The following is a 139,338-nucleotide window of genomic DNA, read 5'->3' as shown; positions in this document are numbered from 1 at the left end:
CAGGGGAGCCTTTATGCAGCCCCACATGCAACTGGACCCTGCGTGTTCGCTGTTTATAAGCAACCCTAAATATAACCCTAGCCAGCATGGCAGACAACTGAAAACTGGGGCCACAGAAAAAGAGTTTCAAGCCCCGTTCGCCCATCCAGAAGTGCCCCTAAAGGAAGGCTTTGGGTACAAGTGAACTCCCCAGGGGAGCTTTTATGCAGAACCACATGCAACTGGACCCTCCGTATTCGCTCTTTCACAGCAACCATAAATATAACCCTAGCCCGCATGGCAGACGACTGAAAAATCGGGCCCCAGAAAACGCGTTACAAGCCCCATTCGCCCATCCAGAAGTGCCCCCAGAGGAAGGCTTTGGGTACATCTGAACTCCCCAGGGGAGCCTTTATGCAGCCCCACATGCAACTGGACCCTCCGGGTTCACTCTTCCACCGCAAGCCTAAATATAGCTCTCGGCGCAATGGGAGAAGACTGAAAAAGCGGGCCTCAGAAAATGCATTGCGATTCCCCTTGGACCATCCAAAAGTGCCCCCAAAGGAAGGCTTTGGGTACAAGTGAACTCCCCAGGGGAGCGTTTATGAAGAACCACATGCAACTGGACGCTCCGGGTTCGCTGTTTCCGAGCAACCCTAAATGTAACCCTAGCCAGCATGGCAGAAGACTGAAAACTCGGGCCACAGAAAAAGCGTTTCAAGCCCCATTCACCCATTCAGAAGTGCCCCCAAAGGAAGGCTTTGGGTACAAGTGAACTCCCCAGGGGAGCCTTTATGCAGCCCCACATGCAACTGGACCCTCCGGGTTCACTCTTTCACAGCAACCCTAAATATAACCCTGGCCCGAATGGCAGACGACTGAAAACTCGGGCCCCAGAAAACGCGTTACAAGCCCCATTCGCCCATTTAGAAGTGCCACTAAAGGAAGGCTTTGGGTACAAGTGAACTCCCCAGGGGAGCCTTTATGCAGCCCCACATGCAACTGGACCCTCCGGGTTCACTCTTTCACCGCAAGCCTGAATACAGCCCTCGGAGCAATGAGAGAAGACTGAAAAAGCGGGCCTCAGAAAACGCATTGCGATTCCCCTGGGACCATCCAAAAGTGCCCCTAGAGGAAGGCTTTGGGTACAAGTGAACTCCCCAGGGGAGCCTTTACGCAGCCCCACATGCAACTGGACCCTCCGTGTTCGCTGTTTCCGAGCAACCCTAAATATAACACTAGCCAGCATGGCAGAAGACTGAAAACTCGGGCCACAGAAAAAGCGTTTCAAGCCCCATTAGCCCATCCAGAAGTGCCCCCAAAGGAAGGCTTTGGGTACAAGTGAACTCCCCAGCGGAGCTTTAATGCAGCCCCACATGCAACTGGACCCTCCGTATTCGCTCTTTCACAGCAACCCTAAATATAACCCTAGCCCGCATGGCAGACGACTGGAAAATCGGGCCCCAGAAAACGCGTTACAAGCCCCATTCGCCCATCCAGAAGTGCCCCCAGAGGAAGGCTTTGGGTACAACTGAACTCCCCAGGGGAGCCTTTATGCAGCCCCACATGCAACTGGAACCTCCGGGTTCACTCTTTCACCGCAAGAGTAAATGTAGCCCTAGCCTCAAAGGGAGAAGACTGAAAAAGCGGGCCTCAGAAAACGCATTGCGATTCCCCTTGGACCATACAAAAGTGCCCCCAAAGGAAGGCTTTGGGTACATCTGAACTCCCCAAGGGAGGCTTTATGCAGCCCCACATGCAACTGGACCCTCCGTATTCGCTGTTTACAAGCAACCCTAAATATAACACTAGCCAGCATGGCAGAAGACTGAAAACTCGGGCCACAGAAAATGCGTTTCAAGCCCCATTCACCCATTCAGAAGTGCCCCCAAAGGAAGGCTTTGGGTACAAGTGAACTCCCCAGGGGAGCCTTTATGCAGCCCCACATGCAACTGGACCCTCCGTGTTCTCTCTTTCCAATCAACAATAAACATATCCCTAGCCGGCATGGGAGGCGACTGAAAATTCGGGCCCCAGAAAACGCTTTCTGAGCCCCTTTCGCCCATTCAAAAGTGCCCCCAGAGGAAGGCTTTGGGTACAAGTGAACTCCCCAGGGGAGCCTTTACGCAGCCCCACATGCAACTGGACCCTCCGTGTTCTCTCTTTACGAGCAACCCTAAATATAACCCTATCCAGCATGGCAGAAGACTGAAAACTCGGGCCACAGAAAAAGCGTTTCAAGCCCCATTCACCCATCCAGAAGTGCCCCCAAAGGAAGGCTTTGGGTACAAGTGAACTCCCCAGGGGAGCCTTTATGCAGCCCCACATGCAACTGGACCCTCCGTATTCGCTCATTCACAGCAACCCTAAATATATCCCTGGCCCGCATGGCAGACGACTGAAAAATCGGGCCGCAGAAAACGCGTTACAAGCCCCATTCGCCAATCCAGAAGTGCCCCCAAAGGAAGGCTTTGGGTACAAGTGAACTCCCGAGGGGAGCCTTTATGCAGCCCCACATGCAACTGGACCCTCCGGTTCACTCTTTCACCGCAAGAGTTAATATAACCCTAGCCTCAAAGGGAGAAGACTTAAAAAGCGGTCCGCAGAAAACGCATTGCGACTCCCCTTGGACCATACAAAAGTGCCCCCAAAGGAAGTCTTTGGGTACATCTGAACTCCCCAGGGGAGCCTTTATGCAGCCCCACATGCAACTGGACCCTCCGGGTTCTCTCTTTCTGAGCAACACTATACAGAGCCCTAGCCGGCATGGCAGACGACTGAAAACTCGGGCCCCAGAAAACGCGTTACAAGCCCCATTCGCCAATCCAGAAGTGCCCCCAGAGGAAGGCTTTGGGTACAAGTGAACTCCCCAGGGGAGCCTTTATGCAGCCCCACATGCAACTGGACCCTCTGGGTTCACTCTTTCACCGCAAGAGTAAATATAGCCCTAGCCTCAAAGGGAGAAGACTGAAAAAGCGGGCCTCAGAAAACGCATTGCGATTCCCCTTGGACCATCCAAAAGTGCCCCCAAAGGAAGGCTTTGGGTACAACTGAACTCCCCAGGGGAGCCTTTATGCAGCCCCACATGCAACTGGACCCTCCGTATTCGCTCTTTCACAGCAACCCTAAATATAACCCTGGCCCGCGTGGCAGACGACTGAAAAATCGGGCCCCAGAAAACGCGTTACAAGCCCCATTCGCCCATCCAGAAGTGCCCCCAGAGGAAGGCTTTGGGTACAACTGAACTCCCCAGGGGAGCCTTTATGCAGCCCCACATGCAACTGGACCCTCCGGGTTCACTCTTTCACCGCAAGTCTAAATATAGCCCTCGGCGCAATCGGAGAAGACTGAGAAAGCGGGCCTCGGAAAACGCATTGTGATTCCCCTAGGACCATCCAAAAGTGCCCCCAGACGAAGGCTTTGGGTACAAGTGAACTCCCCAGGGGAGCCTTTACGCAGCCCCACATGAAACTGGACCCTCCGTGTTCGCTGTTTACAAGCAACCCTAAATATAACCCTAGCCAGCATGGCAGAAGACTGAAAACTCGGGCCACAGAAAAAGCGTTTCAAGCCCCATTCGCCCATCCAGAAGTGCCCCCAAAGGAAGGCTTTGGATACAAGTGAACTCCCCAGGGGAGCCTTTATGCAGCCCCACATGCAACTGGACCCTCCGTATTCGCTCTTTCACAGCAACCCTAAATATAACCCTAACCCGCATGGCAGACGACTGAAAAATCGGGCCCCAGAAAACGCGTTACAAGCCCCATTCGCCCATCCAGAAGTGCCCCCAGAGGAAGGCTTTGGGTACAAGTGAACTCCCCAGGGGAGCCTTTATGCAGCCCCACATGCAACTGGACCCTCCGGGTTCACTCTTTTATCGTAAGCCTAAATATAACCCTCGGCGCAATGTGAGAAGACTGAAAAAGCGGGCCTCAGAAAACGCATTGCGATTCCCCTTGGACCATCCAAAAGTGCCCCCAAAGGAAGGCTTTGGGTACAACTGAACTCCCCAGGGGAGCCTTTATGCAGCCCCACATGCAACTGGACCCTCCGTGTTCGCTGTTTACGAGCAACCCTAAATATAACTCTAGCCAGCATGGCAGAAGACTGAAAACTCGGGCCACAGAAAAAGAGTTTCAAGCCCCGTTCGCCCATTTAGAAGTGCCACTAAAGGAAGGCTTTGGGTACAAGTGAACTCCCCAGGGGAGCCTTTATGCAGCCCCACATGCAACTGGACCCTCCGGGTTCACTCTTTCACCGCAAGCCTAAATATAACCCTCGGAGCAATGGGAGAAGACTGAAAAAGCGGGCCTCAGAAAACGCATTGCGATTCCCCTTGGACCATCCAAAAGTGCCCCAAAAGGAAGGCTTTGGGTACAACTGAACTCCCCAGGGGAGCCTTTATGCAGCCCCACATGCAACTGGACCCTCCGGGTTCGCTGTTTCCGAGCAACCCTAAATATAACCCTAGCCAGCATGGCAGAAGACTGATAACTCGGGCCACAGAGAAAGCGTTTCAAGCCCCATTCACCCACCCAGAAGTGCCCCCAAAGGAAGGCTTTGGGTACAAGTGAACTCCCCAGGGGAGCCTTTATGCAGCCCCACATGCAACTGGACCCTCCGTGTTCTCTCTTTCCAATCAACAATAAACATAGCCCTAGCCGGCATGGGAGGCGACTGAAAATTCGGGCCCCAGAAAACGCTTTCTGAGCCCCTTTCGCCCATTCAAAAGTGCCCCCAGAGGAAGGCTTTGGGTACAAGTGAACTCCCCAGGGGAGCCTTTACGCAGGCCCACATGCAACTGGACCCTCCGTGTTCTCTCTTTACGAGCAACCCTAAATATAACCCTATCCAGCATGGCAGAAGACTGAAAACTCGGGCCACAGAAAAAGCGTTTCAAGCCCCATTCACCCATCCAGAAGTGCCCCCAAAGGAAGGCTTTGGGTACAACTGAACTCCCCAGGGGAGCCTTTATGCAGCCCCACATGCAACTGGACCCTCCGTATTCGCTCTTTCACAGCAACCCTAAATATAACCCTGGCCCGCATGGCAGACGACTGAAAAATCGGGCCCCAGAAAACGCGTTACAAGCCCCATTCGCCCATCCAGAAGTGCCCCCAGAGGAAGGCTTTGGGTACAACTGAACTCCCCAGGGGAGCCTTTATGCAGCCCCACATGCAACTGGACCCTCCGGGTTCACTCTTTCACCGCAAGTCTAAATATAGCCCTCGGCGCAATTGGAGAAGACTGAGAAAGCGGGCCTCGGAAAACGCATTGTGATTCCCCTAGGACCATCCAAAAGTGCCCCCAGAGGAAGGCTTTGGGTACAAGTGAACTCCCCAGGGGAGGCTTTACGCAGCCCCACATGAAACTGGACCCTCCGTGTTCGCTGTTTACAAGCAACCCTAAATATAACACTAGCCAGCATGGCAGAAGACTGAAAACTCGGGCCACAGAAAAAGCGTTTCAAGCCCCATTCGCCCATCCAGAAGTGCCCCCAGAGGAAGGCTTTGGGTACAAGTGAACTCCCGAGGGGAGCCTTTATGCAGCCCCACATGCAACTGGACCCTCTGGGTTCACTCTTTCACCGCAAGAGTAAATATAGCCCTAGCCTCAAAGGGAGTAGACTGAAAAAGCGGGCCTCAGAAAACGCATTGCGATTCCCCTTGGACCATCCAAAAGTGCCCCCAAAGGAAGGCTTTGGGTACATCTGAACTCCCCAGGGGAGCCTTTATGCAGCCCCACATGCAACTGGACCCTCCGGGTTCTCTCTTTCCGAGCAACACTAAACATAGCCCTAGCCGGCATGGCAGACGACTGAAAATTCGGGCCCCAGAAAACGCGTTACAAGCCCCATTCGCCAATCCAGAGGTGCCCCCAAAGGAAGGCTTTGGGTGCAAGTGAACTCCCCAGGGGAGCCTTTATGCAGCCCCACATGCAACTGGACCCTCCGTATTCGCTGTTTACAAGCAACCCTAAATATAACCCTATCCAGCATGGCAGAAGACTGAAAACTCGGGCCACAGAAAAAGCGTTTCAAGCCCCATTCACCCATCCAGAAGTGACCCCAAAGGAAGGCTTTGGGTACAACTGAACTCCCCAGGGGAGCCTTTATGCAGCCCCACATGCAACTGGACCCTCCGGGTTCACTCTTTCACCGCAAGCCTAAACATAACCCTCGGCGCAATGGGAGAAGACTGAAAAAGCGGGCCTCAGAAAACGCATTGTGATTCCCCATGGACCATCCAAAAGTGCCCCCAAAGGAAGGGTTTGGGAACATCTGAACTCCCCAGGGGAGCCTTTATGCAGCCCCACATGCAACTGGACCCTCCGTATTCGCTGTTTACAAGCAACCCTAAATATAACACTAGCCAGCATGGCAGAAGACTGAAAACTCGGGCCACAGAAAAAGCGTTTCAAGCCCCATTCACCCATCCAGAAGTGCCCCCAAAGGAAGGCTTTGGGTACAAGTGAACTCCCCAGGGGAGCCTTTATGCAGCCCCACATGCAACTGGACCCTCCGTATTCGCTCTTTCACAGCAACCCTAAATATAACCCTGGCCCGCATGGCAGACGACTGAAAAATCGGGCCGCAGAAAACGCGTTACAAGCCCCATTCGCCCATCCAGAAGTGCCCCCAGAGGAAGGCTTTGGGTACAACTGAACTCCCCAGGGGAGCCTTTATGCAGCCCCACATGCAACTGGACCCTCCGGGTTCACTCTTTCACCGCAAGCCTAAATATAGCCCTCGGCGCAATGGGAGAAGACTGAAAAAGCGGGCCTCAGAAAACGCATTGCGATTCCCCTTGGACCATCCCAAAGTGCCCCCAAAGGAAGGCTTTGGGTACAAGTGAACTCCCCAGGGGAGCCTTTATGCAGCACCACATGCAACTGGACCCTCCAGGTTCCCTCTTTTCGAGCTACACTAAACATAGCCCTAGCCGGCATGGGAGACGACTGAAAACTCGGGCCCCAGAAAACGCTTTCCAAGCCCCTTTCGCCCATTCAAAAGTGCCCCCAGAGTAAGGCTTTGGGTACAACTGAACTCCCCAGCGGAGCCTTTATGCAGCCCCACATGCAACTGTACCCTCCGGGTTCGCTGTTTCCGAGCAACCCTAAATATAACCCTATCCAGCATGGCAGAAGACTGAAAACTCGGGCCACAGAAAAAGTGTTTCAAGCCCCATTCACCTATCCAGAAGTGCCCCCAAAGGAAGGCTTTGGGTACAAGTGAACTCCCCAGGGGAGCTTTTATGCAGCCCCACATGCAACTGGACCCTCCGCATTCGCTCTTTCACAGCAAGCCAAAATATAGCCCTTGGCGCAATGGGAGAAGACTGAAAAAGCGGGCCTCAGAAAACGCATTGCGATTCCCCTTGGACCATCCAAAAGTGCCCCCAAAGGAAGGCTTTGGGTACAACTGAACTCCCCAGGGGAGCCTTTATGCAGCCCCACATGCAACTGGACCCTCCGGGTTAGCTCTTTCCGAGCAACACTAAACATATCCCTAGCCGCCATGGGAGACGACTGAAAACTCGGGCCCCAGAAAACGCTTTCCGAGCCCCTTTCGCCCATCCAGAGGTGCCCGCAGAGGAAAGCTTTGGGTACAATTGAACTCCCCAGGGGAGCCTTTACGCAGCCCCACATGCAACTGGACCCTCCGTGTTCGCTGTTTACAAGCAACCCTAAATATAACCCTAACCATCGTGGCACTCGACTGAAAACTCGGGCCACAGAAAAAGAGTTTCAATTCTCGTTCTCCCATCCAGAAGTGCCCCTAAAGGAAGGCTTTGGGTACAACTGAACTCCCCAGGGGAGCTTTTATGCAGCCCCACATGCAACTGTACCCTCCTTATTCGCTCTTTCACAGCAACCCTAAATATAACCCTGGCCCGCATGGCGAACGACTGAAAAATCGGGCCCCAGAAAACGCGTTACAAGCCCCATTCGCCCATCCAGAAGTGCCCCCAGAGGAAGGCTTTGGGTACAAGTGAACTCCCCAGGGGAGCCTTTATGCAGCCCCACATGCAACTGGACCCTCCGGGTTCTCTCTTTCCGAGCAACACTAAATATAACCCTGGCCCGCATGGCAGTCGACTGAAAACTCGGGCCGCAGAAAACGCTTTCCGAGCCCCTTTCGCCCATTCAAAAGTGCCCCCAGAGGAAAGCTTTGGGTACAAGTGAACTCCCCAGGGGAGCCTTTATGCAGCCCCACATGCAACTGGACCCTCCGGGTTCACTCTTTCACCGCAAGCCTATATACAGCACTCGGCGCAATGGGAGAAGACTGAAAAAGTGGGCCTCAGAAAACGCATTGTTATTCCCCATGGACCATCCAAAAGTGCCCCCAAAGGAAGGCTTTGGGTACATCTGAACTCCCCAGGGGAACCTTTATGCAGCCCCACATGCAACTGGACCCTCCGTATTCGCTCTTTCTCAGCAACCCTAAATATAACCCTGGCCCGCGTGGCAGACGACTGAATAATCAGGCCCTAGAAAATGCTTTAAAAGCCCCATTCGCCCATGCAAAAGTGCCCCAAAAGGAAGGCTTTGGGTACAAGTGAACTCCCCAGGGGAGCCTTTATGCAGCCCCACATGCAACTGAACCCTCCGCGTTCGCTGTTTCCAAGCAACCCTAAATATAACCCTAGCCAGCATGGCAGAAGACTGAAAACTCGGGCCACAGAAAAAGCGTTTCAAGCCCCATTCACCCATCCAGAAGTGACCCTAAAGGAAGGCTTTGGGTACAACTGAACTCCCCAGGGGAGCTTTTATGCAGCCCCACATGCAACTGGACCCTCCGGGTTCACTCTTTCACCGCAAGCCTAAATATAGCCCTAGCACGCCTGGCAGACTTTTTCAGTCTTCTCCCTTTGCGGCTAGGGCTATATTTAGGCTTGCGGTGAAAGAGTGAACCCGGAGGGTCCAGTTGCATGTGGGGCTGCATAAAGGCTCCCCTGGGGAGTTCACTTGTACCCAAAGCCTTCCCTGTGGAGCACTTTTGGATGGGAGAAAGGGGCTTGTAACGCATTTTCTGGGGCCCGATTTTTCAGTCGACTGCCAGGCGGGCCAGGGTTATATGTAGGGTTGCGGTGAAAGAGCGAATAAGGAGGGTGCAGTAGCATGTGGAGCTGCATAAAGGCTCCCCTGGGGAGTTCAGTTGTACCCAAAGCCTTCCTTTGGGGGCAATTTTGGATGGTCGAATGGGGCTTCTTTTGCGTTTTCTGAGGCCCGAATTTTCAGTCGTCTGTCATGCGGGCCAGGGCTATATTTAGGGTTGATGTGAAAGAGCGAAGCCGGAGGGTCCAGTTGCATGTGGGGCTGCGTAAAGGCTCCCCTGGGGACTTCAGTTTTACTCAAATCCTTCCTTTGGGGGCACTTTTGGATGGGCGAAAGGGGCCCGGAATGCGTTTTATGGGGCCCGACTTTTCAGTCGTCTCCCATGCCGGCTAGGGCTATATTTAGTGTTGCTCGGAAAGAGCGAACCCGGAAGGTCCAATTGCTTGTGAGGCTGCATAAAGGCTCCCCTGGGGAGTTCAGCTGTACCCAAAGCCTTCCTTTGGGGGCACTTTTGGATGGTCCAAGGGGAATCGCAATGCGTTTTCTGAGGCCCGCTTTTTCAATCTTCTCCCATTGCGCCGAGGGCTATATTTAGGCTTGCGGTGAAAGAGTGAACGCGGAAGGTCCAGTTGCATGTGGGGCTGCATAAAGGCTACCGTGGGGAGTTCACTTGTACCCAAAGCATTCCTTTGGGGACACTTTTGGATGGGCTAATGGGGCTTGAAACGCTTTTTCTGTGGCCTGAGTTTTCAGTCGTCTGCCATGCTGCCCAGGGTTATATTTACGGTTGCTGTGAAAGAGCGAAGCCGCAGGGTCCAGTTGCATGTGGGGCTGCGTAAAGGTCCCCTGTGGAGTTCACTTCTACCCAAAGCCTTCCTCTGGGGGAACTTTTGAATGGGCGAAATGGGCTCGGAAAGCGTTTTCTGGGGCCTGAGTTTTCATTCTTCTCCCATGTTGGCTAGGGTTATATTTAGTGTTGCTCAGAAAGAGTGAAAACGGAGGGTCCAGTTGCATGTGGTGCTGCATAAAGGCTCCCCTGGGGAGTTCAGATGTACCCAAAGCCTTCCTTTGCGGGCACTTTTGAATGGTCCAAATAGACTCGCAATGCGTTTTCTGAGGCCCGCTTTTTCAGTCTTCTCCCATTGCGCCGAGGGCTATATTTAGGCTTGCGGTGAAAGAGTGAACGCGGAGGGTCCAGTTGCATGTGGGGCTGCATAAAGGCTCCCCTGGGGAGTTCAGTTGTACCCAAAGCCTTCCTCTGGGGGCACTTTTGGATGGGTGAAAGGGGCTCGGAATGTGTTTCCTGGGGTCCGAGTTTTCAATCGTCTCCCATGTGGTCTAGACATAAGTTTAGTGTTGCTTGGAAAGAGCGAACCCGGAGGGTCCAGTTGCATGTGGGGCTGCGTAAAGGCTCCCCTGGGGAGTTCAGTTGTACCCAAAGCCTTCCTTTGGGGGCACTTTTGGATGGGCGAAAGGATCTTGTAAGGCATTTTCTGGGGCCCGAGTTTTCAGTCGTCTCCAATGCCTGCTAGGGCTATGTTTAGTGTTGCTTCAGAATGAGCGAACCCGGAGGGTCCAGTTGCATGTGGGGCTGCATAAAGGCTCCCCTGGGCAGTTCACTTGTACCTAAAGCCTTTCTTTGGGGGCAATTTTGGATGATCCAAGGAGAATCGCAATGCGTTTTCTTTGGCCCGATTTTTCAGTCATCTCCGATGCCGGCTAGGGCTATATTTAGGCTTGCTGTGAAAGAGCGAATAAGGAGGGTCCAGTTGCATGTAGGGCTGCGTAAAGGCTCCCCTGCGGAGTTCACTTTTACTCAAATCCTTTCTTTGGGGGCACTTTTGAATGGGCGAAAGGGGCTTGGAATGCGTTTTATGGGACCCGAGGTTTCAGTCGTCTCTCATGACGGATAGGGATACATTTAGTGTTGCTCGGAAAGAGCGAACCCGGAGGGTCCAGTTGCATGTGAGGCTGCATAAAGGCTCCCCTGGGGAGTTCAGTTGTACCCAAAGCCTTCCTTTGGGGGCACTTTTGTATGGGCGAATGGGGCTTGTATGGCATATTCTTTTGCCCGATTTTTCAGTCATCTCCGATGCCGGCTAGGGATATATTTAGGCTTGCTGTGAAAGAGCGAACCCGGAGGGTCCAGTTGCATGTGGGGCTACATAAAGGTTCCCCTAGGGAGTTCACTTGTACTCAAAGCCTTCCTCTGGGGGCACTTTTGGATGGGTGAAAGGGGCTCGGAATGCGTTTTCTGGGGCCCGAGTTTTCAGTCGTCTCCAATGCCGGCTAGGGATATATTTAGAGTTGCTTGGAAACAGCGAACTTGGAGGGTCCAGTTGCATGTGGGGCTGCATAAAGGCTCCCCTGGGGAGTTCACTTGTACCCAAAGCCTTCCTTTGGGGGCACTTCTGGATGGTCCAAGGGGAATCGTAATGTGTTTTCTGAGGCCTGCTTTTTCAGTCATCTCCGATGCCGGCTAGGGCTATATTTAGGCTTGCTGTGAAAGAGTGAACCCGGAGGGTCCAGTTGCATGTGGGGCTGCATAAAGGCTCCCCTGGGGAGTTCACTTGTACCAAAGCCTTCCTCTGGGGGCACTTCTGGATGGGCGAATGGGGCTTGTAACGCGTTTTCTGGGGCCCGATTTTTCAGTCGTCTGCCATGCGGGCCAGGGCTATATTTAGGGTTGCTGTGAAAGAGTGAATACGGAGGGTCCAGTTTCATGTAGGGCTGCATAAAGGCACTCCTGGGAAGTTCAGTTGTACCCAAAGCCTTCTTTAGGGGCACTTTTGGTTGGCGAATGGGGCGTGTAAGGCTTTTTCTGTGGCCCGAGTTTTCAGTCTTCTGCCATGCTGGCTAGTGTTATATTTAGGGTTGCTTGTAAACAGCGAACCCGGAGGGTCCAGTTGCATGTAGGGCTGCATAAAGGCACTCCTGGGAAGTTCAGTTGTACCCAAAGCCTTCTTTAGGGGCACTTCTGGATGGGCGAATGGGGCTTGTAACGCTTTTTCTGTGGCCCGAGTTTTCAGTCTTCTGCCATGCTGGCTAGTGTTATATTTAGGGTTGCTTGTAAACAGCGAACCCGGAGGGTCCAGTTGCATGTGGGGCTGCATAAAGGCTCCCCTGGGGAGTTCAGTTGTACCCAAAGCCTTCCTCTGGGGGCACTTTTGGATGGGCGAAAGGGGCTCGGAATGCGGTTTCTGGGGCCTGAGTTTTCAGATGTCTTCCATGCGGGCCAGGGTTATATTTAGGGTTGCTGTGAAAGAGCGAATACGGAGGGTCCAGTTGCATGTGGGGCTGCATAAAGGCTCCCCTGGGGAGTTCAGTTGTACCCAAAGTCTTCCTTTGGGGGACTTCTGGATGGGAGAATATAGGCTTGTATCGCGTTTTCTGGGGTCTGATTTTTCAGTCGTCTGCCATGCGGGCCAGGGTTATATTTAGGCTTTCTCAGAAAGAGCGAATACGGAGGGTCCAGTTGCATGTGGAGCTGCGTAAAGTCTCCCCTCGGGAGTTCAGTTGTACCCAAAGCCTTCCTCTGGGGGCACTTTTTGGTGGCCGAAAGGGGCTCGGAATGCGTTTTCTGGGGCCCGAGTTTTCAGTCGTCTCCCATGCCTTCTAGGGCTATCTTTAGTGTTGCTCGGAAAGAGCGAACCCGGAGGGTCCAGTTGCATGTGGGGCTGCATAAAGGCTCCCCTGGGGAGTTCACTTGTACCCAAAGCCTTCCTTTAGGGGCACTTTTGGATTGTCGAAAGAGACTCGCAATGCTTTTTCTGAGGCCCGCTTTTTCAGTCTTCTCCCTTTGCGGCTAGGGCTATATTTAGGTGTCCTGGTTTCAGTTAGCACAGAATTAATTTTCTTCCTAGTAGCTGGTGGAATGCTGTGTTTTGGCTTAGGATGAGAAGAGTGCTGATAACACCCCGATGCTTTAATTGTTGCAGAGCAGTGCTTATACTAAGCCAAGGACATCTCAGCCTTTTGCTCTGTCCTGCCAACGGGCAGGCTGGGGGTGCAGTAAGAGCTGGGAGGGGACAGACCCAGGACAGGTGACCCAAACTAGCCAAAGGGGTATTCCATACCATCTGACGTCATGCTAAACAATATATAGGGGTGGCTAGCTGGGGGGAAGGGGCCGGACTGCTCGGGGTTAGGCTGGGCATCGGTCAGCGAGTGGTGAGCAATTGCATTGTGCATCACTTGTTTGTACATACTATTATTACTTTCCTATTATCACCATTGTATTATTATTGTTATTATTTTTATTATTATTTTGTTATTATTATTTTCCTGTCTTATTAAACTGTCTTTATCTCAACTCACGGGCTTCACTTTCCATTTCTCTCCCCCGTCCCAGAGAGGGAGGGGGGAGGGTGAGCGAACGGCTGCGTGGTGTTTAGCTGCCGGCCGGGTTAAACCACGACAGCCTTTTTTGGCGCCCAACGTGGGGCACGAAAGGTTGAGATAACGGCAGATCTGACCAGAGTGTGTTAAACTAAAATTGGTGTAAGGATTAGACCTGCTTAATAGTCACTTGTCATGATGCTGATTTCTTTAATCTCAACTCTGCTGCGCCTGTTTTCCAAATTGAGTATTATAGTACATTATTTTCCGTATTTGCTCTCTGTCGTGTTGTTTATCCTCTCCGGGCCCTGGTTTCAGATCATTATGGTGCTGTGTGTTGTAGCAATGGCTTATGAGACGATGAAATATGTGGTCATGACTCTAACTTGTTATTTGTATTCAGTAACATCGTCGACTCTGTACTTTGGAAACTGTATCTTGGAAACTATTAGCAATTATACCTATTGTTTTTTTCCATTAGGGAGTCAATCTGTGGAGGGGAAAGGGGAGGATATTTTTCCTTACTTGCTTACTCTCCCTTTCTCCTTCACCACCCCTGTATCCTCCTGGGTCACTCTGCCTTCCTCCTTCACCACCCTCTTATCCCCTGAGCTTGTCACAATAGCTCTCCAAGATATTGAATATTTCTGGAATACTCAGAATACCATAGTCTTGTTGTTCTGCCTCATGAATGCACTTCAGGTTCTGCTTAAAGTTAAACAACTACTTGGGAAGCTCTTCCGGAGATGTGCCCGGAGGCAGGATAGTTGTGGGTGGCAGGGAGTATGGGTGGATATGGGCAGGCATCTAGAGCAGTTGGCCCCCCCAGTGTGTTGGAAATTCACCCCTGAACAATGGCAAAATCCTCAAAAACTGGCAGAATGCTTGAAAAAAAGGTGTCATGATTCTGGCAGTTCTAAAGTAACACAAATCATTGTAACGTGCTGGGGCCTGGCTCATGCCTATCGAGCTGCCATTGATACTGCTATCAACTTAGTGACAGACCCTGCGGCCACTCCAAGCCCTGTGACAGATCCAACGGCCACTGTGACCCCTACGGTGGACTCGGCAGCCGCTCCAGATCCGGCTCCTGCAGCCGCTCCAGTTCCAGCTCCTGCAGCCGCTCCAGTTCCAGCTCCTGCAGCCGCTCCAGCTCCAGCTCCTGCAGCCGCTCCAGCTCCAGTTCCTGCAGCCGCTCCAGTTCCAGCTCCTGCAGCCGCTCCAGTTCCAGCTCCTGCAGCCGCTCCAGCTCCAGTTCCTGCAGCCGCTCCAGCTCCAGCTCCTGCAGCCGCTCCAGCTCCAGCTCCTGCAGCCGCTCCAGCTCCAGCTCCTGCAGCCGCTCCAGTCCCAGTTCCTGCAGTCGCTCCAGTTCCAGCTCCGGCCGCTACTTCAGTCCCAGTTCCTGCAACTGCTCCAGTCCCAGCTCCTGAAGCTGCTCCAGTCCCAGCTCCTGCAGCCGCTCCAGCTCCAGCTCCTGCAGCCGCTCCAGCTCCAGCTCCTACTGCTGCTCCAGTCCCAGCTCCTGCAACTGCTCCAGCTCCTGCAGCCGCTCCAGCTCCTGTGGCCGTGTCAGAGAAACGAGCTGTAGCAGTGCAAGTTGACCCTGCAGAGGGTATTCCAATCCCTGTAACGGGGTCAGAGAAACGAGCTGTAGCAGTGCAAGCTGCCCCTGCAGAGGGTATTCCAACCCCTGTGGCAGACCCTGTAACAAAGTCAGAGAAACGAGCAGTAGCAGTGCAAGCTGCCCCTGTAGAGAAGGTGAAAATATGGTATAGAAATTCAAGTCGTTTAGAACGCAGAGAGTCTTCTGCCAATCCAGGTAAAGCTTCTGCCAAAACTAAGTATAGAGATGACGAAGATGATGACGACGCTGGGCCATCAAGGATTCAGGAGGAGGAAGATGAGGATGCCGAAAGAGCAACAGTAACTACCCGAAGCCTAAATGAGCGCGAGCTACGAGATGTGCGAAAAGATTTTGGTCGCTGTATAGGTGAGCAGCTTGTCACCTGGCTGCTCCGGTGCTGGGACTCTGGAGCCAATTGTGTGGAATTAGACGGCAGGGAAGCCAGACGGTTGGGATCCCTTGCTCGAGACGCCGGCATTGACAAAGCAATTGCAGATGGAGCACAACCCACCAGCCTCTGGAGGCGTCTCCTCTCAGCTGTGAGGGAAAGGTATCCCTTCAAGGAAGATATTTTATGTCTACCAGGCAAGTGGACCACTATGGAGAAGGGAATCCAGTACCTGAGGGAATTAGCCGTACGGGAAGTGATTTATGAGGATCCAGACCAGAGACAAACATCCAAAGATCCAGATGAAGTCAAGTGTACACGACCCATGTGGCGGAAGTTTGTACGGAGTGCACCATCATCATATGCCAGCTCATTGGCAGTAATGGCCTGGAAAGAGGATGAGGAACCCACAGTGGATGAAGCGGCTAAACAACTCCGGCAGTACGAAGAAAGTCTCTCCTCTTCCTTACAGGCCTGCGTCTCAGCTGTGGAGAAACTTTCTGAAAAGTTTCACCAACTTGAAGAGAATCTATTGTCCTCCCCACCTGAACCAACCAGTGCCCACCGACCAAAAGAGAACACTTGGGAGAAACTTTCTGAAAAGGTTCACCAACTTGAAGAGAGATTATTCTCCTCTGCACCTGCACAAAGCAGTGTCTCAGCTGTCAGGGGTAGGCGTTCACCCACACAAGGAAGACGATATGGTGGGTACTCACCCCGTGCCACCCTGTGGTTTTACTTACGAGACCATGGAGAGGACATGAGAAAATGGGATGGAAAATCTACCGCGACCCTAGAGGCACGGGTACGTGAGTTGCAAAAGAAAACAATCAGGAAAAAAGGATTCTCCGAAAAGTTTGCTGCTCCAACTTCCAGCAGACAATCCTTCAAACACAGAAACGAAGAAGATTCTGACCAGGATTAGGGGGGCCCTGCCTCCAGCCAGGGGGAGGAAAGGGACAATCGAGTTTATTGGACTGTGTGGATTCGATGGCCTGGCACATCACGCGCACAGAAGTATAAGGCTTTAGTAGACACCGGTGCACAATGTACTATAATGCCATCGAGCTATAAAGGACCAGAGCCCATCTATATTTGTGGAGTGACAGGAGGATCTCAGCAGTTGACTGTATTGGAGGCTGAAGTGAGTCTGACTGGGAATGAGTGGGAAAAGCACCGTATTGTGACTGGCCCGGATGCTCCATGTATCCTTGGCATAGACTATCTTAGAAGAGGATATTGCAAGGACCCAAAAGGGTTCCGGTGGGCTTTTGGTATAGCTGCCTTAGAGACAGAGGGCATTAAACAATTATCTACCTTGCCTGGTCTCTCAGAGGACCCCTCTGTTGTGGGGTTGCTGAGGGTCGAAGAACAGCAAGTGCCAATCGCTACCACAACTGTGCACTGGCGGCAATATCGCACTAACCGAGACTCCCTGATTCCCATCCATAAGCTAATTCGTCAATTGGAGAGCCAAGGAGTGATCAGTAAGACCCATTCACCTTTCAATAGCCCCATATGGCCAGTGCGAAAGTCTAATGGCGAGTGGAGACTAACAGTGGACTATCGTGGCCTGAACGAAGTCACGCCACCACTGAGTGCTGCAGTGCCGGACATGCTGGAACTTCAGTATGAACTTGAATCGAGGGCAGCCAAGTGGTACGCCACAATTGATATCGCTAATGCATTTTTCTCCATCCCTCTAGCAGCAGAGTGCAGGCCACAATTTGCCTTCACTTGGAGGGGAGTCCAATATACTTGGAATAGGCTGCCCCAGGGGTGGAAACACAGCCCTACCATTTGCCATGGGCTGATCCAGTCTGCGCTAGAGCAGGGGGAAGCTCCTGAACACCTGCAGTACATCGATGACATTATTGTGTGGGGTGACACAGCAGAGGAAGTTTTCGAGAAAGGGAAGAAAATAGTCCAAATCCTTCTGAAAGCCGGTTTTGCCATAAAACAGAATAAAGTCAAAGGACCTGCACGAGAGATCCAGTTTTTAGGAATAAAATGGCAAGATGGACGTCGTCAAATCCCAATGGATGTGATCAACAAAATAACAGCTATGTCTCCACCAACTAACAAAAAAGAAACACAGACTTTCCTAGGTGTTGTGGGGTTTTGGAGAATGCACATCCCAAATTACAGTCTGATTGTAAACCCGCTCTACCAAGTAACCCGTAAGAAGAATGAGTTTGAATGGGGCCCTGAACAACGACAAGCCTTTGAACAAATCAAGCAGGAAATAGTCCATGCAGTAGCCCTTGGGCCAGTTCGAACAGGACCAGATGTAAAGAATGTGCTCTACACTGCAGCCGGGGAGAACGGCCCCACCTGGAGCCTCTGGCAGAAAGAACCTGGGGAAACTCGAGGTCGGCCCCTGGGGTTTTGGAGTCGGGGATACAGAGGATCTGAGGCCCGCTATACTCCAACTGAAAAGGAGATATTGGCAGCATATGAAGGAGTTCGATCTGCTTCAGAGGTGGTCGGTACTGAAGCGCAGCTCCTCCTAGCACCCCGATTGCCGGTACTAGGCTGGATGTTCAAGGGAAGGGTCCCCTCTACACATCATGCAACTGATGCTACATGGAGCAAGTGGGTTGCACTGATTACTCAGCGGGCTCGAATAGGAAACCCCAGTCGCCCAGGAATATTGGAAGTGATCATGGACTGGCCAGAAGGCAAATACTTTGGGATATCATCAGAGGAGGAGGTGGGTCGTGCTGAAGAAGCCCCACTGTACAACCAGTTGCCAGAGAATGAAAAGAAATATGCCCTGTTCACTGATGGGTCCTGTCGTATTGTGGGGAAGCATCGGAGATGGAAGGCTGCTGTATGGAGTCCTACGCGATGAGTTGCAGAAGCTGCTGAGGGAGAAGGTGAATCGAGTCAGTTTGCAGAAGTGAAAGCCATTCAGCTGGCTTTAGACATTGCTGAACGAGAAAAATGGCCAGTTCTCTATCTCTACACCGATTCATGGATGGTAGCAAATGCCCTGTGGGGATGGTTACAGCAATGGAAGCAAAACAACTGGCAGCGTAGGGGCAAACCCATCTGGGCTGCTGCATTGTGGCAAGATATTGCTGCTCGGGTAGAGAACCTGGCTGTGAAAGTACGCCACGTAGATGCTCATGTGCCCAAGAATCGGGCTACTGAAGAACATCAAAACAACCAGCAGGTGGATCAGGCTGCTAAGATTGAAGTAGCTCAGGTGGACTTGGATTGGCAGCATAAAGGTGAATTATTTATAGCCCGATGGGCCCATGACACCTCAGGCCATCAAGGTAGAGACGCAACATACAGATGGGCTCGTGATCGAGGGGTGGACTTGACCATGGACGCTATAGCACAGGTTATTCATGACTGTGAAACATGTGCTGCAATCAAGCAAGCCAAACGGTCAAAGCCTCTTTGGTATGGAGGACGATGGCTGAAATATAAATATGGAGAGGCCTGGCAGATTGATTACATCACACTCCCTCAAACTCGCAATGGCAAGCGCCACGTACTTACAATGGTGGAAGCAACCACCGGATGGCTGGAAACATATCCTGTGCCTCATGCCACCGCCCGGAACACCATCCTGGGCCTTGAAAAGCAAGTCCTATGGCGACATGGCACCCCAGAAAGAATAGAATCAGACAATGGGACTCACTTCCAAAACAACCTTATAGGCACTTGGGCCAAAGAACATGGTATTGAATGGGTGTATCACATCCCCTATCATGCACCAGCCTCCGGGAAAGTTGAACGATACAATGGCCTGTTAAAGACTACCTTGAAAGCAATGGGTGCTGGGACGTTCAAAAACTGGGATACGCATTTAGCAAAGGCCACCTGGTTAGTCAATACTAGGGGATCTACCAACCGAGCTGGACCTGCCCAATCAAACCTGTTACGTACTGTAGATGGGGATAAAGTTCCTGTAGTGCATGTAAAAAATATGCTGGGTAAAACAGTCTGGGCTACTCCTGCCTCAGGAAAAGGCAAACCTATTCGTGGAATTGTTTTCGCTCAGGGACCTGGATACACTTGGTGGGTGATGCAAAAGAACGGAGAGGTCCGGTGTGTACCTCAAGGAGATTTAATACTGGGTGAGAATAGCCCATGAACTGAATTGTACCATGTTAAATAGTATATTATACTGTATGTTATCACTACCATGATTACTATAGGTGACTAATTAGAATGTATGGAAAAGAGTGTAACCTGAGCATGACATAAATGGTATGGAATAAGGGGTGGATAGATGTCCTGGTTTCAGTTAGCACAGAATTAATTTTCTTCCTAGTAGCTGGTGGAATGCTGTGTTTTGGCTTAGGATGAGAAGAGTGCTGATAACACCCCGATGCTTTAATTGTTGCAGAGCAGTGCTTATACTAAGCCAAGGACATCTCAGCCTTTTGCTCTGTCCTGCCAACGGGCAGGCTGGGGGTGCAGTAAGAGCTGGGAGGGGACAGACCCAGGACAGGTGACCCAAACTAGCCAAAGGGGTATTCCATACCATCTGACGTCATGCTAAACAATATATAGGGGTGGCTAGCTGGGGGGAAGGGGCCGGACTGCTCGGGGTTAGGCTGGGCATCGGTCAGCGAGTGGTGAGCAATTGCATTGTGCATCACTTGTTTGTACATACTATTATTACTTTCCTATTATCACCATTGTATTATTATTGTTATTATTTTTATTATTATTTTGTTATTATTATTTTCCTGTCTTATTAAACTGTCTTTATCTCAACTCACGGGCTTCACTTTCCATTTCTCTCCCCCGTCCCAGAGAGGGAGGGGGGAGGGTGAGCGAACGGCTGCGTGGTGTTTAGCTGCCGGCCGGGTTAAACCACGATGGTGAAAGCGTGAACGCGGAGGGTCCAGTTGCATGTAGGGCTACGTAAAGGCTCCCCTGGGGAGTTCACTTGTACCCAAAGCCTTCCTTTGGGGGCACTTTTGGATGGGCGAATGGGGCTTGAAACGCATTTTCTGTGGCCCGAGTTTTCACTCGACTAACAGGCGGTCCATGGTTATATTGAGGGTTGCTGTGAAAGAGCGAATACGGAGGGTCCATTTGCATGTGGGGCTGCATAAATGCTCCCCTGGGCAGTTCTATTGTACCCAAAGCCTTCCTTTGGGGGCACTTCTGGATGGGCGAATGGGGCGTGTAAGGCTTTTTCTGTGGCCCGAATTTTCAGTCTTCTGCCATGCTGGCTAGTGTTATATTTAGGGTTGCTCATAAACAGCGAACACGGAGGGTCCAGTTGCACGTGGGGCGGTGTAGAGGGTCCCCTGGGGAGTTCACTTGTACCCAAAGCATTACTCTGGGGGCACGTTTGGATGGGTGAAAGGGTCTTGTAATGCTTTTTCTGGGGCCCGAGTTTTTAGTCGTCTCCCATGCTTGCTAAGGCTATCTTTAGTGTTGCTCGGAAAGAGCGAACCCGGAGGGTCCAGTTGCATGTAGGGCTGCATAAAGGCTCCCCTGGGGAGTTCACTTGTACCCAAAGCCTTCCTCTGGGGGCACTTTTGGGTGGGCGAAAGAGACTCGCAATGCGTTTTCTGAGGCCTGCTTTTTCAGTCTTCTCCCTTTGCGGCTAGGGCTATATTTTGGCTTGCGTAGAAAGAGCGAATAAGGAGGGTCCAGTTGCATGTGGGGCTGCATAAAGGCTCCCCTGGGGAGTTCACTTGTACCCAAAGCCTTCCTTTCGGGGCACTTTTGGATGGGCAAAAGGGTCTTTGAATGCGTTTTCTGGGGCCGTATTTTCAATTCCTCTCCCATACCGATAGGGCTATGATTCGGGTTGCTCGGAAAGATCGAACACAGAGGGTCCAGTTGCATGTGGGGCTGTATAACGGCTCCCCTGGGGAGTTCCGTTGTACCGTAGCCCATCTTACGTGCAGATCAACTCTCCAGGAGAGCCTTTATGCAACCCCACATTAAAGTGGACCTTCCGGGTTCGCTGTTTCCGAGCAACACTAAATATAGACCTAGCCGGCATGGGAGACCACTGAAAACTCGGGCCCTAGAATACGCATTCCGAGCCCCTTTCGCCCAACCAAAAGTGCCCCCAAAGGAAGGCTCTGGGTACAACTGAACTCCCCTGGGGAGCCTTCACGCAGCCCCACATGAAACTGGACCCTTTCTGTTTCCTATTTCTGAACTACACGAAATATGTCCCTACCCAGCATTGGAGAGGAATTCAAAATATTTCCCGAGAAAATGCGTTCAAAGCCCCTTTCACCCATCCAAAAGTGCGCTCTTAGAAAGGCTTTGGGTACAACTAAACTCCTCAGGGGAGCCTTCACGCAGCCCCACATGCAACTGGACCCTCTGTGTTCGCTCTTTCTGAGCAACCCCAATAATATCCTTCCCCGGATTCGGAGAGGAAGTCAAAAGAAGGCCCCAAAAAATTCGTTCAAATCCCCTTTCGCCCATCCAAAAGTGCCCCCAAAGGAAGGCTTTGGGTACAACTGAACTCCCCAGGGGACCTTCACACAGCCTGAAAAATTGGGCCCCAGAAAACGCGTTCATTTAAGGATATGGTGAGTGGTTTAGGTTAATGTTTCGGGTTCTGGTTAGGTTTAGTTTAGGGTGAGAGTATTAGGGTTAGGTTTACGGATAGGGTTAGAGAATAAGGTTTAGTGTAAGGGTAAGTTTTAGGTTTAGTGTAACTTTTTTTTAGCGTAAGGTTAAGGGTTAAGTTTTGGATAAGAGTAAGGGTTAGAGTTAGGGTAAGTGTTAAAGGGTTAGAGGAAGGGGAAGAGGAAGGGGAATGGAAAGGGGAAGGGGAAGGAGAAGGGTAACGCGAACGGGAATAGGAACGGGAAGGGTTAATGTAGTGGCCGTCCCGGTGCCGGGGTTCAGTCCCATGCAGATGGGAGGCTTGCCGTCCCGAGCTCCCGGGTGCCTCCGTCCGGTGGCGAGGAAGCAGACCGTCCCGAGCCCCTTGGTTCCGGTCTTGGGAGACAATAGTGCTAGCCGCACCGGGGTCCAGAGCCGACCTCGGGTGTCTCAGAGACGGCTATCCAATGGCACAGGTATTTGGCCACATACGGCGCGGTGCTTGCCGTGCGTTGAACGACGTTGTTGCTGTCGAGACGTTCGGGGACCGGCTGTTCCGAAATCTGTGGACTGTGTCGAGCGGCATGCCGGCAGACTGTCCCGTGTCCCGGGTGTCCGGCCTCGATCAGCACGTTGGCCGGCCGTGCCATGAAACAGGAGGCTGGTGTCCGCTGCTATTGGGACTCGCCGTTCCCGTTCTATCCCGTGCGGATCGGCGAACGACCATCCCAAGCTCCTGGTTATATCCGTTTGGAGGCGCGTGAGCCGACCGTACCGAGCCCCTTGACTCAGGTCGTGGGCAACGCGTGTGCTAGCCACACCACGGTCCGGGCCCCGTCTCGAGCAGATCGGAAAAGGCAATCCCACGACACGGTTGTGCGGCCATGAGCTGCATGCGTAGCAGCCGTGTTCTGAAACAGGAGGTTGTCATCCGCAGGCTCGGGGGCTGCCTATCACCGAGACCAAACCTTCTGTCCTGTCCGGAGCGGCGGCCGTCCTTCCCGAACAGCCACGCTCCGGTCCTGGGCGAAGTGTGCGCTAGCTGCACTAGGACCCGGTCGAACCTCTGTCGGCTCCGCTATTTCGATCGCAGGAAACGTGTGTCCCTCTACGGGCTGCGTGGGTCCGGCTTCCCGAGCCCCTAGGCTCCGGTCCTGCGCGACGTGTGTTCTAGCCGCACCGGGGTCCGGGTCCCGCCTTGGGCGGCTCGACAAAAGTGATCGCAAGACACGGGTAACCGGCCACAAGCGGTGTGGGTGCCAGCCTTGCCGCGAAGCAGGAGGCTGTGTTCCGTTCTCTCGGCAACTATTCGTCCCGGAGCGGCCGCCGTCTTTCCCGAACGCCAAGACTCCGGTCCTGGGAGACGTGTATGCTAGCCGCGCAAGGGTAAGAATCCCGTTTCGGGCGGATTGGGGACAACGATCCCATGACACGGTAGTCCGGCCACGAGCGGCATGGGAGCCAGACTTGCCGCGAAGCGTGCGGCTGTCCACTGCCGGCTCGTGGGCTGGCAGTCGCGGGGCCAAGGGGTTCTGTCCTCTCCGGAGCGGCAGCCGTCCGTCCCAAACACCCACGCTCCTATCCTGGGCGACGTGTGTGCTAGCCGCACTAGGGTCCGGGTGGGACCTCGGTCGGCTCCGCTCTTTCGATCGCAGGACACGAGTGTCCCTCCACGGGCAGCGTGGGTCCGGCTTCAAGAGCCCTTTGACTCCATCCTGGGTGTCGTGTTTGCTCGCCGCACCGGGGTCCGGATCCCATTTCGGGCGCCTCAGGGAAGGAGATCTTATGACACGGTTGTCCGGCCACAAGCGCTGTGGCTGCCAGCCGTGTCGAGAAGTGGAGGCTGTCGTTCAGCGGCTGGGAGTTACGCAGTGCCGGGGACCGGGGATTCAGACAGTCCAGAGCGGCAGGCGTCCGGATGTGGACCCCGGGCTTCGGTCCTGGGCGACGTGTGTGCTAGCCGCACCGGGGTCCGGGTCCCACCTTGGGCGGCTCGACGAAAGTGATCGCAAGACAGGGATGAACGGCCACAAGCGCTGTGGCTGCCAGCGTTGCCGCAAAGCAGGAGGCTGTGTTCCGTTCTCTCGGCAACTATCCGTCCCGGAGCGGCAGCCGTCCGTCCCGAGCACCCTCGCTCCTTTCCTGGGCGACGTGTACGCTAGCCGCGCCGGGGTCCGGGTCCCGCCTTGGGCGGCTCGACGAAAGTGATCGCAAGACACGGTTGTGCGGCCACAAGCGCTGTGGCTGCCAGCCGTGTCGAGAAGTAGAGGCTGTCGTTCAGCGGCTCGGAGTTACGCAGTGCCGGGGACCGGGGATTCAGACAGTCCAGAGCGGCAGGCGTCCGGATATGGACCCTGGGCTTCGGTCCTGGGCGACGTGTGTGCTAGCCGCACTGGGGTCCGGGTTCTGTCTTGGGCGGCTCGGGGAAGGAGATCCCACGACACAGTGGTCCGGCCACGAGCTGCATGCGTAGAAGCCGTGTCGTGAAACAGGAGGCTGTCATCCTCTGGCTCGGGGGCTGGCTGTCCCCGAGACGAAAGCTTCTGTCCTGTCCGGAGCGGCGGCCGTCCTTCCCGAACAGCCACGCTCCGGTCCCGGGCGATGTGTGTGCTAGCCGCACTAGGACCCGGTTGAACCTCTGTCGGCTCCGCTATTTCGATCGCAGGAAACGTGTGTCCCTCTACGGGCTGCGTGGGTCCGGCTTCCCGAGCCCCTAGGCTCCGGTCCTGCGCGACGTGTGTTCTAGCCGCACCGGGGTCCGGGTCCCGCCTTGGGCGGCTCGACTAAAATGATCGCAAGATAAGGGTGACCCGCCACAAGCGGTGTGGCTGCCAGCCTTGCCGCGAAGCGTGTGGCTGTCCTCGGCCGGCTCGTGGGCTGGCAGTCGCGGGGACATGGGGTTCTGTCCTCTACGGAGCGGCAGCTGTCCGTCCCGAACAACCACGCTCCTATCCTGGGCGACGTGTGTGCTAGCCGCACTGGGGTCCGGGTTCTGTCTTGGGCGAATCGGGGAAGGAGATCCCACGACACAGTGGTCCGGCCACGAGCTGCATGCGTAGCAGCCGTGTCGTGAAACAAGAGGCTGTCATCCTCTGGCTCGGGGGCTGGTTGTCCCCGAGACGAAAGCTTCTGTCCTGTCCGGAGCGGCGGCCGTCCTTCCCGAACAGCCACGCTCCGGTCCCGGGCGATGTGTGTGCTAGCCGCACTAGGACCCGGTCGAACCTCTGTCGGCTCCGCTATTTCGATCGCAGGAAACGTGTGTCCCTCTACGGGCTGCGTGGGTCCGGCTTCCCGAGCCCCTAGGCTCCGGTCCTGCGCGACGTGTCTGCTAGCCGCACCGGGGTCCGGGTCCCGCCTTGGGCGGCTCGACAAAAGTGATCGCAAGACACGGGTAACCGGCCACAAGCGGTGTGGGTGCCAGCCTTGCCGCGAAGAAGGAGGCTATGTTCCGTTCTCTCGGCAACTATTCGTCCCGGAGCGGCCGCCGTCTTTCCCGAACGCCAAGACTCCGGTCCTGGGAGACGTGTATGCTAGCCGCGCAAGGGTAAGAATCCCGTTTCGGGCGGATTGGGGACAACGATCCCATGACACGGTTGTCCGGCCATGAGCGGCATGGGAGCCAGACTTGCCGCAAAGCGTGCGGCTGTCCACTGCCGGCTCGTGGGCTGGCAGTCGCGGGGCCAAGGGGTTCTGTCCTCTCCGGAGCGGCAGCCGTCCGTCCCGAACAACCACGCTCCTATCCTGGGCGACGTGTGTGCTAGCCGCACTAGGACCCGGTCGAACCTCTGTCGGCTCCGCTATTTCGATCGCAGGAAACGTGTGTCCCTCTACGGGCTGCGTGGGTCCGGCTTCCCGAGCCCCTAGGCTCCGGTCCTGCGCGACGTGTGTGCTAGGCGCACCGGGGTCCGGGTCCCGTGTCGGGCGGACTGGGGACAACGATCCCAAGACACGGTTGTCCGGCCACGAGCGGCATGGGAGTCAGACTTGCCGCGAAGCGTCAGGCTTTCATTCACCGGCTAGGAGTTACGCCATCCCTGGGACCGGGGATTCAGACATTCCAGAGCGGCAGCCGTCCGGATGTGGACCCTGGGCTTCGGTCCTGGGCGACGTGTGTGCTAGCCGCACCGGGGTCCGGGTCCCACCTTGGGCGGCTCGACGAAAGTGATCGCAAGACACGGGTGACCGGCCACAAGCGGTGTGGGTGCCAGCCTTGCCGCGAAGCAGGAAGCTGTGTTCCGTTCGCTCGGGAACCGTCCGTCCCGGAGCGGCCGCCGTCTTTCCCGAACGCCAAGACTCCGGTCCTGGGAGACGTGTATGCTAGCCGCGCAAGGGTAAGAATCCCGTTTCGGGCGGATTGGGGACAACGATCCCATGACACGGTAGTCCGGCCACGAGCGGCATGGGAGCCAGACCTGCCGTGAAGCGTGCGGCTGTCCTCCGCCGTTTCGTGGGCTGGCAGTCGCGGGGACATGGAGTTCTGTCCTCTCCGGAGCGGCAGCCGTCCGTCCCGAACACCCACGCTCCTATCCTGGGCGACGTGTGTGCTAGCCGCACCGGGGTCCGGGTCCCGCCTTGGGCGGCTCGACGAAAGTGATCGCAAGACACGGTTGTGCGGCCACAAGCGCTGTGGCTGCCAGCGTTGCCGCGAAGCAGGAAGCTGTGTTCCGTTCTCTCGGCAACTATTCGTCCCGGAGCGGCAGCCGTCCGTCCCGAGCACCCTCGCTCCTTTCCTGGGCGACGTGTACGCTAGCCGCGCCGGGGTCCGGGTCCCGCCTTGGGCGGCTCGACGAAAGTGATCGCAAGACATGGTTGTGCGGCCACAAGCGCTGTGGCTGCCAGCCGTGCCGAGAAGTGGAGGCTGTCGTTCAGCGGCTCGGAGTTACGCAGTGCCGGGTACCGGGGATTCAGACAGTCCAGAGCGGCAGGCGTCCGGATATGGACCCTGGGCTTCGGTCCTGGGCGACGTGTGTGCTAGCCGCACTGGGTTCCGGGTTCTGTCTTGGGCGAATCGGGGAAGGAGATCCCACGACACAGTGGTCCAGCTACGAGCTGCATGCGTAGAAGCCGTGTCGTGAAACAGGAGGCTGTCATCCTCTGGCTCGGGGGCTGGCTGTCCCCGAGACGAAAGCTTCTTTCCTGTCCGGAGCGGTGGCCGTCCTTCCCGAACAGCCACGCTCCGGTCGCGGACGATGTGTGTGATAGCCGCACTAGGACCCGGTCGAACCTCTGTCGGCTCCGCTATTTCGATCGCAGGAAACGTGTGTCCCTCTACGGGCTGCGTGGGTCTGGCTTCCCGAGCCCCTAGGCTCCGGTCCTGCGCGACGTGTGTTCTAGCCGCGCCGGGGTCCGGGTCCCGCCTTGGGCGGCTCGACTAAAATGATCGCAAGATACGGGTGACCCGCCACAAGCGGTGTGGCTGCCAGCCTTGCCGCGAAGCGTGTGGCTGTCCTCGGCCGGCTCGTGGGCTGGAAGTCGCGGGGACATGGGGTTCTGTCCTCTACGGAGCGGCAGCCGTCCGTCCCGAACAACCACGCTCCTATCCTGGGCGACGTGTGTGCTAGCCGCACTGGGGTCCGGGTGGGACCTCGGTCGGCTCAGCTCTTTCGATCGCAGGACACGAGTGTCCCTCCACGGGCAGCGTGGGTCCGGCTTCCCGAGCCCTTTGACTCCATCCTGGGTGTCGTGTTTGATCGCCGCACCGGGGTCCGGATCCCATTTAGAGCGCTTCGGGGAAGGAGATCCTACGACACGGTTGTCCGGCCACAAGCGCTGTGGCTGCCAGCCGTGTCGAGAAGTGGAGGCTGTCGTTCAGCGGCTCGGAGTTACGCAGTGCCGGGGACCAGGGATTCAGACAGTCCAGAGCGGCAGGCGTCTGGATGTGGACCCTGGGTTTCGGTCCTGGGCGACGTGTGTGCTAGCCGCACCGGGGTCTGGGTCCCGCCTTGGGGGGCTCGACGAAAGTGATCGCAAGACACGGTTGTGCGGCGACAAGCGCTGTGGCTGCCAGCGTTGCCGCGAGGCAGGAGGCTGTGTTCCGTTCTCTCGGCAACTATCCGTCCCGGAGCGGCAGCCGTCCATCCCGAGCACCCTCGCTCCTTTCATGGGCGAAGTGTGTGCTAGCCGCACTAGGACCTAGTTGCATGTGGGGCTGCATAAAGGCTCCCCTGGGGAGTTCAGTTGTACCCAAAGCCTTCGTTTGGGGGCACTTCTGGATGGGTGAATGGGGCTTGAAACGCTTTTTCTGGAGCCCGAGTTTTCAGTCTTCTGCCATGGTGGCTAGGGGTATATTTAGGGTTGCTCGTAAACAGTGAACAAGGAGGGTCCAGTTGCATGTGGGTCTGCGTAAAGGCTCCCCTGGGGAGTTCAGTTGTACCCAAAGCCTTCCTCTGGGGGCACTTTTGGATGGGCGAATTAGGCTTTTAACGCATTTTCTGTGGCCCGAGTTTTCAGTCGACTGCCAGGCGGGCCAGGGCTATATTTAGGGTTGCTGTGAAAGAGTGAACCCGGAGGGTCCAGTTGCATGTGGGGCTGCATAAAGGCTCCCCTGGGGAGTTCACTTGTACCCAAAGCCTTCCTTTGGGGGCACTTCTGGATGGGTGAATGGGGCTTGAAACTCTTTTTATGTTGCCCGAGTTTTCAGTTTTCTGCCATGCTGGCTAGTGTTATATTTCGGGTTGCTTGTAAACAGCGAACACGGGGGGTCCAGTTGCGTATGGGCCTGCATAAGGGCTCCCCTGGGGAGTTCACTTGTACGCAAAGCCTTCCTTTGGGGGCACTTTTGGATGGTTGAATGGGGCTTGTAGCACGTTTTCTGGGGCCCGAGTTTTCAGTCGACTGCCAGGCGTGCTAGGGCTATATTTAGGGTTGCTGTGAAAGAGTGAACCCGGAGGGTCCAGTTGCATGTGGGGCTCCGTTAAGGCTCCCCTGGGGAGTTCAGTTGTACCCAAAGCCTTCCTCTGGGGGCACTTTTGGATGGGCGAATTAGGCTTTTAACGCATTTTCTGGGGCCCGAGTTTTCAGTCGACTGCCAGGCGGGCCAGGGCTATATTTAGGGTTGCTGTGAAAGAGTGAACCCGGAGGGTCCAGTTGCATGTGGGGCTGCATAAAGGCTCCCCTGGGGAGTTCAGTTGTACCCAAAGCCTTCCTTTGGGGGCACTTCTGGATGGGTGAATTGGGCTTGAAACGCTTTTTATGTGGCCCGAGTTTTCAGTTTTCTGCCATGCTGGCTAGTGTTATATTTCGGGTTGCTTGTAAACAGCGAACACGGGGGGTCCAGTTGCGTATGGGCCTGCATAAGGGCTCCCCTGGGGAGTTCACTTGTACGCAAAGCCTTCCTTTGGGGGCACTTTTGGATGGTCGAATGGGGCTTGTAGCACGTTTTCTGGGGCCCGAGTTTTCAGTCTTCTGCCATGCTGGCTAGGGCGATATTTAGGCTTGCGGTGAAAGAGTGAACCTGGAGGGTCCAGTTGCATGTGGGGCTGCGTAAAGTCTCCCCTGGGGAGATCAGATGTATCCAAAGCCTTCCTTTGGGGGCACTTTTGGATGGGCGAATGGGGCTCGTAACACATTTTCTGGAGCCCGAGTTTTCAGTCGACTGCCAGGCGTGCTAGGGCTATATTTAGGGTTGCTGTGAAAGAGTGAACCCGGAGGGTCCAGTTGCATGTGGGGCTCCGTTAAGGCTCCCCTGGGGAGTTCAGTTGTACCCAAAGCCTTCCTCTGGGGGCACTTTTGGATGGGCGAATTAGGCTTTTAACGCATTTTCTGGGGCCCGAGTTTTCAGTCGACTGCCAGGCGGGCCAGGGTTATATTTAGGGTTGCTGTGAAAGAGTGAACCCGGAGGGTCCAGTTGCATGTGGGGCTGCGTTAAGGCTCCCCTGGGGAGTTCAGATGTACCCAAAGCCTTCCTCTGGGGGCACTTTTGGATGGGCGAATTAGGCTTTTAACGCATTTTCTGGGGCCTGAATTTTCAGTCGACTGCCAGGCGGGCCAGGGCTATATTTAGGGTTGCTGTGAAAGAGTGAACCCGGAGGGTCCAGTTGCATGTGGGGCTGCATAAAGGCTCACCTGGGGAGTTCAGTTGTACCCAAAGCCTTCCTTTGGGGGCACTTCTGGATGGGTGAATGGGGCTTGAAACGCTTTTTCTGTGGCCCGAGTTTTCAGTCTTCTGCCATGGTGGCTAGTGGTATATTTAGGGTTGCTCGTAAACAGTGAACAAGGAGGGTCCAGTTGCATGTGGGGCTGCATAAAGGCTCCCCTGGGGAGTTCACTTGTACCCAAAGCCTTCCTTTGGGGGCACTTCTGGATGGGCGAAAGGGGCTTGAAACGCTTTTTCTGTGGCCCGAGTTTTCAGTTTTCTGCCATGCTGGCTAGTGTTATATTTAGGGTTGCTTGTAAACAGCGAACACGGGGGGTCAAGTTGCGTATGGGCCTGCATAAAGGCTCCCCTGGGGAGTTCAGTTGTACCCAAAGCCTTCCTTTGGGGGCACTTTTGGATGGTCAAATGGGTCTTGTAGCACGTTTTCTGGGGCCAATTTTTTCAGTCGTCTGCAATGCGGGCCAGGGCTATATTTAGGGTTGCTGTGAAAGAGCGAATACAGAGGGTCCAGTTGCATGTGGGGCTGCATAAAGGCTCCCCTGGGGAGTTCAGATGTACCCAAAGCCTTCCTTTGGGGGCACTCTTGGATGGTCCAAGTGGAATCGCAATGCGTTTTCTGAGGCCCGCTTTTTCAGTCTTCTCCCAATGCGCCGAGGGATATGTTTAGTCTTGCGGTGAAAGAGTAAACCCGGAGGGTCCAGTTGCATGTGGGGCTGCATAAAGGCTCCCCTGGGGAGTTCAGTTGTACCCAAAGCCTTCCTTTGGGGGCACTTCTGGGTGGGTGAATGGGGCTTGAAACGCATTTTATGGAGCCCGAGTTTTCAGTCTTCTGCCATGCTGGCTAGGGTTATATTTAGGGTTGCTGTAAAGAGCGAACACGGAGGGTCCAGTTGCATGTAGGGCTGCGTAAAGGCTCCCCTGGGGAGTTCAGTTGTACCCAAAGCCTTCCTCTGGGGGCACTATTGGATGCGCGAATTAGGCTTTTAACGCATTTTCTGGGGCCCGAGTTTTCAGTCGACTGCCAGGCGGGCCAGGGCTATATTTAGGGTTGCTGTGAAAGAGCGAATACGGAGGGTCCAGTTGCATGTGGGGCTGCGTAAAGGCTCCCCTGGGGAGTTCACTTGTACCCAAAGCCTTCCTTTGGGGGCACTTCTGGATGGGCGAAAGGGGCTTGAAACGCTTTTTCTGTGGCCCGACTTTTCAGTCGACTGCCCTGCGGGCCAGGGCTATATTTAGGGTTGCTGTGAAAGAGCGAATACGGAGGGTCCAGTTGCATGTGGGGCTGCGTTAAGGCTCCCCTGGGGAGTTCACTTGTACCCAAAGCCTTCCTTTGGGGGCACTTTTGGATGGGCGAATTAGGCTTTTAACGCATTTTCTGGGGCCCGAGCTTTCAGTCGACTGCCAGGCGTGCTAGGGCTATATTTAGGCTTGCGGTGAAAGAGTGAACCCGGAGGGTCCAGTTGCATTTGGGCCTGCATAAAGGCTCCCCTGGGGAGTTCACTTGTACCCAAAGCCTTCCTTTGGGGGCACTTCTGGATGGGCGAAAGGGGCTTGAAACGCTTTTTCTGTGGCCCGAGTTTTCAGTTTTCTGCCATGCTGGCTAGGGTTATATTTAGGGTTGCTGTAAAGAGCGAACACGGAGGGTCCAGTTGCATGTAGGGCTGCGTAAAGGCTCCCCTGGGGAGTTCACTTGTACCCAAAGCCTTCCTCTGGGGGCACTTTTGGATGGGCGAATTAGGCTTTTAATGCATTTTCTGGGGCCTGAGTTTTCAGTCGACTGCCAGGCTGGCCAGGGCTATATTTAGGGTTGCTGTGAAAGAGCGAATACGGAGGGTCCAGTTGCATGTGGGGCTTCGTTAAGGCTCCCCTGGGGAGTCCAGTTGTACCCAAAGATTTCCTTTGGGGGCACTGTTGGATGGTCCAAGGGGAATCGCAATGCGTTTTCTGGGGCCGGCTTTTTCACTCTTCTCCCATTGCGCCGAGGTCTATATTTAGGGTTGCTGTGAAAGAGTGAACCCGGAGGGTCCAGTTGCATGTGGGCCTGCATAAAGGCTCCCCTGGGGAGTTCACTTGTACCCAAAGCCTTCCTTTGGGGGCACTTCTGGATGGGCGAAAGGGGCTTGAAACGCTTTTTCTGGAGCCCGAGTTTTCAGTCTTCTGCCATGGTGGCTAGGGGTATATTTAGGGTTGCTCGTAAACAGTGAACAAGGAGGGTCCAGTTGCATGTGGGGCTGCGTAAAGGCTCCCCTGGGGAGTTCAGTTGTACCCAAACCCTTCCTTTGGGGGCACTTCTGGATGGGTGAATTGGGCTTGAAACGCTTTTTCTGTGGCCCGAGTTTTCATTTTTCTGCCATGCTGGCTAGTGTTATATTTAGGGTTGCTTGTAAACAGCGAACACGGGGGGTCCAGTTGCGTATGGGCCTGCATAAAGGCTCCCCTGGGGAGTTCAGTTGTACCCAAAGCCTTCCTTTGGGGGCACTTTTGGATGGGCGAATGGGGCTCGTAACACATTTTCTGTGGCCCGAGCTTTCAGTCGACTGCCAGGCGTGCTAGGGCTATATTTAGGCTTGCGGTGAAAGAGTGAACCCGGAGGGTCCAGTTGCATGTGGGGCTGCGTAAAGGCTCCCCTGGGGAGTTCAGATGTACCCAAAGCCTTCCTTTGGGGGCACTTCTGGATGGGTGAATGGGGCTTGAAAAGCTTTTTCTGGAGTCCGAGTTTTCAGTCTTCTGCCATGGTGGCTAGGGGTATATTTAGGGTTGCTCGTAAACAGTGAACAAGGAGGGTCCAGTTGCATGTGGGGCTGTGTAAAGGCTCCCCTGGGGAGTTCAGTTGTACCCAAAGCCTTCCTCTGGGGGCACTTCTAGATGGGCGAAAGGGGCTTGAAACGCTTTTCCTGTGGCCCGAGTTTTCAGTCTTCTGCCATGTTCGCTAGGGTTATATTTAGGGTTGCTGTAAAGAGCGAACACGGAGGGTCCAGTTGCATGTGGGGCTGCGTTAAGGCTCCCCTGGGGAGTTCACTTGTACCCAAAGCCTTCCTTTGGGGGCACTTTTGGATGGGCGAATGCAGCTCGTAACTCATTTTCTGTGGCCCGAGCTTTCAGTCGACTGCCAGGCGTGCAAGGGCTATATTTAGGGTTGCGGTGAAAGAGTGAACCCGGAGGGTCCAGTTGCATGTGGGGCTGCATAAAGGCTCCCCTGGGGAGTTCACTTGTACCCAAAGCCTTTCTTTGGGGGCACTTCTGGATGGGCGAAAGGGCTTGAAACGCTTTTTCTGTGGCCCGAGTTTTCAGTCTTCTGCCATGCTGGCTAGGGTTATATTTAGGGTTGCTGTAAAGAGCGAACACGGAGGGTCCAGTTGCATGTAGGGCTGCGTAAAGGCTCCCCTGGGGAGTTCAGTTGTACCCAAAGCCTTCCTCTGGGGGCACTTCTGGATGGGTGAATTGGGCTTGAAACGCTTTTTCTGTGGCCCGAGTTTTCATTTTTCTGCCATGCTGGCTAGTGCTATATTTAGGGTTGCTTGTAAACAGCGAACACGGGGGGTCCAGTTGCGTATGGGCCTGCATAAAGGCTCCCCTGGGGAGTTCAGTTGTACCCAAAGCCTTCCTTTGGGGGCACTTTTGGATGGGCGAATAGGGCTCGTAACACATTTTCTGTGGCCCGAGCTTTCAGTCGACTGCCAGGCGTGCTAGGGCTATATTTAGGCTTGCGGTGAAAGAGTGAACCCGGAGGGTCCAGTTGCATGTGGGGCTGCGTAAAGGCTCCCCTGGGGAGTTCAGATGTACCCAAAGCCTTCCTTTGGGGGCACTTCTGGATGGGTGAATGGGGCTTGAAAAGCTTTTTCTGGAGTCCGAGTTTTCAGTCTTCTGCCATGGTGGCTAGGGGTATATTTAGGGTTGCTCGTAAACAGTGAACAAGGAGGGTCCAGTTGCATGTGGGGCTGTGTAAAGGCTCCCCTGGGGAGTTCAGTTGTACCCAAAGCCTTCCTCTGGGGGCACTTCTAGATGGGCGAAAGGGGCTTGAAACGCTTTTCCTGTGGCCCGAGTTTTCAGTCTTCTGCCATGTTCGCTAGGGTTATATTTAGGGTTGCTGTAAAGAGCGAACACGGAGGGTCCAGTTGCATGTGGGGCTGCGTTAAGGCTCCCCTGGGGAGTTCACTTGTACCCAAAGCCTTCCTTTGGGGGCACTTTTGGATGGGCGAATGCAGCTCGTAACTCATTTTCTGTGGCCCGAGCTTTCAGTCGACTGCCAGGCGTGCAAGGGCTATATTTAGGGTTGCGGTGAAAGAGTGAACCCGGAGGGTCCAGTTGCATGTGGGGCTGCATAAAGGCTCCCCTGGGGAGTTCACTTGTACCCAAAGCCTTTCTTTGGGGGCACTTCTGGATGGGCGAAAGGGCTTGAAACGCTTTTTCTGTGGCCCGAGTTTTCAGTCTTCTGCCATGCTGGCTAGGGTTATATTTAGGGTTGCTGTAAAGAGCGAACACGGAGGGTCCAGTTGCATGTAGGGCTGCGTAAAGGCTCCCCTGGGGAGTTCAGTTGTACCCAAAGCCTTCCTCTGGGGGCACTTTTGGATGGGCGAATGGGGCTCGTAACACATTTTCTGTGGCCCGAGCTTTTAGTCGACTGCCAGGCGTTCTAGGGCTATATTTAGGCTTGCGGTGAAAGAGTGAACCCGGAGGGTCCAGTTGCATGTGGGGCTGCATAAAGGCTCCCCTGGGGAGTTCAGCTGTACCCAAAGCCTTCCTTAGGGTACTTCTGGATGGGTGAATGGGGCTTGAAACACATTTTCTGGAGCCCAAGTTTTCACTCTTCTGCCATGGTGGCTAGGGCTATATTTAGGGTTGCTGTGAAAGAGCGAATACGGAGGGTCCAGTTGCATGTGGGGCTGCGTTAAGGCTCCTCTGGGGAGTTCAGTTGTACCCAAAGCCTTCCTTTGGGGCACTTTTGGATGGTCCAAGGGGAATGTCAATGCGTTTTCTGAAGCCCGTTTTTTCAGTCTTCTCCCATTGCGCCAAGGGCTATATTTAGGCTTGCGGTGAAAGAGTGAACCCGGAGGGTCCAGTTGCATGTGGGGCTGCATAAAGGCTCCCCTGGGGAGTTCACTTGTACCCAAAGCCTTCCTCTGGGGGCACTTTTGGATGGGCGAATTAGGCTTTTAATGCATTTTCTGGGGCCTGAGTTTTCAGTCTTCTCCCATGCTGGCCAGGGCTATATTTAGGGTTGCTGTGAAAGAGCGAATACGGAGGGTCCAGTTGCATGTGGGGCTTCGTTAAGGCTCCCCTGGGGAGTCCAGTTGTACCCAAAGATTTCCTTTGGGGGCACTGTTGGATGGTCCAAGGGGAATCGCAATGCGTTTTCTGGGGGCCTCTTTTTCACTCTTCTCCCATTGCGCCGAGGGCTATATTTAGGGTTGCTGTGAAAGAGTGAACCCGGAGGGTCCAGTTGCATGTGGGGCTGCATAAAGGCTCCCCTGGGGAGTTCACTTGTACCCAAAGCCTTCCTTTGGGGGCACTTCTAGATGGGCGAAATGGGCTTGAAACGCTTTTTCTGGAGCCCGAGTTTTCAGTCTTCTGCCATGCTCGCTAGGGTTATATTTAGGGTTGCTGTAAAGAGCGAATACGGAGGGTCCAGTTGCATGTGGGGCTGCATAAAGGCTCCCCTGGGGAGTTCAGATGTACCCAAAGCCTTCCTTTGGGGGCACTTTTGGATGGGCGAATGGGGCTCGTAACACATTTTCTGTGGCCCGAGCTTTTAGTCGACTGCCAGGCGTGCTAGGGCTATATTTAGGCTTGCGGTGAAAGAGTGAACCCGGAGGGTCCAGTTGCATGTGGGGCTGCATAAAGGCTCCCCTGGGGAGTTCAGCTGTACCCAAAGCCTTCCTTAGGGTACTTCTGGATGGGTGAATGGGGCTTGAAACACATTTTCTGGAGCCCGAGTTTTCACTCTTCTGCCATGGTGGCTAGGGCTATATTTAGGGTTGCTGTGAAAGAGCGAATACTGAGGGTCCAGTTGCATGTGGGGCTGCGTTAAGGCTCCTCTGGGGAGTTCAGTTGTACCCAAAGCCTTCCTCTGGGGGCACTTTTGGATGGTCGAATGGGGCTTGTAGCACGTTTTCTGGGGCCCGATGTTTCAGTCGTCTGCCATGCGTGCCAGGGTTATATTTAGGGTTGCTGTGAAAGAGCGAATACGGATGGTCCATTTGCATGTGGGGCTGCATAAAGGCTCACCTGGGGAGTTCACTTGTACCCAAAGCCTTCCTTTGGGGGCACTTCTAGATGGGCGAAAGGGGCTTGAAACTCTTTTTCTGTGGCCCGAGTTTTCAGTCTTCTGCCATGCTGGCTAGGGTTATATTTATGGTTGCTGTAAAGAGCAAACACGGAGGGTCCAGTTGCATGTGGGGCTGCGTAAAGGCTCCCCTGGGGAGTTCAGTTGTACCCAAAGCCTTCCTCTGGGGGCACTTTTGGATGGGTGAATTAGGCTTTTAACAGTTTTTTTGGGGCCCGAGTTTTCAGTCGACTGCCAGGCGCGCCAGGGCTATATTTAGGGTTGCTGTGAAAGAGCGAATACGGAGGGTCCAGTTGCATGTGGGGCTGCGTTAAGGCTCCCCTGGGGAGTCAAGTTGTACCCAAAGCCTTCCTTTGGGGCACTTTTGGATGGTCCAAGGGGAATGTCAATGCGTTTTCTGAAGCCCGTTTTTTCAGTCTTCTCCCATTGCGCCGAGGGCTATATTTAGGCTTGCGGTGAAAGAGTGAACCCGGAGGGTCCAGTTGCATGTGGGGCTGCATAAAGGCTCCCCTGTGGAGTTCACTTCTACCCAAAGCCTTCCTTGGGGGCACTTCTGGATGGGCGAAAGGGGCTTGAAATGCTTTTTCTGTGGCCCGAGTTTTCAGTCTTCTGCCATGCTGGCTAGGGTTATATTTAGGGTTGCTGTAAAGAGCGAACACGGAGGGTCCAGTTGCATGTAGGGCTGCGTAAAGGCTCCCCTGGGGAGTTCACTTATACCCAAAGCCTTCCTCTGGGGGCACTTTTGGATGGGCGAATTAGGCTTTTAATGCATTTTCTGGGGCCTGAGTTTTCAGTCGACTGCCAGGCGGGCCAGGGCTATATTTAGGGTTGCTGTGAAAGAGCGAATACGGAGGGTCCAGTTGCATGTGGGGCTTCGTTAAGGCTCCCCTGGGGAGTCCAGTTGTACCCAAAGATTTCCTTTGGGGGCACTGTTGGATGGTCCAAGGGGAATCGCAATGCGTTTTCTGGGGGCCGCTTTTTCACTCTTCTCCCATTGCGCCGAGGGCTATATTTAGGGTTGCTGTGAAAGAGTGAACCCGGAGGGTCCAGTTGCATGTGGGGCTGCATAAAGGCTCCCCTGGGGAGTTCACTTGTACCCAAAGCCTTCCTTTGGGGGCACTTCTAGATGGGCGAAAGGGGCTTGAAACGCTTTTTCTGGAGCCCGAGTTTTCAGTCTTCTGCCATGCTCGCTAGGGTTATATTTAGGGTTGCTGTAAAGAGCGAACACGGAGGGTCCAGTTGCATGTGGGGCTGCGTAAAGTCTCCCCTGGGGAGTTCAGATGTACCCAAAGCCTTCCTTTGGGGGCACTTTTGGATGGGCGAATGGGGCTCGTAACACATTTTCTGTGGCCCGAGCTTTCAGTCGACTGCCAGGCGTGCAAGGGCTATATTTAGGGTTGCGGTGAAAGAGTGAACCCGGAGGGTCCAGTTGCATGTGGGCCTGCATAAAGGCTCCCCTGGGGAGTTCACTTGTACCCAAAGCCTTTCTTTGGGGGCACTTCTGGATGGGCGAAAGGGCTTGAAACGCTTTTTCTGTGGCCCGAGTTTTCAGTCTTCTGCCATGCTGGCTAGTGTTATATTTAGGGTTGCTGTAAAGAGCGAACACGGAGGGTCCAGTTGCATGTAGGGCTGCGTAAAGGCTCCCCTGGGGAGTTCAGTTGTACCCAAAGCCTTCCTCTGGGGGCACTTTTGGATGCGCGAATTAGGCTTTTAACGCATTTTCTGGGGCCCGAGTTTTCAGTCGACTGCCAGGCGGGCCAGGGCTATATTTAGGGTTGCTGTGAAAGAGCGAATACGGAGGGTCCACTTGCATGTGGGGCTGCGTTAAGGCTCCCCTGGGGAGTCCAGTTGTACCCAAAGCCTTCCTTTGGGGGCACTTTTGGATGGTCCAAGGGGAATCGCAATGCGTTTTCTGAGGCCCGCTTTTTCAGTCTTCTCCCATTGCGCCGAGGGCTGTATTTAGGCTTGCGGTGAAAGAGTGAACCCGGAGGGTCCAGTTGCATGTGGGGCTGCATAAAGGCTCCCCTGGGGAGTTCAGTTGTACCCAAAGCCTTCCTTTGGGGGCACTTCTGGATGGGTGAATGGGGCTTGAAATGCATTTTCTGGAGCCCGAGTTTTCAGTCTTCTGCCATGGTTGCTAGGGGTATATTTAGGGTTGCTCGTAAACAGTGAACAAGGAGGGTCCAGTTGCATGTGGGGCTGCGTAAAGGCTCCCCTGGGGAGTTCACTTGTACCCAAAGCCTTCCTTTGGGGGCACTTCTGGATGGGCGAAAGGGGCTTGAAACGCATTTTCTGTGGCCCGAGTTTTCAGTCTTCTGCCATGCTGGCTAGGGTTATATTTAGGGTTGCTCTAAAGAGCGAACACGGAAGGTCCAGTTGCATGTGGGGCAGCGTAAGGGCTCCCCTGGGGAGTTCAGATGTGCCCACAGCCTTCCTTTGGGGGCACGTTTGGATGGGCGAATGGGGCTCGTAACACATTTTCTGTGGCCCGATCTTTCAGTCGACTGCCAGGCGTGCTAGGGCTATATTTAGGATTGCTGTGAAAGAGCGAATACGGAGGGTCCAGTTGCATGTGGGGCTGCGTAAAGGCTCCCCTGGGGAGTTCAGATGTACCCAAAGCCTTCCTCTGGGGGCACTTTTGGATGGGCGAATGGGGCTCGTAACACATTTTCTGTGGCTCGAACTTTCAGTCGACTGCCAGGCGTGCTAGGGCTATATTTAGGCTTGCGGTGATAGAGCGAACCCGGAGGGTCCAGTTGCATGTGGGGCTGCATAAAGGCTCCCCTGGGGAGTTCAGTTGTACCCAAAGCCTTCCTTTGGGGGCACTTCTGGATGGGTGAATGGGGCTTGAAACGCTTTTTCTGTGGCCCGAGTTTTCAGTCTTCTGCCATGCTGGCTAGGGTTATATTTAGGGTTGCTTGTAAACAGCGAACACGGGGGGTCCAGTTGCGTATGGGCCTGCATAAAGGCTCCCCTGGGGAGTTCACTTGTACCCAAAGCCTTCCTTTGGGGGCACTTTTGGATGGGCGAAATGGGGCTTGTAGCACGTTTTCTGTGGCCCGAGTTTTCAGTCTTCTGCCATGCTGGCTAGGGTTATATTTAGGGTTGCTGTGAAAGAGCGAATACGGAGGGTCCAGTTGCATGTGGGGCTGCGTAAAGGCTCCCCTGGGGAATTCAGATGTACCCAAAGCCTTCCTTTGGGGGCACTTTTGGATGGGCGAATGGGGCTCGTAACACATTTTCTGTGGCCCGAGTTTTCAGTCTTCTGCCTTGCTGGCTAGGGCTATATTCAGTCTTGCGGTGAAAGAGTGAACCCGGAGGGTCCAGTTGCATGTGGGACTGCATTAAGGCTCCCCTGGGGAGTTCAGTTGTACCCAAAGCCTTCCTTTGGGGGCACTTCTGGATGGGTGAATGGGGCTTGAAACGCATTTTCTGGAGCCCGAGTTTTCAGTCTTCTGCCATGGTGGCTAGGGGTATATTTAGGGTTGCTCGTAAACAGTGAACAAGGAGGGTCCAGTTGCATGTGGGGCTGCGTTAAGGCTACCCTGGGGAGTTCAGTTGTACCCAAAGCCTTCCTCTGGGGGCACTTTTGGATGCGCGAATTAGGCTTTTAACGCATTTTCTGGGGCCCGAGTTTTCAGTCGACTGTCAGGCGGGCCAGGGCTATATTTAGGGTTGCTGTGAAAGAGCGAATACGGAGGGTCCAGTTGCATGTGGGGCTGCATAAAGGCTCACCAGGGGAGTTCACTTGTACCTAAAGCCTTCCTTTGGGGGCACTTCTGGATGGGCGAAAGGGGCTTGAAACGCTTTTTCTGTGGCCTGAGTTTTCAGTCTTCTGCCATGCTGGCTAGGGTTATATTTAGGGTTGCTGTAAAGAGCGAACAAGGAGGGTCCAGTTGCATGTGGGGCTGCGTAAAGGCTCCCCTGGGGAGTTCACTTGTACCCAAAGCCTTCCTCTGGGGGCACTTTTGGATGGGTGAATTAGGCTTTTAACAGTTTTTCTAGGGCCCGAGTTTTCAGTCGACTGCCAGGCGGGCCAGGGCTATATTTAGGGTTGCTGTGAAAGAGCGAATACGGAGGGTCCAGTTGCATGTGGGGCTGCGTTAAGGCTCCCCTGGGGAGTCCAGTTGTACCCAAAGCCTTCCTTTGGGGCACTTTTGGATGGTCCAAGGGGAATGTCAATGCATTTCTGAAGCCCGTTTTTTCAGTCTTCTCCCATTGCGCCGAGGGCTACATTTAGGCTTCCGGTGAAAGAGTGAACCCGGAGGGTCCAGTTGCATGTGGGGCTGCATAAAGGCTCCCCTGGGGAGTTCACTTGTACCCAAAGCCTTCCTTTGGGGGCACTTCTGGATGGGTAAATGGGGCTTGAAATGCATTTTCTGGAGCCCGAGTTTTCAGTCTTCTGCCATGGTGGCTAGGGGTATATTTAGGGTTTCTCGTAAACAGTTAACAAGGAGGGTCCATTTGCATGTGGGGCTGCGTTAAGGCTCCCCTGGGGAGTTCAGTTGTACCCAAAGCCTTCCTTTGGGGGCACTTCTGGATGGGTAAATGGGGCTTGTAGCACGTTTTCTGTGGCCCGAGTTTTCAGTCTTCTGCCATGCTGGCTAGGGTTATATTTAGGGTTGCTGAAAAGAGCGAACACGGAGGGTCCAGTTGCATGTGGGGCTGTGTAAAGGCTCCCCTGGGGAGTTCACTTGTACCCAAAGCCTTCCTCTGGGGGCACTTTTGGATGGGCGAATGGCGCTCGCAACACATTTTCTGTGGCCCGAGCATTCAGTCGACTGCCAGGCGTGCTAGGGCTATATTTAGGGTTGCTGTGAAAGAGTGAACCCGGAGGGTCCAGTTGCATGTGGGCCTGCATAAAGGCTCCCCTGGGGAGTTCACTTGTACCCAAAGCCTTCCTTTGGGGGCACTTCTGGATGGGTGAATGGGGCTGGAAACGCATTTTCTGGAGCCCGAGTTTTCAGTCTTCTGCCATGGTGGCTAGGGGAATATTTAGGGTTGCTCGTAAACAGTGAACACGGAGGGTCCAGTTGCATGTGGGGCTGCGTTAAGGCTCCCCTGGGGAGTTCAGTTGTACCCAAAGACTTCCTCTGGGGGCACTTTTGGATGGGCGAATTTGGCTTTTAATGCATTTTCTGGGGCCAGAGTTTTCAGTCGACTGCGAGGCGGGCCAGGGCTATATTTAGTGTTGCTGTGAAAGAGCAAATACGGAGGGTCCAGTTGCATGTGGGGCTGCGTTAAGGCTCCCCTGGGGAGTTCACTTGTACCCAAAGCCTTCCTCTGGGGGCACTTTTGGATGGGCGAATTAGGCTTTTAACGCATTTTCTGGGGCCCGAGTTTTCAGTCGACTGCCAGGCGGGCCAGGGCTATATTTAGGGTTGCTGTGAAAGAGCGAATACGGAGGGTCCAGTTGCATGTGGGGCTGCATAAAGGCTCCCCTGGGGAGTTCAGATGTACCCAAAGCCTTCCTTTGGGGGCACTTTTGGATGGGCGAATGGGGCTCGTAACACATTTTCTGTGGCCCGAGCTTTTAGTCGACTGCCAGGCGTGCTAGGGCTATATTTAGGCTTGCGGTGAAAGAGTGAACCCGGAGGGTCCAGTTGCATGTGGGGCTGCATAAAGGCTCCCCTGGGGAGTTCAGCTGTACCCAAAGCCTTCCTTTGGGTACTTCTGGATGGGTGAATGGGGCTTGAAACACATTTTCTGGAGCCCAAGTTTTCACTCTTCTGCCATGGTGGCTAGGGCTATATTTAGGGTTGCTGTGAAAGAGCGAATACGGAGGGTCCAGTTGCATGTGGGGCTGCGTTAAGGCTCCTCTGGGGAGTTCAGTTGTACCCAAAGCCTTCCTCTGGGGGCACTTTTGGATGGTCGAATGGGGCTTGTAGCACGTTTTCTGGGGCCCGATGTTTCAGTCGTCTGCCATGCGTGCCAGGGTTATATTTAGGGTTGCTGTGAAAGAGCGAATACGGATGGTCCAGTTGCATGTGGGGCTGCATAAAGGCTCACCTGGGGAGTTCACTTGTACCCAAAGCCTTCCTTTGGGGGCACTTCTAGATGGGCGAAAGGGGCTTGAAACTCTTTTTCTGTGGCCCGAGTTTTCAGTCTTCTGCCATGCTGGCTAGGGTTATATTTATGGTTCCTGTAAAGAGCGAACACGGAGGGTCCAGTTGCATGTGGGCCTGCGTAAAGGCTCCCCTGGGGAGTTCAGTTGTACCCAAAGCCTTCCTCTGGGGGCACTTTTGGATGGGTGAATTAGGCTTTTAACAGTTTTTTTGGGGCCCGAGTTTTCAGTCGACTGCCAGGCGCGCCAGGGCTATATTTAGGGTTGCTGTGAAAGAGCGAATACGGAGGGTCCAGTTGCATGTGGGGCTGCGTTAAGGCTCCCCTGGGGAGTCAAGTTGTACCCAAAGCCTTCCTTTGGGGCACTTTTGGATGGTCCAAGGGGAATGTCAATGCGTTTTCTGAAGCCCGTTTTTTCAGTCTTCTCCCATTGCGCCGAGGGCTATATTTAGGGTTGCTGTGAAAGAGTGAACCCGGAGGGTCCAGTTGCATGTGGGGCTGCATAAAGGCTCCCCTGGGGAGTTCACTTGTACCCAAAGCCTTCCTTTGGGGGCACTTCTGGATGGGCGAAAGGGGCTTGAAACGCTTTTTCTGGAGCCCGAGTTTTCAGTCTTCTGCCATGCTCGCTAGGGTTATATTTAGGGTTGCTGTAAAGAGCGAACACGGAGGGTCCAGTTGCATGTGGGGCTGCGTAAAGTCTCCCCTGGGGAGTTCAGATGTACCCAAATCCTTCCTTTGGGGGCACTTTTGGATGGGCGAATGGGGCTCGTAACACATTTTCTGTGGCCCGAGCTTTTAGTCGACTGCCAGGCGTGCAAGGGCTATATTTAGGGTTGCGGTGAAAGAGTGAACCCGGAGGGTCCAGTTGCATGTGGGGCTGCATAAAGGCTCCCCTGGGGAGTTCACTTGTACCCAAAGCCTTTCTTTGGGGGCACTTCTGGATGGGCGAAAGGGCTTGAAACGCTTTTTCTGTGGCCCGAGTTTTCAGTCTTCTGCCATGCTGGCTAGGGTTATATTTAGGGTTGCTGTAAAGAGCGAACACGGAGGGTCCAGTTGCATGTAGGGCTGCGTAAAGGCTCCCCTGGGGAGTTCAGTTGTACCCAAAGCCTTCCTCTGGGGGCACTTTTGGATGCGCGAATTAGGCTTTTAACGCATTTTCTGGGGCCCGAGTTTTCAGTCGACTGCCAGGCGGGCCAGGGCTATATTTAGGGTTGCTGTGAAAGAGCGAATACGGAGGGTCCACTTGCATGTGGGGCTGCGTTAAGGCTCCCCTGGGGAGTCCAGTTGTACCCAAAGCCTTCCTTTGGGGGCACTTTTGGATGGTCCAAGGGGAATCGCAATGCGTTTTCTGAGGCCCGCTTTTTCAGTCTTCTCCCATTGCGCCGAGGGCTGTATTTAGGCTTGCGGTGAAAGAGTGAACCCGGAGGGTCCAGTTGCATGTGGGGCTGCATAAAGGCTCCCCTGGGGAGTTCAGTTGTACCCAAAGCCTTCCTTTGGGGGCACTTGTGGATGGGTGAATGGGGCTTGAAATGCATTTTCTGGAGCCCGAGTTTTCAGTCTTCTGCCATGGTTGCTAGGGGTATATTTAGGGTTTCTCGTAAACAGTGAACAAGGAGGGTCCAGTTGCATGTGGGGCTGCGTAAAGGCTCCCCTGGGGAGTTCACTTGTACCCAAAGCCTTCCTTTGGGGGCACTTCTGGATGGGCGAAAGGGGCTTGAAACGCATTTTCTGTGGCCCGAGTTTTCAGTCTTCTGCCATGCTGGCTAGGGTTATATTTAGGGTTGCTCTAAAGAGCGAACACGGAAGGTCCAGTTTCATGTGGGGCAGCGTAAGGGCTCCCCTGGGGAGTTCAGATGTGCCCACAGCCTTCCTTTGGGGGCACGTTTGGATGGGCGAATGGGGCTCGTAACACATTTTCTGTGGCCCGATCTTTCAGTCGACTGCCAGGCGTGCTAGGGCTATATTTAGGGTTGCTGTGAAAGAGCGAATACGGAGGGTCCAGTTGCATGTGGGGCTGCGTAAAGGCTCCCCTGGGGAGTTCAGATGTACCCAAAGCCTTCCTCTGGGGGCACTTTTGGATGGGCGAATGGGGCTCGTAACACATTTTCTGTGGCTCGAACTTTCAGTCGACTGCCAGGCGTGCTAGGGCTATATTTAGGCTTGCGGTGATAGAGCGAACCCGGAGGTTCCAGTTGCATGTGGGGCTGCATAAAGGCTCCCCTGGGGAGTTCAGTTGTACCCAAAGCCTTCCTTTGGGGGCACTTCTGGATGGGTGAATGGGGCTTGAAACGCTTTTTCTGTGGCCCGAGTTTTCAGTCTTCTGCCATGCTGGCTAGGGTTATATTTAGGGTTGCATGTAAACAGCGAACACGGGGGGTCCAGTTGCGTATGGGCCTGCATAAAGGCTCCCCTGGGGAGTTCACTTGTACCCAAAGCCTTCCTTTGGGGGCACTTTTGGATGGACGAATGGGGCTTGTAGCACGTTTTCTGTGGCCCGAGTTTTCAGTATTCTGCCATGCTGGCTAGGGTTATATTTAGGGTTGCTGTGAAAGAGCGAATACGGAGGGTCCAGTTGCATGTGGGGCTGCGTAAAGGCTCCCCTGGGGAATTCAGATGTACCCAAAGCCTTCCTTTGGGGGCACTTTTGGATGGGCGAATGGGGCTCGTAACACATTTTCTGTGGCCCGAGTTTTCAGTCTTCTGCCTTGCTGGCTAGGGCTATATTCAGTCTTGCGGTGAAAGAGTGAACCCGGAGGGTCCAGTTGCATGTGGGACTGCATTAAGGCTCCCCTGGGGAGTTCACTTGTACCCAAAGCCTTCCTTTGGGGGCACTTCTGGATGGGTGAATGGGGCTTGAAACGCATTTTCTGGAGCCCGAGTTTTCAGTCTTCTGCCATGGTGGCTAGGGGTATATTTAGGGTTGCTCGTAAACAGTGAACAAGGAGGGTCCAGTTGCATGTGCGGCTGCGTTAAGGCTACCCTGGGGAGTTCAGTTGTACCCAAAGCCTTCCTCTGGGGGCACTTTTGGATGCGCGAATTAGGCTTTTAACGCATTTTCTGGGGCCCGAGTTTTCAGTCGACTGCCAGGCGGGCCAGGGCTATATTTAGGGTTGCTGTGAAAGAGCGAATACGGAGGGTCCAGTTGCATGTGGGGCTGCGTTAAGGCTCCCCTGGGGAGTTCACTTGTACCCAAAGCCTTCCTTTGGGGGCACTTTTGGATGGTCCAAGGGGAATCGCAATGCGTTTTCTGAGGCCCGCTTTTTCAGTCTTGTCCCATTGCGCCGAGGGCTATATTTAGGCTTGCGGTGAAAGAGTGAACCCGGAGGGTCCAGTTGCATGTGGGGCTGCATAAAGGCTCCCCTGGGGAGTTCACTTGTACCCAAAGCCTTCCTTTGGGGGCACTTCTGGATGGGCGAAAGGGGCTTGAAACGCTTTTTCTGTGGCCCGAGTTTTCAGTCTTCTGCCATGCTGGCTAGCGTTATATTTAGGGTTGCTGTAAAGAGCGAACACGGAGGGTCCAGTTGCATGTGGGGCTGCGTAAAGGCTCCCCTGGGGAGTTCAGATGTACCCAAAGCCTTCCTTTGGGGGCACTTCTGGATGGGCGAATGGGGCTCGTAACACTTTTTCTGTGGCCCGAGCTTTTAGTCGACTGCCAGGCGTGCTAGGGCTATATTTAGGCTTGCGGTGGAAGAGTGAACCCGGAGGGTCCAGTTGCATGTGGGGCTGCATAAAGGCTCCCCTGGGGAGTTCAGCTGTACCCAAAGCCTTCCTTAGGGTACTTCTGGATGGGTGAATGGGGCTTGAAACGCATTTTCTGGAGCCCAAGTTTTCATTCTTCTGCCATGGTGGCTAGGGCTATATTTAGGGTTGCTGTGAAAGAGCGAATACGGAGGGTCCAGTTGCATGTGGGGCTGCGTTAAGGCTCCCCTGGGGAGTTCAGTTGTACCCAAAGCCTTCCTTTGGGGGCACTTTTGGATGGTCGAATGGGGCTTGTAGCACGTTTTCTGGGGCCCGATTTTTCAGTCGTCTGCCATGCGGGCCAGGGTTATATTTAGGGTTGCTGTGAAAGAGCGAATACGGAGGGTCCAGTTGCATGTGGGGCTGCATAAAGGCTCACCAGGGGAGTTCACTTGTACCTAAAGCCTTCCTTTGGGGGCACTTCTGGATGGGCGAAAGGGGCTTGAAACGCTTTTTCTGTGGCCCGAGTTTTCAGTCTTCTGCCATGCTGGCTAGGGTTATATTTAGGGTTGCTGTAAAGAGCGAACAAGGAGGGTCCAGTTGCATGTGGGGCTGCGTAAAGGCTCCCCTGGGGAGTTCACTTGTACCCAAAGCCTTCCTCTGGGGGCACTTTTGGATGGGTGAATTAGGCTTTTAACAGTTTTTCTAGGGCCCGAGTTTTCAGTCGACTGCCAGGCGGGCCAGGGCTATATTTAGGGTTGCTGTGAAAGAGCGAATACGGAGGGTCCAGTTGCATGTGGGGCTGCATAAAGGCTCCCCTGGGGAGTCCAGTTGTACCCAAAGCCTTCCTTTGGGGCACTTTTGGATGGTCCAAGGGGAATGTCAATGCATTTCTGAAGCCCGTTTTTTCAGTCTTCTCCCATTGCGCCGAGGGCTACATTTAGGCTTGCGGTGAAAGAGTGAACCCGGAGGGTCCAGTTGCATGTGGGGCTGCATAAAGGCTCCCCTGGGGAGTTCACTTGTACCCAAAGCCTTCCTTTGGGGGCACTTCTGGATGGGTAAATGGGGCTTGAAATGCATTTTCTGGAGCCCGAGTTTTCAGTCTTCTGCCATGGTGGCTAGGGGTATATTTAGGGTTTCTCGTAAACAGTTAACAAGGAGGGTCCATTTGCATGTGGGGCTGCGTTAAGGCTCCCCTGGGGAGTTCAGTTGTACCCAAAGCCTTCCTTTGGGGGCACTTCTGGATGGGTAAATGGGGCTTGTAGCACGTTTTCTGTGGCCCGAGTTTTCAGTCTTCTGCCATGCTGGCTAGGGTTATATTTAGGGTTGCTGAAAAGAGCGAACACGGAGGGTCCAGTTGCATGTGGGGCTGTGTAAAGGCTCCCCTGGGGAGTTCACTTGTACCCAAAGCCTTCCTCTGGGGGCACTTTTGGATGGGCGAATGGCGCTCGCAACACATTTTCTGTGGCCCGAGCATTCAGTCGACTGCCAGGCGTGCTAGGGCTATATTTAGGGTTGCTGTGAAAGAGTGAACCCGGAGGGTCCAGTTGCATGTGGGCCTGCATAAAGGCTCCCCTGGGGAGTTCACTTGTACCCAAAGCCTTCCTTTGGGGGCACTTCTGGATGGGTGAATGGGGCTGGAAACGCATTTTCTGGAGCCCGAGTTTTCAGTCTTCTGCCATGGTGGCTAGGGGAATATTTAGGGTTGCTCGTAAACAGTGAACAAGGAGGGTCCAGTTGCATGTGGGGCTGCGTTAAGGCTCCCCTGGGGAGTTCAGTTGTACCCAAAGCCTTCCTCTGGGGGCACTTTTGGATGGGCGAATTAGGCTTTTAATGCATTTTCTGGGGCCAGAGTTTTCAGTCGACTGCCAGGCGGGCCAGGGCTATATTTAGGGTTGCTGTGAAAGAGCAAATACGGAGGGTCCAGTTGCATGTGGGGTTGCGTTAAGGCTCCCCTGGGGAGTTCACTTGTACCCAAAGCCTTCCTCTGGGGGCACTTTTGGATGGGCGAATTAGGCTTTTAACGCATTTTCTGGGGCCCGAGTTTTCAGTCGACTGCCAGGCGGGCCAGCGCTATATTTAGGGTTGCTGTGAAACAGTGAACACGGAGGGTCCAGTTGCATGTGGGGCTGTGTAAAGGCTCCCCTGGGGAGTTCACTTGTACCCAAAGCCTTCCTCTGGGGGCACTTCTGGATGGGCGAAAGGGGCTTGAAACGCTTTTTCTGTGGCCCGAGTTTTCAGTCTTCTACCATGCTGGCTAGGGGTATATTTAGCGTTGCTGTAAAGAGCAAACACGGAGGGTCCAGTTGCATGTGGGGCTGCGTAAAGGCTCCCCTGGGGAGTTCAGTTGTACCCAAAGCCTTCCTTTGGGGGCACTTCTGGATGGGTGAATGGGGCTTGAAACGCATTTTCTGGAGCCCGAGTTTTCAGTCTTCTGCCATGGTGGCTAGGGGTATATTTAGTGTTGCTCGTAAACAGTGAACAAGGAGGGTCCAGTTGCATGTGGGGCTGCATAAAGGCTCCCCTGGGGAGTTCAGTTGTACCCAAAGCCTTCCTTTGGGGGCACTTCTGGATGGGTAAATGGGGCTTGTAGCACGTTTTCTGTGGCCCGAGTTTTCAGTCTTCTGCCATGCTGGCTAGGGTTATATTTAGGGTTGCTGAAAAGAGCGAACACGGAGGGTCCAGTTGCATGTGGGGCTGTGTAAAGGCTCCCCTGGGGAGTTCACTTGTACCCAAAGCCTTCCTCTGGGGGCACTTTTGGATGGGCGAATGGCGCTCGCAACACATTTTCTGTGGCCCGAGCATTCAGTCGACTGCCAGGCGTGCTAGGGCTATATTTAGGGTTGCTGTGAAAGAGTGAACCCGGAGGGTCCAGTTGCATGTGGGCCTGCATAAAGGCTCCCCTGGGGAGTTCACTTGTACCCAAAGCCTTCCTTTGGGGGCACTTCTGGATGGGTGAATGGGGCTTGAAACGCATTTTCTGGAGCCCGAGTTTTCAGTCTTCTGCCATGGTGGCTAGGGGAATATTTAGGGTTGCTCGTAAACAGTGAACAAGGAGGGTCCAGTTGCATGTGGGGCTGCGTTAAGGCTCCCCTGGGGAGTTCAGTTGTACCCAAAGCCTTCCTCTGGGGGCACTTTTGGATGGGCGAATTAGGCTTTTAATGCATTTTCTGGGGCCAGAGTTTTCAGTCGACTGCCAGGCGGGCCAGGGCTATATTTAGGGTTGCTGTGAAAGAGCAAATACGGAGGGTCCAGTTGCATGTAGGGTTGCGTTAAGGCTCCCCTGGGGAGTTCACTTGTACCCAAAGCCTTCCTCTGGGGGCACTTTTGGATGGGCGAATTAGGCTTTTAACGCATTTTCTGGGGCCCGAGTTTTCAGTCGACTGCCAGGCGGGCCAGCGCTATATTTAGGGTTGCTGTGAAACAGTGAACACGGAGGGTCCAGTTGCATGTGGGGCTGCATAAAGGCTCCCCTGGGGAGTTCACTTGTACCCAAAGCCTTCCTTTGGGGGCACTTCTGGATGGGCGAAAGGGGCTTGAAACGCTTTTTCTGTGGCCCGAGTTTTCAGTCTTCTGCCATGCTGGCTAGGGTTATATTTAGGGTTGCTGTAAAGAGCGAACAAGGAGGGTCCAGTTGCATGTGGGGCTGCGTAAAGGCTCCCCTGGGGAGTTCACTTGTACCCAAAGCCTTCCTCTGGGGGCACTTTTGGATGGGTGAATTAGGCTTTTAACAGTTTTTCTAGGGCCCGAGTTTTCAGTCGACTGCCAGGCGGGCCAGGGCTATATTTAGGGTTGCTGTGAAAGAGCGAATACGGAGGGTCCAGTTGCATGTGGGGCTGCATAAAGGCTCCCCTGGGGAGTCCAGTTGTACCCAAAGCCTTCCTTTGGGGCACTTTTGGATGGTCCAAGGGGAATGTCAATGCATTTCTGAAGCCCGTTTTTTCAGTCTTCTCCCATTGCGCCGAGGGCTACATTTAGGCTTGCGGTGAAAGAGTGAACCCGGAGGGTCCAGTTGCATGTGGGGCTGCATAAAGGCTCCCCTGGGGAGTTCACTTGTACCCAAAGCCTTCCTTTGGGGGCACTTCTGGATGGGTAAATGGGGCTTGAAATGCATTTTCTGGAGCCCGAGTTTTCAGTCTTCTGCCATGGTGGCTAGGGGTATATTTAGGGTTTCTCGTAAACAGTTAACAAGGAGGGTCCATTTGCATGTGGGGCTGCGTTAAGGCTCCCCTGGGGAGTTCAGTTGTACCCAAAGCCTTCCTTTGGGGGCACTTCTGGATGGGTAAATGGGGCTTGTAGCACGTTTTCTGTGGCCCGAGTTTTCAGTCTTCTGCCATGCTGGCTAGGGTTATATTTAGGGTTGCTGAAAAGAGCGAACACGGAGGGTCCAGTTGCATGTGGGGCTGTGTAAAGGCTCCCCTGGGGAGTTCACTTGTACCCAAAGCCTTCCTCTGGGGGCACTTTTGGATGGGCGAATGGCGCTCGCAACACATTTTCTGTGGCCCGAGCATTCAGTCGACTGCCAGGCGTGCTAGGGCTATATTTAGGGTTGCTGTGAAAGAGTGAACCCGGAGGGTCCAGTTGCATGTGGGCCTGCATAAAGGCTCCCCTGGGGAGTTCACTTGTACCCAAAGCCTTCCTTTGGGGGCACTTCTGGATGGGTGAATGGGGCTGGAAACGCATTTTCTGGAGCCCGAGTTTTCAGTCTTCTGCCATGGTGGCTAGGGGAATATTTAGGGTTGCTCGTAAACAGTGAACAAGGAGGGTCCAGTTGCATGTGGGGCTGCGTTAAGGCTCCCCTGGGGAGTTCAGTTGTACCCAAAGCCTTCCTCTGGGGGCACTTTTGGATGGGCGAATTAGGCTTTTAATGCATTTTCTGGGGCCAGAGTTTTCAGTCGACTGCCAGGCGGGCCAGGGCTATATTTAGGGTTGCTGTGAAAGAGCAAATACGGAGGGTCCAGTTGCATGTGGGGTTGCGTTAAGGCTCCCCTGGGGAGTTCACTTGTACCCAAAGCCTTCCTCTGGGGGCACTTTTGGATGGGCGAATTAGGCTTTTAATGCATTTTCTGGGGCCAGAGTTTTCAGTCGACTGCCAGGCGGGCCAGGGCTATATTTAGGGTTGCTGTGAAACAGTGAACACGGAGGGTCCAGTTGCATGTGGGGCTGTGTAAAGGCTCCCCTGGGGAGTTCACTTGTACCCAAAGCCTTCCTTTGGGGGCACTTCTGGATGGGCGAAAGGGGCTTGAAACGCTTTTTCTGTGGCCCGAGTTTTCAGTCTTCTACCATGCTGGCTAGGGGTATATTTAGCGTTGCTGTAAAGAGCAAACACGGAGGGTCCAGTTGCATGTGGGGCTGCGTAAAGGCTCCCCTGGGGAGTTCAGTTGTACCCAAAGCCTTCCTTTGGGGGCACTTCTGGATGGGTGAATGGGGCTTGAAACGCATTTTCTGGAGCCCGAGTTTTCAGTCTTCTGCCATGGTGGCTAGGGGTATATTTAGTGTTGCTCGTAAACAGTGAACAAGGAGGGTCCAGTTGCATGTGGGGCTGCATAAAGGCTCCCCTGGGGAGTTCAGTTGTACCCAAAGCCTTCCTTTGGGGGCACTTCTGGATGGGTAAATGGGGCTTGTAGCACGTTTTCTGTGGCCCGAGTTTTCAGTCTTCTGCCATGCTGGCTAGGGTTATATTTAGGGTTGCTGAAAAGAGCGAACACGGAGGGTCCAGTTGCATGTGGGGCTGTGTAAAGGCTCCCCTGGGGAGTTCACTTGTACCCAAAGCCTTCCTCTGGGGGCACTTTTGGATGGGCGAATGGCGCTCGCAACACATTTTCTGTGGCCCGAGCATTCAGTCGACTGCCAGGCGTGCTAGGGCTATATTTAGGGTTGCTGTGAAAGAGTGAACCCGGAGGGTCCAGTTGCATGTGGGCCTGCATAAAGGCTCCCCTGGGGAGTTCACTTGTACCCAAAGCCTTCCTTTGGGGGCACTTCTGGATGGGTGAATGGGGCTTGAAACGCATTTTCTGGAGCCCGAGTTTTCAGTCTTCTGCCATGGTGGCTAGGGGAATATTTAGGGTTGCTCGTAAACAGTGAACAAGGAGGGTCCAGTTGCATGTGGGGCTGCGTTAAGGCTCCCCTGGGGAGTTCAGTTGTACCCAAAGCCTTCCTCTGGGGGCACTTTTGGATGGGCGAGTTAGGCTTTTAATGCATTTTCTGGGGCCAGAGTTTTCAGTCGACTGCCAGGCGGGCCAGGGCTATATTTAGGGTTGCTGTGAAAGAGCAAATACGGAGGGTCCAGTTGCATGTAGGGTTGCGTTAAGGCTCCCCTGGGGAGTTCACTTGTACCCAAAGCCTTCCTCTGGGGGCACTTTTGGATGGGCGAATTAGGCTTTTAACGCATTTTCTGGGGCCCGAGTTTTCAGTCGACTGCCAGGCGGGCCAGCGCTATATTTAGGGTTGCTGTGAAACAGTGAACACGGAGGGTCCAGTTGCATGTGGGGCTGCATAAAGGCTCCCCTGGGGAGTTCACTTGTACCCAAAGCCTTCCTTTGGGGGCACTTCTGGATGGGCGAAAGGGGCTTGAAACGCTTTTTCTGTGGCCCGAGTTTTCAGTCTTCTACCATGCTGGCTAGGGGTATATTTAGCGTTGCTGTAAAGAGCAAACACGGAGGGTCCATTTGCATGTGGGGCTGCGTAAAGGCTCCCCTGGGGAGTTCAGTTGTACCCAAAGCCTTCCTTTGGGGGCACTTCTGGATGGGTGAATGGGGCTTGAAACGCATTTTCTGGAGCCCGAGTTTTCAGTCTTCTGCCATGGTGGCTAGGGGTATATTTAGTGTTGCTCGTAAACAGTGAACAAGGAGGGTCCAGTTGCATGTGGGGCTGCATAAAGGCTCCCCTGGGGAGTTCAGTTGTACCCAAAGCCTTCCTTTGGGGGCACTTCTGGATGGGTAAATGGGGCTTGTAGCACGTTTTCTGTGGCCCGAGTTTTCAGTCTTCTGCCATGCTGGCTAGGGTTATATTTAGGGTTGCTGAAAAGAGCGAACACGGAGGGTCCAGTTGCATGTGGGGCTGTGTAAAGGCTCCCCTGGGGAGTTCACTTGTACCCAAAGCCTTCCTCTGGGGGCACTTTTGGATGGGCGAATGGCGCTCGCAACACATTTTCTGTGGCCCGAGCATTCAGTCGACTGCCAGGCGTGCTAGGGCTATATTTAGGGTTGCTGTGAAAGAGTGAACCCGGAGGGTCCAGTTGCATGTGGGCCTGCATAAAGGCTCCCCTGGGGAGTTCACTTGTACCCAAAGCCTTCCTTTGGGGGCACTTCTGGATGGGTGAATGGGGCTTGAAACGCATTTTCTGGAGCCCGAGTTTTCAGTCTTCTGCCATGGTGGCTAGGGGAATATTTAGGGTTGCTCGTAAACAGTGAACAAGGAGGGTCCAGTTGCATGTGGGGCTGCGTTAAGGCTCCCCTGGGGAGTTCAGTTGTACCCAAAGCCTTCCTCTGGGGGCACTTTTGGATGGGCGAGTTAGGCTTTTAATGCATTTTCTGGGGCCAGAGTTTTCAGTCGACTGCCAGGCGGGCCAGGGCTATATTTAGGGTTGCTGTGAAAGAGCAAATACGGAGGGTCCAGTTGCATGTAGGGTTGCGTTAAGGCTCCCCTGGGGAGTTCACTTGTACCCAAAGCCTTCCTCTGGGGGCACTTTTGGATGGGCGAATTAGGCTTTTAACGCATTTTCTGGGGCCCGAGTTTTCAGTCGACTGCCAGGCGGGCCAGCGCTATATTTAGGGTTGCTGTGAAACAGTGAACACGGAGGGTCCAGTTGCATGTGGGGCTGCATAAAGGCTCCCCTGGGGAGTTCACTTGTACCCAAAGCCTTCCTTTGGGGGCACTTCTGGATGGGCGAAAGGGGCTTGAAACGCTTTTTCTGTGGCCCGAGTTTTCAGTCTTCTACCATGCTGGCTAGGGGTATATTTAGCGTTGCTGTAAAGAGCAAACACGGAGGGTCCATTTGCATGTGGGGCTGCGTAAAGGCTCCCCTGGGGAGTTCAGTTGTACCCAAAGCCTTCCTTTGGGGGCACTTCTGGATGGGTGAATGGGGCTTGAAACGCATTTTCTGGAGCCCGAGTTTTCAGTCTTCTGCCATGGTGGCTAGGGGTATATTTAGTGTTGCTCGTAAACAGTGAACAAGGAGGGTCCAGTTGCATGTGGGGCTGCATAAAGGCTCCCCTGGGGAGTTCAGTTGTACCCAAAGCCTTCCTTTGGGGGCACTTCTGGATGGGTAAATGGGGCTTGTAGCACGTTTTCTGTGGCCCGAGTTTTCAGTCTTCTGCCATGCTGGCTAGGGTTATATTTAGGGTTGCTGAAAAGAGCGAACACGGAGGGTCCAGTTGCATGTGGGGCTGTGTAAAGGCTCCCCTGGGGAGTTCACTTGTACCCAAAGCCTTCCTCTGGGGGCACTTTTGGATGGGCGAATTAGGCTTTTAACGCATTTTCTGGGGCCCGATTTTTCATTCGTCTGCCATGCGGGCCAGGGTTATATTTAGGGTTGCTGTGAAAGAGTGAACCCGGAGGGTCCAGTTGCATGTGGGGCTGCGTTAAGGCTCCCCTGGGGAGTCCAGTTGTACCCAAAGCCTTCCTTTGGGGGCACTTTTGGATGGTCCAAGGGGAATCGCAATGCGTTTTCTGAGGCCCGCTTTTTCAGTCTTCTCCCATTGCGCCGAGGGCTGTATTTAGGCTTGCGGTGAAAGAGTGAACCCGGAGGGTCCATTTGCATGTGGGGCTGCATAAAGGCTCCCCTGGGGAGTTCAGTTGTACCCAAAGCCTTCCTTTGGGGGCACTTGTGGATGGGTGAATGGGGCTTGAAACGCATTTTCTGGAGCCCGAGTTTTCAGTCTTCTGCCATGGTTGCTAGGGGTATATTTAGGGTTTCTCGTAAACAGTTAACAAGGAGGGTCCATTTGCATGTGGGGCTGCATAAAGGCTCCCCTGGGGAGTTCAGTTGTACCCAAAGCCTTCCTTTGGGGGCACTTCTGGATGGGCGAAAGGGGCTTGAAACGCATTTTCTGTGGCCCGAGTTTTCAGTCTTCTGCCATGGTGGCTAGGGGTATATTTAGGGTTGCTTGTAAACAGCGAACACGGGGGGTCCAGTTGCGTATGGGCCTGCATAAAGGCTCCCCTGGGGAGTTCACTTGTACCAAAAGCCTTCCTTTGGGTGCACTTTTGGATGGACGAATGGGGCTTGTAGCACGTTTTCTGTGGCCCGAGTTTTCAGTCTTCTGCCTTGCTGGCTAGGGCTATAATTAGGGTTGCTGTGAAAGAGTGAACCCGGAGGGTCCAGTTGCATGTGGGGCTGCATAAAGGCTCCCCTGGGGAGTTCACTTGTACCCAAAGCCTTCCTTTGGGGGCACTTCTGGATGGGTGAATGGGGCTTGAAACGCTTTTTCTGTGGCCCGAGTTTTCAGTTTTCTGCCATGCTGGCTAGGGTTATATTTAGGGTTGCTTGTAAACAGCGAACACGGGGGGTCCAGTTGCGTATGGGCCTGCATAAAGGCTCCCCTGGGGAGTTCACTTGTACCCAAAGCCTTCCTCTGGGGGCACTTTTGGATGCGCGAATTAGGCTTTTAACGCATTTTCTGGGGCCCGAGTTTTCAGTCGACTGCCAGGCGGGCCAGGGCTATATTTAGGGTTGCTGTGAAAGAGCGAATACGGAGGGTCCAGTTGCATGTGGGGCTGCGTTAAGGCTCCCCTGGGGAGTCCAGTTGTACCCAAAGCCTTCCTTTGGGGGCACTTTTGGATGGTCCAAGGGGAATCGCAATGCGTTTTTTGAGGCCCGCTTTTTCAGTCCTGTCCCATTGCGCCGAGGGCTATATTTAGGCTTGCGGTGAAAGAGTGAACCCGGACGGTCCAGTTACATGTGGGGCTGCATAAAGGCTCCCCTGGGGAGTTCAGCTGTACCCAAAGCCTTCCTTAGGGTACTTCTGGATGGGTGAATGGGGCTTGAAACGCATTTTCTGGAGCCCAAGTTTTCATTCTTCTGCCATGGTGGCTAGGGCTATATTTAGGGTTGCTGTGAAAGAGCGAATACGGAGGGTCCAGTTGCATGTGGGGCTGCGTTAAGGCTCCCCTGGGGAGTTCAGTTGTACCCAAAGCCTTCCTTTGGGGGCACTTTTGGATGGTCGAATGGGGCTTGTAGCACGTTTTCTGGGGCCCGATTTTTCATTCGTCTGCCATGCGGGCCAGGGTTATATTTAGGGTTGCTGTGAAAGAGCGAATACGGATGGTCCAGTTGCATGTGGGGCTGCATAAAGGCTCCCCTGGGGAGTTCACTTGTACCCAAAGCCTTCCTTTGGGGGCACTTCTGGATGGGCGAAAGGGGCTTGAAACGCTTTTTCTGTGGCCCGAGTTTTCAGTGTTCTGCCATGGTGGCTAGGGGTATATTTAGGGTTGCTGTAAAGAGTGAACAAGGAGGGTCCAGTTGCATGTGGGGCTGCGTAATATCTCCCCTGGGGAGTTCAGATGTACCCAAAGCCTTCCTTTGGGGGCACTTTTGGATGGGCGCATGGGGCTCGTAACACATTTTCTGTGGCCCGAGCTTTCAGTCGACTGCCAGGCTTGCTAGGGCTATATTTACGGTTGCGGTGAAAGAGTGAACAAGGAGGGTCCAGTTGCATGTGGGGCTGCGTAAAGGCTCCCCTGGGGAGTTCAGATGTACCCAAAGCCTTCCATTGGGGGCACTTTTAGATGGGCGAATGGGGCTTGAAACGCATTTTCTGGAGCCCGAGTTTTCAGTCTTCTGCCATGGTGGCTAGGGGTATATTTAGGGTTGCTCGTAAACAGTGAACAAGGAGGGTCCAGTTGCATGTGGGGCTGCGTTAAGGCTCCCCTGGGGAGTACAGTTGTACCCAAAGCCTTCCTTTGGGGGCACTTTTGGATGGTCCAAGGGGAATCGCAATTCGTTTTCTTAGGCCCGCATTTCAGTCTTCTCCCATTGCGCCGAGGGCTATATTTAGGCTTGCGGTGAAAGAGTGAACCCGGAGGGTCCAGTTGCATGTGGTGCTGCATAAAGGCTCCCCTGGGGAGTTCACTTGTACCCAAAGCCTTCCTTTGGGGGCACTTCTGGATGGGCGAAAGGGGCTTGAAACGCTTTTTCTGTGGCCCGAGTTTTCAGTCTTCTGCCATGCTGGATAGGGTTATATTTAGGGTTGCTGTAAAGAGCGAACACGGAGGGTCCAGTTGCATGTGGGGCTGTGTAAAGGCTCCCCTGGGGAATTCAGATGTACCCAAAGCCTTCCTTTTTGGGCACTTTTGGATGGGCGAATGGGGCTCGTAACACATTTTCTGTAGCCCGAGTTTTCATTCGACTGCCAGGCTTGCTAGGGCTATATTTAGGCTTGCGGTGAAAGAGTGAACCCGGAGGGTCCAGTTGCATGTGGGGCTGCGTTAAGGCTCCCCTGGGGAGTTCAGTTGTACCCAAAGCCTTCCTCTGGGGGCACTTTTGGATGGGCGAATTAGGCTTTTAACAGTTTTTCTGGGGCCCGAGTTTTCAGTCGACTGCCAGTCTGGCCAGGGCTATATTTAGGGTTGCTGTGAAAGAGCGAATACGGAGGGTCCAGTTGCATGTGGGGCTGCATAAAGGCTCCCCTGGGGAGTTCAGTTGTACCCAAAGCCTTCCTTTGGGGGCACTTCTGGATGGGTGAATGGGGCTTGAAACGCATTTTCTGGAGCCCGAGTTTTCAGTCTTCTGCCATGGTGGCTAGGGGTATATTTAGGGTAGCTCGTAAACAGTGAACAAGGAGGGTCCAGTTGCATGTGGGGCTGCATAAAGGCTCCCCTGGGGAGTTCAGTTGTACCCAAAGCCTTCCTTTGGGGGCACTTCTGGATGGGTGAATGGGGCTTGAAACGCATTTTCTGGAGCCCGAGTTTTCAGTCTTCTGCCATGGTGGCTAGGGGTATATTTAGGGTTGCTCGTAAACAGTGAACAAGGAGGGTCCAGTTGCATGTAGGGCTGCGTAAAGGCTCCCCTGGGGAGTTCAGTTGTACCCAAAGCCTTCCTTTGGGGGCACTTCTGGATGGGTGAATGGGGCTTGAAACGCATTTTCTGGAGCCCGAGTTTTCAGTCTTCTGCCATGCTGGCTAGGGTTATATTTAGGGTTGCTGTAAAGAGCGAACACGGAGGGTCCAGTTGCATGTAGGGCTGCGTAAAGGCTCCCCTGGGGAGTTCAGTTGTACCCAAAGCCTTCCTCTGGGGGCACTATTGGATGCGCGAATTAGGCTTTTAACGCATTTTCTGGGGCCCGAGTTTTCAGTCGACTGCCAGGCGGGCCAGGGCTATATTTAGGGTTGCTGTGAAAGAGCGAATACGGAGGGTCCAGTTGCATGTGGGGCTGCGTTAAGGCTCCCCTGGGGAGTCCAGTTGTACCCAAAGCCTTCCTTTGGGGGCACTTTTGGATGGTCCAAGGGGAATCGCAATGCGTTTTCTGAGGCCCGCTTTTTCAGTCTTCTCCCATTGCGCCGAGGGCTATATTTAGGGTTGCTGTGAAAGAGTGAACCCGGAGGGTCCAGTTGCATGTGGGGCTGCATAAAGGCTCCCCTGGGGAGTTCAGTTGTACCCAAAGCCTTCCTTTGGGGGCACTTGTGGATGGGTGAATGGGGCTTGAAATACATTTTCTGTGGCCCGAGTTTTCAGTCTTCTGCCATGGTGGCTAGGGGTATATTTAGGGTTTCTCGTAAACAGTTAACAAGGAGGGTCCATTTGCATGTGGGGCTGCATAAAGGCTCCCCTGGGGAGTTCACTTGTACCCAAAGCCTTCCTTTGGGGGCACTTCTGGATGGGCGAAAGGGGCTTGAAACGCTTTTTCTGTGGCCCGAGCTTTCAGTCGACTGCCAGGCTTGCTAGGGCTATATTTACGCTTGCGGTGAAAGAGTGAACAAGGAGGGTCCAGTTGCATGTGGGGCTGCGTAAAGGCTCCCCTAGGGAGTTCAGATGTACCCAAAGCCTTCCTTTCGGGGCACTTTTAAATGGGCGAATGGGGCTTGTAAAACATTTTCTGTGGCCCGAGCTTTCAGTCGACTGCCAGGCGTGCTAGGGCTATATTTAGGCTTGCGGTGGAAGAGTGACCCCGGAGGGTCCAGTTGCATGTGGGGCTGCATAAAGGCTCCCCTGGGGAGTTCAGTTGTACCCAAAGCCTTCCTTTGGGGGCACTTCTGGATGGGTGAATGGGGCTTGAAACGCGTTTTCTGGAGCCCGAGTTTTCAGTCTTCTGCCATGGTGGCTAGGGGTATATTTAGGGTTGCTCGTAAACAGTGAACAAGGAGGGTCCAGTTGCATGTGGGGCTGCGTTAAGGCTCCCCTGGGGAGTTCAGTTGTACCCAAAGCCTTCCTTTGGGGGCACTTTTGGATGGTCCAAGGGGAATCGCAATTCGTTTTCTTAGGCCCGCATTTCAGTCTTCTCCCATTGCGCCGAGGGCTATATTTAGGCTTGCAGTGAAAGAGTGAACCTGGAGGGTCCAGTTTCATGTGGTGCTGCATAAAGGCTCCCCTGGGGAGTTCACTTGTACCCAAAGCCTTCCTTTGGGGGCACTTCTGGATGGGCGAAAGGGGCTTGAAACGCTTTTTCTGTGGCCCGAGTTTTCAGTCTTCTGCCATGCTGGATAGGGTTATATTTAGGGTTGCTGTAAAGAGCGAACACGGAGGGTCCAGTTGCATGTGGGGCTGTGTAAAGGCTCCCCTGGGGAGTTCAGATGTACCCAAAGCCTTCCTTTTTGGGCACTTTTGGATCGGCGAATGGGGCTCGTAACACATTTTCTGTAGCCCGAGTTTTCATTCGACTGCCAGGCTTGCTAGGGCTATATTTAGGCTTGCGGTGAAAGAGTGAACCCGGAGGGTCCAGTTGCATGTGGGGCTGCGTTAAGGCTCCCCTGGGGAGTTCAGATGTACCCAAAGCCTTCCTTTGGGGGCACTTTTGGATGGGCGAATTAGGCTTTTAACAGTTTTTCTTGGGCCCGAGTTTTCAGTCGACTGCCCGGCAGGCCAGGGCTATATTTAGGGTTGCTGTGAAAGAGCCAATACGGAGGGTCCAGTTGCATGTGGGGCTGCATAAAGGCTCCCCTGGGGAGTCCAGTTGTACCCAAAGCCTTCCTCTGGGGGCACTTTTGGATGGGCGAATTAGGCTTTTAACGCATTTTCTGGGGCCCGAGTTTTCAGTCGACTGCCAGGCGGGCCAGGGCTATATTTAGGCTTGCCGTGAAAGAGTGAACCCGGAGGGTCCAGTTGCATGTGGGGCTGCGTAAAGGCTCCCCTGGGGAGTTCACTTGTACCCAAAGCCTTCCTTTGGGGGCACTTTTGGAAGGGCGAATGGCGCTCGTAACACATTTTCTGTGGCTCGAACTTTCAGTCGACTGCCAGGCGTGCTAGGGCTATATTTAGGCTTGCGGTGAAAGAGTGAACCCGGAGGGTCCAGTTGCATGTGTGGCTGCATTAAGGCTCCCCTGGGGAGTTCAGTTGTACCCAAAGCCTTCCTCTGGGGGCACTTCTGGATGGGCGAAAGGGGCTTGAAACGCTTTTTCTGTGGCCCGAGTTTTCAGTCTTCTGCCATGCTGGCTAGGGTTATATTTAGGGTTGCTGTAAAGAGCGAACACGGAGGGTCCAGATGCATGCGGGGCTGCATAAAGGCTCCCCTGGGGAGTTCACTTGTACCCAAAGCCTTCCTTTGGGGGCACTTTTGGATGGGCGAATTGGGCTTGAAACGCATTTTCTGGAGCCCGAGTTTTCAGTCTTCTGCCATGCTGGATAGGGTTATATTTAGGGTTGCTGTAAAGAGCGACCACGGAGGGTCCAGTTGCGTGTGGGGCTGCGTAAAGGCTCCCCTGGGGAGTTCAGTTGTACCCAAAGCCTTCCTCTGGGGGCACTTTTGGATGGGCGAATTAGGCTTTTAACGCATTTTCTGGGGCCCGAGTTTTCAGTCGACTGCCAGGCGGGCCAGGGCTATATTTAGGCTTGCCGTGAAAGAGTGAACCCGGAGGGTCCAGTTGCATGTGGGGCTGCGTAAAGGCTCCCCTGGGGAGTTCACTTGTACCCAAAGCCTTCCTTTGGGGGCACTTTTGGAAGGGCGAATGGGGCTCGTAACACATTTTCTGTGGCTCGAACTTTCAGTCGACTGCCAGGCGTGCTAGGGCTATATTTAGGCTTGCGGTGAAAGAGTGAACCCGGAGGGTCCAGTTGCATGTGTGGCTGCATTAAGGCTCCCCTGGGGAGTTCAGTTGTACCCAAAGCCTTCCTTTGGGGGCACTTCTGGATGGGCGAAAGGGGCTTGAAACGCTTTTTCTGTGGCCCGAGTTTTCAGTCTTCTGCCATGCTGGCTAGGGTTATATTTAGGGTTGCTGTAAAGAGCGACCACGGAGGGTCCAGTTGCATGTGGGGCTGCGTAAAGGCTCCCCTGGGGAGTTCAGTTGTACCCAAAGCCTTCCTTTGTGGGCACTTCTGGATGGGTGAATGGGGCGTGAAACGCATTTTCTGGAGCCCGAGTTTTCAGTCTTCTGCCATGGTGGCTAGGGGTATATTTAGGGTTGCTTGTAAACAGTGAACAAGGAGGGTCCAGTTGCATGTGGGGCTGCATAAAGGCTCCCCTGGGGAGTTCACTTGTACCCAAAGGCTTCCGTGGGGGGCACTTGTGGATGGGCGAAAGGGGCTTGAAACGCTTTTTCTGTGGCCCGAGTTTTCAGTCTTCTGCCATGCTGGCTAGGGTTATATTGAGGGTTGCTGTAAAGAGCGACCACGGAGGGTCCAGTTGCGTGTGGGGCTGCGTAAAGGCTCCCCTGGGGAGTCCAGTTGTACCCAAAGCCTTCCTCTGGGGGCACTTTTGGATGGTCCAAGGGGAATCGCAATGCGTTTTCTGAGGCCCGCTTTTTCAGTCTTCTCCCATTGAGCCGAGGGCTATATTTAGGCTTGCGGTAAAAGAGTGAACCCGGAGGGTCCAGTTGCATGTGTGGCTGCGTTAAGGCTCCCCTGGGGAGTCCAGTTGTACCCAAAGCCTTCCTTTGGGGGCACTTCTGGATGGGCGAAAGGGGCTTGAAACGCTTTTTCTGTGGCCCGAGTTTTCAGTCTTCTGCCATGCTGGATAGGGTTATATTTAGGGTTGTTGTAAAGAGCGAACACGGAGGGTTCAGTTGCATGTGGGGCTGCGTAAAGGCTCCCCTGGGGAGTTCAGATGTACCCAAAGCCTTCCTTTGGGGGCACTTTTGGATTGGCGAATGGGGCTCGTAACACATTTTCTGTGGCTCGAACTTTCAGTCGACTGCCACGCGTGCTAGGGCTATATTTAGGCTTGCGGTGAAAGAGTGAACCCGGAGGGTCCAGTTGCATGTGTGGCTGCATTAAGGCTCCCCTGGGGAGTCCAGTTGTACCCAAAGCCTTCCTTTGGGGGCACTTCTGGATGGGCGAAAGGGGCTTGAAACGCTTTTTCTGTGGCCCGAGTTTTCAGTCTTCTGCCATGCTGGCTAGGGTTATATTTAGGGTTGCTGTAAAGAGCGAACACGGAGGGTCCAGTTGCATGTGGGGCTGCATAAAGGCTCCCCTGGGGAGTTCAGTTGTACCCAAAGGCTTCCGTGGGGGGCACTTGTGGATGGGCGAAAGGGGCTTGAAACGCTTTTTCTGTGGCCCGAGTTTTCAGTCTTCTGCCATGCTGGCTAGGGGTATATTTAGGGTTGCTGTAAAGAGCGACCACGGAGGGTCCAGTTGCGTGTGGGGCTGCGTAAAGGCTCCCCTGGGGAGTTCAGTTGTACCCAAAGCCTTCCTCTGGGGGCACTTTTGGATGGGCGAATTAGGCTTTTAACGCATTTTCTGGGGCCCGAGTTTTCAGTCGACTGCCAGGCGGGCCAGGGCTATATTTAGGCTTGCCGTGAAAGAGTGAACCCGGAGGGTCCAGTTGCATGTGGGGCTGCGTAAAGGCTCCCCTGGGGAGTTCAGTTGTACCCAAAGCCTTCCTCTGGGGGCACTTTTGGAAGGGCGAATGGGGCTCGTAACACATTTTCTGTGGCTCGAACTTTCAGTCGACTGCCAGGCGTGCTAGGGCTATATTTAGGCTTGCGGTGAAAGAGTGAACCCGGAGGGTCCAGTTGCATGTGTGGCTGCATTAAGGCTCCCCTGGGGAGTTCAGTTGTACCCAAAGCCTTCCTTTGGGGGCACTTCTAGATGGGCGAAAGGGGCTTGAAACGCTTTTTCTGTGGCCCGAGTTTTCAGTCTTCTGCCATGCTGGCTAGGGTTATATTTAGGGTTGCTGTAAAGAGCGAACACGGAGGGTCCAGTTGCATGTGGGGCTGCGTAAAGGCTCCCCTGGGGAGTTCACTTGTACCCAAAGCCTTCCTTTGGGGGCACTTCTGGATGGGTGAATGGGGCGTGAAACGCATTTTCTGGAGCCCGAGTTTTCAGTCTTCTGCCATGGTGGCTAGGGGTATATTTAGGGTGGCTTGTAAACAGTGAACAAGGAGGGTCCAGTTGCATGTGGGGCTGCATAAAGGCTCCCCTGGGGAGTTCACTTGTACCCAAAGGCTTCCGTGGGGGGCACTTGTGGATGGGCGAAAGGGGCTTGAAACGCTTTTTCTGTGGCCCGAGTTTTCAGTCTTCTGCCATGCTGGCTAGGGTTATATTTAGGGTTGCTGTAAAGAGCGACCACGGAGGGTCCAGTTGCGTGTGGGGCTGCGTAAAGGCTCCCCTGGGGAGTCCAGTTGTACCCAAAGCCTTCCTTTGGGGGCACTTTTGGATGGGCGAATTAGGCTTTTAACGCATTTTCTGGGGCCCGAGTTTTCAGTCGACTGCCAGGCGGGCCAGGGCTATATTTAGGGTTGCTGTGAAAGAGCGAATACGGAGGGTCCAGTTGCATGTGTGGCTGCGTTAATGCTCCCCTGGGGAGTCCAGTTGTACCCAAAGCCTTCCTCTGGGGGCACTTTTGGATGTGCGAATTAGGCTTTTAACGCATTTTCTGGGGCCCGAGTTTTCAGTCGACTGCCAGGCGGGCCAGGGCTATATTCATGCTTGCGGTGAAAGAGTGAACAAGGAGGGTCCAGTTGCATGTGGGGCTGCATAAAGGCTCCCCTGGGGAGTTCACTTGTACCCAAAGCCTTCCTCTGGGGGCACTTTTGGATGGGCGAATTAGGCTTTTAACGCATTTTCTGGGGCCCGAGTTTTCAGTTTTCTGCCATGCTGGCTAGTGTTATATTTAGGGTGCTTGTAAACAGCGAACACGGGGGGTCCAGTTGCGTATGGGCCTGCATAAAGGCTCCCCTGGGGAGTTCACTTGTACCCAAAGCCTTCCTTTGGGGGCACTTTTGGATGGTCGAATGGGGTTTGTAGCACGTTTTCTGGGGCCCGATTTTTCAGTCGTCTGCCATTCGGGCCAGGGTTATATTTAGGGTTGCTGTGAAAGAGCGAATACGGAGGGTCTAGTTGCATGTGGGGATGCGTTAAGGCTCCCCTGGGGAGTCCAGTTGTACCCAAAGCCTTCCTTTGGGGGCACTTTTCGATGGTCCAAGGGGAATCGCAATGCGTTTTCTGAGGCCTGCTTTTTCAGTCTTTTCAAATTGCGCCGAGGGCTATATTTAGGCTTGCGGTGAAAGAGTGAACCCGGAGGGTCCAGTTGCATGTGGGGCTGCATAAAGGCTCCCCTGGGGAGTTCAGTTGTACCCAAAGCCTTCCTTTGGGAGCACTTCTGGATGGGTGAATGGGGCTTGAAACGCATTTTCTGGAGCCCGAGTTTTCAGTCTTCTGCCATGGTGGCTAGGGGTATATTAAGGGTTGCTCGTAAACAGTGAACAAGGAGGGTCCAGTTGCATGTGGGGCTGCGTAAAGGCTCCCCTGGGGAGATCACTTATACCCAAAGCCTTCCTTTGGGGGCACTTCTGGATGGGCGAAAGGGGCTTGAAACGCTTTTTCTGTGGCCCGAGTTTTCAGTCTTCTGCCACGCTGGCTAGCGTTATATTTAGGGTTGCTGTAAAGAGCGAACACGGAGGGTCCAGTTGCATGTGGGGCTGCGTAAAGGCTCCCCTGGGGAGTTCAGATGTACCCAAAGCCTTCCTTTGGGGGTACTTTTGGATGGGCGAATGGGGCTTGTAACACATTTTCTGTGGCCCGAGCTTTCAGTCGACTGCCAGGCGTACTAGTGCTATATTTATGGTTGCTTATAAACAGCGAACACGGGGGGTCCAGTTGCGTATGGGCCTGCATAAAGGCTCCCCTGGGGAGTTCAGTTGTACCCAAAGCCTTCTTTTGGGGGCACTTTTGGATGGTCGAATGGGGCTTGTAGCACGTTTTCTGGGGCCCGATTTTTCAGTCGTCAGCCATGCGGGCCAGGGTTATATTTAGGGTTGCTGTGAAAGAGCGAATACAGAGGGTCCAGTTGCATGTGTGGCTGCGTTAAGGCTCCCCTGGGGAGTCCAGTTGTACCCAAAGCCTTCCTTTGGGGGCACTTTTGGATGGTCCAAGGGGAATCGCAATGCGTTTTCTGAGGCCCGCTTTTTCAGTCTTCTCCCATTGCGCCGAGGGCTATATTTAGGCTTGCGGTAAAAGAGTGAACCCGGAGGGTCCAGTTGCATGTGTGGCTGCGTTAAGGCTCCCCTGGTGAGTCCAGTTGTACCCAAAGCCTTCCTTTGGGGGCACTTCTGGATGGGCGAAAGGGGCTTGAAACGCTTTTTCTGTGGCCCGAGTTTTCAGTCTTCTGCCATGCTGGATAGGGTTATATTTAGGGTTGTTGTAAAGAGCGAACACGGAGGGTTCAGTTGCATGTGGGGCTGCGTAAAGGCTCCCCTGGGGAGTTCAGATGTACCCAAAGCCTTCCTTTGGGGGCACTTTTGGAAGGGCGAATGGGGCTCGTAACACATTTTCTGTGGCTCGAACTTTCAGTCGACTGCCAGGCGTGCTAGGGCTATATTTAGGCTTGCGGTGAAAGAGTGAACCCGGAGGGTCCAGTTGCATGTGTGGCTGCATTAAGGCTCCCCTGGGGAGTTCAGTTGTACCCAAAGCCTTCCTTTGGGGGCACTTCTGGATGGGCGAAAGGGGCTTGAAACGCTTTTTCTGTGGCCCGAGTTTTCAGTCTTCTGCCATGCTGGCTAGGGTTATATTTAGGGTTGCTGTAAAGAGCGAACACGGAGGGTCCAGTTGCATGTGGGGCTGCGTAAAGGCTCCCCTGGGGAGTTCACTTGTACCCAAAGCCTTCCTTTGGGGGCACTTCTGGATGGGTGAATGGGGCGTGAAACGCATTTTCTGGAGCCCGAGTTTTCAGTCTTCTGCCATGGTGGCTAGGGGTATATTTAGGGTTGCTTGTAAACAGTGAACAAGGAGGGTCCAGTTGCATGTGGGGCTGCATAAAGGCTCCCCTGGGGAGTTCAGTTGTACCCAAAGGCTTCCGTGGGGGGCACTTCTGGATGGGCGAAAGGGGCTTGAAACGCTTTTTCTGTGGCCCGAGTTTTCAGTCTTCTGCCATGCTGGATAGGGTTATATTTAGGGTTGTTGTAAAGAGCGAACACGGAGGGTTCAGTTGCATGTGGGGCTGCGTAAAGGCTCCCCTGGGGAGTTCAGATGTACCCAAAGCCTTCCTTTGGGGGCACTTTTGGATGGGCGAATGGGGCTCGTAACACATTTTCTGTGGCTCGAACTTTCAGTCGACTGCCAGGCGTGCTAGGGCTATATTTAGGCTTGCGGTGAAAGAGTGAACCCGGAGGGTCCAGTTGCATGTGTGGCTGAATTAGGCTCCCCTGGGGAGTTCAGTTGTACCCAAAGCCTTCCTCTGGGGGCACTTTTGGATGGGCGAATTAGGCTTTTAACGCATTTTCTGGGGCCCGAGTTTTCAGTCGACTGCCAGGCGGGCCAGGGCTATATTTAGGCTTGCCGTGAAAGAGTGAACCCGGAGGGTCCAGTTGCATGTGGGGCTGCGTAAAGGCTCCCCTGGGGAGTTCACTTGTACCCAAAGCCTTCCTTTGGGGGCACTTTTGGAAGGGCGAATGGGGCTCGTAACACATTTTCTGTGGCTCGAACTTTCAGTCGACTGCCAGGCGTGCTAGGGCTATATTTAGGCTTGCGGTGAAAGAGTGAACCCGGAGGGTCCAGTTGCATGTGTGGCTGCATTAAGGCTCCCCTGGGGAGTTCAGTTGTACCCAAAGCCTTCCTCTGGGGGCACTTCTGGATGGGCGAAAGGGGCTTGAAACGCTTTTTCTGTGGCCCGAGTTTTCAGTCTTCTGCCATGCTGGCTAGGGTTATATTTAGGGTTGCTGTAAAGAGCGAACACGGAGGGTCCAGTTGCATGTGGGGCTGCGTAAAGGCTCCCCTGGGGAGTTCAGTTGTACCCAAAGCCTTCCTTTGTGGGCACTTCTGGATGGGTGAATGGGGCGTGAAACGCATTTTCTGGAGCCCGAGTTTTCAGTCTTCTGCCATGGTGGCTAGGGGTATATTTAGGGTTGCTTGTAAACAGTGAACAAGGAGGGTCCAGTTGCATGTGGGGCTGCGTAAAGGCTCCCCTGGGGAGTTCACTTGTACCCAAAGGCTTCCGTGGGGGGCACTTGTGGATGGGCGAAAGGGGCTTGAAACGCTTTTTCTGTGGCCCGAGTTTTCAGTCTTCTGCCATGCTGGCTAGGGTTATATTGAGGGTTGCTGTAAAGAGCGACCACGGAGGGTCCAGTTGCGTGTGGGGCTGCGTAAAGGCTCCCCTGGGGAGTCCAGTTGTACCCAAAGCCTTCCTTTGGGGGCACTTTTGGATGGTCCAAGGGGAATCGCAATGCGTTTTCTGAGGCCCGCTTTTTCAGTCTTCTCCCATTGAGCCGAGGGCTATATTTAGGCTTGCGGTAAAAGAGTGAACCCGGAGGGTCCAGTTGCATGTGTGGCTGCGTTAAGGCTCCCCTGGGGAGTCCAGTTGTACCCAAAGCCTTCCTTTGGGGGCACTTCTGGATGGGCGAAAGGGGCTTGAAACGCTTTTTCTGTGGCCCGAGTTTTCAGTCTTCTGCCATGCTGGCTAGGGTTATATTTAGGGTTGCTGTAAAGAGCGAACACGGAGGGTCCAGATGCATGCGGGGCTGCATAAAGGCTCCCCTGGGGAGTTCACTTGTACCCAAAGCCTTCCTTTGGGGGCACTTTTGGATGGGCGAATTGGGCTTGAAACGCATTTTCTGGAGCCCGAGTTTTCAGTCTTCTGCCATGCTGGATAGGGTTATATTTAGGGTTGCTGTAAAGAGCGACCACGGAGGGTCCAGTTGCGTGTGGGGCTGCGTAAAGGCTCCCCTGGGGAGTTCAGTTGTACCCAAAGCCTTCCTCTGGGGGCACTTTTGGATGGGCGAATTAGGCTTTTAACGCATTTTCTGGGGCCCGAGTTTTCAGTCGACTGCCAGGCGGGCCAGGGCTATATTTAGGCTTGCCGTGAAAGAGTGAACCCGGAGGGTCCAGTTGCATGTGGGGCTGCGTAAAGGCTCCCCTGGGGAGTTCACTTGTACCCAAAGCCTTCCTTTGGGGGCACTTTTGGAAGGGCGAATGGGGCTCGTAACACATTTTCTGTGGCTCGAACTTTCAGTCGACTGCCAGGCGTGCTAGGGCTATATTTAGGCTTGCGGTGAAAGAGTGAACCCGGAGGGTCCAGTTGCATGTGTGGCTGCATTAAGGCTCCCCTGGGGAGTTCAGTTGTACCCAAAGCCTTCCTTTGGGGGCACTTCTGGATGGGCGAAAGGGGCTTGAAACGCTTTTTCTGTGGCCCGAGTTTTCAGTCTTCTGCCATGCTGGCTAGGGTTATATTTAGGGTTGCTGTAAAGAGCGAACACGGAGGGTCCAGTTGCATGTGGGGCTGCGTAAAGGCTCCCCTGGGGAGTTCAGTTGTACCCAAAGCCTTCCTTTGTGGGCACTTCTGGATGGGTGAATGGGGCGTGAAACGCATTTTCTGGAGCCCGAGTTTTCAGTCTTCTGCCATGGTGGCTAGGGGTATATTTAGGGTTGCTTGTAAACAGTGAACAAGGAGGGTCCAGTTGCATGTGGGGCTGCGTAAAGGCTCCCCTGGGGAGTTCACTTGTACCCAAAGGCTTCCGTGGGGGGCACTTGTGGATGGGCGAAAGGGGCTTGAAACGCTTTTTCTGTGGCCCGAGTTTTCAGTCTTCTGCCATGCTGGCTAGGGTTATATTGAGGGTTGCTGTAAAGAGCGACCACGGAGGGTCCAGTTGCGTGTGGGGCTGCGTAAAGGCTCCCCTGGGGAGTCCAGTTGTACCCAAAGCCTTCCTCTGGGGGCACTTTTGGATGGTCCAAGGGGAATCGCAATGCGTTTTCTGAGGCCCGCTTTTTCAGTCTTCTCCCATTGAGCCGAGGGCTATATTTAGGCTTGCGGTAAAAGAGTGAACCCGGAGGGTCCAGTTGCATGTGTGGCTGCGTTAAGGCTCCCCTGGGGAGTCCAGTTGTACCCAAAGCCTTCCTTTGGGGGCACTTCTGGATGGGCGAAAGGGGCTTGAAACGCTTTTTCTGTGGCCCGAGTTTTCAGTCTTCTGCCATGCTGGATAGGGTTATATTTAGGGTTGTTGTAAAGAGCGAACACGGAGGGTTCAGTTGCATGTGGGGCTGCGTAAAGGCTCCCCTGGGGAGTTCAGATGTACCCAAAGCCTTCCTTTGGGGGCACTTTTGGATTGGCGAATGGGGCTCGTAACACATTTTCTGTGGCTCGAACTTTCAGTCGACTGCCAGGCGTGCTAGGGCTATATTTAGGCTTGCGGTGAAAGAGTGAACCCGGAGGGTCCAGTTGCATGTGTGGCTGCATTAAGGCTCCCCTGGGGAGTCCAGTTGTACCCAAAGCCTTCCTTTGGGGGCACTTCTGGATGGGCGAAAGGGGCTTGAAACGCTTTTTCTGTGGCCCGAGTTTTCAGTCTTCTGCCATGCTGGCTAGGGTTATATTTAGGGTTGCTGTAAAGAGCGAACACGGAGGGTCCAGTTGCATGTGGGGCTGCATAAAGGCTCCCCTGGGGAGTTCACTTGTACCCAAAGGCTTCCGTGGGGGGCACTTGTGGATGGGCGAAAGGGGCTTGAAACGCTTTTTCTGTGGCCCGAGTTTTCAGTCTTCTGCCATGCTGGCTAGGGGTATATTTAGGGTTGCTGTAAAGAGCGACCACGGAGGGTCCAGTTGCGTGTGGGGCTGCGTAAAGGCTCCCCTGGGGAGTTCAGTTGTACCCAAAGCCTTCCTCTGGGGGCACTTTTGGATGGGCGAATTAGGCTTTTAACGCATTTTCTGGGGCCCGAGTTTTCAGTCGACTGCCAGGCGGGCCAGGGCTATATTTAGGCTTGCCGTGAAAGAGTGAACCCGGAGGGTCCAGTTGCATGTGGGGCTGCGTAAAGGCTCCCCTGGGGAGTTCACTTGTACCCAAAGCCTTCCTCTGGGGGCACTTTTGGAAGGGCGAATGGGGCTCGTAACACATTTTCTGTGGCTCGAACTTTCAGTCGACTGCCAGGCGTGCTAGGGCTATATTTAGGCTTGCGGTGAAAGAGTGAACCCGGAGGGTCCAGTTGCATGTGTGGCTGCATTAAGGCTCCCCTGGGGAGTTCAGTTGTACCCAAAGCCTTCCTTTGGGGGCACTTCTGGATGGGCGAAAGGGGCTTGAAACGCTTTTTCTGTGGCCCGAGTTTTCAGTCTTCTGCCATGCTGGCTAGGGTTATATTTAGGGTTGCTGTAAAGAGCGAACACGGAGGGTCCAGTTGCATGTGGGGCTGCGTAAAGGCTCCCCTGGGGAGTTCACTTGTACCCAAAGCCTTCCTTTGGGGGCACTTCTGGATGGGTGAATGGGGCATGAAACGCATTTTCTGGAGCCCGAGTTTTCAGTCTTCTGCCATGGTGGCTAGGGGTATATTTAGGGTTGCTTGTAAACAGTGAACAAGGAGGGTCCAGTTGCATGTGGGGCTGCATAAAGGCTCCCCTGGGGAGTTCACTTGTACCCAAAGGCTTCCGTGGGGGGCACTTGTGGATGGGCGAAAGGGGCTTGAAACGCTTTTTCTGTGGCCCGAGTTTTCAGTCTTCTGCCATGCTGGCTAGGGTTATATTTAGGGTTGCTGTAAAGAGCGACCACGGAGGGTCCAGTTGCGTGTGGGGCTGCGTAAAGGCTCCCCTGGGGAGTCCAGTTGTACCCAAAGCCTTCCTTTGGGGGCACTTTTGGATGGTCCAAGGGGAATCGCAATGCGTTTTCTGAGGCCCGCTTTTTCAGTCTTCTCCCATTGAGCCGAGGGCTATATTTAGGCTTGCGGTAAAAGAGTGAACCCGGAGGGTCCAGTTGCATGTGTGGCTGCGTTAAGGCTCCACTGGGGAGTCCAGTTGTACCCAAAGCCTTCCTTTGGGGGCACTTCTGGATGGGCGAAAGGGGCTTGAAACGCTTTTTCTGTGGCCCGAGTTTTCAGTCTTCTGCCATGCTGGATAGGGTTATATTTAGGGTTGTTGTAAAGAGCGAACACGGAGGGTTCAGTTGCATGTGGGGCTGCGTAAAGGCTCCCCTGGGGAGTTCAGATGTACCCAAAGCCTTCCTTTGGGGGCACTTTTGGATGGGCGAATGGGGCTCGTAACACATTTTCTGTGGCTCGAACTTTCAGTCGACTGCCAGGCGTGCTAGGGCTATATTTAGGCTTGCGGTGAAAGAGTGAACCCGGAGGGTCCAGTTGCATGTGTGGCTGCATTAAGGCTCCCCTGGGGAGTGCAGTTGTACCCAAAGCCTTCCTTTGGGGGCACTTCTGGATGGGCGAAAGGGGCTTGAAACGCTTTTTCTGTGGCCCGAGTTTTCAGTCTTCTGCCATGCTGGCTAGGGTTATATTTAGGGTTGCTGTAAAGAGCGAACACGGAGGGTCCAGTTGCATGTGGGGCTGCATAAAGGCTCCCCTGGGGAGTTCAGTTGTACCCAAAGGCTTCCGTGGGGGGCACTTGTGGATGGGCGAAAGGGGCTTGAAACGCTTTTTCTGTGGCCCGAGTTTTCAGTCTTCTGCCATGCTGGCTAGGGGTATATTTAGGGTTGCTGTAAAGAGCGACCACGGAGGGTCCAGTTGCGTGTGGGGCTGCGTAAAGGCTCCCCTGGGGAGTTCACTTGTACCCAAAGCCTTCCTCTGGGGGCACTTTTGGATGGGCGAATTAGGCTTTTAACGCATTTTCTGGAGCCCGAGTTTTCAGTCGACTGCCAGGCGGGCCAGGGCTATATTTAGGGTTGCTGTGAAAGAGTGAACCCGGAGGGTCCAGTTGCATGTGGGGCTGCGTAAAGGCTCCCCTGGGGAGTTCACTTGTACCCAAAGCCTTCCTTTGGGGGCACTTTTGCAAGGGCGAATGGGGCTCGTAACACATTTTCTGTGGCTCGAACTTTCAGTCGACTGCCAGGCGTGCTAGGGCTATATTTAGGATTGCGGTGAAAGAGTGAACCCGGAGGGTCCAGTTGCATGTGTGGCTGCATTAAGGCTCCCCTGGGGAGTTCAGTTGTACCCAAAGCCTTCCTTTGGGGGCACTTCTGGATGGGCGAAAGGGGCTTGAAACGCTTTTTCTGTGGCCCGAGTTTTCAGTCTTCTGCCATGCTGGCTAGGGTTATATTTAGGGTTGCTGTAAAGAGCGACCACGGAGGGTCCAGTTGCATGTGGGGCTGCGTAAAGGCTCCCCTGGGGAGTTCAGTTGTACCCAAAGCCTTCCTTTGGGGGCACTTCTGGATGGGTGAATGGGGCGTGAAACGCATTTTCTGGAGCCCGAGTTTTCAGTCTTCTGCCATGGTGGCTAGGGGTATATTTAGGGTTGCTTGTAAACAGTGAACAAGGAGGGTCCAGTTGCATGTGGGGCTGCATAAAGGCTCCCCTGGGGAGTTCACTTGTACCCAAAGGCTTCCGTGGGGGGCACTTGTGGATGGGCGAAAGGGGCTTGAAACGCTTTTTCTGTGGCCCGAGTTTTCAGTCTTCTGCCATGCTGGCTAGGGTTATATTTAGGGTTGCTGTAAAGAGCGACCACGGAGGGTCCAGTTGCGTGTGGGGCTGCGTAAAGGCTCCCCTGGGGAGTCCAGTTGTACCCAAAGCCTTCCTTTGGGGGCACTTTTGGATGGTCCAAGGGGAATCGCAATGCGTTTTCTGAGGCCCGCTTTTTCAGTCTTCTCCCATTGAGCCGAGGGCTATATTTAGGCTTGCGGTAAAAGAGTGAACCCGGAGGGTCCAGTTGCATGTGTGGCTGCGTTAAGGCTCCACTGGGGAGTCCAGTTGTACCCAAAGCCTTCCTTTGGGGGCACTTCTGGATGGGCGAAAGGGGCTTGAAACGCTTTTTCTGTGGCCCGAGTTTTCAGTCTTCTGCCATGCTGGATAGGGTTATATTTAGGGTTGTTGTAAAGAGCGAACACGGAGGGTTCAGTTGCATGTGGTGCTGCGTAAAGGCTCCCCTGGGGAGTTCAGATGTACCCAAAGCCTTCCTTTGGGGGCACTTTTGGATGGGCGAATGGGGCTCGTAACACATTTTCTGTGGCTCGAACTTTCAGTCGACTGCCAGGCGTGCTAGGGCTATATTTAGGCTTGCGGTGAAAGAGTGAACCCGGAGGGTCCAGTTGCATGTGTGGCTGCATTAAGGCTCCCCTGGGGAGTTCAGTTGTACCCAAAGCCTTCCTTTGGGGGCACTTCTGGATGGGCGAAAGGGGCTTGAAACGCTTTTTCTGTGGCCCGAGTTTTCAGTCTTCTGCCATGCTGGCTAGGGTTATATTTAGGGTTGCTGTAAAGAGCGAACACGGAGGGTCCAGTTGCATGTGGGGCTGCATAAAGGCTCCCCTGGGGAGTTCAGTTGTACCCAAAGGCTTCCGTGGGGGGCACTTGTGGATGGGCGAAAGGGCTTGAAACGCTTTTTCTGTGGCCCGAGTTTTCAGTCTTCTGCCATGCTGGCTAGGGGTATATTTAGGGTTGCTGTAAAGAGCGACCACGGAGGGTCCAGTTGCGTGTGGGGCTGTGTAAAGGCTCCCCTGGGGAGTCCAGTTGTACCCAAAGCCTTCCTCTGGGGGCACTTTTGGATGGGCGAATTAGGCTTTTAACGCATTTTCTGGGGCCCGAGTTTTCAGTCGACTGCCAGGCGGGCCAGGGCTATATTTAGGCTTGCCGTGAAAGAGTGAACCCGGAGGGTCCAGTTGCATGTGGGGCTGTGTAAAGGCTCCCCTGGGGAGTTCACTTGTACCCAAAGCCTTCCTCTGGGGGCACTTTTGGATGGGCGAATGGGGCTCGTAACACATTTTCTGTGGCCCGAGCTTTCAGTCGACTGCCAGGCGTGCTAGGGCTATATTTAGGCTTGCGGTGAAAGAATGAACCCGGAGGGTCCAGTTGCATGTGGGGCTGCATAAAGGCTCCCCTGGGGAGTTCAGTTGTACCCAAAGCCTTCCTTTGCGGGCACTTCTGGATGGGTGAATTGGGCTTGAAACGCATTTTCTTGAGCCCGAGTTTACAGTCTTCTGCCATGGTGGCTAGGGGTATATTTAGGATTGCTCGTAAACAGTGAACAAGGAGGGTCCAGTTGCATGTGGGGCTGCGTAAAGGCTCCCCTGGGGAGTTCAGTTGTACCCAAAGCCTTCCTCTGGGGGTACTTTTGGATGGGCGAATTAGGCTTTTAATGCATTTTCTGGGGCCCGAGTTTTCAGTCGACTGGCAGGCAGGCCAGGGATATATTTAGGGTTGCTGTGAAAGAGTGAACCCGGAGGGTCCAGTTGCATGTGGGGCTGCGTTAAGGCTCCCCTGGGGAGTTCAGTTGTCCCCAAAGCCTTCCTTTGGGGGCACTTTTGGATGGTCGAATGGGGCTTGTAGCACGTTTTCTGGGGCCCGAGTTTTCAGTCATCTGCCATGCGGGCCAGGGTTATATTTAGGGTTGCTGTGAAAGAGCGAATACGGAGGGTCCAGTTGCATGTGTGGCTGCGTTAAGGCTCCCCTGGGGAGTCCAGTTGTACCCAAAGCCTTCCTTTGGGGGCACTTTTGGATGGTCCAAGGGGAATCGCAATGCGTTTTCTGAGGCCCGCTTTTTCAGTCTTCTCCCATTGAGCCGAGGGCTATATTTAGGCTTGCGGTAAAAGAGTGAACCCGGAGGGTCCAGTTGCATGTGTGGCTGCGTTAAGGCTCCCCTGGGGAGTCCAGTTGTACCCAAAGCCTTCCTTTGGGGGCACTTCTGGATGGGGGAAAGGGGCTTGAAACGCATTTTCTGTAGCCCGAGTTTTCAGTCTTCTGCCATGCTGGCTAGGGTTATATTTAGGGTTGCTGTAAAGAGCGAACCCGGAGGGTTCAGTTGCATGTGGGGCTGCGTAAAGGCTCCCCTGGGGAGTTCAGATGTACCCAAAGCCTTCCTTTGGGGGCACTTTTGGATGGGCGAATGGGGCTCGTAACACATTTTCTGTGGCTCGAACTTTCAGTCGACTGCCAGGCGTGCTAGGGCTATATTTAGGCTTGCGGTGAAAGAGTGAACCCGGAGGGTCCAGTTGCATGTGGGGCTGCATAAAGGCTCCCCTGGGGAGTTCAGTTGTACCCAAAGGCTTCCGTGGGGGGCACTTGTGGATGGGCGAAAGGGGCTTGAAACGCTTTTTCTGTGGCCCGAGTTTTCAGTCTTCTGCCATGCTGGCTAGGGTTATATTTAGGGTTGCTGTAAAGAGCGAACCCGGAGGGTCCAGTTGCATGTGGGGCTGCATAAAGGCTCCCCTGGGGAGTTCAGTTGTACCCAAAGCCTTCCTTTGCGGGCACTTCTGGATGGGTGAATTGGGCTTGAAACGCATTTTCTGGAGCCCGAGTTTTCAGTCTTCTGCCATGCTGGCTAGGGTTATATTTAGGGTTGCTGTAAAGAGCGACCACGGAGGGTCTAGTTGCGTGTGGGGCTGCGTAAAGGCTCCCCTGGGGAGTTCACTTGTACCCAAAGCCTTCCTTTGGGGGCACTTCTGGATGGGTGAATGGGGCGTGAAACGCATTTTCTGGAGCCCGAGTTTTCAGTCTTCTGCCATGGTGGCTAGGGGTATATTTAGGGTTGCTTGTAAACAGTGAACAAGGAGGGTCCAGTTGCATGTGGGGCTGCATAAAGGCTCCCCTGGGGAGTTCACTTGTACCCAAAGGCTTCCGTGGGGTGCACTTGTGGATGGGCGAAAGGGGCTTGAAACGCTTTTTCTGTGGCCCGAGTTTTCAGTCTTCTGCCATGCTGGCTAGGGTTATATTTAGGGTTGCTGTAAAGAGCGAATACGGAGGGTCCAGTTGCGTGTGGGGCTGCGTAAAGGCTCCCCTGGGGAGTCCAGTTGTACCCAAAGCCTTCCTTTGGGGGCACTTTTGGATGGTCCAAGGGGAATCGCAATGCGTTTTCTGAGGCCCGCTTTTTCAGTCTTCTCCCATTGAGCCGAGGGCTATATTTAGGCTTGCGGTAAAAGAGTGAACCCGGAGGGTCCAGTTGCATGTGTGGCTGCGTTAAGGCTCCACTGGGGAGTCCAGTTGTACCCAAAGCCTTCCTTTGGGGGCACTTCTGGATGGGCGAAAGGGGCTTGAAACGCTTTTTCTGTGGCCCGAGTTTTCAGTCTTCTGCCATGCTGGATAGGGTTATATTTAGGGTTGTTGTAAAGAGCGAACACGGAGGGTTCAGTTGCATGTGGGGCTGCGTAAAGGCTCCCCTGGGGAGTTCAGATGTACCCAAAGCCTTCCTTTGGGGGCACTTTTGGATGGGCGAATGGGGCTCGTAACACATTTTCTGTGGCTCGAACTTTCAGTCGACTGCCAGGCGTGCTAGGGCTATATTTAGGCTTGCGGTGAAAGAGTGAACCCGGAGGGTCCAGTTGCATGTGTGGCTGCATTAAGGCTCCCCTGGGGAGTCCAGTTGTACCCAAAGCCTTCCTTTGGGGGCACTTCTGGATGGGCGAAAGGGGCTTGAAACGCTTTTTCTGTGGCCCGAGTTTTCAGTCTTCTGCCATGCTGGCTAGGGTTATATTTAGGGTTGCTGTAAAGAGCGAACACGGAGGGTCCAGTTGCATGTGGGGCTGCATAAAGGCTCCCCTGGGGAGTTCAGTTGTACCCAAAGGCTTCCGTGGGGGGCACTTGTGGATGGGCGAAAGGGGCTTGAAACGCTTTTTCTGTGGCCCGAGTTTTCAGTCTTCTGCCATGCTGGCTAGGGGTATATTTAGGGTTGCTGTAAAGAGCGACCACGGAGGGTCCAGTTGCGTGTGGGGCTGCGTAAAGGCTCCCCTGGGGAGTTCACTTGTACCCAAAGCCTTCCTCTGGGGGCACTTTTGGATGGGCGAATTAGGCTTTTAACAGTTTTTCTGGGGCCCGAGTTTTCAGTCGACTGCCAGGCGGGCCAGGGCTATATTTAGGGTTGCTGTGAAAGAGTGAACCCGGAGGGTCCAGTTGCATGTGGGGCTGCGTAAAGGCTCCCCTGGGGAGTTCACTTGTACCCAAAGCCTTCCTTTGGGGGCACTTTTGGAAGGGCGAATGGGGCTCGTAACACATTTTCTGTGGCTCGAACTTTCAGTCGACTGCCAGGCGTGCTAGGGCTATATTTAGGCTTGCGGTGAAAGAGTGAACCCGGAGGGTCCAGTTGCATGTGTGGCTGCATTAAGGCTCCCCTGGGGAGTTCAGTTGTACCCAAAGCCTTCCTTTGGGGGCACTTCTGGATGGGCGAAAGGGGCTTGAAACGCTTTTTCTGTGGCCCGAGTTTTCAGTCTTCTGCCATGCTGGCTAGGGTTATATTTAGGGTTGCTGTAAAGAGCGACCACGGAGGGTCCAGTTGCATGTGGGGCTGCATAAAGGCTCCCCTGGGGAGTTCAGATGTACCCAAAGCCTTCCTTTGGGGGCACTTCTGGATGGGTGAATGGGGCGTGAAACGCATTTTCTGGAGCCCGAGTTTTCAGTCTTCTGCCATGGTGGCTAGGGGTATATTTAGGGTTGCTTGTAAACAGTGAACAAGGAGGGTCCAGTTGCATGTGGGGCTGCATAAAGGCTCCCCTGGGGAGTTCACTTGTACCCAAAGGCTTCCGTGGGGGGCACTTGTGGATGGGCGAAAGGGGCTTGAAACGCTTTTTCTGTGGCCCGAGTTTTCAGTCTTCTGCCATGCTGGCTAGGGTTATATTTAGGGTTGCTGTAAAGAGCGACCACGGAGGGTCCAGTTGCGTGTGGGGCTGCGTAAAGGCTCCCCTGGGGAGTCCAGTTGTACCCAAAGCCTTCCTTTGGGGGCACTTTTGGATGGTCCAAGGGGAATCGCAATGCGTTTTCTGAGGCCCGCTTTTTCAGTCTTCTCCCATTGAGCCGAGGGCTATATTTAGGCTTGCGGTAAAAGAGTGAACCCGGAGGGTCCAGTTGCATGTGTGGCTGCGTTAAGGCTCCACTGGGGAGTCCAGTTGTACCCAAAGCCTTCCTTTGGGGGCACTTCTGGATGGGCGAAAGGGGCTTGAAACGCTTTTTCTGTGGCCCGAGTTTTCAGTCTTCTGCCATGCTGGATAGGGTTATATTTAGGGTTGTTGTAAAGAGCGAACACGGAGGGTTCAGTTGCATGTGGGGCTGCGTAAAGGCTCCCCTGGGGAGTTCAGATGTACCCAAAGCCTTCCTTTGGGGGCACTTTTGGATGGGCGAATGGGGCTCGTAACACATTTTCTGTGGCTCGAACTTTCAGTCGACTGCCAGGCGTGCTAGGGCTATATTTAGGCTTGCGGTGAAAGAGTGAACCCGGAGGGTCCAGTTGCATGTGTGGCTGCATTAAGGCTCCCCTGGGGAGTTCAGTTGTACCCAAAGCCTTCCTTTGGGGGCACTTCTGGATGGGCGAAAGGGGCTTGAAACGCTTTTTCTGTGGCCCGAGTTTTCAGTCTTCTGCCATGCTGGCTAGGGTTATATTTAGGGTTGCTGTAAAGAGCGAACACGGAGGGTCCAGTTGCATGTGGGGCTGCATAAAGGCTCCCCTGGGGAGTTCACTTGTACCCAAAGGCTTCCGTGGGGGGCACTTGTGGATGGGCGAAAGGGCTTGAAACGCTTTTTCTGTGGCCCGAGTTTTCAGTCTTCTGCCATGCTGGCTAGGGGTATATTTAGGGTTGCTGTAAAGAGCGACCACGGAGGGTCCAGTTGCGTGTGGGGCTGCGTAAAGGCTCCCCTGGGGAGTCCAGTTGTACCCAAAGCCTTCCTCTGGGGGCACTTTTGGATGGGCGAATTAGGCTTTTAACGCATTTTCTGGGGCCCGAGTTTTCAGTCGACTGCCAGGCGGGCCAGGGCTATATTTAGGCTTGCCGTGAAAGAGTGAACCCGGAGGGTCCAGTTGCATGTGGGGCTGTGTAAAGGCTCCCCTGGGGAGTTCACTTGTACCCAAAGCCTTCCTCTGGGGGCACTTTTGGATGGGCGAATGGGGCTCGTAACACATTTTCTGTGGCCCGAGCTTTCAGTCGACTGCCAGGCGTGCTAGGGCTATATTTAGGCTTGCGGTGAAAGAATGAACCCGGAGGGTCCAGTTGCATGTGGGGCTGCATAAAGGCTCCCCTGGGGAGTTCAGTTGTACCCAAAGCCTTCCTTTGCGGGCACTTCTGGATGGGTGAATTGGGCTTGAAACGCATTTTCTTGAGCCCGAGTTTACAGTCTTCTGCCATGGTGGCTAGGGGTATATTTAGGATTGCTCGTAAACAGTGAACAAGGAGGGTCCAGTTGCATGTGGGGCTGCGTAAAGGCTCCCCTGGGGAGTTCAGTTGTACCCAAAGCCTTCCTCTGGGGGCACTTTTGGATGGGCGAATTAGGCTTTTAATGCATTTTCTGGGGCCCGAGTTTTCAGTCGACTGGCAGGCAGGCCAGGGATATATTTAGGGTTGCTGTGAAAGAGTGAACCCGGAGGGTCCAGTTGCATGTGGGGCTGCGTTAAGGCTCCCCTGGGGAGTTCAGTTGTCCCCAAAGCCTTCCTTTGGGGGCACTTTTGGATGGTCGAATGGGGCTTGTAGCACGTTTTCTGGGGCCCGAGTTTTCAGTCATCTGCCATGCGGGCCAGGGTTATATTTAGGGTTGCTGTGAAAGAGCGAATACGGAGGGTCCAGTTGCATGTGTGGCTGCGTTAAGGCTCCCCTGGGGAGTCCAGTTGTACCCAAAGCCTTCCTTTGGGGGCACTTTTGGATGGTCCAAGGGGAATCGCAATGCGTTTTCTGAGGCCCGCTTTTTCAGTCTTCTCCCATTGAGCCGAGGGCTATATTTAGGCTTGCGGTAAAAGAGTGAACCCGGAGGGTCCAGTTGCATGTGTGGCTGCGTTAAGGCTCCCCTGGGGAGTCCAGTTGTACCCAAAGCCTTCCTTTGGGGGCACTTCTGGATGGGGGAAAGGGGCTTGAAACGCATTTTCTGTAGCCCGAGTTTTCAGTCTTCTGCCATGCTGGATAGGGTTATATTTAGGGTTGTTGTAAAGAGCGAACACGGAGGGTTCAGTTGCATGTGGGGCTGCGTAAAGGCTCCCCTGGGGAGTTCAGATGTACACAAAGCCTTCCTTTGGGGGCACTTTTGGATGGGCGAATGGGGCTCGTAACACATTTTCTGTGGCTCGAACTTTCAGTCGACTGCCAGGCGTGCTAGGGCTATATTTAGGCTTGCGGTGAAAGAGTGAACCCGGAGGGTCCAGTTGCATGTGGGGCTGCATAAAGGCTCCCCTGGGGAGTTCAGTTGTACCCAAAGGCTTCCGTGGGGGGCACTTGTGGATGGGCGAAAGGGGCTTGAAACGCTTTTTCTGTGGCCCGAGTTTTCAGTCTTCTGCCATGCTGGCTAGGGTTATATTTAGGGTTGCTTTAATGAGCGAACCCGGAGGGTCCAGTTGCATGTGGGGCTGCATAAAGGCTCCCCTGGGGAGTTCAGTTGTACCCAAAGCCTTCCTTTGGGGGCACTTGTGGATGGGCGAAAGGGGCTTGAAACGCTTTTTCTGTGGCCCGAGTTTTCAGTCTTCTGCCATGCTGGCTAGGGGTATATTTAGGGTTTGCTGTAAAGAGCGACCACGGAGGGTCCAGTTGCGTGTGGGGCTGTGTAAAGGCTCCCCTGGGGAGTTCACTTGTACCCAAAGCCTTCCTCTGGGGGCACTTTTGGATGGGCGAATTAGGCTTTTAACGCATTTTCTGGGGCCCGAGTTTTCAGTCGACTGCCAGGCGGGCCAGGGCTATATTTAGGGTTGCTGTGAAAGAGTGAACCCGGAGGGTCCAGTTGCATATGGGGCTGCGTAAAGGCTCCCCTGGGGAGTTCACTTGTACCCAAAGCCTTCCTCTGGGGGCACTTTTGGATGGGCGAATGGGGCTCGTAACACATTTTCTGTGGCCCGAGCTTTCAGTCGACTGCCAGGCGTGCTAGGGCTATATTTAGGCTTGCGGTGAAAGAATGAACCCGGAGGGTCCAGTTGCATGTGGGGCTGCATAAAGGCTCCCCTGGGGAGTCCAGTTGTACCCAAAGCCTTCCTTTGAGGGCACTTTTGGATTGTCCAAGGGGAATCGCAATGCGTTTTCTGAGGCCCGCGTTTTCAGTCTTCTCCCATTGCGCCGAGGGCTATATTTAGGCTTGCGGTGAAAGAGTGAACCCGGAGGGTCCAGTTGCATGTGGGGCTGCGTTAAGGCTGCCCTGGGGAGTCCAGCTGTACCCAAAGCCTTCCTTTGGGGGCACTTTTGGATGGGCGAAAGGGGAATCGCAATGCGTTTTCTGAGTCCCGCTTTTTCAGTCTTCTCCCATTGCGCCGAGGGCTATATTTAGGCTTGCGGTGAAAGAGTGAACCCGGAGGGTCCAGTTGCATGTGTGGCTGCATAAAGGCTCCCCTGGGGAGTTCAGTTGTACCCAAAGCCTTCCTCTGGGGGCACTTCTGGATGGGCGAAAGGGGCTTGAAACGCTTTTTCTGTGGCCCGAGTTTTCAGTTTTCTGCCATGCTGGCTAGGGTTATATTTAGGGTTGCAGTAAAGAGCGAACACGGAGGGTCCAGTTGCATGTGGGGCTGCGTAAAGGCTCCCCTGGGGAGTTCAGATGTACCCAAAGCCTTCCTTTGGGGGCACTTTTGGATGGGCGAATGGGGCTCGTAACACATTTTCTGTGGCCCGAGCTTTCATCGACTGCCAGGCGTGCTAGGGCTATATTTAGGGTTGCTGTGAAAGAGTGAACCCGGAGTGTCCAGTTGCATGTGGGGCTGCGTTAAGGCTCCCCAGGGGAGTTCACTTGTACCCAAAGCCTTCCTTTGGGGGCACTTCTGGATGGGTGAATGGGGCTTGAAACGCATTTTCTGGAGCCCGAGTTTTCAGTCTTCTGCCATGGTGGCTAGGGGTATATTTAGGGTTGCTCGTAAACAGTGAACAAGGAGGGTCCAGTTGCATGTGGGGCTGCGCAAAGGCTCCCCTGGGGAGTTCACTTGTACCCAAAGCCTTCCTCTGGGGGCACTTTTGGATGGGCGAATTAGGCTTTTAACGCATTTTCTGTGGCCCGAGTTTTCAGTCGACTGCCAGGCGGGCCAGGGCTATATTTAGGCTTGCGGTGAAAGAGTGAACCCGGAGGGTCCAGTTGCATGTGGGGCTGCATTAAAGCTCCGCTGGGGAGTTCACTTGTACCCAAAGCCTTCCTTTGGGGGCACTTCTGGATGGGTGAATGGGGCTTGAAACGCTTTTTCTGTGGCCCGAGTATCCAGATTTCTGCCATGCTGTCTAGGGTTATATTTAGGGTTGCTTGTAAACAGCGAACACGGGGGGTCCAGTTGCGTATGGGCCTGCATAAAGGCTCCCCTGGGGAGTCCAGTTGTACCCAAAGCCTTCCTTTGGGGGCACTTTTGGAAGGGCGAATGGGGCTCGTAACACATTTTCTGTGGCTCAAACTCTCAGTGGACTGCCAGGCGTGCTAGGGCTATATTAAGGCTTGCGGTGAAAGAGTGAACCCGGAGGGTCAAGTTGCATGTGGGGCTGCATAAAGGCTCCCCTGGGGAGTTCACTTGTACCCAAAGCCTTCCTTTGGGGGCACTTCTGGATGGGCGAAAGGGGCTTGAAACGCTTTTTCTGTGGCCCGAGTTTTCAGTCTTCTGCCATGGTGGCTAGGGTTATATTTAGGGTTGCGGTGAAAGAGTGAACCCGGAGGGTCCAGTTGCATGTGGGGCTGCATAAAGGCTCCCCTGGGGAGTTCAGTTGTACCCAAAGCCTTCCTTTGGGAGCACTTCTGGATGGGTGAATGGGGCTTGAAACGCATTTTCTGGAGCCCGAGTTTTCAGTCTTCTGCCATGGTGGCTATTGGTATATTTAGGGTTGCTTGTAAATAGTGAACAAGGAGGGTCCAGTTGCATGTGAGGCTGCATAAAGGCTCCCCTGGGGAGTTCACTTGTACCCAAAGCCTTCCTCTGGGGGCACTTTTGGATGGGCGAATTAGGCTTTTAACGCATTTTCTGGGGCCCGAGTTTTCAGTCGACTGCCAGGCCGGCCAGGGCTATATTTAGGGTTGCTGTGAAAGAGTGAACCCGGAGGGTCCAGTTGCATGTGTGGCTGCATAAAGGCTCCCCTGGGGAGTTCAGTTGTACCCAAAGCCTTCCTCTGGGGGCACTTCTGGATGGGTGAATGGGGCTTGAAACGCATTTTCTGGAGCCCGAGTTTTCAGTCGTCTGCCATGGTGGCTAGGGGTATATTTAGGGTTGCTCGTAAACAGTGAACAAGGAGGGTCCAGTTGCATGTGGGGCTGCGTTAAGGCTCCCCTGGGGAGTTCAGATGTACCCAAAGCCTTCCTTTGGAGGCACTTTTGGATGGGCGAATGGGGCTCGTAACACATTTTCTGTGGCCCGAGCTTTCAGTCGACTGCCAGGCGTGCTAGGGCTATATTTAGGCTTGCGGTGAAAGAGTGAACCCGGAGGGTCCAGTTGCATGTGGGGCTGCATAAAGGCTCCCCTGGGGAGTTCACTTGTACCCAAAGCCTTCCTTTGGGGGCACTTCTGGATGGGTGAATGGGGCTTGAAACGCATTTTCTGGAGGCCGAGTTTTCAGTCTTCTGCCATGTTGGCTAGGGGTATATTTAGGGTTGCTTGTAAATAGTGAACAAGGAGGGTCCAGTTGCATGTGAGGCTGCATAAAGGCTCCCCTGGGGAGTTCACTTGTACCCAAAGCCTTCCTTTGGGGGCACTTCTGGATGGGTGAATGGGGCTTGAAACGCATTTTCTGGAGCCCGAGTTTTCAGTCTTCTGCCATGGTGGCTAGGGGTATATTTAGGGTTGCTTGTAATTAGTGAACAAGGAGGGTCCAGTTGCATGTGAGGCTGCATAAAGGCTCCCCTGGGGAGTTCACTTGTACCCAAAGCCTTCCTCTGGGGGCACTTTTGGATGGGCGAATTAGGCTTTTAACGCATTTTCTGGGGCCCGAGTTTTCAGTCGACTGCCAGGCGGGCCAGGGCTATATTTAGGGTTGCTGTGAAAGAGTGAACCCGGAGGGTCCAGTTGCATGTGGGGCTGCATAAAGGCTCCCCTGGGGAGTTCAGTTGTACCCAAAGCCTTCCTCTAGGGGCACTTTTGGATGGGCGAATTAGGCTTTTAACACATTTTCTGGGGCCCGAGTTTTCAGTCGAATGCCAGGCGGGCCATGGCTATATTTAGGGTTGCTGTGAAAGAGTGAACCCGGAGGGTCCAGTTGCATGTGGGGCTGCATAAAGGCTCCCCTGGGGAGTTCACTTGTACCCAAAGCCTTCCTCTGGGGGCACTTCTGGATGGGTGAATGGGGCTTGAAACGCATTTTCTGGAGCCCGAGTTTTCAGTCTTCTGCCATGGTGGCTAGGGGTATATTTAGGGTTGCTCGTAAACAGTGAACAAGGAGGGTCCAGTTGCATGTGGGGCTGCGTTAAGGCTCCCCTGGGGAGTTCACTTGTACCCAAAGCCTTCCTTTGGGGGCACTTCTGGATGGGTGAATGGGGCTTGAAATGCTTTTTCTGTGGCCCGAGTTTTCAGTTGTCTGCCATGCTGACTAGGTGTATATTTAGGGTTGCTTGTAAATAGTGAACAAGGAGGGTCCAGTTGCGTATGGGCCTGCATAAAGGCTCCCCTGCGGAGTTCAGTTGGACCCAAAGCCTTCCTTTGGGGGCACTTCTGTATGGGTGAATGGGGCTTGAAATGCTTTTTCTGTGGCCCGAGTTTTCAGTTTTCTGCCATGCTGACTAGGTGTATATTTAGGGTTGCTCGTAAACAGTGAACAAGGAGGGTCCAGTTGCATGTGGAGCTGCGTAAAGGCTCCCCTGGGGAGTTCAGTTGTACCCAAAGCCTTCCTTTGGGGGCACTTCTGGATGGGTGAATGGGGCTTGAAACGCATTTTCTGGGGCCCGAGTTTTCAGTTTTCTGCAATGCTGGCTAGTGATATATTTCGGGTTGCTTGTAAACAGCGAACAAAGGGGGTCCAGTTGCGTATGGGCCTGCATAAAGGCTCCCCTGGAGAGTTCACTTGTACCCAAAGCCTTCCTTTGGGGGCACTTTTGGATGGTCGAATGGGGCTTGTAGCACGTTTTCTGTGGCCCGAGTTTTCAGTCGACTACCAGGCTGACTAGGGTTATATTTAGGGTTGCTGTAAAGAGCGAACACGGAGGGTCCAGTTGCATGTGGGGCTGCGTTAAGGCTCCCCTGGGGAGTTCAGATGTACCCAAAGCCTTCCTTTGGGGGCACTTTTGGATGGGCGAATGGGGCTCGTAACACATTTTCTGTGGCCCGAGCTTTCAGTCGACTGCCAGGCGTGCTAGGGCTATATTTAGGCTTGCGGTGAAAGAGTGAACCCGGAGGGTCCAGTTGCATGTGGGGCTGCATAAAGGCTCCCCAGGGGAGTTCAGTTGTACCCAAAGCCTTCCTTTGGGGGCACTTCTGGATGGGTGAATGGGGCTTGAAACGCATTTTCTGGAGCCCGAGTTTTCAGTCTTCTGCCATGGTGGCTAGGGGTATATTTAGGGTTGCTCGTAAACAGTGAACAAGGAGGGTCCAGTTGCATGTGGGGCTGCATAAAGGCTCCCCTGGGGAGTTCAGATGTACCCAAAGCCTTCCTCTGGGGGCACTTTTGGATGGGCGAATTAGGCTTTTAACGCTTTTTCTGGGGCCCGAGTTTTCAGTCGAACGCCAGGCGGGCCAGGGTTATATTTAGGGTTGCTGTGAAAGAGTGAACCCGGAGGGTCCAGTTGCATGTGGGGCTGCATAAAGGCTCCCCTGGGGAGTTCACTTGTACCCAAAGCCTTCCTTTGGGGGCAGTTTTGGATGGTCGAATGAGGCTTGTAGCACGTTTTCTGTGGCCCGAGTTTTCAGTCTTCTGCCATGCTGGCTAGGGTTATATTTAGGGTTGCTGTAAAGAGCGAACACGGAGGGTCCAGTTGCATGTGGGGCTGCGTTAAGGCTCCCCTGGGGAGTTCAGATGTACCCAAAGCCTTCCTTTGGGGGCACTTTTGGATGGGCGAATGGGGCTCGTAACACATTTTCTGTGGCCCGAGCTTTCAGTCGACTGCCAGGCGTGCTAGGGCTATATTTAGGCTTGCGGTGAAAGAGTGAACCCGGAGGGTCCAGTTGCATGTGGGGCTGCATAAAGGCTCCCCAGGGGAGTTCAGTTGTACCCAAAGCCTTCCTTTGGGGACACTTCTGGATGGGTGAATGGGGCTTGAAACGCATTTTCTGGAGCCCGAGTTTTCAGTCTTCTGCCATGGTGGCTAGGGGTATATTTAGGATTGCTCGTAAACAGTGAACAAGGAGGGTCCAGTTGCATGTGGGGCTGCGTAAAGGCTCCCCTGGGGAGTTCAGTTGTACCCAAAGCCTTCCTTTGGGGGCACTTCTGGATGGGTGAATGGGGCTTGAAACGCATTTTCTGGGGCCCGAGTTTTCAGTCTTCTGCCATGGTGGCTAGGGGTATATTTAGAGTTGCTCGTAAACAGTGAACAAGGAGGGTCCAGTTGCATGTGGGGCTGCATAAAGGCTCCCCTGGAGAGTTCAGTTGTACCCAAAGCCTTCCTCTGGGGGCACTTTTGGATGGGCGAATTAGGCTTTTAACGCATTTTCTGGGGCCCGAGTTTTCAGTCGACTGCCAGGCGGGCCAGGGCTATATTTAGGGTTGCTGTGAAAGAGTGAATACGGAGGGTCCAGTTGCATGTGGGGCTGCGTTAAGGCTCCCCTGGGGAGTTCAGTTGGACCCAAAGCCTTCTTTTGGGGGCACTTCTAGATGGGTGAATGGGGCTTGTAGCACGTTTTCTGTGGCCCGAGTTTTCAGTTTTCTGCAATGCTGGCTAGTGTTATATTTCGGGTTGCTTGTAAACAGCGAACAAAGGGGGTCCAGTTGCGTATGGACCTGCATAAAGGCTCCCCTGGAGAGTTCACTTGTACCCAAAGCCTTCCTTTGGGGGCACTTTTGGATGGTCGAATGGGGCTTGTAGCACGTTTTCTGTGGCCCGAGTTTTCAGTCGACTACCGGGCTGCCTAGTGTTATATTTAGGGTTGCTGTAAAGAGCGAACACGGAGGGTCCAGTTGCATGTGGGGCTGCGTTAAGGCTCCCCTGGGGAGTTCAGATGTACCCAAAGCCTTCCTTTGGGGGCACTTTTGGATGGGCGAATGGGGCTCGTAACACATTTTCTGTGGCTCGAACTTTCAGTCGACTGCCAGGCGTGCTAGGGCTATATTTAGGCTTGCGGTGAAAGAGTGAACCCGGAGGGTCCAGTTGCATGTGGGGCTGCATAAAGGCTCCCCAGGGGAGTTCAGTTGTACCCAAAGCCTTCCTTTGGGGACACTTCTGGATGGGTGAATGGGGCTTGAAACGCATTTTCTGGAGCCCGAGTTTTCAGTCTTCTGCCATGGTGGCTAGGGGTATATTTAGAGTTGCTCGTAAACAGTGAACAAGGAGGGTCCAGTTGCATGTGGGGCTGCATAAAGGCTCCCCTGGAGAGTTCAGTTGTACCCAAAGCCTTCCTCTGGGGGCACTTTTGGATGGGCGAATTAGGCTTTTAATGCATTTTCTGGGGCCCGAGTTTTCAGTCGACTGCCAGGCGGGCCAGGGCTATATTTAGGGTTGCTGTGAAAGAGCGAATACGTGTGGTCCAGTTGCATGTGGGGCTGCGTTAAGGCTCCCCTGGGGAGTTCAGTTGTACCCAAAGCCTTCCTCTGGGGGCACTTTTGGATGGGCGAATTAGGCTTTTAACGCATTTTCTGGGGCCCGAGTTTTCAGTCGACTGCCAGGCGGGCCAGGGCTATATTTAGGGTTGCTGTGAAAGAGTGAATACGGAGGGTCCAGTTGCATGTGGGGCTGCGTTAAGGCTCCCCTGGGGAGTTCAGTTGGACCCAAAGCCTTCTTTTGGGGGCACTTCTAGATGGGTGAATGGGGCTTGTAGCACGTTTTCTGTGGCCCGAGTTTTCAGTTTTCTGCAATGCTGGCTAGTGTTATATTTCGGGTTGCTTGTAAACAGCGAACACGGGGGGTCCAGTTGCGTATGGGCCTGCATAAAGGCTCCCCTGGAGAGTTCACTTGTACCCAAAGCCTTCCTTTGGGGGCACTTTTGGATGGTCGAATGGGGCTTGTAGCACGTTTTCTGTGGCCCGAGTTTTCAGTCGACTACCAGGCTGACTAGGGTTATATTTAGGGTTGCTGTAAAGAGCGAACACGGAGGGTCCAGTTGCATGTGGGGCTGCGTTAAGGCTCCCCTGGGGAGTTCAGATGTACCCAAAGCCTTCCTTTGGGGGCACTTTTGGATGGGCGAATGGGGCTCGTAACACATTTTCTGTGGCCCGAGCTTTCAGTCGACTGCCAGGCGTGCTAGGGCTATATTTAGGCTTGCGGTGAAAGAGTGAACCCGGAGGGTCCAGTTGCATGTGGGGCTGCATAAAGGCTCCCCAGGGGAGTTCAGTTGTACCCAAAGCCTTCCTTTGGGGGCACTTCTGGATGGGTGAATGGGGCTTGAAACGCATTTTCTGGAGCCCGAGTTTTCAGTCTTCTGCCATGGTGGCTAGGGGTATATTTAGGGTTGCTCGTAAACAGTGAACAAGGAGGGTCCAGTTGCATGTGGGGCTGCATAAAGGCTCCCCTGGGGAGTTCAGTTGTACCCAAAGCCTTCCGTGGGGGGCACTTCTGGATGGGTGAATGGGGCTTGAAACGCATTTTCTGGAGCCCGAGTTTTCAGTCTTCTGCCATGGTGGCTAGGGTTTTATTTAGGGTTGCTGTAAAGAGCGAACACGGAGGGTCCAGTTGCATGTGGGGCTGCGTAAAGGCTCCTCTGGGGAGTTCAGTTGCACCCAAAGCCTTCCTCTGGGGGCACTTTTGGATGGGCGAATTAGGCTTTTAACGCTTTTTCTGGGGCCCGAGTTTTCAGTCGACTGCCAGGCGGGCCAGGGATATATTTAGGCTTGCGGTGAAAGAGTGAACCCGGAGGGTCCAGTTGCATGTGGGGCTGCATAAAGGCTCCCCTGGGGAGTTCAGTTGTACCCAAAGCCTTCCTCTGGGGGCACTTCTGGATGGGTGAATGGGGCTTGAAACGCTTTTTCTGTGGCCCGAGTTTTCAGTCTTCTGCCATTCTGGCTAGGGTTATATTTAGGGTTGCTGTAAAGAGCGAACACGGAGGGTCCAGTTGCATGTGGCGCTGCGTTAAGGCTCCCCTGGGGAGTTCAGATGTACCCAAAGCCTTCCTTTGGAGGAACTTTTGGATGGGCGAATGGGGCTCGTAACACATTTTCTGTGGCCCGAGCTTTCAGTCGACTGCCAGGCGTGCTAGGGCTATATTTAGGCTTGCGGTGAAAGAGTGAACCCGGAGGGTCCAGTTGCATGTGGGGCTGCATAAAGGCTCCCCTGGGGAGTTCACTTGTACCCAAAGCCTTCCTTTGGGGGCACTTCTGGATGGGTGAATGGGGCTTGAAACGCATTTTCTGGAGCCCGAGTTTTCAGTCTTCTGCCATGGTGGCTAGGGGTATATTTAGGATTGCTCGTAAACAGTGAACAAGGAGGGTCCAGTTGCATGTGGGGCTGCGTAAAGGCTCCCCTGGGGAGTTCAGTTGTACCCAAAGCCTTCCTTTGGGGGCACTTCTGGATGGGTGAATGGGGCTTGAAACGCATTTTCTGGGGCCCGAGTTTTCAGTCTTCTGCCATGGTGGCTAGGGGTATATTTAGAGTTGCTCGTAAACAGTGAACAAGGAGGGTCCAGTTGCATGTGGGGCTGCATAAAGGCTCCCCTGGAGAGTTCAGTTGTACCCAAAGCCTTCCTCTGGGGGCACTTTTGGATGGGCGAATTAGGCTTTTAACGCATTTTCTGGGGCCCGAGTTTTCAGTCGACTGCCAGGCGGGCCAGGGCTATATTTAGGGTTGCTGTGAAAGAGTGAATACGGAGGGTCCAGTTGCATGTGGGGCTGCGTTAAGGCTCCCCTGGGGAGTTCAGTTGGACCCAAAGCCTTCTTTTGGGGGCACTTCTAGATGGGTGAATGGGGCTTGTAGCACGTTTTCTGTGGCCCGAGTTTTCAGTTTTCTGCAATGCTGGCTAGTGTTATATTTCGGGTTGCTTGTAAACAGCGAACAAAGGGGGTCCAGTTGCGTATGGACCTGCATAAAGGCTCCCCTGGAGAGTTCACTTGTACCCAAAGCCTTCCTTTGGGGGCACTTTTGGATGGTCGAATGGGGCTTGTAGCACGTTTTCTGTGGCCCGAGTTTTCAGTCGACTACCGGGCTGACTAGGGTTATATTTAGGGTTGCTGTAAAGAGCGAACACGGAGGGTCCAGTTGCATGTGGGGCTGCGTTAAGGCTCCCCTGGGGAGTTCAGATGTACCCAAAGCCTTCCTTTGGGGGCACTTTTGGATGGGCGAATGGGGCTCGTAACACATTTTCTGTGGCCCGAGCTTTCAGTCGACTGCCAGGCGTGCTAGGGCTATATTTAGGCTTGCGGTGAAAGAGTGAACCCGGAGGGTCCAGTTGCATGTGGGGCTGCATAAAGGCTCCCCAGGGGAGTTCAGTTGTACCCAAAGCCTTCCTTTGGGGACACTTCTGGATGGGTGAATGGGGCTTGAAACGCATTTTCTGGAGCCCGAGTTTTCAGTCTTCTGCCATGGTGGCTAGGGGTATATTTAGGGTTGCTCGTAAACAGTGAACAAGGAGGGTCCAGTTGCATGTGGGGCTGCATAAAGGCTCCCCTGGAGAGTTCAGTTGTACCCAAAGCCTTCCTCTGGGGGCACTTTTGGATGGGCGAATTAGGCTTTTAATGCATTTTCTGGGGCCCGAGTTTTCAGTCGACTGCCAGGCGGGCCATGGCTATATTTAGGGTTGCTGTGAAAGAGCGAATACGGGTGGTCCAGTTGCATGTGGGGCTGCGTTAAGGCTCCCCTGGGGAGTTCAGTTGTACCCAAAGCCTTCCTCTGGGGGCACTTTTGGATGGGCGAATTAGGCTTTTAACGCATTTTCTGGGGCCCGAGTTTTCAGTCGACTGCCAGGCGGGCCAGGGCTATATTTAGGGTTGCTGTGAAAGAGTGAATACGGAGGGTCCAGTTGCATGTGGGGCTGCGTTAAGGCTCCCCTGGGGAGTTCAGTTGGACCCAAAGCCTTCTTTTGGGGGCACTTCTAGATGGGTGAATGGGGCTTGTAGCACGTTTTCTGTGGCCCGAGTTTTCAGTTTTCTGCAATGCTGGCTAGTGTTATATTTCGGGTTGCTTGTAAACAGCGAACAAAGGGGGTCCAGTTGCGTATGGGCCTGCATAAAGGCTCCCCTGGAGAGTTCACTTGTACCCAAAGCCTTCCTTTGGGGGCACTTTTGGATGGTCGAATGGGGCTTGTAGCACGTTTTCTGTGGCCCGAGTTTTCAGTCGACTACCAGGCTGACTAGGGTTATATTTAGGGTTGCTGTAAAGAGCGAACACGGAGGGTCCAGTTGCATGTGGGGCTGCGTTAAGGCTCCCCTGGGGAGTTCAGATGTACCCAAAGCCTTCCTTTGGGGGCACTTTTGGATGGGCGAATGGGGCTCGTAACACATTTTCTGTGGCCCGAGCTTTCAGTCGACTGCCAGGCGTGCTAGGGCTATATTTAGGCTTGCGGTGAAAGAGTGAACCCGGAGGGTCCAGTTGCATGTGGGGCTGCATAAAGGCTCCCCAGGGGAGTTCAGTTGTACCCAAAGCCTTCCTTTGGGGGCACTTCTGGATGGGTGAATGGGGCTTGAAACGCATTTTCTGGAGCCCGAGTTTTCAGTCTTCTGCCATGGTGGCTAGGGGTATATTTAGGGTTGCTCGTAAACAGTGAACAAGGAGGGTCCAGTTGCATGTGGGGCTGCATAAAGGCTCCCCTGGGGAGTTCAGTTGTACCCAAAGCCTTCCGTGGGGGGCACTTCTGGATGGGTGAATGGGGCTTGAAACGCATTTTCTGGAGCCCGAGTTTTCAGTCTTCTGCTATGCTGGCTAGGTTTTTATTTAGGGTTGCTGTAAAGAGCGAACACGGAGGGTCCAGTTGCATGTGGGGCTGCGTAAAGGCTCCTCTGGGGAGTTCAGTTGCACCCAAAGCCTTCCTCTGGGGGCACTTTTGGATGGGCGAATTAGGCTTTTAACGCTTTTTCTGGGGCCCGAGTTTTCAGTCGACTGCCAGGCGGGCCAGGGATATATTTAGGCTTGCGGTGAAAGAGTGAACCCGGAGGGTCCAGTTGCATGTGGGGCTGCATAAAGGCTCCCCTGGGGAGTTCAGTTGTACCCAAAGCCTTCCTCTGGGGGCACTTCTGGATGGGTGAATGGGGCTTGAAACGCTTTTTCTGTGGCCCGAGTTTTCAGTCTTCTGCCATTCTGGCTAGGGTTATATTTAGGGTTGCTGTAAAGAGCGAACACGGAGGGTCCAGTTGCATGTGGTGCTGCGTTAAGGCTCCCCTGGGGAGTTCAGATGTACCCAAAGCCTTCCTTTGGAGGAACTTTTGGATGGGCGAATGGGGCTCGTAACACATTTTCTGTGGCCCGAGCTTTCAGTCGACTGCCAGGCGTGCTAGGGCTATATTTAGGCTTGCGGTGAAAGAGTGAACCCGGAGGGTCCAGTTGCATGTGGGGCTGCATAAAGGCTCCCCTGGGGAGTTCACTTGTACCCAAAGCCTTCCTTTGGGGGCACTTCTGGATGGGTGAATGGGGCTTGAAACGCATTTTCTGGAGCCCGAGTTTTCAGTCTTCTGCCATGGTGGCTAGGGGTATATTTAGGATTGCTCGTAAACAGTGAACAAGGAGGGTCCAGTTGCATGTGGGGCTGCATAAAGGCTCCCCTGGGGAGTTCAGTTGTACCCAAAGCCTTCCTTTGGGGGCACTTTTGGATGGGCGAATTAGGCTTTTAATGCATTTTCTGGAGCCCGAGTTTTCAGTCGACTGCCAGGCGGGCCAGGGCTATATTTAGGGTTGCTGTGAAAGAGCGAATACGGAGGGTCCAGTTGCATGTGGGGCTGCATAAAGGCTCCCCTGGGGAGTTCAGTTGTACCCAAAGCCTTCCTCTGGGGGCACTTTTGGATGGGCGAATTAGGCTTTTAACGCATTTTCTGGGGCCCGAGTTTTCAGTCGACTGCCAGGCGGGCCAGGGCTATATTTAGGGTTGCTGTGAAAGAGTGAACCCGGAGGGTCCAGTTGCATGTGGGGCTGCATAAAGGCTCCCCTGGGGAGTTCACTTGTACCCAAAGCCTTCCTTTGGGGGCACTTCTGGATGGGTGAATGGGGCTTGAAACGCTTTTTCTGTGGCCCGAGTTTTCAGTTTTCTGCCATGCTGGCTACTGTTATATTTAGGGTTGCTTGTAAACAGCGAATACGGAGGGTCCAGTTGCATGTGGGGCTGCGTTAAGGCTCCCCTGGGGAGTCCAGTTGTACCCAAAGCCTTCCTTTGGAGGCACTTTGGGATGGTCCAAGGGGAATCGCAATGCGTTTTCTGAGGCCCGTTTTTCAGTCTTTTCCCATTGCGCCGAGGGTTATATTTAGGCTTGCGGTGAAAGAGTGAACCCGGAGGGTCCAGTTGCATGTGGGGCTGCATAAAGGCTCCCCTGGGGAGTTCACTTGTACCCAAAGCCTTCCTTTGGGGGCACTTCTGGATGGGTGAATGGGGCTTGAAACGCTTTTTCTGTGGCCCGAGTTTTCAGTCTTCTGCCATGGTGGCTAGGGTTATATTTAGGGTTGCTTGTAAACAGCGAACACGGAGGGTCCAGTTGCGTATGGGCCTGCATAAAGGCTCCCCTGGGGAGTTCACTTGTACCCAAAGCCTTCCTTTGGGGGCACTTTTGAATGGTAAATTGGGCTTGTAGCACGTTTTCTGGGGCCCGATTTTTCAGTCGTCTACCATGCGGGCCAGGGCTATATTTAGGGTTGCTGTGAAAGAGCGAATACGGAGGGTCCAGTTGCATGTGGGGCTGCATAAAGGCTCCCCTGGGGAGTTCACTTGTACCCAAAGCCTTCCTTTGGGGGCACTTCTGGATGGGCGAAAGGGGCTTGAAACGCTTTTTCTGTGGTCCGACTTTTCAGTCTTCTGCCATGGTGGCTAGGGTTATATTTAGGGTTGCTGTAAAGAGCGAACACGGAGGGTCCAGTTGCATGTGGGGCTGCGTTAAGGCTCCCCTGGGGAGTTCAGATGTACCCAAAGCCTTCCTTTGGGGGCACTTTTGGATGGGCGAATGGGGCTCGTAACACATTTTCTGTGGCCCGAGCTTTCAGTCGACTGCCAGGCGTGCTAGGGCTATATTTAGGCTTGCGGTGAAGGAGTGAACCCGGAGGGTCCAGTTGCATGTGGGGCTGCATAAAGGCTCCCCAGGGGAGTTCAGTTGTACCCAAAGCCTTCCTTTGGGGACACTTCTGGATGGGTGAATGGGGCTTGAAACGCATTTTCTGGAGCCCGAGTTTTCAGTCTTCTGCCATGGTGGCTAGGGGTATATTTAGAGTTGCTCGTAAACAGTGAACAAGGAGGGTCCAGTTGCATGTGGGGCTGCATAAAGGCTCCCCTGGAGAGTTCAGTTGTACCCAAAGCCTTCCTCTGGGGGCACTTTTGGATGGGCGAATTAGGCTTTTAACGCATTTTCTGGGGCCCGAGTTTTCAGTCGACTGCCAGTCTGGCCAGGGCTATATTTAGGGTTGCTGTGAAAGAGCGAATACGGAGGGTCCAGTTGCATGTGGGGCTGCGTTAAGGCTCCCCTGGGGAGTTCAGTTGTACCCAAAGCCTTCCTCTGGGGGCACTTTTGGATGGGCGAATTAGGCTTTTAACGCATTTTCTGGGGCCCGAGTTTTCAGTCGACTGCCAGGCGGGCCAGGGCTATATTTAGGGTTGCTGTGAAAGAGCGAATACGGAGGGTCCAGTTGCATGTGGGGCTGCGTTAAGGCTCCCCTGGGGAGTTCAGTTGGACCCAAAGCCTTCTTTTGGGGGCACTTCTAGATGGGTGAATGGGGCTTGTAGCACGTTTTCTGTGGCCCGAGTTTTCAGTTTTCTGCAATGCTGGCTAGTGTTATATTTAGGGTTGCTTGTAAACAGCGAACACGGGGGGTCCAGTTGCGTATGGGCCTGCATAAAGGCTCCCCTGGAGAGTTCACTTGTACCCAAAGCCTTCCTTTGGGGGCACTTTTGGATGGTCGAATGGGGCTTGTAGCACGTTTTCTGTGGCCCGAGTTTTCAGTCGACTACCAGGCTGACTAGGGTTATATTTTGTGTTGCTGTAAAGAGCGAACACGGAGGGTCCAGTTGCATGTGGGGCTGCGTTAAGGCTCCCCTGGGGAGTTCAGATGTACCCAAAGCCTTCCTCTGGGGGCACTTTTGGATGGGCGAATTAGGCTTTAAACGCATTTTCTGGGGCCCGAGTTTTCAGTCGACTGCCAGGCGTGCTAGGGCTATATTTAGGCTTGCGGTGAAAGAGTGAACCCGGAGGGTCCAGTTGCATGTGGGGCTGCATAAAGGCTCCCCAGGGGAGTTCAGTTGTACCCAAAGCCTTCCTTTGGGGACACTTCTGGATGGGTGAATGGGCTTGAAACGCATTTTCTGGAGCCCGAGTTTTCAGTCTTCTGCCATGCTGGCTAGGGGTATATTTAGGGTTGCTCGTAAACAGTGAACAAGGAGGGTCCAGTTGCATGTGGGGCTGCATAAAGGCTCCCCTGGGGAGTTCAGTTGTACCCAAAGCCTTCCGTGGGGGGCACTTCTGGATGGGTGAATGGGGCTTGAAACGCTTTTTCTGTGGCCCGAGTTTTCAGTCTTCTGCCATGCTGGCTAGGGTTTTATTTAGGGTTGCTGTAAAGAGCGAACACGGAGGGTCCAGTTGCATGTGGGGCTGCGTAAAGGCTCCACTGGGGAGTTCAGATGTACCCAAAGCCTTCCTTTGGGGGCAATTTTGGATGGGCGAATGGGGCTCGTCACATTTTCTGTGGCCCGAGCTTTCAGTCGACTGCCAGGCGTTCTAGGGCTATATTTAGGCTTGCGGTGAAAGAGTGAACCCGGAGGGTCCAGTTGCATGTGGGGCTGCATAAAGGCTCCCCTGGGGAGTTCACTTGTACCCAAAGCCTTCCTTTGGGGGCACTTCTGGATGGGTGAATGGGGCTTGAAACGCATATTCTGGAGCCCGAGTTTTCAGTCTTCTGCCATGGTGGCTAGGGGTATATTTAGGATTGCTCGTAAACAGTGAACAAGGAGGGTCCAGTTGCATGTGGGGCTGCGTAAAGGCTCCCCTGGGGAGTTCACTTGTACCCAAAGCCTTCCTTTGGGGGCACTTCTGGATGGGTGAATGGGGCTTGAAACGCTTTTTCTGTGGCCCGAGTTTTCAGTTTTCTGCCATGCTGGCTACTGTTATATTTAGGGTTGCTTGTAAACAGCGAATACGGAGGGTCCAGTTGCATGTGGGGCTGCGTTAAGGCTCCCCTGGAAAGTCCAGTTGTACCCAAAGCCTTCCTTTGGGGGCACTTTTGGATTGTCCAAGGGGAATCGCAATGCGTTTTCTGAGGCCCGCGTTTTCAGTCTTCTCCCATTGCGCCGAGGGCTATATTTAGGCTTGCGGTGAAACAGTGAACCCGGAGGGTCCAGTTGCATGTGGGGCTGCGTTAAGGCTCCCCTGGGGAGTCCATCTGTACCCAAAGCCTTCCTTTTGGGGGCACTTTTGGATGGTCCAAGGGGAATCGAAATGCGTTTTCTGAGGCCCGCTTTTTCAGTCTTCTCCCATTGCGCCGAGGGTTATATTTAGGCTTGCGGTGAAAGAGTGAACCCGGAGGGTCCAGTTGCATGTGGGGCTGCATAAAGGCTCCCCTGGGGAGTTCACTTGTACCCAAAGCCTTCTTTTGGGGGCACTTCTGGATGGGTGAATGGGGCTTGAAACGCTTTTTCTGTGACCCGAATTTTCAGTTTTCTGCCATGCTGGCTAGGGTTATATTTAGGGTTGCTGTAAAGAGCGAACACGGAGGGTCCAGTTGCATGTGGGGCTGCGTAAAGGCTCCCCTGGGGAGTTCAGATGTACCCAAAGCCTTCCTTTGGGGGCAATTTTGGATGGGCGAATGGGGCTCGTCACATTTTCTGTGGCCCGAGCTTTCAGTCGACTGCCAGGCGTGCTAGGGCTATATTTAGGCTTGCGGTGAAAGAGTGAACCCGGAGGGTCCAGTTGCATGTGGGGCTGCATAAAGGCTCCCCTGGGGAGTTCAGTTGTACCCAAAGCCTTCCTTTGGGGGCACTTCTGGATGGGTGAATGGGGCTTGAAACGCATTTTCTGGAGCCCGAGTTTTCAGTCTTCTGCCATGGTGGCTAGGGGTATATTTAGGGTTGCTCGTAAACACTGAACAAGGAGGGTCCAGTTGCATGTGGGGCTGCGTTAAGGCTCCCCTGGGGAGTCCAGTTGTACCCAAAGCCTTCCTTTGGGTGCACTTTGGGATGGTCCAAGGTGAATCGCAATGCGTTTTCTGAGGCCCGCTTTTTCAGTCTTCTCCCCTTGCGCCGAGGGCTTTATTTAGGCTTGCGGTGAAAGAGTGAACCCGGAGGGTCCAGTTGCATGTGGGGCTGCAGAAAGGCTCCCCTGGGGAGTTCACTTGTACCCAAAGCCTTCTTTTGGGGGCACTTCTGGATGGGCGAATGGGGCTTGTAGCACATTTTCTGGAGCCCGATTTTTCAGTCGTCTACCATGCGGGCCAGGGCTATATTTAGGGTTGCTGTGAAAGAGCGAATACGGAGGGTCCAGTTGCATGTGGGGCTGCATAAAGGCTCCCCTGGGGAGTTCACTTGTACCCAAAGCCTTCCTTTGGGGGCACTTCTGGATGGGCGAAAGGGGCTTGAAACGCTTTTTCTGTGGTCCGACTTTTCAGTCTTCTGCCATGGTGGCTAGGGTTATATTTAGGGTTGCTGTAAAGAGCGAACACGGAGGGTCCAGTTGCATGTGGGGCTGCGTTAAGGCTCCCCTGGGGAGTTCAGATGTACCCAAAGCCTTCCTTTGGGGGCACTTTTGGATGGGCGAATGGGGCTCGTAACACATTTTCTGTGGCCCGAGCTTTCAGTCGACTGCCAGGCGTGCTAGGGCTATATTTAGGCTTGCGGTGAAGGAGTGAACCCGGAGGGTCCAGTTGCATGTGGGGCTGCATAAAGGCTCCCCAGGGGAGTTCAGTTGTACCCAAAGCCTTCCTTTGGGGACACTTCTGGATGGGTGAATGGGGCTTGAAACGCATTTTCTGGAGCCCGAGTTTTCAGTCTTCTGCCATGGTGGCTAGGGGTATATTTAGAGTTGCTCGTAAACAGTGAACAAGGAGGGTCCAGTTGCATGTGGGGCTGCATAAAGGCTCCCCTGGAGAGTTCAGTTGTACCCAAAGCCTTCCTCTGGGGGCACTTTTGGATGGGCGAATTAGGCTTTTAACGCATTTTCTGGGGCCCGAGTTTTCAGTCGACTGCCAGTCTGGCCAGGGCTATATTTAGGGTTGCTGTGAAAGAGCGAATACGGAGGGTCCAGTTGCATGTGGGGCTGCGTTAAGGCTCCCCTGGGGAGTTCAGTTGTACCCAAAGCCTTCCTCTGGGGGCACTTTTGGATGGGCGAATTAGGCTTTTAACGCATTTTCTGGGGCCCGAGTTTTCAGTCGACTGCCAGGCGGGCCAGGGCTATATTTAGGGTTGCTGTGAAAGAGCGAATACGGAGGGTCCAGTTGCATGTGGGGCTGCGTTAAGGCTCCCCTGGGGAGTTCAGTTGGACCCAAAGCCTTCTTTTGGGGGCACTTCTAGATGGGTGAATGGGGCTTGTAGCACGTTTTCTGTGGCCCGAGTTTTCAGTTTTCTGCAATGCTGGCTAGTGTTATATTTAGGGTTGCTTGTAAACAGCGAACACGGGGGGTCCAGTTGCGTATGGGCCTGCATAAAGGCTCCCCTGGAGAGTTCACTTGTACCCAAAGCCTTCCTTTGGGGGCACTTTTGGATGGTCGAATGGGGCTTGTAGCACGTTTTCTGTGGCCCGAGTTTTCAGTCGACTACCAGGCTGACTAGGGTTATATTTTGTGTTGCTGTAAAGAGCGAACACGGAGGGTCCAGTTGCATGTGGGGCTGCGTTAAGGCTCCCCTGGGGAGTTCAGATGTACCCAAAGCCTTCCTCTGGGGGCACTTTTGGATGGGCGAATTAGGCTTTAAACGCATTTTCTGGGGCCCGAGTTTTCAGTCGACTGCCAGGCGTGCTAGGGCTATATTTAGGCTTGCGGTGAAAGAGTGAACCCGGAGGGTCCAGTTGCATGTGGGGCTGCATAAAGGCTCCCCAGGGGAGTTCAGTTGTACCCAAAGCCTTCCTTTGGGGACACTTCTGGATGGGTGAATGGGGCTTGAAACGCATTTTCTGGAGCCCGAGTTTTCAGTCTTCTGCCATGCTGGCTAGGGGTATATTTAGGGTTGCTCGTAAACAGTGAACAAGGAGGGTCCAGTTGCATGTGGGGCTGCATAAAGGCTCCCCTGGGGAGTTCAGTTGTACCCAAAGCCTTCCGTGGGGGGCACTTCTGGATGGGTGAATGGGGCTTGAAACGCTTTTTCTGTGGCCCGAGTTTTCAGTCTTCTGCCATGCTGGCTAGGGTTTTATTTAGGGTTGCTGTAAAGAGCGAACACGGAGGGTCCAGTTGCATGTGGGGCTGCGTAAAGGCTCCACTGGGGAGTTCAGATGTACCCAAAGCCTTCCTTTGGGGGCAATTTTGGATGGGCGAATGGGGCTCGTCACATTTTCTGTGGCCCGAGCTTTCAGTCGACTGCCAGGCGTTCTAGGGCTATATTTAGGCTTGCGGTGAAAGAGTGAACCCGGAGGGTCCAGTTGCATGTGGGGCTGCATAAAGGCTCCCCTGGGGAGTTCACTTGTACCCAAAGCCTTCCTTTGGGGGCACTTCTGGATGGGTGAATGGGGCTTGAAACGCATATTCTGGAGCCCGAGTTTTCAGTCTTCTGCCATGGTGGCTAGGGGTATATTTAGGATTGCTCGTAAACAGTGAACAAGGAGGGTCCAGTTGCATGTGGGGCTGCGTAAAGGCTCCCCTGGGGAGTTCACTTGTACCCAAAGCCTTCCTTTGGGGGCACTTCTGGATGGGTGAATGGGGCTTGAAACGCTTTTTCTGTGGCCCGAGTTTTCAGTTTTCTGCCATGCTGGCTACTGTTATATTTAGGGTTGCTTGTAAACAGCGAATACGGAGGGTCCAGTTGCATGTGGGGCTGCGTTAAGGCTCCCCTGGAAAGTCCAGTTGTACCCAAAGCCTTCCTTTGGGGGCACTTTTGGATTGTCCAAGGGGAATCGCAATGCGTTTTCTGAGGCCCGCGTTTTCAGTCTTCTCCCATTGCGCCGAGGGCTATATTTAGGCTTGCGGTGAAACAGTGAACCCGGAGGGTCCAGTTGCATGTGGGGCTGCGTTAAGGCTCCCCTGGGGAGTCCATCTGTACCCAAAGCCTTCCTTTTGGGGGCACTTTTGGATGGTCCAAGGGGAATCGAAATGCGTTTTCTGAGGCCCGCTTTTTCAGTCTTCTCCCATTGCGCCGAGGGTTATATTTAGGCTTGCGGTGAAAGAGTGAACCCGGAGGGTCCAGTTGCATGTGGGGCTGCATAAAGGCTCCCCTGGGGAGTTCACTTGTACCCAAAGCCTTCTTTTGGGGGCACTTCTGGATGGGTGAATGGGGCTTGAAACGCTTTTTCTGTGACCCGAATTTTCAGTTTTCTGCCATGCTGGCTAGGGTTATATTTAGGGTTGCTGTAAAGAGCGAACACGGAGGGTCCAGTTGCATGTGGGGCTGCGTAAAGGCTCCCCTGGGGAGTTCAGATGTACCCAAAGCCTTCCTTTGGGGGCAATTTTGGATGGGCGAATGGGGCTCGTCACATTTTCTGTGGCCCGAGCTTTCAGTCGACTGCCAGGCGTGCTAGGGCTATATTTAGGCTTGCGGTGAAAGAGTGAACCCGGAGGGTCCAGTTGCATGTGGGGCTGCATAAAGGCTCCCCTGGGGAGTTCAGTTGTACCCAAAGCCTTCCTTTGGGGGCACTTCTGGATGGGTGAATGGGGCTTGAAACGCATTTTCTGGAGCCCGAGTTTTCAGTCTTCTGCCATGGTGGCTAGGGGTATATTTAGGGTTGCTCGTAAACACTGAACAAGGAGGGTCCAGTTGCATGTGGGGCTGCGTTAAGGCTCCCCTGGGGAGTCCAGTTGTACCCAAAGCCTTCCTTTGGGTGCACTTTGGGATGGTCCAAGGTGAATCGCAATGCGTTTTCTGAGGCCCGCTTTTTCAGTCTTCTCCCCTTGCGCCGAGGGCTTTATTTAGGCTTGCGGTGAAAGAGTGAACCCGGAGGGTCCAGTTGCATGTGGGGCTGCAGAAAGGCTCCCCTGGGGAGTTCACTTGTACCCAAAGCCTTCTTTTGGGGGCACTTCTGGATGGGCGAATGGGGCTTGTAGCACATTTTCTGGAGCCCGATTTTTCAGTCGTCTGCCATGCGGGCCAGGGTAATATTTAGGGTTGCTGTGAAAGAGCGAATACGGAGGGTCCAGTTGCATGTGGGGCTGCATAAAGGCTCCCCTGGGGAGTTCACTTGTACCCAAAGCCTTCCTTTGGGGGCACTTCTGGATGGGCGAAAGGGGCTTTAAACGCTTTTTCTGTGGCCCGAGTTTTCAGTCTTCTGCCATGCTGGCTAGGGTTATATTTAGGGTTGCTGTAAAGAGTGAACCCGGAGGGTCCAGTTGCATGTGGGGCTGCATAAAGGCTCCCCTGGGGAGTTCAGTTGTACCCAAAGCCTTCCTTTGGGGGCACTTCTGGATGGGTGAATGGGGCTTGAAACGCATTTTCTGGAGCCCGAGTTTTCAGTCTTCTGCCATGGTGGCTAGGGGTATATTTAGGGTTGCTCGTAAACAGTGAACAAGGAGGGTCCAGTTGCATGTGGGGCTGCGTTAAGGCTCCCCTGGGGAGTCCAGTTGTACCCAAAGCCTTCCTTTGGGTGCACTTTGGGATGGTCCAAGGTGAACCGCAATGCGTTTTCTGAGGCCCGCTTTTTCAGTCTTCTCCCCTTGCGCCGAGGGCTTTATTTAGGCTTGCGGTGAAAGAGTGAACCCGGAGGGTCCAGTTGCATGTGGGGCTGCAGAAAGGCTCCCCTGGGAAGTTCACTTGTACCCAAAGCCTTCCTTTGGGGGCACTTCTGGATGGGCGAATGGGGCTCGTAACACATTTTCTGTGGCTTGAGTTTTCAGTTTTCTGCCATGCTGGCTAGGGTTATATTTAGGGTTGCTTGTAAACAGCGAACACGGGGGGTCCAGTTGCGTATGGGCCTGCATAAAGGCTCCCCTGGGGAGTTCACTTGTACCCAAAGCCTTCCTTTGGGGGCACTTTTTGATGGTCAAATGGGGCTTGTAGCACATTTTCTGGGGCCCGATTTTTCAGTCGTCTGCCATGCGGGCCAGGGTAATATTTAGGGTTGCTGTGAAAGAGCGAATACGGAGGGTCCAGTTGCATGTGGGGCTGCGTAAAGGCTCCCCTGGGGAGTTCAGATGTAACCAAAGCCTTCCTTTGGAGGCACTTTTGGATGGGCGAATGGGGCTCGTAGCACATTTTCTGTGGCCCGAGCTTTCAGTCGACTGCCAGGCGTGCTAGAGCTATATTTAGGGTTGCTGTGAAAGAGTGAACCCGGAGGGTCCAGTTGCATGTGGGGCTGCATAAAGGCTCCCCAGGGGAGTTCAGTTGTACCCAAAGCCTTCCTTTGGGGGCACTTCTGGATGGGTGAATGGGGCTTGAAACGCATTTTCTGGAGCCCGAGTTTTCAGTCTTCTGCCATGGTGGCTAGGGGTATATTTAGGGTTGCTTGTAAACAGTGAACAAGGAGGGTCCAGTTGCATGTGGGGCTGCGTAAAGGCTCCCCTGGAGAGATCAGTTGTACCCAAAGCCTTCCTCTGGGAGCACTTTTGGATGGGCGAATTAGGCTTTTAATGCATTTTCTGGGGCCCGAGTTTTCAGTGGACTGCCAGGCGGGCCAGGGCTATATTTAGGGTTGCTGTGAAAGAGTGAATACGGAGGGTCCAGTTGCATGTGGGGCTGCGTTAAGGCTCCCCTGGGGAGTCCAGTTGTACCCAAAGCCTTCCTTTGGGGGCACTTTGGGATGGTCCAAGGTGAATTGCAATGCGTTTTCTGAGGCCCGCTTTTTCAGTCTTCTCCCATTGCGCCCAGGGCTTTATTCAGGCTTGTGGTGAAAGAGTGAACCCGGAGGGTCCAGTTGCATGTGGGGCTGCATAAAGGCTCCCCTGGGGAGTTCAGTTGTACCCAAAGCCTTCCTTTGGGGGCACTTCTGGATGGGCGAATGGGGCTCGTAACACATTTTCTGTGGCACGAGTTTTCAGTCTTCTGCCATGCTGGCTAGGGTTATATTTAGGGTTGCTGTAAAGAGCGAACACGGAGGGTCCAGTTGCATGTGGGGCTGCTAAAGGCTCCCCTGGGGAGTTCAGATGTACCCAAAGCCTTCCTTTGGGGGCACTTTTGGATGGGCGAAGGGGGCTCGTAACACATTTTCTGTGGCCCGAGCTTTCAGTCGACTGCCAGGCGTGCTAGAGCTATATTTAGGCTTGCGGTGAAAGAGTGAACCCGGAGGGTCCAGTTGCATGTGGGGCTGCATAAAGTCTCCCCTGGGGATTTCAGTTGTACCCAAAGCCTTCCTTTGGGGTCACTTCTGGATGGGTGAATGGGGCTTGAAACGCATTTTCTGGAGCCCGAGTTTTCAGTCTTCTGCCATGGTGGCTAGGGGTATATTTAGGGTTGCTCGTAAACAGTGAACAAGGAGGGTCCAGTTGCATGTGGGGCTGCGTAAAGGCTCCCCTGGAGAGATCAATTGTACCCAAAGCCTTCCTCTGGGGGCACTTTTGGATGGGCGAATTAGGCTTTTAACGCATTTTCTGGGGCCCGAGTTTTCAGTCGACTGCCAGGCGGGCCAGGGCTATATTTAGGGTTGCTGTGAAAGAGCGAATACGGAGGGTCCAGTTGCATGTGGGGCTGCGTTAAGGCTCCCCTGGGGAGTTCAGTTGTACCCAAAGCCTTCCTCTGGGGGCACTTTTGGATGGGCGAATTAGGCTTTTAACGCATTTTCTGGGGCCCGAGTTTTCAGTCGACTGCCAGGCGTGCTAGGGCTATATTTAGGGTTGCTGTGAAAGAGTGAACCCGGAGGGTCCAGTTGCATGTGGGGCTGCATAAAGGCTCCCCTGGGGAGTTCAGTTGTACCCAAAGCCTTCCTCTGGGGGCACTTTTGGATGGGCGAATTAGGCTTTTAACGCATTTTCTGGGGCCCGAATTTTCAGTCGACTGCCAGGCTGGCCAGGGCTATATTTAGGGTTGCTGTGAAAGAGTGAACCCGGAGGGTCCAGTTGCATGTGGGGCTGCATAAAGGCTCCCCTGGGGAGTTCAGTTGTACCCAAAGCATTCCTTTGGGGGCACATCTGGATGGGTGAATGGGGCTTGAAACGCTTTTTCTTTGGCCCGTGTTTTCAGTTTTCTGCCATGCTGGCTAGGGGTATATTTAGGGTTGCTTGTAAACAGCGAACACGGGGGGTCCCGTTGCGTATGGGCCTGCATAAAGGATCCCCTGGGGAGTTCAATTGTTCCCAAAGCCTTCCTTTGGAGGCACTTTTGGATGGTTGAATGGGGCTTGTAGCAAGTTTTCTGTGGCCCGAGTTTTCAGTCTTCTGCCATGCTGGCTAGGGTTATATTTAGGGTTGCTGTAAAGAGCGAACACGGAGGGTCCAGTTGCATGTGGGGCTGCGTAAAGGCTCCCCTGGGGAGTTCAGTTGTACCCAAAGCCTTCCTTTGGAGGCACTTTTGGATGGGCGAATTAGGCTTTTAACGCATTTTCTGGGGCCCGAGTTTTCAGTTTTCTGCCATGCTGGCTAGTGTTATATTTAGGGTTGCTTGTACACAGCGAACACGGGGGGTCCAGTTGCGTATGGGCCTGCATAAAGGCTCCCCTGGGGAGTTCAGTTGTACCCAAAGCCTTCCTTTGGGGGCACTTTTGGATGGTCCAAGGGGAATCGCAATGCGTTTTCTGAGGCCCGCTTTTTCAGTCTTCTCCTATTGCGCCGAGGGATATATTTAGGCTTGCGGTGAAAGAGTGAACCCGGAGTGTCCAGTTGCATGTGAGGCTGCATAAAGGCTCCCCTGGGGAGTTCAGTTGTACCCAAAGCCTTCCTTTGGGGGCACTTCTGGATGGGTGAATGGGGCTTGAAACGCATTTTCTGGAGCCCTAGTTTTCAGTCTTCTGCCATGGTGGCTAGGGGTATATTTAGGGTTGCTCGTAAACAGTGAACAAGGAGGGTCCAGTTGCATGTGGGGCTGCATAAAGGCTCCCCTGGGGAGTTCACTTGTACGCAAAGCCTTCCTCTGGGGGCACTTTTGGATGGACGAATTAGGCTTTTAACAGTTTTTCTGGGGCCCGAGTTTTCAGTCGACTGCCAGGCGGGCCAGGGCTATATTTAGGGTTGCTGTAAAGAGCGAACCCGGAGGGTCCAGTTGCATGTGGGGCTGCGTAAAGGCTCCCCTGGGGAGTTCAGATGTACCCAAAGCCTTCCTTTGGAGGCACTTTTGGATGGGCGAATGGGGCTCATAACACATTTTCTATGGCCCGAGCTTTCAGTCGACTGCCAGGCGTGCTAGGGCTATATTTAGGCTTGCGGTGAAAGAGTGAACCCGGAGGGTCCAGTTGCATGTGGGGCTGCATAAAGGCTCACCTGGGGAGTTCAGTTGTACCCAAAGCCTTCCTTTCCGGGCACTTCTGGATGGGTGAATGGGGCTTGAAACGCATTTTCTTGAGCCCGAATTTTCAGACTTCTGCCATGGTGGCTAGGGTTATATATAGGGTTGCTGTAAAAGAGCGAATACGGGGGGTCCAGTTGCATGTGGGGCTGCATAAAGGCTCCCCTGGGGAGTTCAGTTGTACCCAAAGCCTTCCTTTGGGGGCACTTCTGGATGGGCGAAAGGGGCTTGAAACGCTTTTTCTGTGGCCCGAGTTTTCAGTCTTCTGCCATGCTGGCTAGGGTTATATTTAGGGTTGCTGTAAATAGCTAACGCGGAGGGTCCAGTTGCATGTGGGGCTGCGTTAAGGCTCCCCTGGGGAGTTCAGTTGTACCCAAAGCCTTCCTTTGGGGGCACTTTTGGATGGTCCAAGGGGAATCGCAATGCGTTTTCTGAGGCCCGCTTTTTCAGTCTTCTCCCATTGCGCCTAGGGCTATATTTATGATTGCGATGAAAGAGTGAACCCGGAGGGTCCAGTTGCATGTGGGGCTGCATAAAGGCTCCCCTGGGGAGTTCAGATGTACCCAAAGCCTTCCTTTGGGGGCACTTTTGGATGGGCGAATGGGGCTTGAAACGCTTTTTCTGTGTCCCGAGCTTTCAGTCTTCTGCCATGCTGGCTAGGGTTATATTTAGGGTTGCTGTAAAGAGCGAACCCGGAGGGTCCAGTTGCATGTGGGGCTGCGTAAAGGCTCCCCTGGGGAGTTCAGTTGTACCCAAAGCCTTCCTTTGGGGGCACTTTTGGATGGGCGAATGGGGCTCGTAACACATTTTTTGTGTCCCGAGTTCTCAGTCTTCTGCCATGCTGTCTAGGGTTATATTTAGGGTAGCTGTAAAGAGCGAACACGGAGGGTCCAGTTGCATGTGGGGCTGCATAAAGTCTCACCTGGGGAGTTCAGTTGCACCCAAAGCCTTCCTCTGGGTGCAATTTGAATGGGCGAATTAGGCTTTTAACGCATTTTCTGGGGCCCGAGTTTTCAGTCGACTGCCAGGCGGGCCATGGTTATATTAAGGGTTGCTGTGAAAGAGCGAATACGGAGGGTCCAGTTGCATGTGGGGCTGCGTTAAGGCTCCCCTGGGGAGTCCAGTTGTACCCAAAGCCTTCCATTGTGGGCACTTTTGGATGGTCCAAGGGGAATCCCAATGTGTTTTCTGATGCCCGCTTTTTCAGTCTTCTCCCATTGCGCCGATGGCTATATTTAGGCTTGCGGTGAAAGAGTGAACCCGGAGGGTCCAGTTGAATGTGGGGCTGCATAAAGGCTCCCCAGGGGAGTTCAGTTGTACCCAAAGCCTTCCTTTGGGGGCACTTCTGGATGGGCGAATGGGGCTTGAAACGCATTTTCTGGAGCCTGAGTTTTCAGTCTTCTGCCATGGTGGCGAGGGGTATATTTAGGGTTGCTCGTAAACAGTGAACAAGGAGGGTCCAGTTGCATGTGGGGCTGCGTAAAGGCTCCCCTGGGGAGTTCAGATGTACCCAAAGCCTTCCTTTGGGGGCACTTTTGGATGGTCTAATTAGGCTTTTAACAGTTTTTCTGGGGCCCGATTTTTCAGTCGTCTGCCATGCGGGCCAGGGCTATATTTAGGGTTGCTGTGAAAGAGCGAATACGGAGGGTCCAGTTGCATGTGGGGCTGCGTAAAGGCTCCCCTGGGGAGTTCACTTGTACCCAAAGCCTTCCTTTGGAGGCACTTTTGGATGGGCGAATGGGGCTCGTAACACATTTTCTGTGGCCTGAGCTTTCAGTCGACTGCCAGGCGTGCTAGGGCTATATTTAGGCTTGCGGTGAAAGAGTGAACCCGGAGGGTCCAGTTGCATGTGGGGCTGCATAAAGGCTCCCCAGGGGAGTTCTCTTGTACCCAAAGCCTTCCTTTGGGGGCACTTCTGGATGGGTGAATGGGGCTTGAAACGCATTTTCTGGAGCCCGAGTTTTCAGTGTTCTGCCAGGCTGGCTAGGGTTATATATAGGGTTGCTGTAAAAGAGCGAATACGGAGGGTCCAGTTGCATGTGGGGCTGCATAAAGGCTCCCCTGGGGAGTTCAGTTGTACCCAAAGCCTTCCTCTGGGGGCACTTTTGGATGGGCGAATTAGGCTTTTAACGCATTTTCTGGGGCCCGAGTTTTCAGTCGACTGCCAGGCGGGCCAGGGCTATATTTAGGGTTTCTGTGAAAGAGTGAACCCGGAGGGTCCAGTTGCATGTGGGGCTGCATAAAGGCTCCCCTGGGGAGTTCAGTTGTACCCAAAGCCTTCCTTTGGGGGCACTTCTGGATGGGTGAATGGGGCTTGAAACGCTTTTTCTGTGGCCCGAGTTTTCAGTTTTCTGCCATGCTGGCTAGTGTTATATTTAGGGTTGCTTGTAAACAGCGAACACGGGGGGTCCAGTTGCGTATGGGCCTGAATAAAGGCTCCCCTGGGGAGTTCACGTGTACCCAAAGCCTTCGTTTGGGGGCACCTTTGGATGGTCGAATGGGGCTTGTTGCACGTTTTCAGGGGCCCGATTTTTCAGTCGTCTGCCATGCGGGCCAGGGTTATATTTAGGGTTGCTGTGAAAGAGCGAACACGGAGGGTCCAGTTGCATGTGGGGCTGCATAAAGGCTCCCCTGGGGAGTTCACTTGTACCCAAAGCCTTCCTTTGGGGGCACTTCTGGATGGGCGAAAGGGGCTTGAAACGCTTTTTCTGTGGCCCGAGTTTTCAGTCTTCTGCCATGCTGGCTAGGGTTATATTTAGGGTTGCTGTAAAGAGCGAACACGGAGAATCCGGTTGCATGTGGGGCTGCGTAAAGGCTCCCCTGGGGAGTTCAGTTGTACCCAATGCCTTCCTCTGGGGGCACTTTTGGATGGGTGAATGGGGCTTTTAATGCATTTTCTGTGGCCCGAGTTTTCAGTCTTCTGCCATGCTGGCTAGGGTTATATTTAGGGTTGCTGTAAAGAGCGAACACGGAGGGTCCGGTTGCATGTGGGGCTGCGTAAAGGCTCCCCTGGGGAGTTCAGTTATACCCAAAGCCTTCCTTTGGGGGCACTTCTGGATGGGCGAATGGGGCTTGAAACGCATTTTCTGGAGCCTGAGTTTTCAGTCTTCTGCCATGGTGGCGAGGGGTATATTTAGGGTTGCTCGTAAACAGTGAACAAGGAGGGTCCAGTTGCATGTGGGGCTGCATAAAGGCTCCCCTGGGGAGTTCAGATGTACCCAAAGCCTTCCTCTGGGGGCACTTTTGGATGGGCGAATTAGGCTTTTAACGCATTTTCTGGGGCCCGAGTTTTCAGCCGACTACCAGTCGGGCCAGGGTTATATTTAGGGTTGCTGTGAAAGAGCGAATACGGAGGGTCCAGTTGCATGTGGGGCTGCATAAAGGCTCAACTGGGGAGTTCAGTTGTACCCAAAGCCTTCCTCTGGGGGCACTTTGGGATGGGCGAATTAGGCTTTTAACGCATTTTCTGGGGCCCGAGTTTTCAGTCGACTGCCAGGCGGGCCAGGGCTATATTTAGGGTTGCTGTGAAAGAGTGAACCCGGAGGGTCCAGTTGCATGTGGGGCTGCATAAAGGCTCCCCTGGGGAGTTCAGTTGTACCCAAAGCCTTCCTTTGGGGGCACTCCTGGATGGGTGAATGGGGCTTGAAACGCTTTTCTGTGGCCTGAGTTTTCAGTTTTCTGCCATGCTGGCTAGTGTTATATTTAGGGTTGCTTGTAAACAGCGAACACGGGAAGTCCAGTTGCATATGGGCCTGCATAAAGGCTCCCCTGGGGAGTTCACTTGTACCCAAAGCCTTCCTTTGGGGGCACTTTTGGATGGTCTAATTAGGCTTTTAACAGTTTTTCTGGGGCCCGATTTTTGAGTCGTCTGCCATGCGGGCCAGGGCTATATTTAGGGTTGCTGTGAAAGAGCGAATACGGAGGGTCCAGTTGCATGTGGGGCTGCGTAAAGGCTCCCCTGGGGAGTTCACTTGTACCCAAAGCCTTCCTTTGGAGGCACTTTTGGATGGGCGAATGGGGCTCGTAACACATTTTCTGTGGCCTGAGCTTTCAGTCGACTGCCAGGCGTGCTAGGGCTATATTTAGGCTTGCGGTGAAAGAGTGAACCCGGAGGGTCCAGTTGCATGTGGGGCTGCATAAAGGCTCCCCAGGGGAGTTCTCTTGTACCCAAAGCCTTCCTTTGGGGGCACTTCTGGATGGGTGAATGGGGCTTGAAACGCATTTTCTGGAGCCCGAGTTTTCAGTGTTCTGCCAGGCTGGCTAGGGTTATATATAGGGTTGCTGTAAAAGAGCGAATACGGAGGGTCCAGTTGCATGTGGGGCTGCATAAAGGCTCCCCTGGGGAGTTCAGTTGTACCCAAAGCCTTCCTCTGGGGGCACTTTTGGATGGTCGAATTAGGCTTTTAACGCATTTTCTGGGGCCCGAGTTTTCAGTCGACTGCCAGGCGGGCCAGGGCTATATTTAGGGTTTCTGTGAAAGAGTGAACCCGGAGGGTCCAGTTGCATGTGGGGCTGCATAAAGGCTCCCCTGGGGAGTTCAGTTGTACCCAAAGCCTTCCTTTGGGGGCACTTCTGGATGGGTGAATGGGGCTTGAAACGCTTTTTCTGTGGCCCGAGTTTTCAGTTTTCTGCCATGCTGGCTAGTGTTATATTTAGGGTTGCTTGTAAACAGCGAACACGGGGGGTCCAGTTGCGTATGGGCCTGAATAAAGGCTCCCCTGGGGAGTTCACGTGTACCCAAAGCCTTCGTTTGGGGGCACCTTTGGATGGTCGAATGGGGCTTGTAGCACGTTTTCAGGGGCCCGATTTTTCAGTCGTCTGCCATGCGGGCCAGGGTTATATTTAGGGTTGCTGTGAAAGAGCGAACACGGAGGGTCCAGTTGCATGTGGGGCTGCATAAAGGCTCCCCTGGGGAGTTCACTTGTACCCAAAGCCTTCCTTTGGGGGCACTTCTGGATGGGCGAAAGGGGCTTGAAACGCTTTTTCTGTGGCCCGAGTTTTCAGTCTTCTGCCATGCTGGCTAGGGTTATATTTAGGGTTGCTGTAAAGAGCGAACATGGAGGGTCCGGTTGCATGTGGGGCTGCGTAAAGGCTCCCCTGGGGAGTTCAGTTGTACCCAAAGCCTTCCTCTGGGGGCACTTTTGGATGGGTGAAAGGGGCTTTTAATGCATTTTCTGTGGCCCGAGTTTTCAGTCTTCTGCCATGCTGGCTAGGGTTATATTTAGGGTTGCTGTAAAGAGCGAACACGGAGGGTCCGGTTGCATGTGGGGCTGCGTAAAGGCTCCCCTGGGGAGTTCAGTTATACCCAAAGCCTTCCTTTGGGGGCACTTCTGGATGGGCGAATGGGGCTTGAAACGCATTTTCTGGAGCCTGAGTTTTCAGTCTTCTGCCATGGTGGCGAGGGGTATATTTAGGGTTGCTCGTAAACAGTGAACAAGGAGGGTCCAGTTGCATGTGGGGCTGCATAAAGGCTCCCCTGGGGAGTTCAGATGTACCCAAAGCCTTCCTCTGGGGGCACTTTTGGATGGGCGAATTAGGCTTTTAACGCATTTTCTGGGGCCCGAGTTTTCAGCCGACTACCAGTCGGGCCAGGGCTATATTTAGGGTTGCTGTGAAAGAGCGAATACGGAGGGTCCAGTTGCATGTGGGGCTGCATAAAGGCTCAACTGGGGAGTTCAGTTGTACCCAAAGCCTTCCTCTGGGGGCACTTTGGGATGGGCGAATTAGGCTTTTAACGCATTTTCTGGGGCCCGAGTTTTCAGTCGACTGCCAGGCGGGCCAGGGCTATATTTAGGGTTGCTGTGAAAGAGTGAACCCGGAGGGTCCAGTTGCATGTGGGGCTGCATAAAGGCTCCCCTGGGGAGTTCAGTTGTACCCAAAGCCTTCCTTTGGGGGCACTCCTGGATGGGTGAATGGGGCTTGAAACGCTTTTCTGTGGCCTGAGTTTTCAGTTTTCTGCCATGCTGGCTAGTGTTATATTTAGGGTTGCTTGTAAACAGCGAACACGGGAAGTCCAGTTGCATATGGGCCTGCATAAAGGCTCCCCTGGGGAGTTCACTTGTACCCAAAGCCTTCCTTTGGGGGCACTTTTGGATGGTCTAATTAGGCTTTTAACAGTTTTTCTGGGGCCCGATTTTTCAGTCGTCTGCCATGCGGGCCAGGGCTATATTTAGGGTTGCTGTGAAAGAGCGAATACGGAGGGTCCAGTTGCATGTGGGGCTGCGTAAAGGCTCCCCTGGGGAGTTCACTTGTACCCAAAGCCTTCCTTTGGAGGCACTTTTGGATGGGCGAATGGGGCTCGTAACACATTTTCTGTGGCCTGAGCTTTCAGTCGACTGCCAGGCGTGCTAGGGCTATATTTAGGCTTGCGGTGAAAGAGTGAACCCGGAGGGTCCAGTTGCATGTGGGGCTGCATAAAGGCTCCCCAGGGGAGTTCTCTTGTACCCAAAGCCTTCCTTTGGGGGCACTTCTGGATGGGTGAATGGGGCTTGAAACGCATTTTCTGGAGCCCGAGTTTTCAGTGTTCTGCCAGGCTGGCTAGGGTTATATATAGGGTTGCTGTAAAAGAGCGAATACGGAGGGTCCAGTTGCATGTGGGGCTGCATAAAGGCTCCCCTGGGGAGTTCAGTTGTACCCAAAGCCTTCCTCTGGGGGCACTTTTGGATGGTCGAATTAGGCTTTTAACGCATTTTCTGGGGCCCGAGTTTTCAGTCGACTGCCAGGCGGGCCAGGGCTATATTTAGGGTTTCTGTGAAAGAGTGAACCCGGAGGGTCCAGTTGCATGTGGGGCTGCATAAAGGCTCCCCTGGGGAGTTCAGTTGTACCCAAAGCCTTCCTTTGGGGGCACTTCTGGATGGGTGAATGGGGCTTGAAACGCTTTTTCTGTGGCCCGAGTTTTCAGTTTTCTGCCATGCTGGCTAGTGTTATATTTAGGGTTGCTTGTAAACAGCGAACACGGGGGGTCCAGTTGCGTATGGGCCTGAATAAAGGCTCCCTGGGGAGTTCACGTGTACCCAAAGCCTTCGTTTGGGGGCACCTTTGGATGGTCGAATGGGGCTTGTAGCACGTTTTCTGGGGCCCGATTTTTCAGTCGTCTGCCATGCGGGCCAGGGTTATATTTAGGGTTGCTGTGAAAGAGCGAACACGGAGGGTCCAGTTGCATGTGGGGCTGCATAAAGGCTCCCCTGGGGAGTTCACTTGTACCCAAAGCCTTCCTTTGGGGGCACTTCTGGATGGGCGAAAGGGGCTTGAAACGCTTTTTCTGTGGCCCGAGTTTTCAGTCTTCTGCCATGCTGGCTAGGGTTATATTTAGGGTTGCTGTAAAGAGCGAACACGGAGGGTCCGGTTGCATGTGGGGCTGCGTAAAGGCTCCCCTGGGGAGTTCAGTTGTACCCAAAGCCTTCCTCTGGGGGCACTTTTGGATGGGTGAATGGGGCTTTTAATGCATTTTCTGGGGATCGAGTTTTCAGTCGACTGCCAGGCGGGCCAGAGCTATATTTAGGGTTGCTGTAAAAGAGCGAATACGGAGGGTCCAGTTGCATGTGGGGCTGCGTTAAGGCTCCCCTGGGGAGTCCAGTTGTACCCAAAGCCTTCCTTTGGGAGCAGTTTTGGATGGTCCAAGGGGAATCGCAATGTGTTTTCTGAGGTCCGCTTTTTCAGTCTTCTCCCATTGCGCCAAGGGCTATATTTAGGCTTCCGGTGAAAGAGTGAACCCGGAGGGTCCAGTTGCATGTGGGGCTGCATAAAGGCTCCCCTGGGGAGTTCAGTTGTACCCAAAGCCTTCCTCTGGGGGCACTTCTGGATGGGTGAATGGGGCTTGAAACGCATTTTCTGGAGCCTGAGTTTTCAGTTTTCTGCCATGGTGCCTAGGGGTATATTTAGGGTTGCTCGTAAACAGTGAACAAGGAGGGTCCAGTTGCATGTGGGGCTGCGTAAAGGCTCCCCTGGGGAGTTCATTTGTACCTAAAGCCTTCCTTTGGGGGCACTTTTGGATGGGCGAATGGGGCTTGAAACGCTTTTTCTGTGTCCCGAGCTTTCAGTCTTCTGCCATGCTGGCTAGGGTTATATTTAGGGTTGCTGTAAAGAGCGAACACGGAGGGTCCAGTTGCATGTGGGGCTGCGTAAAGGCTCCCCTGGGGAGTCCAGTTGTACCCAAAGCCTTCCTTTGGGGGCACTTTTGGATGGGCGAATGGGGCTCGTAACACATTTTCTGTGGCCCGAGTTCTCAGTCTTCTGCCATGCTGGCTAGGGTTATATTTAGGGTAGCTGTAAAGAGTGAACACGGAGGGTCCAGTTGCATGTGGGGCTGCATAAAGGCTCACCTGGGGAGTTCAGTTGTACCCAAAGCCTTCCTCTGGGTGCAATTTGAATGGGCGAATTAGGCTTTTAACGCATTTTCTGGGGCCCGAGTTTTAAGTAGACTGCCAGGCGGGCCATGGCTATATTTAGGGTTGCTGTGAAAGAGCGAATACGGAGGGTCCAGTTGCATGTGGGGCTGCATAAAGGCTCCCCTGTGGAGTTCACTTGTACCCAAAGCCTTCCTCTGGGGGCACATTTGGATGGGAGAATGGGGCTCGTAACATATTTTCTGTGGCCTGAGCTTTCAGTCGACTGCCAGGCCTGCTAGGGCTATATTTAGGCTTGCGGTGAAAGAGTGAACCCGGAGGGTCCAGTTGCATGTGGGGCTGCATAAAGGCTCCCCAGGGGAGTTCACTTGTACCCAAAGCCTTCCTTTGGGGGCACTTCTGGATGGGCGAATGGGGCTTGAAACGCATTTTCTGGAGCCCTAGTTTTCAGTCTTCTGCCATGGTGGAGAGGGGTTATTTAGGGTTTCTCGTAAACAGGGAACAAGGAGGGTCCAGTTGCATGTGGGGCTGCATAAAGGCTCCCCTGGGGAGTTCACTTGTACCCAAAGCCTTCCTCTGGGGGCACTTTTGGATGGGCGAATTAGGCTTGAAACGCATTTTCTGGGGCCCGAGTTTTCAGCCGACTACCAGTCGGGCCAGGGCTATATTTAGGGTTGCTGTGAAAGAGTGAACCCGGAGGGTCCAGTTGCATGTGGGGCTGCATAAAGGCTCCCCTGGGGAGTTCACTTGTACCCAAAGCCTTCCTTTGGAGGCACTTTTGGATGGTTGAATGGGGCTTGAAACGCTTTTCTGTGGCCTGAGTTTTCAGTTTTCTGCCATGCTGGCTAGTGTTATATTTAGGGTTGCTTGTAAACAGCGAACACGGGAAGTCCAGTTGCATATGGGCCTGCATAAAGGCTCCCCTGGGGAGTTCAGTTGTACCCAAAGCCTTCCTTTGGGGGCACTTTTGGATGGTCGAATTAGGCTTTTAACAGTTTTTCTTGGGCCCGAGTTTTCAGTCGACTGCCAGGCGGGCCAGGGCTATATTTAGGGTTGCTGTGAAAGAGCGAATACGGAGGGTCCAGTTGCATGTGGGGCTGCGTAAAGGCTCCCCTGGGGAGTTCACTTGTACCCAAAGCCTTCCTTTGGAGGCACTTTTGGATGGTTGAATGGGGCTTGAAACGCTTTTCTGTGGCCTGAGTTTTCAGTTTTCTGCCATGCTGGCTAGTGTTATATTTAGGGTTGCTTGTCAACAGCGAACACGGGAAGTCCAGTTGCATATGGGCCTGCATAAAGGCTCCCCTGGGGAGTTCAGTTGTACCCAAAGCCTTCCTTTGGGGGCACTTTTGGATGGTCGAATTAGGCTATTAACAGTTTTTCTGGGGCCCGAGTTTTAAGTCGACTGCCAGGCGGGCCAGGGCTATATTAAGGGTTGCTGTGAAAGAGCGAATACGGAGGGTCCAGTTGCATGTGGGGCTGCGTTAAGGCTCTCCTGGGGAGTCCAGTTGTACCCAAACCCTTCCATTGTGGGCACTTTTGGATGGTCCAAGGGGAAACCCAATGTGTTTTCTGAGGCCCGCTTTTTCAGTCTTCTCCCATTGCGCCGAGGGCTATATTTAGGCTTGCGGTGAAAGAGTGAACCCGGAGGGTCTAGTTGCATGTGGGGCTGCATAAAGGCTCCCCAGGGGAGTTCACTTGTACCCAAAGCCTTCCTTTGGGGGCACTTCTGGATGGGCGAATGGGGCTTGAAACGCATTTTCTGGAGCCTGAGTTTTCAGTCTTCTGCCATGGTGGCTAGGGGTATATTTAGGGTTGCTCGTAAACAGTGAACAAGGAGGGTCCAGTTGCATGTGGGGCTGCATAAAGGCTCCCCTGGGGAGTTCAGATGTACCCAAAGCCTTCCTTTGGGGGCACTTTTGGATGGGCGAATGGGGCTTGAAACGCTTTTTCTGTGTCCCGAGCTTTCAGTCTTCTGCCATGCTGGCTAGGGTTATATTTAGGGTTGCTGTAAAGAGCGAACACGGAGGGTCCAGTTGCATGTGGGGCTGCGTAAAGGCTCCCCTGGGGAGTCCAGTTGTACCCAAAGCCTTCCTTTGGGGGCACTTTTGGATGGGCGAATGGGGCTCGTAACACATTTTCTGTGGCCCAAGTTCTCAGTCTTCTGCCATGCTGGCTAGGGTTATATTTAGGGTAGCTGTAAAGAGCGAACACGGAGGGTCCAGTTGCATGTGGGGCTGCATAAAGGCTCCCCTGGGGAGTTCACTTGTACCCAAAGCCTTCCTCTGGGGGCACTTTTGGATGGGCGAATTAGGCTTTTAACGCATTTTCTGGGGCCCGAGTTTTCAGTCGACTGCCAGGCGGGCCAGGGCTATATTTAGGGTTGCTGTGAAAGAGCGAATACGGAGGGTCCAGTTGCATGTGGGGCTGCATAAAGGCTCAACTGGGGAGTTCAGTTGTACCCAAAGCCTTCCTCTGGGGGCACTTCTGGATGGGTGAATGGGGCTTGAAACGCTTTTTCTGTGGCCCGAGTTTTCAGTCTTCTGCCATGCTGGCTAGGGTTATATTTAGGGTTGCTGTAAAGAGCGAACACGGAGGGTCCGGTTGCATGTGGGGCTGCGTAAAGGCTCCCCTGGGGAGTTCAGTTGTACCCAAAGCCTTCCTCTGGGGGCACTTTTGGATGGGTGAATGGGGCTTTTAATGCATTTTCTGGGGCCCGAGTTTTCAGTCGACTGCCAGGCGGGCCAGAGCTATATTTAGGGTTGCTGTGAAAGAGCGAATACGGAGGGTCCAGTTGCATGTGGGGCTGCGTTAAGGCTCCCCTGGGGAGTCCAGTTGTACCCAAAGCCTTCCTTTGGGAACACTTTGGGATGGTCCAAGGGGAATCGCAATGCGTTTTCTGAGGCCCACTTTTTCAGTCTTCTCCCATTGCGCCGAGGGCTATATTTAGGCTTGCGGTGAAAGAGTGAACCCGGAGGGTCCAGTTGCATGTGGGGCTGCATAAAGGCTCCCCTGGGGAGTTCAGTTGTACCCAAAGCCTTCCTCTGGTGGCACTTCTGGATGGGTGAATGGGGCTTGAAACGCATTTTCTGGAGCCTGAGTTTTCAGTTTTCTGCCATGGTGCCTAGGGGTATATTTAGGGTTGCTCGTAAACAGTGAACAAGGAGGGTCCAGTTGCATGTGGGGCTGGGTAAAGGCTCCCCTGGGGAGTTCATTTGTACCCAAAGCCTTCCTTTGGGGGCACTTTTGGATGGGCGAATGGGGCTCGTAACACATTTTCTGTGGCCCGAGTTCTCAGTCTTCTGCCATGCTGGCTAGGGTTATATTTTGGGTAGCTGTAAAGAGCGAACACGGAGGGTCCAGTTGCATGTGGGGCTGCATAAAGGCTCACCTGGGGAGTTCAGTTGTACCCAAAGCCTTCCTCTGGGTGCAATTTGAATGGGCGAATTAGGCTTTTAACGCATTTTCTGGGGCCCGAGTTTTAAGTAGACTACCAGGCGGGCCATGGCTATATTAATGGTTGCTGTGAAAGAGCGAATACGGAGGGTCCAGTTGCATGTGGGGCTGCATAAAGGCTCCCCTGTGGAGTTCACTTGTACCCAAAGCCTTCCTTTGGGGGCACTTCTGGATGGGCGAATGGGTCTTGAAACGCATTTTCTGGAGCCCTAGTTTTCAGTCTTCTGCCATGGTGGAGAGGGGTTATTTAGGGTTGCTGTGAAAGAGTGAACCCGGAGGGTCCAGTTGCATGTGGGGCTGCATAAAGGCTCCCCTGGGGAGTTCACTTGTACCCAAAGCCTTCCTTTGGGGGCACTTCTGGATGGTTGAATGGGGCTTGAAACGCTTTTCTGTGGCCTGAGTTTTCAGTTTTCTGCCATGCTGGCTAGTGTTATATTTAGGGTTGCTTGTAAACAGCGAACACGGGAAGTCCAGTTGCATATGGGCCTGCATAAAGGCTCCCCTGGGGAGTTCAGTTGTACCCAAAGCCTTCCTTTGGGGGCACTTTTGGATGGTCGAATTAGGCTTTTAACAGTTTTTCTGGGCCCGAGTTTTCAGTCGACTGCCAGGCGGGCCAGGGCTATATTTAGGGTTGCTGTGAAAGAGCGAATACGGAGGGTCCAGTTGCATGTGGGGCTGCGTAAAGGCTCCCCTGGGGAGTTCACTTGTACCCAAAGCCTTCCTTTGGAGGCACTTTTGGATGGGCGAATGGGGCTCGTAACACATTTTCTATGGCCCGAGCTTTCAGTCGACTGCCAGGCGTGCTAGGGCTATATTTAGGCTTGCGGTGAAAGAGGGAACCCGGAGGGTCCAGTTGCATGTGGGGCTGCATAAAGGCTCACCTGGGGAGTTCAGTTGTACCCAAAGCCTTCCGTTGGGGGCACTTCTGGATGGGTGAATGGGGCATGAAACGCATTTTCTGGAGCCCGAGTTTTCAGTGTTCTGCCAGGCTGGCTAGGGTTATATATAGGGTTGCTGTAAAAGAGCGAATACGGAGGGTCCAGTTGCATGTGGGGCTGCATAAAGGCTCCCCTGGGGAGTTCAGTTGTACCCAAAGCCTTCCTCTGGGGGCACTTTTGGATGGGCGAATTAGGCTTTTAACGCATTTTCTGGGGCCCGAGTTTTCAGTCGACTGCCAGGCGGGCCAGGGCTATATTTAGGGTTGCTGTGAAAGAGTGAACCCGGAGGGTCCAGTTGCATGTGGGGCTGCATAAAGGCTCCCCTGGGGAGTTCACTTGTACCCAAAGCCTTCTTTTGGGGGCACTTCTGGATGGGTGAATGGGGCTTGAAACGCTTTTTCTGTGGCCCGAGTTTTCAGTTTTCTGCCATGCTGGCTAGTGTTATATTTAGGGTTGCTTGTAAACAGCGAACACGGGGGGTCGAGTTGCGTATGGGCCTGCATAAAGGCTCCCCTGGGGAGTTCAGTTGTACCCAAAGCCTTCCTTTGGGGGCACCTTTGGATGGTCGAATGGGGCTTGTAGCACGTTTTCTGGGGCCCGATTTTTCAGTCGTCTGCCATGCGGGCCAGGGTTATATTTAGGGTTGCTGTGAAAGAGCGAATACAAAGGGTCCAGTTGCATGTGGGGCTGCATAAAGGCTCCCCTGGGGAGTTCACTTGTACCCAAAGCCTTCCTTTGGGGGCACTTCTGGATGGGCGAAAGGGGCTTGAAACGCTTTTTCTGTGGCCCGAGTTTTCAGTCTTCTGCCATGCTGGCTAGGGTTATATTTAGGGTTGCTGTAAAGAGCGAACACGGAGGGTCCGGTTGCATGTGGGGCTGCGTAAAGGCTCCCCTGGGGAGTCCAGTTGTACCCAAAGCCTTCCTCTGGGGGCACTTTTGGATGGGTGAATGGGGCTTTTAATGCATTTTCTGGGGCCCGAGTTTTAAGTCGACTGCCATGGTGGCTAGGGGTATATTTAGGGTTGCTGTGAAAGAGCGAATACGGAGGGTCCAGTTGCATGTGGGGCTGCGTTAAGGCTCCCCTGGGGAGTCCAGTAGTACCCAAAGCCTTCCTTTGGGGGCACTTTTGGATGGTCCAAGGGGAATCGCAATGCGTTTTCTGAGGCCCGCTTTTTCAGTCTTCTCCCATTGCGCTGAGGGCTATATTTAGGGTTGCTGTGAAAGAGCGTATACGGAGGGTCCAGTTGCATGTGGGGCTGCATAAAGGCTCCCCTGGGGAGTTCAGTTGTACCCAAAGCCTTCCTTTGGGGGCACTTCTGGATGGGTGAATGGGGCTTGAAACGCATTTTCTGGAGCCCGAGTTTTCAGTCTTCTGCCATGGTGGCTAGGGGTATATTTAGGGTTGCTCGTAAACAGTGAACAAGGAGGGTCCAGTTGCATGTGGGGCTGCGTAAAGGCTCCCCTGGGGAGTTCATTTGTACCCAAAGCCTTCCTTTGGGGGCACTTCTGGATGGGCGAATTAGGCTTTTAGCACATTTTCTGGGGCCCGAGTTTTCAGTCGACTGCCAGGCGGGCCAGGGCTATATTTAGGGTTGCTGTGAAAGAGCGAACACGGAGGGTCCAGTTGCATGTGGGGCTGCGTTAAGGCTCCCCTGGGGAGTCCAGTAGTACCCAAAGCCTTCCTTTGGGGGCACTTTTGGATGGTCCAAGGTGAATCGCAATGCGTTTTCTGAGGCCCGCTTTTTCAGTCTTCTCCCATTGCGCCGAGGGCTATATTTAGGGTTGCTGTGAAAGAGCGAATACGGAGGGTCCAGTTGCATGTGGGGCTGCGTTAAGGCTCCCCTGGGGAGTTCACTTGTACCCAAAGCCTTCCTCTGGGGGCACTTTTGGATGGGCGAATTAGGCTTTAACAGTTTTTCTGGGGCCCGAGTTTTCAGTCGACTGCCAGGCGGGCCAGGGCTATATTTAGGGTTGCTGTGAAAGAGCGAATACTGAGGGTCCAGTTGCATGTGGGGCTGCGTTAAGGCTCCCCTGGGGAGTCCAGTTGTACCCAAAGCCTTCCTTTGGGGGCACTTCTGGATGGTCCAAGGGGAATCGCAATGCGTTTTCTGGGGCCCGCTATTTCAGTCTTCTCCCATTGCGCCGAGGGCTACGTTTAGGCTTGCGGTGAAAGAGTGAACCCGGAGCGTCCAGTTGCATGTGGGGCTGCATAAAGGCTCCCCTGGGGAGTTCAGTTGTACCCAAAGCCTTCCTCTGGGGGCACTTTTTTATGGGCGAATTAGGCTTTTTATTGCATTTTCAGTGGCCCGAGTTTTCAGTCTTCTGCCATGCTGGCTAGGGGTATATTTAGGGTTGCTGTAAAGAGCGAACACGGAGGCTCCAGTTGCATGTGGGGCTGCATAAAGGCTCCCCTGGGGAGTTCAGTTGTACCCAAAGCCTTCCTCTGGGGGCACTTCTGGATGGGAGAATTAGGCTTTTAACGCATTTTCTGGGGCCCGAGTTTTCAGTCGACTGCCAGGCGTTCTAGGGCTATATTTAGGCTTGCGGTGAAAGAGTGAACCCGGAGGGTCCAGTTGCATGTGGTGCTGCATAAAGGCTCCCCTGGGGAGTTCACTTGTACCCAAAGCCTTCCTTTGGGGGCACTTTTGGATGGTCGAATGGGGCTTGTAGCACGATTTCTGGGGCCCGATTTTTCAGTCGTCTGCCATGCGGGCCAGGGTTATATTTAGGGTTGCTGTGAAAGAGCGAATACGGAGGGTCCAGTTCATGTGGGGCTGCATAAAGGCTCCCCTGGGGAGTTCACTTGTACCCAAAGCCTTCCTTTGGGGGCACTTCTGGATGGGCGAAAGGGGCTTGAAACGCTTTTTCTCTGGCCCGAGTTTTCAGTCTTCTGCCTTGCTGGTTAGGGTTATATTTAGGGTTGCTCTAAAGAGCGAACACGGAGGGTCCAGTTGCATGTGGGGCTGCGTAAAGGCTCCCCTGGGGAGTTCAGTTGTACCCAAAGCCTTCCTTTGGAGGCACTTCTGGATGGTTGAATGGGGCTTGAAACTCATTTTCTGGAGTCCGAGTTTTCAGTCTTCTGCCATGGTGGCTAGGGGTATATTTAGGGTTGCTCGTAAACAGTGAACAAGGAGGGTCCAGTTGCATGTGGGGCTGCAGAAAGGCTCCCCTGGGGAGTTCACTTGTACCCAAAGCCTTCCTCTGGGGGCACTTTTGGATGGGCGAATTAGGCTTTTAAGACTTTCTGGGGCCCGAGTTTTCAGTTGACTGCCATGCTGGCTAGGGTTATATTTAGGGTTGCTGTAAAGAGCGAACACGGAGGGTCCAGTTGCATGTGGGGCTGCATAAAGGCTCCCCTGGGGAGTTCACTTGTTCCCAAAGCCTTCCTTTGGAGGCACTTTAGGATGGGCGAATGGGGCTCGTAACACATTTTCTGTGGCCCGAGCTTTCAGTTGACTGCCAGGCGGGCCAGGGCTATATTTAGGCTTGCGGTGAAAGAGCGAACCCGGAGGGTCCAGTTGCATGTGGGGCTGCATAAAGGCTCCCCTGGGGAGTTCACTTCTACTCAAAGCCTTCCTTTGGGGGCACTTTTGGATGGTCGAATGGGGCTTGTAGCACGTTTTCTGGGGCCCGATTTTTCAGTCGTCTGCCATGCGGGCCAGGGTTATATTTAGAGTTGCTGTGAAAGAGCGAATACGGAGGGTCCAGTTGCATGTGGGGCTGCATAAAGGCTCCCCTGGGGAGTTCAGTTGTACCCAAAGCCTTCCTTTGGGGGCACTTTTGGATGGTCCAAGGGGAATCGCAATGCGTTTTCTGAGGCCCGCTTTTTCAGTCTTATCCCAATGCGCCGAGGGCTATATTTAGGCTTGCGGTGAAAGAGTGAACCCGGAGGGTCCAGTTGCATGTGGGGCTGCATAAAGGCTCCCCTGGGGAGTTCACTTGTACCCAAAGCCTTCCTTTGGGGGCACTTCTGGATGGTTGAATGGGGCTTGAAACGCTTTTTCTGTGGCACGAGTTTTCAGTCTTCTGCCATGGTGGCTAGGGGTATATTTAGGGTTGCTGTGAAAGAGTGAACCCGGAGGGTGTAGTTGCATGTGGGGCTGCATAAAGGCTCCCCTGGGGAGTTCACTTGTACCCAAAGCCTTCCTTTCGGGGCACTTCTGGATGGGCGAAATGGGCTTGAAACGCTTTTTCTGTGGCCCAAATTTTCAGTCTTCTGCCATGCTGGCGAGGGTTATATTTAGGGTTGTTGTAAAGAGCGAATACGGAGGGTCCAGTTGCATGTGGGGCTGCGTAAAGGCTCCCCTGGGGAGTTCACTTGTACCCAAAGCCTTCCTCTGGGGGCACTTTTGGATGGGCGAATTAGGCTTTTAACACATTTTCTGGGGCCAGAGTTTTCAGTCGACTGCCAGGCGGGCCAGGGCTATATTTAGGGTTGCTGTGAAAGAGTGAACCCGGAGGGTTCAGTTGCATGTGGGGCTGCATAAAGGCTCCCCTGGGGAGTTCAGTTGTACCCAAAGCCTTCCTTTGGGGGCACTTTTGGACGGGCGAATGGGCCTCGTAACACATTTTCTGTGGCTCGAACTTTCAGTCGACTGCCAGGCATGCTAGGGCTATATTTAGGCTTGCGGTGAAAGAGTGAACCCGGAAGGTCCAGTTGCATGTGGGGCTGCATAAAGGCTCCCCTGGGGAGTTCACTTGTACCCAAAGCCTTCCTTTGGGGGCACTTCTGGATGGGCGAAAGGGGCTTGAAACGCTTTTTCTGTGGTCCAAGTTTTCAGTCTTCTGCCATGCTGGCTAGGGTTATATTTAGGGTTGCTGTAAAGAGCGAACACGGAGGGTCCAGTTGCTTGTGGGGCTGCGTAAAGGCTCCCCTGGGGAGTTCAGTTGTACCCAAAGCCTTCCTCTGGGGGCACTTTTGGATGGGCGAATTAGGCTTTTAACAGTTTTTCTGGGGCCCGAGTTTTCAGTCGACTGCCAGGCGGGGCAGGGCTATATTTAGGGTTGCTCGTAAACAGTGAACAAGGAGGGTCCAGTTGCATGTGGGGCTGCATAAAGGCTCCCCTGGGGAGTTCACTTGTACCCAAAGCCTTCCTCTGGGGGCACTTTTGGATGGGCGAATTAGGCTTTTAAGACTTTTTCTGGGGCCCGAGTTTTCAGTTGACTGCCATGCTGGCTAGGGTTATATTTAGGGTTGCTGTAAAGAGCGAACACGGAGGGTCCAGTTGCATGTGGGGCTGCATAAAGGCTCCCCTGGGGAGTTCACTTGTACCCAAAGCCTTCCTTTGGAGGCACTTTAGGATGGGCGAATGGGGCTCGTAACACATTTTCTGTGGCCCGAGCTTTCAGTTGACTGCCAGGCGGGCCAGGGCTATATTTAGGCTTGCTGTGAAAGAGCGAACCCGGAGGGTCCAGTTGCATGTGGGGCTGCATAAAGGCTCCCCTGGGGAGTTCACTTGTACCCAAAGCCTTCTTTTGGGGGCACTTCTGGATGGGTGAATGGGGCTTGAAACGCTTTTTCTGTGGCCCGAGTTTTCAGTTTTCTGCCATGCTGGCTAGTGTTATATTTAGGGTTGCTTGTAAACAGCGAACACGGGGGGTCGAGTTGCGTATGGGCCTGCATAAAGGCTCCCCTGGGGAGTTCAGTTGTACCCAAAGCCTTCCTTTGGGGGCACCTTTGGATGGTCGAATGGGGCTTGTAGCACGTTTTCTGGGGCCCGATTTTTCAGTCGTCTGCCATGCGGGCCAGGGTTATATTTAGGGTTGCTGTGAAAGAGCGAATACAAAGGGTCCAGTTGCATGTGGGGCTGCATAAAGGCTCCCCTGGGGAGTTCACTTGTACCCAAAGCCTTCCTTTGGGGGCACTTCTGGATGGGCGAAAGGGGCTTGAAACGCTTTTTCTGTGGCCCGAGTTTTCAGTCTTCTGCCATGCTGGCTAGGGTTATATTTAGGGTTGCTGTAAAGAGCGAACACGGAGGGTCCGGTTGCATGTGGGGCTGCGTAAAGGCTCCCCTGGGGAGTCCAGTTGTACCCAAAGCCTTCCTCTGGGGGCACTTTTGGATGGGTGAATGGGGCTTTTAATGCATTTTCTGGGGCCCGAGTTTTAAGTCGACTGCCATGGTGGCTAGGGGTATATTTAGGGTTGCTGTGAAAGAGCGAATACGGAGGGTCCAGTTGCATGTGGGGCTGCGTTAAGGCTCCCCTGGGGAGTCCAGTAGTACCCAAAGCCTTCCTTTGGGGGCACTTTTGGATGGTCCAAGGGGAATCGCAATGCGTTTTCTGAGGCCCGCTTTTTCAGTCTTCTCCCATTGCGCTGAGGGCTATATTTAGGGTTGCTGTGAAAGAGCGTATACGGAGGGTCCAGTTGCATGTGGGGCTGCATAAAGGCTCCCCTGGGGAGTTCAGTTGTACCCAAAGCCTTCCTTTGGGGGCACTTCTGGATGGGTGAATGGGGCTTGAAACGCATTTTCTGGAGCCCGAGTTTTCAGTCTTCTGCCATGGTGGCTAGGGGTATATTTAGGGTTGCTCGTAAACAGTGAACAAGGAGGGTCCAGTTGCATGTGGGGCTGCGTAAAGGCTCCCCTGGGGAGTTCATTTGTACCCAAAGCCTTCCTTTGGGGGCACTTCTGGATGGGCGAATTAGGCTTTTAGCACATTTTCTGGGGCCCGAGTTTTCAGTCGAATGCCAGGCGGGCCAGGGCTATATTTAGGGTTGCTGTGAAAGAGCGAACACGGAGGGTCCAGTTGCATGTGGGGCTGCGTTAAGGCTCCCCTGGGGAGTCCAGTAGTACCCAAAGCCTTCCTTTGGGGGCACTTTTGGATGGTCCAAGGTGAATCGCAATGCGTTTTCTGAGGCCCGCTTTTTCAGTCTTCTCCCATTGCGCCGAGGGCTATATTTAGGGTTGCTGTGAAAGAGCGAATACGGAGGGTCCAGTTGCATGTGGGGCTGCGTTAAGGCTCCCCTGGGGAGTTCACTTGTACCCAAAGCCTTCCTCTGGGGGCACTTTTGGATGGGCGAATTAGGCTTTAACAGTTTTTCTGGGGCCCGAGTTTTCAGTCGACTGCCAGGCGGGCCAGGGCTATATTTAGGGTTGCTGTGAAAGAGCGAATACTGAGGGTCCAGTTGCATGTGGGGCTGCGTTAAGGCTCCCCTGGGGAGTCCAGTTGTACCCAAAGCCTTCCTTTGGGGGCACTTCTGGATGGTCCAAGGGGAATCGCAATGCGTTTTCTGGGGCCCGCTATTTCAGTCTTCTCCCATTGCGCCGAGGGCTACGTTTAGGCTTGCGGTGAAAGAGTGAACCCGGAGCGTCCAGTTGCATGTGGGGCTGCATAAAGGCTCCCCTGGGGAGTTCAGTTGTACCCAAAGCCTTCCTCTGGGGGCACTTTTTTATGGGCGAATTAGGCTTTTTATTGCATTTTCAGTGGCCCGAGTTTTCAGTCTTCTGCCATGCTGGCTAGGGGTATATTTAGGGTTGCTGTAAAGAGCGAACACGGAGGCTCCAGTTGCATGTGGGGCTGCATAAAGGCTCCCCTGGGGAGTTCAGTTGTACCCAAAGCCTTCCTCTGGGGGCACTTCTGGATGGGAGAATTAGGCTTTTAACGCATTTTCTGGGGCCCGAGTTTTCAGTCGACTGCCAGGCGTTCTAGGGCTATATTTAGGCTTGCGGTGAAAGAGTGAACCCGGAGGGTCCAGTTGCATGTGGTGCTGCATAAAGGCTCCCCTGGGGAGTTCACTTGTACCCAAAGCCTTCCTTTGGGGGCACTTTTGGATGGTCGAATGGGGCTTGTAGCACGATTTCTGGGGCCCGATTTTTCAGTCGTCTGCCATGCGGGCCAGGGTTATATTTAGGGTTGCTGTGAAAGAGCGAATACGGAGGGTCCAGTTCATGTGGGGCTGCATAAAGGCTCCCCTGGGGAGTTCACTTGTACCCAAAGCCTTCCTTTGGGGGCACTTCTGGATGGGCGAAAGGGGCTTGAAACGCTTTTTCTCTGGCCCGAGTTTTCAGTCTTCTGCCTTGCTGGTTAGGGTTATATTTAGGGTTGCTCTAAAGAGCGAACACGGAGGGTCCAGTTGCATGTGGGGCTGCGTAAAGGCTCCCCTGGGGAGTTCAGTTGTACCCAAAGCCTTCCTTTGGAGGCACTTCTGGATGGTTGAATGGGGCTTGAAACTCATTTTCTGGAGTCCGAGTTTTCAGTCTTCTGCCATGGTGGCTAGGGGTATATTTAGGGTTGCTCGTAAACAGTGAACAAGGAGGGTCCAGTTGCATGTGGGGCTGCAGAAAGGCTCCCCTGGGGAGTTCACTTGTACCCAAAGCCTTCCTCTGGGGGCACTTTTGGATGGGCGAATTAGGCTTTTAAGACTTTCTGGGGCCCGAGTTTTCAGTTGACTGCCATGCTGGCTAGGGTTATATTTAGGGTTGCTGTAAAGAGCGAACACGGAGGGTCCAGTTGCATGTGGGGCTGCATAAAGGCTCCCCTGGGGAGTTCACTTGTTCCCAAAGCCTTCCTTTGGAGGCACTTTAGGATGGGCGAATGGGGCTCGTAACACATTTTCTGTGGCCCGAGCTTTCAGTTGACTGCCAGGCGGGCCAGGGCTATATTTAGGCTTGCGGTGAAAGAGCGAACCCGGAGGGTCCAGTTGCATGTGGGGCTGCATAAAGGCTCCCCTGGGGAGTTCACTTCTACTCAAAGCCTTCCTTTGGGGGCACTTTTGGATGGTCGAATGGGGCTTGTAGCACGTTTTCTGGGGCCCGATTTTTCAGTCGTCTGCCATGCGGGCCAGGGTTATATTTAGAGTTGCTGTGAAAGAGCGAATACGGAGGGTCCAGTTGCATGTGGGGCTGCATAAAGGCTCCCCTGGGGAGTTCAGTTGTACCCAAAGCCTTCCTTTGGGGGCACTTTTGGATGGTCCAAGGGGAATCGCAATGCGTTTTCTGAGGCCCGCTTTTTCAGTCTTATCCCAATGCGCCGAGGGCTATATTTAGGCTTGCGGTGAAAGAGTGAACCCGGAGGGTCCAGTTGCATGTGGGGCTGCATAAAGGCTCCCCTGGGGAGTTCACTTGTACCCAAAGCCTTCCTTTGGGGGCACTTCTGGATGGTTGAATGGGGCTTGAAACGCTTTTTCTGTGGCACGAGTTTTCAGTCTTCTGCCATGGTGGCTAGGGGTATATTTAGGGTTGCTGTGAAAGAGTGAACCCGGAGGGTGTAGTTGCATGTGGGGCTGCATAAAGGCTCCCCTGGGGAGTTCACTTGTACCCAAAGCCTTCCTTTCGGGGCACTTCTGGATGGGCGAAATGGGCTTGAAACGCTTTTTCTGTGGCCCAAATTTTCAGTCTTCTGCCATGCTGGCGAGGGTTATATTTAGGGTTGTTGTAAAGAGCGAATACGGAGGGTCCAGTTGCATGTGGGGCTGCGTAAAGGCTCCCCTGGGGAGTTCACTTGTACCCAAAGCCTTCCTCTGGGGGCACTTTTGGATGGGCGAATTAGGCTTTTAACACATTTTCTGGGGCCAGAGTTTTCAGTCGACTGCCAGGCGGGCCAGGGCTATATTTAGGGTTGCTGTGAAAGAGTGAACCCGGAGGGTCCAGTTGCATGTGGGGCTGCATAAAGGCTCCCCTGGGGAGTTCAGTTGTACCCAAAGCCTTCCTTTGGGGGCACTTTTGGACGGGCGAATGGGCCTCGTAACACATTTTCTGTGGCTCGAACTTTCAGTCGACTGCCAGGCATGCTAGGGCTATATTTAGGCTTGCGGTGAAAGAGTGAACCCGGAAGGTCCAGTTGCATGTGGGGCTGCATAAAGGCTCCCCTGGGGAGTTCACTTGTACCCAAAGCCTTCCTTTGGGGGCACTTCTGGATGGGCGAAAGGGGCTTGAAACGCTTTTTCTGTGGTCCAAGTTTTCAGTCTTCTGCCATGCTGGCTAGGGTTATATTTAGGGTTGCTGTAAAGAGCGAACACGGAGGGTCCAGTTGCTTGTGGGGCTGTGTAAAGGCTCCCCTGGGGAGTTCAGTTGTACCCAAAGCCTTCCTCTGGGGGCACTTTTGGATGGGCGAATTAGGCTTTTAACAGTTTTTCTGGGGCCCGAGTTTTCAGTCGACTGCCAGGCGGGGCAGGGCTATATTTAGGGTTGCTCGTAAACAGTGAACAAGGAGGGTCCAGTTGCATGTGGGGCTGCATAAAGGCTCCCCTGGGGAGTTCACTTGTACCCAAAGCCTTCCTCTGGGGGCACTTTTGGATGGGCGAATTAGGCTTTTAAGACTTTTTCTGGGGCCCGAGTTTTCAGTTGACTGCCATGCTGGCTAGGGTTATATTTAGGGTTGCTGTAAAGAGCGAACACGGAGGGTCCAGTTGCATGTGGGGCTGCATAAAGGCTCCCCTGGGGAGTTCACTTGTACCCAAAGCCTTCCTTTGGAGGCACTTTAGGATGGGCGAATGGGGCTCGTAACACATTTTCTGTGGCCCGAGCTTTCAGTTGACTGCCAGGCGGGCCAGGGCTATATTTAGGCTTGCTGTGAAAGAGCGAACCCGGAGGGTCCAGTTGCATGTGGGGCTGCATAAAGGCTCCCCTGGGGAGTTCACTTCTACTCAAAGCCTTCCTTTGGGGGCACTTTTGGATGGTCGAATGGGGCTTGTAGCACGTTTTCTGGGGCCCGATTTTTCAGTCGTCTGCCATGCGGGCCAGGGTTATATTTAGAGTTGCTGTGAAAGAGCAAATACGGAGGGTCCAGTTGCATGTGGGGCTGCATAAAGGCTCCCCTGGGGAGTTCACTTGTACCCAAAGCCTTCCTTTGGGGGCACTTCTGGATGGGCTAAAGGGGCTTGAAACGCTTTTTCTGTGGCCCGAGTTTTCAGTCTTCTGCCATGCTGGCTAGGGTTATATTTAGGGTTGCTGTAAAGAGCGAATACGGAGGGTCCAGTTGCATGTGGGGCTGCGTAAAGGCTCCCCTGGGGAGTTCAGTTGTACCCAAAGCCTTCCTTTGGGGGCACTTTTGGATGGTCCAAGGGGAATCGCAATGCGTTTTCTGAGGCCCGCTTTTTCAGTCTTATCCCAATGCGCCGAGGGCTATATTTAGGCTTGCGGTGAAAGAGTGAACCCGGAGGGTCCAGCTGCATGTGGGGCTGCATAAAGGCTCCCCTGGGGAGTTCACTTGTACCCAAAGCCTTCCTTTGGGGGCACTTCTGGATGGTTGAATGGGGCTTGAAACGCTTTTTCTGTGGCCCGAGTTTTCAGTCTTCTGCCATGGTGGCTAGGGGTATATTTAGGGTTGCTGTGAAAGAGTGAACCCGGAGGGTGTAGTTGCATGTGGGGCTGCATAAAGGCTCCCCTGGGGAGTTCAGTTGTACCCAAAGCCTTCCTTTGGGGGCACTTCTGGATGGGTGAATGGGGCTTGAAACGCTTTTTCTGTGGCCCAAATTTTCAGTCTTCTGCCATGCTGGCGAGGGTTATATTTAGGGTTGTTGTAAAGAGCGAATACGGAGGGTCCAGTTGCATGTGGGGCTGCGTAAAGGCTCCCCTGGGGAGTTCAGTTGTACCCAAAGCCTTCCTCTGGGGGCACTTTTGGATGGGCGAATTAGGCTTTTAACACATTTTCTGGGGCCAGAGTTTTCAGTCGACTGCCAGGCGGGCCAGGGCTATATTTAGGGTTGCTGTGAAAGAGTGAACCCGGAGGGTCCAGTTGCATGTGGGGCTGCATAAAGGCTCCCCTGGGGAGTTCAGTTGTACCCAAAGCCTTCCTTTGGGGGCACATTTGGATGGGCGAATGGGCCTCGTAACACATTTTCTGTGGCTCGAACTTTCAGTCGACTGCCAGGCATGCTAGGGATATATTTAGGCTTGCGGTGAAAGAGTGAACCCGGAAGGTCCAGTTGCATGTGGGGCTGCATAAAGGCTCCCCTGGGGAGTTCACTTGTACCCAAAGCCTTCCTTTGGGGGCACTTTTGGATGGACTTATTGGGCTTGTAACACGTTTTCTGTGGCCCGAGTTTTCAGTCTTCTGCCATGCGGGCCAGGGCTATATTTAGGGTTGCTGTAAAGAGCGAACACGGAGGGTCCAGTTGCATGTGGGGCTGTGTAAAGGCTCCCCTGGGGAGTTCAGATGTACCCAAAGCCTTCCTTTGGAGGCACTTTTGGATGGGCGAATGGGGCTCGTAACACATTTTCTGTGGCCCAAGCTTTCAGTCGACTGCCGGGCGTACTAGGGCTATATTTAGGCTTGTGGTGAAAGAGTGAACCCGGAGGGTCCAGTTGCATGTGGGGCTGCATAAAGGCTCCCCTGGGGAGTTCAGTTGTACCCAAAGCCTTCCTCTGGGGGCACTTTTGGATGGGCGAATTAGGCTTTAAACAGTTTTTCTGTGGCCCGAGTTTTCAGTTTTCTGCCATGCTGGCTAGTGTTATAATTAGGGTTGCTTGTAAACAGCGAACACGGGGGGTCCAGTTGCGTATGGGCCTGCATAAAGGCTCCCCTGGGGAGTTCACTTGTACCCAAAGCCTTCCTCTGGGGGCACTTTTGGATGGGCGAATTAGGCTTTAAACAGTTTTTCTGTGGCCCGATTTTTCAGTCGTCTGCCATGTGGGCTTGGGTTATATTTAGGGTTGCTGTGAAAGAGCGAACACGGAGGGTCCAGTTGCATGTGGGGCTGCGTAAAGGCTCCCCTGGGGAGTTCAGATGTACCCAAAGCCTTCCTTTGGGGGCACTTTTGGATGGGCGAATGGGGCTCGTAACACGTTTTCTGCTGCTCGAATTTTCATTCGACTGCCAGGCGTGCTACGGCTATATTTAGGCTTGCGGTGAAAGAGTGAACCCGGAGGGTCCAGTTGCATGTGGGGCTGCATAAAGGCTCCCCTGGGAAGTTCAGTTGTACCCAAAGCCTTACTTTGGGGGCACTTTTGGATGGGAGAATTAGGCTTTTAACGCATTTTCTTGGGCCTGAGTTTTCAGTCGAATGCCAGGCGGGCCAGGGTTATATTTAGGGTTGCTGTGAAAGAGTGAACCCGGAGGGTCCAATTGCATGTGGGGCTGCATAAAGGCTCCCCTGGGGAGTTCAGTTGTACCCAAAGCCTTCCTCTGGGGGCACTTTTGGATGGGCGAATTAGGCTTTAAACAGTTTTTCTGTGGCCCGAGTTTTCAGTTTTCTGCCATGCTGGCTAGTGTTATATTTAGGGTTGCTTGTAAACAGCGAACACGGGGGGTTCAATTGCGTATGGGCCTGCATAAAGGCTCCCCTGTGGAGTTCACTTGTTACCAAAGCCTTCCTTTGGGGGCACTTTTGGATGGTCAAATGGGGCTTGTAGCACGTTTTCTGGGGCCCGATTTTTCAGTCGTCTGCCATGCGGGCCAGGGTTATATTTAGGGTTGCTGTGAAAGAGCGAATACGGAGGGTCCAGTTGCATGTGGGGCTGCATAAAGGCTCCCCTGGGGAGTTCACTTGTACCCAAAGGCTTCCTTTGGGGGCACTTTTGGATGATCGAATGGGGCTTGTAGCACGTTTTCTGATGCCCGATTTTTCAGTCGTCTGCCATGCGGGCCAGGGTTATATTTAGGGTTGCTCGTAAACAGTGAACAAGGAGGGTCCCGTTACATGTGGGGCTGCATAAAGGCTCCCCTGCGGAGTTCACTTGTACCCAAGCCTTCCTTTGGGGGCACTTTGGGATGGTCCAAGGGGAATCTCAATGCGTTTTCTGAGGCCCGCTTTTTCAGTGTTCTCCCATTGCGCCGAGGGTTATATTTAGGCTTGCAGTGAAAGAGTGAACCCGGAGGGTCCAGTTGCATGTGGGGCTGCATAAAGGCTCCCCTGGGCAGTTCAGTTGTACCCAAAGCCTTCCTTTGGGGGCACTTCTGGATGGGTGAATGGGGCTTGAAACGCATTTTCTGGAGCCCGAGTTTTCAGTCTTCTGCCATGGTGACTAGGGGTATATTTAGGGTTGCTCGTAAACAGTGAACAAGGAGGGTCCAGTTGCATGTGGGGCTGTGTAAAGGCTCCCCTGGGGAGTTCAGTTGTACCCAAAGCCTTCCTCTGGGGGCACTTTTGGATGGGCGAATTAGGCTTTTAACGCATTTTCTGGGGCCCGAGTTTTCAATCGACTGCCAGGCGGGCTAGGGCTATATTTAGGGTTGCTGTGAAAGAGCGAATACGGAGGGTCCAGTTGCATGTGGGGCTGCATAAAGGCTCCCCTGGGGAGTTCAGTTGTACCCAAAGCCTTCCTTTGGGGGCACTTCTGGATGGGTGAATGGGGCTTGAAACGCTTTTTCTGTGGCCCGAGTTTTCTGTTTTCTGCCATGGTGGCTAGTGTTATATTTAGGGTTGCTTGTAAACAGCGAACACGGGGGGTCCAGTTGCGTATGGGCCTGCATAAAGGCTCCTCTGGGGAGTTCAGTTGTACCCAAAGCCTTCCTTTGGGGGCACTTTTGGATGGTCGAATGGGGCTTGTAGCACGTTTTCTGGGGCCCGATTTTTCAGTCGACTGCCAGGCGGGCCAGGGCTATATTTAGGGTTGCTGTGAAAGAGCGAATACGAAGGGTCCAGTTGCATGTGGGGCTGCGTTAAGGCTCCCCTGGGGAGTCCAGTTGTACCCAAAGCCTTCCTCTGGGGGCACTTTGGGATGGTCCAAGGGGAATCGCAATGCGTTTTCTGAGGCCCGCTTTTTCAGTCTTCTCCCATTGCGCTGAGGGCTATATTTAGGCTTGCGGTGAAAGAGTGAACCCGGAGGGTCCAGTTGCATGTGGGGCTGCATAAAGGCTCCCCTGGGGAGTTCAGTTGTACCCAAATCCTTCCTTTGGGGGCACTTCTGGATGGGTGAATGGGGCTTGAAACGCATTTTCTGGAGCCCGAGTTTTCAGTCTTCTGCCATGGTGGCTAGGGGTATATTTAGGGTTGCTCGTAAACAGTGAACAAGGAGGGTCCAGTTAAATGTGGGGCTACATAAAGGCTCCCCTGGGGAGTTCATTTGTACCCAAAGCCTTCCTTTGGGGGCACTTTTGGATGGGCAAATTAGGCTTTTAATGCATTTTCTGGGGCCCGAGTTTTCAGTCGACTGCCATGCGGGCCAGGGCTATATTTAGGGTTGCTGTGAAAGAGCGAATACGGAAGGTCCAGTTGCATGTGGGGCTGCGTTAAGGCTCCCCTGGGGAGTCCAGTTGTACCCAAAGCCTTCCTTTGGGGGCACTTTGGGATGGTCCAAGGGGAATCGCAATACGTTGTCTGAGGCCCGCTTTTTCAGTCGTCTGCCATGCGGGCCAGGGCTATATTTAGGGTTGCTGTGAAAGAGCGAACACGGAGGGTCCAGTTGCATGTGGGGCTGCGTAAAGGCTCCCCTGGGGAGTTCAGATGTACCCAAAGCCTTCCTTTGGGGGCACGTCTGGATGGGCGAATGTGGCTCGTAACACATTTTCTGTGCCCCGAGCTTTCAGTCGACTGCCAGGCGTGCTAGGGCTATATTTAGGCTTGCGGTGAAAGAGTGAACCCGGAGGGTCCAGTTGCATGTGGGGCTGCATAAAGGCTCCCCTGGGGAGTTCACTTGAACCCAAAGCCTTCCTTTGGGGGCACTTTGGGATGGTCCAAGGGGAATCGCAATGCGTTTTCTGAGGCCCGCTTTTTCAGTCTTCTCCCATTGCGCCGAGGGCTATATTTAGGCTTGCGGTGAAAGAGTGAACCCGGAGGGTCCAGTTGCATGTGGGGCTGCATAAAGGCTCCCCTGGGGAGTTCACTTGTACCCAAAGCCTTCCTTTGGGGGCACTTCTGGATGGGTGAATGGGGCTTGAAACGCATTTTCTGGAGCCCGAGTTTTCAGTCTTCTGCCATGGTGACTAGGGGTATATTTAGGGTTGCTCGTAAACAGTGAACAAGGAGGGTCCAGTTGCATGTGGGGCTGCATAAAGGCTCCCCTGGGGAGTTCACTTGTACCCAAAGCCTTCCTCTGGGGGCACTTTTGGATGGGCGAATTAGGCTTTTAACAGTTTTTCTGTGGCCTGAGTTTTCAGTAGACTGCCAGGCGGGCTAGGGCTATATTTAGGGTTGCTGTGAAAGAGCGAATACGGAGGGTCCAGTTGCATGTGGGGCTGCATAAAGGCTCCCCTGGGGAGTTCAGTTGTACCCAAAGCCTTCCGTGGGGGGCACTTTTGGATGGGCGAATTAGGCTTTTAACGCATTTTCTGGGGCCCGAGTTTTCAAACGACTGCCAGGCGGGCTAGGGCTATATTTAGGGTTGCTGTGAAAGAGCGAATACGAATGGTCCAGTTGCATGTGGGGATGCGTTAAGGCTCCCCTGGGGAGTTCACTTGTACCCAAAGCCTTCCTTTGGGGGCACTTTGGGATGGTCCAAGGGGAATCGCAATGCGTTTTCTGAGGCCCGCTTTTTCAGTCTTCTCCCATTGCGCTGAGGGCTATATTTAGGCTTGCGGTGAAAGAGTGAACCCGGAGGGTCCAGTTGCATGTGGGGCTGCATAAAGGCTCCCCTGGGCAGTTCAGTTGTACCCAAAGCCTTCCTTTGGGGGCACTTCTGGATGGGTGAATGGGGCTTGAAACGCATTTTCTGGAGCCCGAGTTTTCAGTCTTCTGCCATGGTGGCTAGGGGTATATTTAGGGTTGCTCGTAAACAGTGAACAAGGAGGGTCCAGTTACATGTGGGGTTGCATAAAGGCTCCCCTGGGGAGTTCATTTGTACCCAAAGACTTCCTTTGGGGGCACTTTTGGATGGGCGAATTAGGCTTTTAATACATTTTCTGGGGCCCGAGTTTTCAGTCGACTGCCAGGCGGGCCAGGGTTATATTTAGGGTTGCTGTGAAAGAGCGAATACGGAAGGTCCAGTTGCATGTGGGGCTGCGTTAAGGCTCCCCTGGGGAGTCCAGTTGTACCCAAAGCCTTCCTTTGGGGGCACTTTGGGATGGTCCAAGGGGAATCGCAATACGTTTTCTGAGGCCCGCTTTTTCAGTCGTCTGCCATGCGGGCCAGGGCTATATTTAGGCTTGCGGTGAAAGAGTGAACCCGGAGGGTCCAGTTGCATGTGGGGCTGCATAAAGGCTCCCCTGGGGAGTTCACTTGTACCCAAAGCCTTCCTTTGGGGGCACTTCTGGATGGGTGAATGGGGCTTGAAACGCATATTCTGGAGCCCGAGCTTTCAGTCTTCTGCCATGGTGGCTAGGGGTATATTTAGGGTTGATCGTAAACAGTGAACAAGGAGGGTCCAGTTGCATGTGGGGCTGCATAAAGGCTCCCCTGGGGAGTTCACTTGTACCCAAAGCCTTCCTTTGGGGGCACTTTTGGATGGTCAAATGGGGCTTGTAGCACGTTTTCTGGGGCCCGATTTTTCAGTCGTCTGCCATGCGGGCCAGGGTTATATTTAGGGTTGCAGCAAAGAGCGAACACGGAGGGTCCAGTTGCATGTGGGGCTGCATAAAGGCTCCCCTGGGGAGTTCACTTGTACCCAAAGCCTTCCTTTGGGGGCACTTTTGGATGGGCGAATGGGGCTCGTAACACATTTTCTGTAACCCGAGCTTTCAGTCGACTGCCAGGCGTGCTAGGGCTATATTTAGGCTTGCGGTGAAAGAGTGAACCCGGAGGGTCCAGTTGCATGTGGGGCTGCATAAAGGCTCCCCTGGGGAGTTCACTTGTACCCAAAGCCTTCCTTTGGGGGCACTTCTGGATGGGTGAATGGGGCTTGAAACGCATTTTCTGGAGCCCGAGTTTTCAGTCTTCTGCCATGGTGACTAGGGGTATATTTAGGGTTGCTCGTAAACAGTGAACAAGGAGGGTCCAGTTGCATGTGGGGCTGTGTAAAGGCTCCCCTGGGGAGTTCACTTGTACCCAAAGCCTTCCTCTGGGGGCACTTTTGGATGGGCGAATTAGGCTTTTAACAGTTTTTCTGTGGCCTGAGTTTTCAGTCGACTGCCAGGCGGGCTAGGGCTATATTTAGGGTTGCTGTGAAAGAGCGAATACGGAGGGTCCAGTTGCATGTGTGGCTGCATAAAGGCTCCCCTGGGGAGTTCAGTTGTACCCAAAGCCTTCCTCTGGGGGCACTTTTGGATGGGCGAATTAGGCTTTTAACAGTTTTTCTGTGGCCCGAGTTTTCAGTCTTCTGCCATGGTGGCTAGGGGTATATTTAGGGTTGATCGTAAACAGTGAACAAGGAGGGTCCAGTTGCATGTGGGGCTGCATAAAGGCTCCCCTGGGGAGTTCAGTTGGACCCAAAGCCTTCCTTTGGGGGCACTTCTGGATGGGTGAATGGGGCTTGAAACGCATTTTCTGTGGCCCGAGTTTTCAGTCTTCTGCCATGGTGGCTAGGGGTATATTTAGGGTTGCTCGTAAACAGTGAACAAGGAGGGTCCAGTTGCATGTGGGGCTGCGTAAAGGCTCCCCTGGGGAGTTCAGTTGTACCCAAAGCCTTCCTCTGGGGGCACGTTTGGATGGGCGAATTAGGCTTTTAAATTTTTCTGGGGCCCGAGTTTTCAGTTTTCTGCCATGCTGGCTAGTGTTATATTTAGGGTTGCTTGTAAACAGCGAACACGGGGGGTCCAGTTGCGTATGGGCCTGCATAAAGGCTCCCCTGGGGACTTCACTTGTACCCAAAGCCTTCCTGTGGGGGCACTTTTGGATGGTCGAATGGGGCTTGTAGCACGTTTTCTGGGGCCTGAGTTTTCAGTCGTCTGCCATGCGTGCCAGGGTTATATTTAGGGTTGCTGTAAAAGAGCGAATACGGAGGGTCCAGTTGCATGTGGGGCTGCATAAATGCTGCCCTGGGGAATTCAGTTGTACCTAAAGCCTTCCTCTCGGGGCACTTTTGGATGGGCGAATTAGGCTTTTAATGCATTTTCTGGGACCCGAGTTATCAGTCGACTGCCAGGCGGGCCAGGGCTATATTTAGGGTTGCTGTGAAAGAGCGAATACGGAGGGTCCAGTTGCATGTGGGGCTGCGTAAAGGCTCCCCTGGGGAGTTCACTTGTACCCAAAGCCTTCCTCTGGGGGCACTTTTGGATGGGCGAATTAGGCTTTTAATGCATTTTCTGGGGCCCGAGTTTTCAGTCGACTGCCAGGCGGGCCAGGGCTATATTTAGGGTTGCTGTGAAAGAGCAAATACGGAGGGTCCAGTTGCATGTGGGGCTGCGTTAAGGCTCCCCTGGGGAGTTCAGTTGTACCCAAAGCCTTCCTCTGGGGGCACTTTTGGATGGGCGAATTAGGCTTTTAATGCATTTTCTGGGGCCCGAGTTTTCAGTCGACTGCCATGCGGGCCAGGGCTATATTTAGGGTTGCTGTGAAAGAGCGAATACGGAGGGTCCAGTTGCATGTGGGGCTGCATAAAGGCTCCCCTGGGGAGTTCAGTTGTACCCAAAGCCTTCCTCTGGGGGCACTTTTGGATGGGCGAATTAGGCTTTTAACACATTTTCTGGGGCCCGAGTTTTCAGTCGACTGCCAGGCGTGCTAGGGATATATTTAGGCTTGCGGTGAAAGAGTGAATCCGGAGGGTCCAGTTGCATGTGGGGCTGCATAAAGGCTCCCCTGGGGAGTTCAGTTGTACCCAAAGCCTTCCTTTGGGGGCACTTCTGGATGGGCGAAAGGGGCTTGAAACGCTTTTTCTGTTGCCTGAGTTTTCTGTCTTCTGCCATGCCGGCTAGGGTTATATTTAGGGTTGCTGTAAAGAGCGAATACGGAGGGTCCAGTTGCATGTGGGGCTGCGTAAAGGCTCCCCTGGGGAGTTCAGATGTACCCAAAGCCTTCCTTTGGAGGCACTTTTGAATGGGCGAATGGGGATCGTAACACATTTTCTGTGGCCCGAGCTTTCAGTCGACTGCCAGGCGTGCTAGGGCTATATTTAGGCTTGCGGTGAAAGAGTGAACCCGGAGGGTCCAGTTTCATGTGGGGCTGCATAAAGGCTCCCCTGGGGAGTTCAGTTGTACCCAAAGCCTTCCTTTGGGGGCACTTCTGGATGGGTGAATGGGGCTTGAAACGCTTTTTCTGTGGCCCGAGTTTTCAGTCTTCTGCCATGGTGGCTAGGGGTATATTTAGGGTTGCTCGTAAACAGTGAACAAGGAGGGTCCAGTTGCATGTGGGGCTGCGTAAAGGCTCCCCTGGGGAGTTCACTTGTACCCAAAGCCTTCCTCTTGTGACACTTTTGGATGGGCGAATTAGGCTTTTAACGCATTCTCTGGGACCCGAGTTTTCAGTCGACTGCCAGGCGTGCTAGGGCTATATTTAGGCTTGCGGTGAAAGAGTGAACCCGGAGGGTCTAGTTGCATGTGGTGCTGCATAAAGGCTCCCCTGGGGAGTTCAGTTGTACCCAAAGCCTTCCTTTGGGGGCACTTCTGGATGGGTGAATGGGGCTTGAAACGCTTTTTCTGTGGCCCGAGTTTTCAGTTTTCTGCCATGCTGGCTAGTGTTATATTTAGGGTTGCTTGTAAACAGCGAACAAGGGGGGTCCAGTTGCGTATGGGCCTGCATAAAGGCTCCCCTGGGGAGTTCACTTGTACCCAAAGCCTTCCTTTGGGGGCACTTTTGGATGGTCGAATGGGGTTTGTAGCACATTTTCTGGGGCCTGATT

Source organism: Anas acuta, chromosome 10 (genome assembly GCF_963932015.1).
Source record: "Anas acuta chromosome 10, bAnaAcu1.1, whole genome shotgun sequence".
Lineage (NCBI taxonomy): Eukaryota > Metazoa > Chordata > Aves > Anseriformes > Anatidae > Anas > Anas acuta.
This window is presented reverse-complemented; position numbering follows the sequence as displayed.